Genomic DNA, 144179 nt, shown 5'->3' with positions numbered 1-144179 from the left:
AGCTAGACCCAGAAGACCTAATAACTTCTGCAGCTATTACTAGCAGGAGGAAAGGGCAGGAGTGCTCTTAGGGGCATAATTGGAAACAGATGAATCACTGGAAATCTTCCTGTCCTGTCAGTGGGCTTCACATAAGGATTTGAAATAGTTGGGACCCAAATTATTTAAGGTGTATTGCTTTGCTGGGAGGAGGGAATGAGGCACCAAACTTGGGAAGCTCAGTCCCTCAGACTTCTCTTGGAAGCCAAGTTGTAAAGATTTATGTGCACCTGAAGCAAAAAAATCCCTTTCCCTGTCTGCATCTGCCTGTGAAAAGGAAGAAGAAAGGGCAGCTGATTTGTGAATGCTTTCTTGCTAGAACTGTGGATTTGAAATCGCTGTCCTTGATTAAAGTGGGGAATGCAATTGCACAAGTCATTAATTATTACCGATAAACCAAAGTAGTGATGGAGCCAGATAAAAATCTCCTGCCACTAGGATCAGATTCTGGAAAAGAGACAGACCTGGGAGCCTCCAGTCTATTTGCATTTCCTTTCTTTTTTGGTGAAATATGTGTCCAAATTGCTAGGTCGAAACGTTGTGTGTACTTGGAGTACGTAATGTCTACAGCTACAGATCAAGAGACATGAACTTTATCTACACAGACGGCGAAAAGGAGCTTACAGTTCCTTTAACATGTGACCAGTCCCAATTATGGCTTCTTCCACATGACATCAGTATGCGATGGAGGATCTCACTTTTTTTTTTTGCCAGAGGCAAATGAATACATTATCCAGCAGTGAGGCGTGGGGCAAGCGGATGCGTAACTCTGGGGTGATTTGGATTCCGCGCTCGCGCGGGGGTGTGAGCCAACCTCAGAAGTCATTTTCACTGATGCTGACACATAAGGCATCCCTCAGAGACCTGTCTATCAAACTGCAACATGCTATGCAGAAAAATTAGATTACTCATGCTACAATAAAGAAGGGGATGACAATGATGAAAAAGAAGGACTTCAAAATATAACAGCTATTTATTAAATGAATAAAAATCCTGACAATGGGAAAGTATCCTACAGACTTTTTATTTATTTATTTTACCTTTTGCAACTCATTTCAAGGAGAGCTAGTTGGAAAAACCCTATTAATTCAGACACTGCCTCTGGAAAAACCACCACTTCATCATGATTGTCACATTACTGTACTTGTGAAATATCATCTTAAATACTCATTATGATTGTGCTGCTGGTCTTGCTGCAGTGACTGCAGGATTTCCTTTGGCTTTGGTAAGAGCAGGATCAGGCCCCCTCTCGCTCTCTCTGAATTGCAAATGGATTGTTCACGTGTCAGCTCGGTAACTAGGCAAAGTTCACCGTGCTCAGTTCAAAGCATGCAAGATGAAGCTCAGGGCATTTCACTCACAGTATTTGCCAAGTTCCTCGGGTCTACAAAAGTGTTAAAGTGGTTTAATACAAAATCCATAAGACAAACATTATGCAGCTATGTGTGAACCCCTGTCCAATAAAATCTATTTCTTTGGGAAAAAAATACAAAGTAGTAAAACATACTTAGTAAAGAAAAGAAAAGGCTATGTGAAGCTTAGTAAAATCCTATAAATCAGAATGCCGAACAGCTTCAGGAAGGACAATTTAAAATAAATCTGCAGAACACACACACAGACACACACACACAGACACACACACAAAATCCATAGCTGGAAATGGACCTGGACAAGTGCCGAGGTTAGAACATCTCAGACAGCTCTGCAGGACTGGTTTTACAATATCAGATAATGGAAAGGTTTGGTCAAATGCTGATTTTTCTTCTCTAGTAATAACAAATGTGTGCTGGGGCTTCTGCAGTATTTGCTTCTTGAGATATTCCCCAGGAATGCTATTTGGGAAGACTAATTGAGATTTTTAACTCCACCTGCCCTGAATCATCTTATAGTTGCACTACTCACAGCTGCAAATTCTATTTTACCTATTGTTACCATTTTTTAAGGAGGCAGTTGTTGTATATTGGCTGGATTTGTGAAGCAGCTCCAGGCATTTCCCATGAGGTTTACTTTCCTGTCTTGAGTCTCTCTTCCAAATATTTCTTCCCAGAGATAGTTTTGGTTCCCATCCACACCAGAAGAGGAGTACCTTAAGCTCTTCTGTGGTCCTGCATCTTGCACAGCCTCAGAGGAGCTCATGGCCTGCTGATCAGAGCAAAGAACAGATGCAAGTTTGCCTTTCCCTGCTCATTCTCTGACCATGTGACGCTGCTCCATGCAGTGGTGTGTATCAACCTGGCTGCACCCTTTTATGCCTGCCCAGTAGTTTTTTTGGGGTTTGGCTTCTTAATATAGACATGCGATTTCAACATGACCACACATAGTGGAAGTACACAAAATTATAGGTCTCTTTAAAATTGATCAGATCTGGTTCTTGATCTCATTACTGTCTAAAAGATTTGGCTGGCATTTTTAAATGCCATGATTTATGTTCTTCACCTTAACACGGCCCTCGGTAGTGTAAACCCAGTAACTCTATTATTCTCCAGGGCAACTCTAAAGAATCCGATTGGAGAATTTTCACAACACTGTGTCTATAAGAAAATATTAACATGGATTAAGACAAGTTGATAGATTTTAAAACAGTCTATAGAATGAGAACCAGTGAGAATAAATCAAATAACTTTGCCTAACTACAGAAAGTATTTGTAAAGCCCTGTAAGGTTTCCATTTCCTAAAGCCACCTGCCATCTCAAATGCCCCTAATCAGTCACAGATGCTGGATACCAACCTGCTAACCCTATGGCTTTGAGAGAAAATATTGCACTTTGTAAACTCATTCTTGGGTATTTCCTTAATTTTTCTTAAACTAAACTTTCATCCCTTATTTTCCACTTAAATGTAATGAGTTAAATCAACTCTGACATTTTGCCCTACTTACCCTTACAGTTCTGTTTAGCTGCTTTCCTACCTACTTCTTGAAAAGACCTCAGTTTTTTGTTTTGTTTTGTTTAATCATTAGGGTATTTTTTTTCACTCCACATCTCATGATGGCCCTCCTGGTGTTGAGCAATCCTATTAAATGCAGAGCTTTGACTATTTCTCTAATCACTGCGAATGGAAAAATGAATGTTTTTCTGTTCTTATGTTTATCTCCGTGATGAAGATGTACCAAACGCTGAGCTTTTCTGAAGTACCGTGGAAACATTTTTTAACCCTCACAAATAATTTTGAAAAACCTAATAAGAAAAAGTCTTTCCGTGAAGAAATAAGGCATTTTAGAGGCTTCATCCATCACCCACTGGAATCAAAGTAAAGAATTTCACAGGTTAGGGAAGGTACCAAAAGAGGCACTCGTGCCAAAGACCGTTAGATGCTGTTCAGCTATATTGGTACTCAAGCAGAACAGGGGGTTTGGCTTGGCTCTGGAAGGAGCCATTATTCCACTTTAGTTCGTGAAGACAGACTGGGAGTGGGAGTTGTAATGGAGGTAGGAAGCAGACTGGATTTCATTAGTCTTCCATCATCTTTAAGAGATCCCTAACCAGATCAGGTTTCAGCCTCTCACTCCACTCTTGTGTCAACCTTTGGTTCTGTTTTTGCTGGAGGATAAGTTTCATTATATTAATAAGCAGCACAAGTGGTTCCAATTGTGGAAGAACCACTCTGAGCTGTCAGAAATGATCAGAGGAGAAGTTTCAGCCTTTCCATGATCACAGCCTCTTCTGCTGGTGCCTCAACTCAGCACTTCCCCAGTGCACTTCACATTTTTAGCAGCCATGACAATAATAAAAGGTACATTTACATTTCAGCGAGGGTAGGTTATTTTAAGGAACTTTATTCTCTGATCATGGTAGTACATCAATGATTGGAAACCAGACGCTAATGGAAATAATTGGGCTAACATCCAATCTACTGGCTGGGAGACCAGATCTATGCAAGCACTTAAATGAAAGTAGACATCTTCAATCTCATACTGCAGTCAAATTTCAAACACAAACGTCTTTAATTATGCCACTAAACCAGTAAGTTTGCATTTCTTATTACTAATAAAGAGGTAGCAAGAAAAACTCACAACAAAACACTCCAAAAGCTGAGACCGTTGGATCCCTATCTTAGAGTGATCTCTTAGTGCTTACCAGCAATACTGCTCAGCATTTGTCTCCCTCACAACAGTCACCTGAAGGAAGGGGTTTTAGGTAGACAAAGTAATTAAAGAATCCCTAAGAGGGTGGAAACATTACCAGATTAATTTTGCAGATAGGAAAATGAAGCACAGAAAGTTTTAAATTCATCTGAGTTCAACAAACCAGCCAGTAGAGAGGAGATGGTCTGATGCACAGTCCTGTGCTCCAAACACTAACAGAAAGATGGGTACCCATGGGACAGGCAGATGACCCACCAGGCTGCAGGACTGGGGTTTGGGCTCACGAATTTACCACAAAATGACTGAGGCTCACGCTTCCGCCCAACAGGTTCCCCCACCACCCTGGGAGAAACTGAGTGAAGTTTAGTTTTCAAATTAGACTCACCCAGGACTAGGCACTGAAATGTCATCTGTGTGATGGAACTAAAAAAAGAGGGGAGAAATGTAAAAGGAAATCTTTGTAGCCAAGACTACCTGACTCTCCCGCAGTAGGAGACACTGGAATACCGTTTCATGTCATGGAGATGTAGTTAAAATGCAGACTGCATATCCTTGTTCTCAGAATTTGAGAGGTGTGGTTTATGCATGTGGACAAGCCATCGTTCCTCCCTTTGATCTATCACTTGATGTAGAGGAAGGCTTTTATGTGTTAGTCCCATATAATGGATAATTTAGTCTGAAACCATTATGAAAAGTATTACACTTTGGGTACATATGCTTCAATTATTCTTGAAAGTACATGGAAATATTTTATGACATTTACATATTTTTCAAGTAAAAAAATCAAAACAAAACTAGAATTTTTGTTTATCATCCAAACAAATTTGTTATCCTGAGGCAAGTTTATATGTATTTTAAAATAATTCTGCCATTTTATGGAATATTTTTTTAAGGTAGACTGTAAACCATATATTTGAATGTGTAATAGGAAAAATGTCAGTCATCATTCATTAAAATTACCAGTGGTACATATTGCTCTTTAGCTGCATGTGTTTAATGCAAAGAGTAATAAATAGAGTTAAATTCTCCTTGTTCAAGTGCACATAGAGCTGAACTTTCAAATTAATCCTATCACCCTTTTATGGAGTTGGCCAGAGGAAAGCCTGAAGAGTTACCCATAAAACCAAGAACTGCTGATATGACAGGAGACACTTTGACAGTGAGCAGGGCTGGAGTACCCCCTTCTTCCACAGAAATAGTTGGTACTAGGAGGGCATTGTAAGAAGAGTTTTTTGCAAGAGGAGGGTCTCCTTGTTTGTTTTCTTCTCCAAACGTGTTCCCAATGGATCTCCAAGATGGTGACAGCTGGACACTGTTCAGAGGTGAATGCTGACAGCAGTGTCACTGATGGCATCCTGCAGGTCACTGCACCTTTGTGCCTCAGTTTCCCTATTTCTCATATAAGATACTGGGTTTTCAATCAGGAAAATTATCTTAGCATTTAGTTTGATATCTTCTGTTTTCTTCTACTGAATAAAAAGCTGGATGTGGCCTTCACACAGTTAAAGAAAGGGTCAACCCCATTTCACGTATCAGAGAAAGCGTTTGGGTGTGAGGTGTTGTCCTGTAAGACCTCTGAACTGATCTAAACATAGGGCTGTTGGCATGGCTAATTCAGGTAGTTCAACTCAAGGAAGAGAACGTTTAGCTTGGAGACATTCTGAGCTTCACAAGTAGTAAGGGGACACTATTAAAGAGATGTCCTGCTGGTCATTTCATCCCTGCTCTTGTGACTGGCCCACTCACCTTCCACAGTTGCTGTCTTGCAGGAGGTGGGACCCCGGTACCCCCATGGCTGTGACCAGTGTCTCCCTGGGCAGTGCAGGTGGAAACTGTGCCCACAGGTCCTGGCTTCCCAAACCTGATCCCCTGAAGGGGACTGGAAGAGCTGAACGGGCCTGTCTGCACCAGCCACCCGCACCTACCTGGCAGCCAAAACCACACGAGCAGTGGTGGGTTATGCAGCGGGGTTCGATGGAAGCTATTAGCCCCCAGTGTTTCCTGAGGCCTGTCTCTATTCGGTACACTGCACAAGCGAGCCCTTTCCCACGTGACATCTGAACCGAGCCTCATCAGCAGTGCCCAGGCTCTGATCGCTGACCCAGCCTTCACTGCATCCCATCTGCCGAACTTACCCAAGATGAAAGACGTCAAATGACAGGATACAGAGTGCGAGAGCTGGCAGCAGAGGCTTCTTCTGCAGACATCTTGCTGGTTGTTTTAAGGTCTTCTGCCTCTAAGTGGCACCATGCTGAGTGATTGAACACTTGCTAGAATCTGTTCTACCTTTTATTGTAATGATTTCTTACAGAGCTCCCACTTTCCAAACTCTGAACTTTCAAGAGTACTGCCTGGATGTCAGAGCCCTTTCGTCAGAAACACCACAGCCTTCTGGAGTGATGGTCCCCAGTACTACAAAATCCCTTTGGAAAGCCACAGCTCTTAAGCCATCACTGGGAAAGACTGAACTTTAGTTTTTAGAAAAGGCTGTCACATCCCTGGGATTTGTAATGAGAGGTATTCAAAATACAGCCAGGCAGAGCTTTCCTTGGTGTAAATTACCATGGGGAATCATACCTGTGCACGACCTGCTTTATAGTTTTGTATTTGCTTAATTAGGCCCAGACTGTCTCATATGCAACTTCTGCTCAGAAAGCAGGAAACAATTTAGGAGGGGGACAGAGGGTGTCCCAAAATGGATGGGTCTGAGCTACGCACACATGCACACACACACACACACACACTTAGTCTGGGAGTCCTGAAACTGCTGAAGCAAACTGTACTCCTCAAACTAGCCATCCAGCATGAGAGATGTTGTATTTTTTAAACCAGAAGGAAGTAATCTCTCAGTGCCATAATGCTAAAATATTCAGATATTCATCTACCAAGAAATCTGCCTTCGCTTTATTAGTTTATAATCCTCACACATTTTGCAGAGTTCAAGGCTGTTTGCTCTACTTCAAAATGCAGTAAGGTTTTCCTGTCCCTACATCATAAAGTAAAACTCACAGCCCAAACTCCTACAGCTCACAACAATAACAAAAAAGCAGCGCACCCCAGGAAAATTATTGACATTTTAAGAGGACTAGAAAAAAGTATACCAAGAAGAAAGTTTTTCTGTATTTGAGGGAAGGTTGTCAGGATAGTAATATAATACAGTGAATAGTGAAGACTGGGAGATTTATGTGCCAATTCTGTGTAGGATTTATTTAGATGAATTGCTCTGTACCAATATGTAAAAATCTAATAAATATAACTCCCTATACAAAGGGTTGCTCCAGTCCCAATGTTGCAGTGGACAGTTTTGGCAGAAAGTCAGGATGTGCATTAAAAACACACTTTTTGAGAAGTCTAATAAATAAAAGCTCTGAAATATAGTTTCCTACTGAGAAAGGCATTTTAAATCATTTTGATAAAGAGCTTAAATTAGGCCTTAAAAGGAGGGGGAAGCTAGGTCCCTGTAACTAATTATTTATAGGTATTTTGAATATAAGAGTCCAAGAAAGCTGGCCTCCATCCCCCATTCTCTGCTACAATAAACGGGAAAGAAACAGCCATTCCCCACTCCCCTTCCCCACCCAACCCCCCCTAAATTAAAAATCTGGTGTTAGAATGGGGAGGAGAAAAACAGAATTAAAATAGGGAACAGGCACCTGAACAAGGAACTTCAGAAGTTCTGAAAAAACCCTGCACTTTTTCTACCAAAATAAATTATATAAGCAGGGGACAAGCCTTCAGCTCTCCTCCCTCTGCGTTACTCAAGAGAATCAGGCTGTTAACTCGCTGTAGTCCCCCAAAGAGGGAATATACTGTTATTTGTTAAACACCAACGGGAATGTTTTTAGAAGTGAATAAACATCTGAATAGCCCTAGTCTTTCTGAAAGTCAAAGCAATTTAGAGACTGCTCAGAAGTCGAAATTGCTGGGGACATAGCTTCTAAGTCACTTAGGTGCTTCTGAGTATGTTATCCCAAAAGCATAGCTGCCATTTTGCGTGTGTGCAGCCACCCAGGGGCCCTGCCTTAGAAGATTTACAGTTTGGGGACCTGCTACCACACGCAGCAAAACCAGTGGGGCTGAAGAAGTGTTGATGCGGGAGGGTCTGTGGCTCCGCAACAGTGATCAGCACCTCACCATACTGGATCTCACACTAAGCACAGAAACTCAGGTCCAGTTCATAAGGCCAGAGACTCTGTGTGGGAAGGCTGACGAATGAGGTATTAAGACTCAAAAGCACAGTGTGTGTGCTGGAGAGATTTCTGCTATTGTGGTTGTACCTATCAGGCTTCCTACTGAGGTTACTGAGTTACTAAATCTCCGACAGACATTCAGAATTTCCCTCCCCGTTCTCAGCAGACTGCTTCACCTTGTACTCCCTTCTGCCCACCAAGCATGGTCATCTCTCAAGGCTCTGCACAAGGAGTCATTCATTCTCCTCTGCTCCACTGGGAGTGCTTCCCTCTGAGCTCAAGTTCATCCCTCTCTTTAAATCTGACCTTCAGACTTCCTTTTTCATGGCAGAGCTCAGTGAGGTATACTCCAGCATGGGCCATCACTGCACTTGCAGAACCAGGAGGTTGCTAACAGGTGGCACTTTGCTATAGAAGGAAAACACATACCTTAGAAAACCAAGAGAAAGGCACTTAAGATCTGGAGTTTAACAGAGCGGATTTGTGCCTACATTTGGCCTGGCTGTGTGGCTGTAACTTCATGGGACACAAGAGCACACCTTTCATTGACTGGGGCCAGTCACATGCTAAAGTCCTCCAACGTCCAGTGTCCTCCAAGACCCACTTCCATGTCAGATGAGACCATCCAGGCTTCCAGACCTGTCTGACAGCTTGCAGTCCTGATGTGTGTACCACCAGAACTTGCAGTCGTGTCCTCCAAGGTCAGAAATAGCAGAAGAGCTCAACCACAGAGCAGTAGCGCCCAGTTTTTATCTCTGAAGCCAATACAGAAATATGTGGCCAGGTTTTCAAAAGAACTCAACAGCTTGAGGGCTTTGTTGAATGTCTGCCTGTAAATGCAACAGTGGGAACGGCAGGATGCAGCTCTGAAAATCTGGCCCAGGCTGGGAGTACTCAAAAAACTGGCTATGAGCTCCTCAGAAAAGGTTATCCTATATCATCATCTAAGAGAGACAGATAGGCTGATTGCTCAAAAAGAAAAGGTGCCAGCTGCAATTAAAGATAACGAGATTTTGCCCCCAGATCAAAGTGGGTTTCATATTTCTCCCAACCCATCAAAAAGAAAAGTTTCTGGACAGTCTGAAAGCCCCAAAAATAAGAAAAAAAAAAAAAAAAAGAAGTGGAAATTTGAATTTAAATTGAAACTTAAGCATTAAAAAAATTACAAAAACATTTGTTGCTGTCATGAAAACTTAAACTGAGGCTTCTGACATTTTAAACTTAATAACCAAAAACATCAGCCATAATGATTTCTCCATCTGATTCAGCATTAATATTCAGACAAATGCCAGGGGCTGTCACTTCCCATATTAAAGCAATCCACATTCGTTTGCATCCAGAACACCTATGGATGTTGTTCTTCTGATGAACAAACTGTAATTTTTAAGATGAAATGAAAGAAAGGGATGAGGTAGAATAAGGCAGCTGAGTGTCTTTTGAAAAACATCAAAATGCATTTTCTTTTAAATGCCTGAAAAAGGATCTGATTATTTAGGGATCCTTTCCTCTTCACTTCATTATCATTATGTCTTCGGTGTTCGGTTATCTAATTACTCGGCTAGAGCTGGAAACTTCATTTTCATGCATTAAGGTGTAAGAGGACTAGCTTGTCTGGCTCAGTAGTTAGTACTTAAAGAACAGCTGTAAAGAGCGGAGTCAGGAAGACTGCAGCACAAGAGGAAATCCTCAGTAGAATTCAAGTGCTTTACGTCTGTCATAAACACACTTCCAGATCAAATTAAAGGAATTTCTTTTAACTCTATTCACAGTCTCCAAATATTCTGCTCAACAAGCTGCCCGAGATCTTAGTCATTCTAAGAAATGAATCATATTCCCCTTGTCATCTGGCTGTTCTCTGCTGACTGCTAATTCATGGTATATTGATTTTAAGACTCTGTTAACACATTATATTTTCATGTTAAGCCAGGAAAGCTTTTCTTGCTGAAAAATCATGCTCCATTCTCACTCCTTGCAATATTCAGATTTGTTTCTCCTCCATTATTTAGAATGATTGATCAACACAATTTAATCAGCTTTAAATGGTTCAGCAAATTGTTCGATACTATTGTACCACCTACATTTTTTTCTACCAGTATTTAACACCACAACATGAACACAACATATTAGACTTGCATGTTTGCCTATTGATTCAAAATTTTAAAAGACTAAATAACTGCTGGGGTAACACACTGGGTTCCAGTAGAACTGTATTACAGAGATTATGGAAATCAACTGCTCATAGAAATAACTTGTTATCTAGCGGAAAAAATTAAAACAAAGATTATTAGAATGATATGAATATTTTTCATCACTGATTTAAAACAGGTCAAGACTTTTAAAAATGCCTGTGAAAATCTATGCTATTACAGCTGGTGATTAAAATTTATAATGAATTAGATAATAAATATTTTGTTTGCTTCTTTTAAAATGTCATTAAAGGCAAGATCTCTCATTGGACTAGTACAAAACTGCTGTTGGCAAAAATGTAAGTACAAAACACAAAGGCTTCATGTTTCAGATGCTTATAAAACTTAATTCCCCTGAATAACACTACTAATTTGGGTCTACTTATACGCGTAAGGATTCTACATAAATATTTTTGGCATGTAGTGAGACCACAACTTTGCTTTTATTTAAATGTTTCTAACAGGCATAAGATCTTTGTCACTTCAAAATAAAATACTCATTTAAACAGTCAAAATTTGCAGTTCTTTGAGAATTTTTCCATTCATGCCAAAATTTTCAAAAACAGGAACCAAAAGTATTTAGTTTTTTAAAAATGGGTAGAGAATTTTTTTTTTTTTCACTCTATACAAACTTTAATGAATGATTCTGCAAAAAGTACTTCAGTGGGTTTTTTTGACTTGCAGACACTCGGTATATCAGGTGCTGATGGCAAATATAGTGCAGGCAACTTACCAATTTTGTTTCCAAGTTACACTCTTCTCAGAGGAAATACAGTCACAAAACTTACCTTTTAAGTATAGATGAACATTTTAAATATGAAGTTTCTTAGTAGCAAAGAAATCAGAGTAGGAGCTGAAACTCTATTGATCAGCCAATTACTGAAACAAGCATAAAACTATTTAAGACTAAAAGAACCACAAGAAAGGATACAGTCATTAGCATACAAAAGTGCAATTTAATTTAAATGTATAATTAAACAGTATATGCATATATAATAAACAACATTAAGAGTACTCATGTTTTAAATATTCATAATATGTTAAATATATATCTTAACCCACTGTAGTGGGGAAGAAACCACATAAAAATGTAAAAGTATGGCTTGTTATGCATGGTACAAGACATATGAAAGGCAAGTTTGAGTCCAGGAATGATGAAATGTCAAGTATGTCTCGGATTTAAATGAAGCTGTATCAGAGGCCCCACAGAATTATAGGTTTGGGGAGATTCTTTTTCACATCACAGGAAACTGCACACTGGATACAAAATCCATTTGCATGGATACATGAAGTAAACAAAAGAAAAGAAGAGCATTCATAATTTAACACTAATATGTAAAATCATGCGATATCCAACATGAAAATTGAGGAAGCTGAGAAAATAAACCTACTTATATAGCCTATTATGTAAGTAACACTTAATACATAAGAACTCCAATTTATTTTTTACCCAGTAATGTAAATAGTAACATAAACTGACTATTAAGAGTAGTTTACTCAATAATTTTGTCTGAGAAATACACTGGTGGGTAACTCACCCTTACCATTAAGCTGTAGTTTATTAAACATTTCGTATCTGAGATGTGAATAGAGTGGAGGATTAAATTAAAGGATCACTTCACTGCTAAGAGTAACACTTCAGTCAATGCAAGATTCTGTCCATTCAACACACCTTACAAAGAACAGACCAAATTCTGCTTTCAATTACTGGGGTGCAACTTTGACTGAAGTCAACAGATGTTGCACCTCAGTAACTGTTAGCAGGAATGCATACTGAATAAAAGGCTGGGAGAAAAACTCTCTGATGAAAACATTTTTGATGGAAAACTGATTTTTCAAATAAAGGAAAGTTTTGTGAACAGTGTGTTTCACAGAACAAAACTGTATTTTCATCAACTACTTCACTGCTGAGAACTTGAAACGTTTGGGTTTTTTTAATGACAGGTCAGAGTTTTTTTGGAGGAAAGAAGTCTAATCATTTGACATGTCACTGGAACAAAACTATCTATGGATTGAAAAGACAAAGCCATACCCAGAGTGCCAAGAAATGGAGACAGGAAGTGAAATGAGAAGATGGAAAGCTGGCATCCCTCAGAAAGCTTATTACAAATTCTCAGTTTAATATTTTAGTTGCTTAGACAGAGGGGTCAGACCTAGATAGGTAGATGGCTTTCGGCACGGTGATACCAAGTAGTTCATTCACAGGAGTGAACTGAAGCATGGTCTGGGCATTCACTGCTGGTGGTGTTTGTTACATGGTCCCCAACAAATCAGTGGCTGGCAGAACACATGACAGTAGTATTTCAGTTCTCATGCACTGGACAAAACACAGGAATAGTGCTCCAAGAAGGGAGGGAAATTAAGCCTCCATAAATTTAGCAATTTCCCGGGGTGTAAATCCAAGCAGGGGTTTCAGGAAGCAAAACGTGTGAAATAAGACAGGTGTCTGTCCCTGACCAAGGCAGTCTGGAAGTGTTTAGTGCATACCATAAGTGTTGCCTCGCCTACTTCAGAGAGCTGCTGGGAGAGAAGCAAGTACTTTGAGAGATAAACAGAGAGAAAGCTTTGCTCACCACAGTACTGAACCTTCTTGAAGGTCAGCTCAGTGCTTTGGGCCATAAAGGAGAAACATGAGTGAGACTATAAACTTCACTTTCATGGGAAGTCCGGAGAGTCCCATGAAGTCAGTAGGACTATTTTGAGGATGAAGAATCACTGGCATCAAATAAAAGTCTCAGGATTCAGCCATAAAGCATGCAAAATATATTGTATCATGAAATGTGGGTCAGCACAGCAATGATACAGACATTACTCATGTATATGCTAGGCATCTCTGCTGTATGAACAAACCTAATCTTCTATTCTTGGGAATGATTATTGAAAACAGAACTCCTACAGGGGATAACTGGGGCTGGACTTCACAGCTCAGCTCCTTTCCACCTAAGAGATCTGGCAAGTTATTTGGGATAGCCGCTGTTGCTCTGTGGCCAGGCTCCCATGTGGTCTCACACTTGACCGCTGTGTGATGGTGTGGTTGGTATGGTTTGGCCATTGCAGATGTTGTGCGATGAGGTCAAGTGCTCATGCTCATTCTGGTAGATGTTAGGAAGATGTGACAGAGTCCTAGACCAAAAAGGACTCTTCGTGTGCCAGGAAATGGCACATTAAGATATTTAATAGCTAAGGCTAGACAGAGAACCAAGAGCGTTACTCTGGAGGACTCCTTTTTATCAGTTGCATATGAAGATTTCTGGAAGAAAAGAACATTTTTGTTAACTTCTATTCCTCTTGTATCCAAAAGCCTCAGATAACAGATCCCCTAATTTTTTAGGCATTGTGAAATATGTATAAAAAGAGTCGCCACTGCACAGACCTTGCCTGCTATTTTAAGGCAGGCTACTGAAGCGAGTGTGGGTTAGACAGACTGTGAAAGAGGGGGAGGAAGGGAAGGAGAAAGGTTAAGTAGCAGTAGGAAACATGGCTAGAAAGGACTATTTGCACAACTGATGGTTCTGAGCCGTTAGATTATGCTGACAGTGTATTAATCATATGTTACAGCCATATGCACACACACTGATAAATTTATATTTGCCTATAAATGAACATTAGATGTAAATATATGTAAATTATTGACTATTTTGCATCATGTTAATAGGATAAATATTTTAAATATTTTAAATATAAAAATCTTTTCACATTACACCATCGGAAGAAATTACAAAAATATGTATGTGGGAGATGAGCTTATGGCCTACACCAGCTCCAAAGATTAGGCTTGAAATCCCAGATTGTCCACAGACTCCTTCTGTAATTTAGCAAAAGCTTCCAAAAGCATTCCAATGAGTTAGTAGGATAGTTCCTAAGCCCTGGATTTAGAAAGCAACTTAAGTTACTAAGCAATTTACTTGCTCTTGACTGAATGTTCTTCAAGAAGCACATCTTAAAGGCTAAGGAGAAGGCTGTCCCCTTGGTCTGGAACTCAGGAAAAAAAGGGATTTATGACCTTGGCAAGAAGGGGCAGGCAACTCAGGAGGACTACAGTGATGTCATGAGGTTATGCAAGGGGAAAATTAAAAGGGCCAAAGCCCAACTAGAACTGGAGAAAAGGAGACTTTATCACTCTCTACAACTATGTGAAAGGAGGTTGTAGCAAGGTGGCTGTTGGTCTCTTTTCCCCAAGTAACAAGTGATAGGACAAGAGGAAGTGGCCTCAGATTGCGCCGGGGGAGGTTTAGAATGGATATTAAGAAAATTTTCTTTATCAAAAGGATTTTCAAGCATTGGAATGGGCTGTCCAAGGAAGTGATTGAGTCACCATCCCTGGAGGTATTTAAAAGACATGTAGATGTGGTGCTTAGGGACACGGCTTAGTGGTGGACTTGGCAGTGTTAGCTTAATGATTGGACTTGACCTTAAAGGTCTTTTCCAGCCTAAACTATTCTATGACTCTGTGACTTTTCCTTGGCCCCTCTCCCTTTAACTGTCTAAACCTGCTGTCCAGGTCTCCGTATTTATACTGAATTTAAGATCCTTGCTTTTGCCTTGTTTGTTTTAAATGCTGGCTCCTCACCACCAGCAGCACATCTCTCACTAACCCACCCAGTCCATGGCCATATATGAAAATCCCAAGTGTTTTTCCATATTCCAAATAATTACAAATAGATGATGCCATGTAGGTATACCCTTGGACTCTACTCCCAACTCTCAATGAACTCAAGAAGGGTTAGTCATACAAAAGGTTAGACTCAATCTATGTTGTAATTTCTTTGTCCCTTGTTTATTACAGTGACCTGAGCACCCGCTGTTTATGGGAGCAGCCTGGCACCATCTCAGGGCACCATTCTGCCTGCTCCATGCTATGAAGAGGATGGAAGAACAGATTTTTCCCCGGTCTCAGCTCCCAGACTGACCCATGACTGCAGGACCTCTGCGCATCCACTGGATGAACCTCACCCCAGGCCAAGGTTGAAGTGGTGCACAGGGCTGTGACTATCACTGGGCACAGAGGGGTACTGTTATACAGACAGAATTAAGCATAAAGAGCTAAGCTCATTACTTGCTTCATCTCTGGTTTGCTGCAGGAATATCTTTGTTACAAACTTGTGGAAAAGGAGCAGTTAAAGAAACCCACCTCTAATACCTAGATTTTTTCGAGTATGTGTTGTGGTTGCCTTGCTCTGGAGCTATCTTCTAGGTTCTTAAAATATTCTTGTCTCTTTTTTCCATTAGTTTCCTTCCTTTTTTTTTACTTTTGCCATATGCTGCCCTGATGACACTGCCTCCGGGAGAGAATGTTTGGCCAATTTCCTTGACAGTGCTGAAAAGTCCCTTTGCATCCACCTCTCCCGTCCTGTTGCTCCAACTCCTGCACTGCTCACTATGGATGAATTCCTGCAGTGTTTCATCTAACCACCTCTCATATCCCTCGTCGGAGGCTTGTGTGCTCAGCTTACATCCAGTCTCATCAGGATGTCTTTTTGATTTAAGTCCTTGTCTTCTCCCCGCTAGGCCTAATACCTCATCTGTTAGCCACTGCTGGTTTTTGCATTGTTTCTTTATCCCAGTCATATTGTGTGCTGTGTCTAGGCTGACATCTTCTCCCTCACACCGTGGCTCATTTGGTCCCTTTTTACTCCTGGCATGCTGATAGCACCTCAAACTGGCTGTAAACTTCTACTCTGGAGCTGTCACTGATATATCCTGGGCTAAATCTATTGCACGGAAATAGCTTTTGCTTTGGGATTTGTTTTTTGTTTGTTTGTTTCTGTGTATTTTTATGGGACATAACATGAGACTATCGGAAGCGAGGAGACAGGTAAAGGAAGAGAAGTGACGTTTATTAGGAATTTGTTGGCATATGGTCAGGAACAAGTCAACTTTGTTCAGAGATGAGAGTGTCTGTGGAACTGTCCTGTCACTGACTGCAAGGCAAATGGATTCAGTCTCCACCTCAAGATGAAATGTGTACTTTCTCTTATTTTGCTCTTCCCTCACCTCCTTCTCCCATTTTATACCATGTTCTTTATGAATAGAGTCTTCCTCTGCTTCCCTAGTAGACAATTAAAAAAAAAATAAAAATAATCACTACAACAGAAGCAGAATTGTCTGTGCATAACAGAGACGCACAAGAGACAGCTAATGTATCTGTACAAATACTGGCCTTGATCCTGCGAAGATGTCTGCATTAAAGTCAATGAAGGATTTGAGTGCATAAAGTTAAGTGTATGTGTCAGTCTTTGGCAGACTGAGACCTTGAAGCCTGCTCAGACATCACGACTGGGTACAGACATAAACTTGAACTTGCAATGTTTCACTTAGCTTTGACAAAATGTGATATTCAGTGGGTTGCTTTAAAAATAAATACAAACAAATTCCCTATTAGTTTTACTACTCTTTCAAATGAGCTTGGAATATAGCTTTCTTGTTTGTGATACTTCCCTAGGAGAAAAATGGCTTAAATTAAAGGAGAAATTTTGAAAGAAACTTGTCTGTTATTATTGTCATATTGAGCCTTTTGGACCAACAGACTTTTATGGATAGATACAGAATGAAAGAATGAACTAAATAAAAATGAAACCCCCAAAAAGAAAATGTTCCAAAAGCAGTTCTTGAAGATTTCCAAGGGCATTTGAGTAACATTTCCCCACTTATAAATACATCAAAAAGGAAGAGTGGATCTTCACAACAGTAGCATGTTCTCATGTTTTCTAGGACAAGGTTACTGCTGGCTGGGTCAGGAAGAAAACACTTCACCAATGCACAGGTCACATTTTTAGTAAGTCATTATCAACGGTCTTTGGCGACAGGGTGCTGGTCCACATTAGGCATGGTTATGCTGTGGTCTTTCTTTATATATTCCCCTTTACGTCACATCCAAATAGACAGTGCATTTTTTTCTGTATAGTTGTACATATTGTGTTATTTGGAAAGAGCAAATGGAGGCTCCGAGTCCAGTACTTCAATTGATATCTTTGCATGGTGGGATGCCCTGCTCCAAGTTTATTTGGCAGCAACGATGCCATGTCAAATCTTACTCAAAATTTAGCAGAAATTTTCAAATCCTGAGTGCTGAGAAGAGCCAAGCAGATACAGCATAACAATTACCATGAAAGCAGTCCCATTCTTTTTCTATTTGCTTTCTACATCTACTGTATTGAACATAGTTAACAGTGGGAACACTTGAAAAAACCAGCTCTACACAATTCAGGGCAAATGCGGGAGGGTATTCATGGTAAAGCAGTTGCTATCTCATTCTCACTCAAAAAGTTGAGTCCTATTGTCTTGTTCACCTAATGATGAAAGATAAAAGAAAAAATATATAGCAAGAGAAATGGTGCATAACTCTAGAAAACAGAAAAGCCATTCTTTGTGTACTTCAGGTCTAAAAGGTGCCGCTCATGCTCAAAGATATGTACATATCCGTTACATGTACATATGCTGAAATTTTACTTCAGGGTGTAAACTTACCTATTTTAAGTACTACTGTGCTATAACCATCTATCCATGTTTGGTTTTCTTTGCAACTCTTCAAGGATGTTGCTAATGTTACCAGTCTAAGTATAAAAATATGCCTAATGTCGTTTTTGTGGTGTGAGAGGGAAATACCTTGCAACAGAAGAGAAAACCTTTTGTAACATGTGGATCTAGTCAGAATGGAAAAAAAAAAAAAAAATACCGCATGGATTTCTGACTATCAAACACTTCTCTGAACAGATTTGCTGTGAACATTTGTGACTATGAAAATATTTCAGTGATTCATTGTGAAGAGCAAATGAATCTCAGAAAGCTGCAATCTATTCAGAGGCAATTAAATAACAGTGAGAGGATTCACAGGCTTAGTTATTCAGCCAATCTAGCACTATGTTGAGAGAAGATACGTGACTTCACTATAGTACAGTGCACTCGGCTTAAATAGCACTTGCTCCATCTTGGTTGTGTTCAGCTTTTTCCACAGCTTTTGTGTTTCTTGACTTTCTTGTTACTATGGTGAATGATTGTCACGGGAGTGTACAGAAAGGATGTTTAGGACACGAGTAGCGACAGCAGCCAAAAATGGCAACGGGACAGTGTGAGTTACCAGCAGGTTCTTCCGCTTTTCTGTGTGTGTGGGAAGGGTATGTGAGAGCTGGCAGCTAAACTATCACTGTGTTCACAAGAGACAACTGTACAGCTCTTGTCCCAATGCTTCAGCTCAGTCATGGCTCTTGCTTTATGGCTGGTGAAGGAGAGATCAGCTCCCACAACACAGGCAGCCTTGGATACTGCTGCTGGCATTTGTGCCTATGACGGCAAGGAAGTCTTCATGTCTTTGTATGCACAGTCTCTTTCTGGTACCATGTCCACAACCCGTGGTGAAGGATTCACAGGAGTGGCTCTGTGGATGACTATTCTTTGTGACCCAGACAGGATAACTCAGCCCTGGATCTGTACAAGGGCTGGCTACATGGAGTTAATAAAGTTGTGACCTACCCTTGTTTATCATCATTCACCTGCACATTCTGATCAATAATGCATATTGCTTTTTGGCTTCTCTTTCCATGTGAGAGGTGAAGATGACAGAGCAGGGCACATAGCATTACTACAGGCACTTTTATGTTTGCTGATGACCCAAAAGTAAGTAGGCTTGTCTGCCCTTGTGCAACCTTACCCTTGCATAAGGCCCCCCCTGTTCCTGCTGCTGAGTTCCATTCCCAGATGAAGATTGTTTAAGTCTTAAAGTAGTGAGTGTCTTCAAGATGGGAGCAAATTAGGAGACATGTCAAAAGAACGACTACAACAGGAACTCTTAAATGCCAGGTCTTAAATCATTCTGGCAAATTGTCAGTGTGCTTATATTTCTGCCCCACTCCCCCAAGTTTGGTGATGGATGACCACTGATAGGAATACGTTGGAACTCATGATTTGGCACCCGATCCCAGCATTAACTAAATCATCCCCCTGCTGCCACAAGAAAAAAGCATTGGTTCTGATCCAGTGTAAGAACTTAACATAACCACATCAGAAAAATTAATACAGCACTGATTTCTAGCTCAAAGGAAGATGTGGTTAGGATATAGCACAAAACGTCAGGAGACTACTTTTCCAACTGCAGACAGCCGGTAGTTCTTTTTATGCCACTAAGGTGCATTAAAAAGCCTCCTCAAATTGATATTAATGGGGCTTTATTTTTGGCAAGTTCTGCATATTAAGGTATTCAAAATACTTGAATACACTGGCTTCCCAATAAGATACTTGCACTTTTCTTCCGTAAGGTTGCATTTATACTGCGTTTTATAGATCAGTAAACCGACAGAGATTAGGTAGCTTGCTAAAGAGCACATGGCAGGCAGGTGGCAGAACAGGAACTATAGCTTGGAAATGCCTCTTGCTCTTCTGTCTGCTGAAGAGTCAGACTACGCTGACCCGTGTGAATGTAATGAGGAAGGGAGCGAGGGAGAGAGTGCACAAGAACTTCTCTCCTTTTATCACACCTTTGCATGCCCATGAGGGCCCTGACCCCTCCTACGCCAAGCCCTCTGCAAGGGGGCAGGTTCAGGAAGGATCAGGGTGAAATGTGAACTCACTATTTATCACTCTGAGAGGTCAGACTGAGAGTCTGGACGTGAGGCAGAGGCATCTTGGATTTCTTCCAAGGCTGGAGTAGCTGCTGTGGTATGTGCTGCCCAGGATTTTCCAGGGCAAATTCTGATTCAGCTGTAAGTCTTATTAGAGGCTCTGCCTGAAATTTCTTTCATTCTTATCCATTCAGCTGAGGGCACTCAAGGCATCCTGACCACCAGGCAATATCCCTTCACATGCCGCAATCCTTATACCTCAGTGCCTGCAACAAGGCAGCTTTGCAGCCAATGGAAATTGCACAGCTCTGCTGACACAGGTTTATAGCTGCTAAGGATCTGGCCTCATATTTTGACTGTCACACACACAGCAGAAGTAGCACTGCTCTTCCTTATTTTCATCATCACCAAGAAGATTTTGTTTAGGACTGTGGTTTACAAAGATCTTATTATAGAGAAATGAAAAGAAAACTCATCTAAAATCTGGTTACATTGAAAAATTCCAGCTGTCTTGCAATTCAATGCAGCTGTGCTATCTAGTATCTTTTTCTCTTCCTTTTGCATCTCTTTATAGAACATTAGCTTCTATAGAAAAATGCATTTTTTTTTAACATGGTGATTTTTTTTTCCCCTTCCCTCTTCATTATTTGCTGGCTGTTATTTCCACCAATGAAACCTAGAGACTCTGACAAGGAAAATGCAAAGATATTTTGAGACAGAGGAACAGCAATGAGCAAAAAAATAGCATTCGTGAAGAGTTTCTACTGGCAATCTCTTGTCCGTGATTTTTTTGTTATACAAACTGTAATATGATGATATTATGCAACTGCCTTCACATATTAGAATCATTATGAGCAGTAGCTTTGTGATATCATACAGCAGGTGCTAAGAACAGTTTTTGCTTTTTCCCCAAAGCGACTACAAAATTACTTACGATTTCATTATAGAACAATCAACACTTTGTGGGGAGAAGTTTGTATTATTTTGTGATTGTGTTAGTGAGGGAGAAAAAACCATCTATCTTTCTGGGGGGTTTGCAGCATTCTCAGGGTGAAAACTAAACTGAATTCATTTGTAGCCAAATGCCTACATCCTTAGCCAGGCAAAACTCTGACAGAACTGGAAAGACTCCAATCCTCACTCAGCTCTCTGCTTTCTCTTGCAAACTGAAGTCAGCGGGGCTCTGTGCATCTCACCTGAGGACTGAATAGTGCAGAGCTGTGGGCACAGTTTAGTCCACCGGCCAAGACAGAAGGGGTCACTACAAGTGGAGGTCTTACATTTATCTCACCCTCAGGATAAAAACAAAACCAAAGCATTAATCAAAAAAAATTCAACCTATGTGGGGTGAGACAGGTTCACAACCAGGCAGATGTGAAGTCCAGCCAAAGCCTTCTGAGAGTCACCAACCACTTTCAAGCAATGCACATATTTCATCTTCTCTCTGGAGAAACTCTGGGGCTTAAGCAAGCCTCACCTCTGGTCAGCTGAAGTTACTCCAGCAGGAATAATTCCAGATGATTCCTGCTCCCAGAGGAAGAGATGGCCACAGCCTAAGGTCTGCACGTCTTGGTGCGAGGAACACCAGCAAGCTTATATAGAGCTGTGTTTTCTTACCAGCATTCCCTGCCAGTCTCCAACACCAACATGGCAGCTGGACTGCCAGCCCCAGAATGGCTTCATTCCGGTTAGAAACTGGGCAGAGATTTAGTTATAAAGTAAAATTTTCAGTTAGGAAATTGCAGAACTGTGGTGGAAATCTGCAAGCCTCTGTTCCTCACCCCTTCATTCTAATACCCCAACAAATACAATTCTTTCCCCAAAAAAGCCCATGCTGTTGTCCTATCATCCTATCCGTCCTGAAATGTAATTAATATACTTTTCCACTAAAAAAGCAAAATGTGTCCACTGGGTCATATTTTCTAGATGTTTTGCTCTTTTACAAATATCTAGTACCAAACATTCACTTTAAAAACTGAAAATATTTAAAATAGCTCTCTCTATATTAAGGATAGACAGGAGAAGCACAGCAAAAACCTATACAGAAAGAAATGTAAAAGTACAGTGAGGCAGGGTGATTGCATGATAACTAAATAGCTGCAACACTTTCCCATCAGTGTAAACTCCTAAAGTGCAAATCACAACATTCAAAGCTCCAGCAACTCAGTGCAGTTTTTGTTACATCTGAAAACAGAGATACAGATCAATTATACTCAAAAGAAAATACCTTAACATCATTCCTTGCAAGAGTACAGGCTTTGAGTAAAACATACCACACTTTCAGCAGCAGTATTTTAAATACCAATCACAGCCGATCATGGTTTCACTGCTATAGGAAAACACTGGAATAATATTGTTTCCCAGCCTTGGTGTCACATTAAATCAGAAGCAAGGCCCTGGGTAGCTGATTTAGCCACTACTTTCCAGAGATACTCTAGATCTGGTTCACTGCAGCTACAAAGCAAGAGGATAAAGTGAGCAAGCCAGGTGGTATGTGCTCACTGGGCTGGGGGCTCTCAGTGGTTTTGGTGATGCTGCTCTGCCATGAATTGATTTGAGGACCCTCCCACCATGTTTGAGGGGCTGCCTGGGGACTTCCAGCTGTTGCCAGAGGGCACAGCTGGGGACAACAGGGCACTTCCTCAGCACAACCTCATGCCACAGTGATTGCTGTCAAACTCATGACCCTGGACAACGATGCTCTAAAATAAACCCAACACCCAATGCATTGCTAGCCAAAAGGAAAAAACACGATGTGTAAAATGGCTTATATATGTAGTTGCTCCATCACCCCAGCCCATTGCAGGGCTGAAATCAAACCAGTTACACTAGTGGTATTGGTCCAGTGGCTCTGGTATCAGAACCAATTGACGTAAAAAAATGGATCAGAACTAACTGATGTAAAAAAATGTTTCCTAGTCACCACTACTTTATCAAATCAGTACAAACTCCTTTGTTCGGATCTGTGCTCCATCTCACACGCGGCAGGTAGCCGACTGCCCGTGGGCACCCCGGTTCCACCTCTCCTGGCAGGTCTGCCTCTCCTGGGGCCGCGCCCGCAGCACCCGCGCTGCGCAGTTACGGGTCCTCTCGCCTCCCGAGCCCGGTTCTCGTGCTTTGCAGGATAAACAAACAGATTTCTAAACCATTTGATCCTCGGGTTGAGGGACTGAGGTCAGGTATGTGAATAAGTGATAGAGATCCCGGCGCTGACAAAACGCACCGCTTCGGGGCAAAGCCAGCGGGCTGCGCCACGCCAGACCCGCGGCCCCTACCCCAGGGGCGAGCTCCCCCGCCGCCCGGCGGCCCCGCACCGAGCCCTCAGGAACAACCGGAGATGCCGGGAGCGCTCCCCGGGCCGCCTCCCGGCTCAGCACCCGCGGAGAGCGGCGGCGGGGCCGCGGGCCGAGCCCGGGGCGAGGGGGCAGCCGGTGCCCCCCCCGGCGCGCTTTGTGCTGGGCGCCGCCGCCATTCGGCGCGGGGCGGCGCCCGCCGCGGCCGGTAGATGGCGCTGTCGCACCGCGGAGGCGAACCGCGCGCAGCGCGCTCCTGCCGCGCCCCGCCGCGGAGGGGCCGGACCCGGCTGCAGCAGCTGAGGAGGAGGAGGGGGGGGGGATTTCCACTCCTGGCACCGAAAAGCGGTCACTTTCTTAGCGAGTGATGCAATTAAAGCTGGGCTCTTTTTCTGGTCTTTTTTGTTGTTTGTTTGTTGTCTCTTTTTTTTTTTTTTTTTTTTTTTTTTTAACGGGGTTTGTATCACGATTAAAAAAAAAAAAAAAATTAACATGAAAGAATCAGCTTGCTGCAACCCCCCAGCAACTCTGGGGAATTCCTGCGTAGAGATGAATATTGATGAAAATCTATATTACCCCAGGCACCAACTTAGCACAGGATGTTTATGAAATATTCCTGAAATGTAGTTTATTTACAAATCAAGTTACCCACTTACATGAGACACTTAAAACATTTATGTGTTTAGTGGACAGTTATTATTATTACTTATCACTTGTTAAGCACCAGGTGCTCTGTGATGTACAAGCCACACTGGTAAGAAGTCAGTCCCTCCTGCTAAGAAGGTACAACCGAGGGGCCTGGCCCAAAGTCTGGGAAAGTTTTTTCTGAATCGGGCTGTAGCTGATGAGAAGATGCCTAAGAAAACCAAGAATGGAATAAAAGCTTTAAGGGATTTTTTTTCTATTTTTCTATTGGGCTTGTTTATTTGTTAGCTATATTTCTTCAGTATACCCACTGGATCAAAGTTCATTTCAAGAAATTTTGATCGTGAAATAAGCGGAATAGAAACCGCTTCTTTTTCCCTTCTCACATATCTGCGTGAGAGGTTTTTTCCTTCTTCCTTTGAGCACTGGGCAGAAGAGATCATATACCCAGCACTAACAAAACCCAGTTTCACACCATTAAAAGGAGGATAAATTAAAATACTCACGAAGGACTAGACCAGCTTCAAAAGATTATTTTTAGTAAACCCTGAGCCCTAACGATTTGTAAAATGAGAAAAATTCCTTAGCAGTTTCCGAGCCGTATTCCAGTACACAGAGCTGTATGCAAATACATTGCTTTCTCTATTTTTGTCTGTACATGCTTTTCAGTGAGGGCACATGAAAGCACTATCCCTTTCTCATACAGAAAGCTATAACTATGGTAACAGGATGTCATCTGTTGCAAAATGCTGGGGTTGCATTTTATTTTTTTGGTAAACAGTGACTTTATGTCCACTTTCCCCCACATATGTTAAGATTTTGCATCTGTAGCAAACCTGTGTTCACTGAACTCGGTTTTAGAGCAGGAGAAAACTTCATGGCTTGTAATCTATGCGGTGCGTGTCCTCGCTGAGCAGAAAGCCCTGTCATGCGAGACACGGAACCGAGCACGCTGCAACTTTAGGGCAGAGGGTAGCAATTCTTTTCATGAAGAAGAATCTCTCTAACTCATCAAAAGAGAGACAGACATTGCCCGTACAGAGTTTAAAATCACAGCAAGAACTTGTTACCCTTTCGCAACCTCTCTGGACGGAGTCTGTTTCTCCATTCGGTGAAGAGGGAATCGCTCGAGGTACACACACAACCCCTTCCCTTTTAACTGCCTCGCCATCCCTGAGGAGGGGATGAAATTCTGTGCTTTAGAGCAGGGCTGTTCTTTGTTTGTTTAGTCCCCTGTTCTGTTTTACACAGGTATTTCAAATAGCAGCCACCTAATACAAATACCAGCTTCACAGAAAAAGCACTGTTAAACTAACAAACATAAAATCTGGAGTGCCTATACTACATAGATTTTGCATACAACAGAATTTGTTTTTTCTGCCATTTCCTTTCACAAAATCACCCCCAAATAACATCTTCCTGCATATTAAAATTACGTTCTTTATCATGTAAAAGAACTGAAAAATATACGCAGAATGATTAAGTCTTCATTATGTGCTATTCCTCATGAAATGTTTAAACTCTTTTCTCAGGTAATCCTGAATTTTGTAAGCGTTCAGCTGTACCAGAGCAGCATAGGGACAGACGAGTCGGTGCTACCCCGGTATCAGTAATGAGCTCCCCCTGTGCAGTCCTGAATTAGGTCCCAGCCTACCGAGTTACAGAGCTTTCCCTTGCATTTTTTTTCTTCATGAATATTAAGAAAATAACTTCTTAATGAAGGGAAAAAAAAAAAAAAAAGGAGAACAAAATGCAATTTTAGAAGCTATAGTGGAGAAGATATTTCATAGCAAGTCAGTCAGCTAAAAAAAAAACAAAACAGAACCCCCAAAATTCAAAGGCATATATTCTGTCCTTAACTCACCTCTTTATGGTAAGGTATTACAGCCCATTTCACACTGTTTAGAGAGTCATGCTCTTTGCAGGCTGTTCTACTGTGTAAATATGAATGCAGAGCAGAAGTGCCATCATCCTTCTTGCTAAATTCCCTAAACTTTAGGGAATTTAAAGACAGACCTTTAGCAGCATTTTAAGCCCTTTGAATGAAAAATTTGCCCTTTCTCTCTTGAAAAAAAACTGAAAATGAAAAGCCCCCCAAACCTTTCCTGGATGTTTTGAAGAAGTTCATCAACCAGATAAATATCAATGCCGATAAGATGGGCATATTTTTTAAAAATATAATTTCTAAACATACATATTTTTCCTTTCAGTAGGAGCTGGGCAGAAATGGGTGGTAGGATTTTTGGTCTCTGTTATGTACGGTGTCAGATGATGTGATCTCTACTGGTTTTAAAATTTATAAATTTAGGAACTGCTCCAGTATCTGTGAAGTCATTGTCCCTTTGAGTTCAGGGAAGTAAAAATGAAGTAAAATTAAAAGCTTTTACAAAAACACCTTTTATTTAGTACTTACTTGAGAGGTAAGTGACATAGTTCTGAGTCCATATATCTATGAAAGATTGTTTTAAATAGGGCTTTTTAATGTTACAGATTCATCTCCTGTGAAGTTAGATTATTATATAAATGATCTCTTGAGAGCTAATTTTACATGTGAAAACTGACACGGCACAGCATGTTCAGAGAAGCTGGAAGCATGCATGCTAAACCTGTGTACTGACATATTTCAATGTCTTTAGGGCTCCTTAGCAGAAATAGCTCGTATTTACAGTGAAATAAATCGCCTGCCTTTAATGGTCACTTTCCCAAAGCATCTGCTGAAAAGCTTTCGTCCACGTGCTGCACCTGCTAAAATCAGATTAAAGAACAACCAAAACTGTTGTCTAAAGGGTCCGTGTCTGGGGGGAGGGTGGGGAATTAAAGAAGGAACCTCAAACAGGAAGACTTTTAAAAAAAGTATTTTATGGTTTTAAAATGGGAAACTGAAAAGGTAATTCTCATTTTTTAAATGAAACAAGTAACTAAAATAAGACCAAAATAAAAGCCAGCAATAAAAGTCAAGTTAAAAGCTCTCCCCTGGTGAAGGTGTAATTCAAAATATAAGAAAGTTTGTAAACTAATTAGAACTATCACTAAACCTACCAATCCTCCAGTGGCTGTCGAGTATTTTGCAAAGAATAGATCTTTGTATTCTACTAATTCTTCAAGGCAGAAATGCATCACCTTAGTTCAAAGAATAGGCGTTTTAAGGATGATATTGGGTAAATGCTGAATTTTAATATTAATGGAGTTACTGGTTATTAATTTGGTGCTTGAACATTAGGGAAAAAATGCTCGGCTCTCCGTATTCGTACTGATTGAGGGGTAGAAATGAAGAGAAATAAAACCCTGATGGACAGAATGTTTGCTTCAGTAATTACTAACAAAGCCAGCTGTGATGTATCTGAAAAGGACAGATCAGGTATCATTTCTGCTTTAAATAATACATCTGCTTTCAATATTTGTGGTCATTTCAGGTCTCTGTGCAAAGTTATTTAATGTTGCCGTTTGTTGTGTAACACCAATGTATTCTGTGATACCGGAGTTCTGCCAGTTCAAAGGAGATGGCCCTATGGAGCATCTTTTTCATGTCATGGCTTTTGCTAGAGGCTTTTGTTTAAAGCATGCTTCTAGCACACTGTCTTGTCTCTCCCACTCTCTCTCCTGCTCACGTGTGTGAAATAGCAAAGTAATTTGCAATATAAATTACAAAATCAACTGTTGAGTTTACAAATTGAATATGCATGAAAATATTGCATAATATTACTACCTTCCTCAGCCTAATATAGGTAAATATGTCTGAAATGTGTGTTGGTGGAAGAGTGGATATTTATATACTGTAGATAATAATTACAGTTGGGCTAATTTAAAGTTTCTGTTATTAATTCCTTTATAGTTTTACTGCCATCGGGATTAACTACAGCCACCTACAAGCACAACCATTTGGTAATATTCTTAATTACATTGAGGAGACATTCTTCTTACAGTTAAAACAGCTCTTTAACAAGTGCCTTCTAGTCGCTTTTGTTTATTCAAAATAAATATTAGCCCAGAACAAAAAAAAGGGACCAATACTCTAAGAATAAAAATGGGCCGTAGGGACTTAGACTAGCAATGATTTTGGTGAGTGCTTAATTTCTTGTTTGGTTGAAAAAAGACTGGATTGGCTATTGACAGGTCCCTATCAATAGGCAGACCCCGGAGGTCTGGCTATTTGCACATGGCCTGATTGACTTGTCCTTAATAGACATATAATTGTTGACAAATACCTTCCAATAGACTGTGGCAGGCATGGCCAGGCAGACAAAAGAGGCTTCTCTACGACAGAGACGGAGCAGAGTGATTCAAGAGATGCGGCACCTTAACCAAGAAATAGCCGTTTTCCCCAAAGAAGCTTCTAGAGTAAAACCTGTAAAATCAACCCTATTTTCTACCTCCAGTAGCTGATGGACAGCTCAGACATAAAAAGCATCATTGTCCAAAGACCGTGTGGGATCCATTCAGGGTGTCCCTTCTTCTAGACAACTTCAGAATACATCTTAACCGTAACATACAGTTCAATTGTAACAGTAAACCTATTCAGTTACCACCCCTCCCTTTTCCCAGAGCCTGTGGTTTTTAAGAATATGACTGGATTTTTTCCCTGTTTGCTCTCTCTCAGGTACTTTGTCCTTAAGTATCCACACCAGCTGTTATTAGGAACACAGTCCCAGGGTAGATGGACCTTCTGCTGTTTTTAAGTCCTAATGCTCCCACTAATTCATTAAATAATATCGTAATATGAATTCTTACAAACTGAAGAATTGGGTGGACTGGCCGGAGGTGCATGGTTCTGAAGTTTTCCAGTCTCCATTAATTCTTGCAGCCACTGTGGGTGGTGGGTACAGCTGAAAACAAGATTCAGAAATAGATGCTTAGTGTCAGTCACTTAATTGTGAAAATTTTGGCTGACTTTCCAAGGCACCTCGGGAAGACTGTGGTGGAGCCTGCAGTCTACATCTAAGGATCTGGGTCTGAACACAGCCTCATTTTGTGCAGTGCCTTCACACACACACAATTCTAAATGAGAGAGTTAAATAATACATTTACTGTGCTATTATTTTCTGTGTTAAATAACGGCACAGAAAACGAAGAGGTGTAGGCAAAGGAAAAAAAAAAACATAAACCGCATTTATCTGTCCTCAAGATAACAGTTCTATATTAGATATGTTGGGGAATTAATTACATGGATTTTTAGAATGTTTAGTACATTATAGGCATTGCAATACTTGTCACGAGACAAAAGGCCATTGAAATGATGCAGTACAGCCTTAGGCAGCCATAAAAGAACAAATTGTTCAAGTTTGTGCATCAGTGCGAGATCCAAAGAACCATGGCTCCAAGAAAAATATCAGTGAAATTTAGAGATGTACCTACTGTGTGGCTTTACCCAGAAGTGGACCGAAACCTGGACTCTGGCCTTTCAGTCCTGGGTTTGGTGCGCCCACCTTTCCCTGTCAGCAGCAAGCTGAGAAATCACCCTTGAAAGTTTGCCTTGCAGGATTTCTTCCCCTGGTCATTTTGGATTTAGTAATGTCTTCCCCCTTGGGACACAGTGTCCGTCAGGTACAGGTAACACCCTTATCCTGTGGCCTAAACGACTTGCAGAGAGAAGCCAGAGAGGTGGGGGAGGAGAGTCAAGGAAGGGTGCTCCTTAAATCTCTAAGCTAACGTCTTCAGCCTCCCACCTCTAAGCTCCCTCACCTCTTTCCTCCCAAACTAATAAAAACAACCATTAAAAAAAGAGAGACAGAGAGAAAAAAAACAGTGCAGACCGTGATCACAGAGGCAAGCAAAGTAGGTTACAAATTAGTGTGACACCATCAAGGTGACACTGTAGACAACCTCTGACACACGACACAAAGCTGAATGCCTTGTGCCAAAAAGACCTTGAGCCTTGTCTTTGATTCTTATTGATCAAATACATAGATTAAATACAGTATCAGATGGCAAGGCTAAAGCTTAGGATTCTGCATACAGCGAAGACCCTCAGACATGAAAGAACAGATATACAACAGAGATAGAGAGACACAGAGAGAGATAGAATAATTGTATTGCGAATAAACAGATGTAGGCTGAGGCAGACAATTTTCTCTGGCAGATGGGGAGGGCTTTTTGTACTTACTGCACTTCTTACAGGTCATGAAATCCAAATGCCAATAATATTAGGAATAAGGGACAACATTTTTAACAGCATTTTTGCAATCCCCAAACATTCCTGAGCATGTGCATCCTGTGACCAGCTGCTTCAAAATGGTGTGCGCGCTTGTGTGTGTGTGTATATGTCCATTAATTCAGAATTACTCCAATTACGAGCTTTTGATGCTCCAAACCCCTCTTTCTAACCCAAAAGAGATGGAGAGCCCTCGGCCTGTCCAATCAGATCATTTTCCCTCCTGCCTGCAGCAGATGTAAGCAATTTACTTTTTTATTTCTGCATATTCAGTGCGAGCGGAGCTGTTGCTGACTTCTCACCCCGGAGCCTGCAGGATTCTAACCCTATCAAATTAAAGCATTTTGCTCACTTATTCCCAAGCGCTCGGCTGGTGCTTAGCAGGCCTCCCGCTGCATAGCAATGGCGGGCGTTCGTGTCCGCTCATACCCCGAGCCTAATCAGAGATTATTAAGGAAAATATACAGTGCTTTAATTTGATGAGACTGGTTATAGGTACTGCAGTTAAAGGTCACACTCTTGCGTGTATCTCCCTCAGTCACTGTAATATTTTCCTCTCGCTTGACAATCCTCAGCTCCAAACAATAGGCCAAGAAGACACGTTTATTTTTGTCACGCTGTGATGAGCTCAATAGGGACAAAAATGAATTATTTAAAGTTCGCATAAACAACCAACCCCAGGCCAGGTTCCCCTTAGCCCACTCACCCCCTCTGCATTTTTGTGCACGTGTGCGCGCGCACACGCTTTGTCTCTCTGTTGCCTTTAAAGAACATGGGAGAAAACCTCCCTCAGTCTGAAAGCAAAGCCTTTGAGATGTCAAGTCCAGATAATGATGGTAGCCAGTGGCCCCTGCCTGCTGTTGGCTGCTGGGTGAGACCCTGCCTGTTCAAGTCCTGCAGAAGCACCTGAATACATCTCAGCATCAGGTGCCTGGAAAGGACTTTTCAGCTGCTTTGGTTCTGAAAGCTTTCCCTGCCCAGTAGGAGGTAATGGAGCTATCCAGAGTGAAAGAAAACACACACAAGGCCTGATACAGCAGGCTCCAAGCCTTCCTGCTGCCACAGTGGGAACCGAAGGGGTTCAGCTCAGTCCTGTGCAATTTAGAGGTTGAGGGAGTAGGGAAGTGCATCAACTCCAACCTGACCGCCTGTGCCATGGTAATCAGCTCGTGGCCTCGTCTATATTCAGACTGCTTCTAGCAGAGGCTCTGCGGGTGTGGAAAACGGGGGAGGGAGGGAATACAACAATTTTCTTCTTCTGTCAGCCTTAACTGTGCTGCCATTCGCTAAAACAGTGAGGTGGTTTAGTCTCTTCTAAGAGCTGTGTGGTGGGGAGGGAAAGAGCGAGCCAGTGAGAGATGGGTGGGTTAATTCTAATCTCCTTTCAAACCTAATGGTTTGAGCATATGTGTCCATGCAGCAGACCAACAGCAGGCTTATTTACCTCCAAAATTTACATGAGAATTGCTTTATGCAGCTGTATGTAAAAATTCAAACCACACAGTGTCACTGTATCACACAGGTCAATCCAAAGCCCAGTGGCATTATAGCAAGAGACAAAAGCCTCACCACTTCACCAGGGTTTCCTTTAGGACTGAAAGTTGTTCTATTAAAAATGAAAAACAACAACAACAAAAACATGAGCCTATTTCCACTGCTACCCCCCTTTCAGATTCCCTCCACATTCCTTGAAGGCGGGCAAAATTATGAGGACCTGGAGCCTAATCCTGCTTTTGCCCCTCTCAGCGGGTTGCAGGGAGGGCTGTAAAGGACGTCAGGATCGGGCCAGCTTCATTTTGTGTCTGTGAATAATCCCGTTAGCTGATCCCCAGGCAAAGACTTTTTATATACCCATTACTGATGGGCAAAGGCAGAAGAGTTCACAGAGGTGCACTTTCAGTATTTATCCTAAACAGAGGCAGACAGGCTCAGGCTGCTTGGGATGCTACAGGCATCCTGGTCCGTCTGGTAAATTGCTTGTGATTGCCTGGTTGTTGGTTTGTTTTTCTACCCCCAGTTTGAAGGGTCTGTGATATCTCCAGAAAAGCCCCGGCTATATGTGCTGTGGAAATACATACTATATGTATTTCTTCAGGGAAATGGGGAATCCTGTCCTGCGGGAGAAATCAGGACCTTTCAAAAATCACCTCAGTTATAATGTGCTACGCTGATAGTATCCCACCTTTTGCCGTACAAAAAGCCACTCCATTTCAGGACCCCTATGTCTCTTTCTCAAGTAATCTGATAAGCTTTGACTGTTAAATTTGACTGGTATTTCTAGCATGAATGTGGTCAGATCCAGCATTAGCAGTCTCTGCAGTGGAACTCCCTCAGCAAATGAAAAAGTATAACAAGGGCCAAAAAGTTACTTGCACTTTTTTTAAACTTCATAAAAACTTTTTCTGTGGAGGCTTGGGACAGTTCTTATTTTAGTCTGAACCAATTATTCAGCCTTAATACCTGGACCCTGGTATGCTTCTGTCTTTGATCAGAAAGAACTTGCCTGAAGGCCAGCTCAAGAGAGGTTCAAAGTCAAATGCTTTGATTTAAACCACTCTGCTCCCATCCATGAAAGAAGATGAGAAGAAGCTCTCTAGTATAAGAGACAGATAAGTGCAATGCAGCATGTCACACACAGTATTACAATGCAAAGCATATGAAAAAAGATGTTTCGGGGAGCAGAGTGCTTAAAACACAAATCACCCTAACAATCTGGTGGTTTTGGCAGTGGTAAAACACCCTAGGGATTATAGGAAAAATCTCTAGCCATTGAGAAACTCACTATATTCCACAGTAATGCAAGAAATAAAGATCTTCAGCACAACCAAGGACTAAGACTTAGATGTTTGTGGTCTGAGAGCCTCTGGAACAACATTTATAAGAGTCTGCTAGCAATGTATGGAAGATGAGATGCTGCTGGACCATTCCACTTCTCTGAACAATTCTTTCTTTGAGACGTTTTGTTACATCACTCCAAATAACCATTTAGCTATGTGAATACAAAGATCTTTTCAAAGTTTATAAAACCTGGAGCACACTAGAGACCCCTCCCCTAGTATTTTGGTGAATATAGGATGATACCTACTGCCTGCCATGGAAAGGGACAGGACTCTGGTCCAGAAATCACCCTGGATTCTGCACAAAGAAAGGAAGCACAGTCTTCGGATGGCAATGAGAGTTTGCTCTCCTTTCCCACTTACTTCAAGTACCTTGATGAGTATTTCAGCCTTTGAACCCCCACATGCACAAAAGAAAAAAATTCTCCTTGGGCTTCACACAGGAAATGAAATACAGGAAACACAATATCAGAATACAGCCTTCCATTGACAGTGTCACCATTTTATTGCTCGGGTTGTAATCACTCTTCAGGGGAGTGATCATTTCCCCACCATGTACAGCAACACGGCAGGCTGGCTGCACTGGCTGGAAATGCTGGGAGAAGATTTTCCCCTTGCCATTCAGAACTTCACTTTGTTGACAAGAACTAAAGGAATAAAAAGGCGAAGGGCTTTTTCGGATATCTTTTTCCACTTCTGGTGAATGAAAGTAACTTTCCTTTAACTATCAGTGCTGTGGTGAATACGTTTAGTCCCTGTATCCTGCTGGGTCTTTTCACTGGGGAAGGTTTTGATGGCAGAGCCCTTCTTTTCTCCACTGACTGGTACCTTAGGCATTTTTCTATCTTCTTCTTTTCATTAGTTTGCCCCTATATATCCCTTCTGGTGTCCTGGTAATTCAAACGGGAGAAGCCCAGAATTCATTGCAGCATAAAACAACTCCATTAAAGCAAAACAGATTTGAATTTTGTCTTGGAATGGGACCTGGTGCCTCTCTGGAAGAGAGCTCCCCAAATACCATCCCCACAACTGTATCGGTGATTCAGCATGACTGCCCTTGTGTGCAAGCTTAGCTCACCAAGGCCTCCTTTCAGGGCTGCTACATCACCACACCTTGTGGTATCACACTGCTATACACCATACTCACTGCACACGAGCAGCAGTGGCATAAGCAAAGGAGACAAGATAAGTACTTCTGATACTGAAAGAGGTGACTCAGACCACAAAATGGGAACAGTTTGAGGGCAAGGCTTTAAAACTCCTTTTTTTCCCCCTCAATAATCAAGCATAAGGGAATCTTGATTTAGAGATTATGTTTTCCTCATTCTGGCTATCAAAACATATTCCTTCTTTTCAGGCTCTAGAAAGGTCTGTTATAAATGTGTAATCCCACACAGCAAAACAAAATCAAAACCAATGTGCAAAAAAGCATGCTGGGGCTAAGGAGATGCAGTACCAGAGATCAAATTGTCAGAAAAGTAAAAGACAGGGGAGGATAAACAAGAGCAGGAAAGAGACAGCACAAGAGAGAGAGTATAATTAACAAATGGCATATGCTCTATGGAGCAGGAGAATTCAGCTCATAAGAAGCAAACATTGGGCTCTCTTCTCTGCTTACACAGTAATTCTGGAGGTTCTGAGACAAGAATGATGAGAAACCCATTTCCAAGGTGTACCTCAGATGTTTGGTGCACAACACCACGGAAGACCACAGATTGCTGCCATCAGGCAAATAAATCCTCCAAGAGGTGAAATAAAACTTCAGTACGACCTGCCCTGTTAAACTATCCAGCCAGGCCAGCAAGATGCTCGTTTTCTGCTTATCACATTCAAGTTCTGTGAACGCTGCTTGCTATGCTGCTTCATCTAAACTATGGCTTGCTGAACTCCACATACTTCTTCCATGCATACCAGAAATGCTCCGGGTAAAATACAGAAGGAAATTTGAAACAACTTGAAATCTATCTAGGTGAAAGGCACTGTTAGAAACCAGGGTGGAAGGAAGAATAGTTGTTCCTTGGTTCAAAAGGTCCTGCCATGTTCTCTCCCAAGGAAGGATCTCTGCTTTTTTGGTATGCTGTCAGTCTCCACTTTTGGAAATGAGCAAATACCATTTTGGTGCTACTTCTGATATATTTACAGGGCACTTCTTGTAGACACTGCTTTTGAAAAAAGAGTTTCTTCACTCCCATGGCATGACCTTCCTCCAGAGAGACACAAATCTACATGGACATGACAAGAAAGCTCTTAAAACCTCCCAAAGCAGCTACAAGCCAGACAGTGAAGAAAAAGAAGAGCCAGAGAACCCTGAGAACACATCAAGGTTTGTTAAATGTCATGGTGAGCCTTATGGAGCTCTGATCACTTGTGTTTCTTGCTGCAAAGCCTAATGCAGTGTGGGTGTGTGCATGCAGCTGGCATGTTTTCTTCCACACTGTCAGGCCAGGAGGAACTGGAGTTTTGACAGTGCCATGAAATTTTGGAATTCAAGCGGGGACTCCCAGTTCATAAAGATGCTGCAAAAGAGACGAGAGAAATGGGAACTTCAGAAAAATATGGTGGACTTTGGAAAGGAAATTAACTAATCACAACATAATTTAAGTGAATGGAAAGAGAAGGAAGAAGGAATGAAAATTGCTATGGGGTAAAGGATGGGTTGAGACTGCAGAAAATTTCACGAGCCTAAAGAACACCTTGCATTTATATTCTCTTAAGAGGAAATGACAAAGACATTGTAATTTAGAAGTATATCTATATACTTCATCTAAACAGGAAACAAAATTAAAATGTCAGTGCATTTTGGCCAGGAGACTGGATGATCTGAGCTGAGAATGAACATGTGAAATTGCAGATCCAACAGCAACTGTCGGTAGCTAATAGAGCTAGCAAAGTGGTGCACTATAACATGAGCAGGGAATAGCAGTGTCTACCCCTTTTGTACCTACTTCTTGTACATTGTAGTATCATTTTCTTCTTCTTTGAGTAGATAAAGGGGATTTAGGGAAGACCTGTCAGTCAGTCCTTAATAGCTTACTAGATTTTAGAACAAATTTGAAGAAAGAATCAAAAGGAGTAAAGGGCAAACATTTACCATACTGGTTTCCTGAAGCTAGACTGTGCCAGGCTATATCCTAAGAGGTTTTTTGACAAAAATTATTTTAAAATTAAAATTCTTAAAATGTATCCAGTCTTCATTAAAGTTTTTCAGCAGGTGCCACCTGGGAACTACTTAGTTCACTGGGGGGAAATAGAGAATTAATCAGGACTCTTAAAGGCCTGAGTTGGTGACAGGGGAAGTGAAGATGTAATACACTGCAGGGGGAAATATGGGGCTGGAGGGAAGATATTAGGGGAGTTCTTCAGAGATCAGTCTTCAGACTGATCTCACTTAATGGTTCATTAATAAACTTGGCATAAAAAGTAAGAGTGTTCAAATGAAATTTGCAGATTGTACAAAGTTGGGAGGCACCATCAACACAAACGAAAATCGCAATATCATACAGGAAGAATTGGATGACCTTGAGGACAGAAGTAATAGAAATGGGATGAAATTGAACAGTACAAAATGCAAGGTCATGCACTAAAGGACTAATAATGAGAATTTCTGCTAGAAGCTGTTGGGAATGACAAAGGAGGAGAAAGACCTGGGTTTGCTAGTTGATTACAGGATAAATATGTGCCATAATATAAAAGGCAGATGCAATCCTAGGATTCATCACCTGTAATAGTGCTAATAACGAGAGGAAAATATTAATGCTACTACACAAAGCACTGGTGAGACATTATCTGAAATACAGCGTAAATTCTAGTTACCCATGCTCAAGAAGCATGCATGCAAATTGGAGCAGAGGGTGCAAAGAGGACTATTACAATGATCAAGGAACTAGAGAATTTCTCAGAGGAAACTAAAAGAGTCTGCTTGTTCAGTCTACCTAAATGATGGCTTAAAGGGACACAGATACAATTTAGGAACAGGGGTGTCTATACTAGCTATATAAGGATATATACCTGTAGCGGTAACACAGGAAGAAATGGCTATAAACTGGCTCTGAGTTCACATAATTTGGGAATTACAGGATGTTTCTAACTACTGGAGTAAAGATTCCTGTAATGACCTTCCAGTGAGTGTAGTGGAGAGAAAAAATCCCAAACCAAAATACTATAATGCATGCAGATAGGTTTAAAATATAATCTGATCAGATTATGAATGCTACAACATAACATAACATGGTGGACATGGGGCGGCAAAGTGGATTTGATATTCCAGACACATGTTCTTAGATTTACAAGTCGTCTTTTGTATTATCCCTTTAAGGTCCAGCAATATGGGAATAGACATCACTGTCATCCAAAAGGATGACACCAGTACATCGGAGACTTTACAACATGAGAACAATCTTTTGGAGATAAGAGTTAGTCAAGTTAGTATCTCAAAAAGATAATGAAAAATTTAGTTCAGGTGTATATCATATCCTTAATCCATTTTGGGGAAAGACACTACTTTTTTAGCTGAGAAGAACTGTGGATAAAAAATAGATTTTTCCTCATTCTAAGAGCCCACTTGCCAGCAGTAACATATGTTCTTTGGTTTTCTCTGGAAATATCTCTTGACATCAATAATTTATTAGAAGTCCTAGGTTTGGTTGTCTATGACATCAGTTAACTATTGTTACCCATATAGCCCACTGGAAACAGTTCTGGGTTTTACAGACTTATATTCATGAAAAAGGAATTACAAATAAATTTGTAAACCAATCTGGCAGTGTCTGTAGCTCAAATTTCTGTACTTTATATACCAAAACAAAAATTTGGTGACATAGAACTCTCTTGTCTCCCTCATCTGATTTTTTTTCATCTTGCCCTTTTTATGTACAACAGGACATTCAAAAAAATATTGCAAAAGGCCAGATAAGAAAAGACAAAACTAAACAGTAAAACAAACCCACCAGGAGACATCACAGAAGGAAACAAACAAGAAAGCATCCATCTGAATGTTCACCCAGAAAATAATTTTTGCAACAGTTTGTGAGAAATGAAAAAGAGCTGGGAAGGGGCAGCTCAGAAGCAAGCAGGTATTTTTGCTGGCTGCGAGGATGAGTATTGACCTGATGGCTTTCAATATTGTATCCAACTACAGCATATGATCTCCTCAACTTCATAAAGGCACAAATTCCCAAATCTTTCTGCAATGAGCATTACAATAAGCCACTAAAAATGTTATAATTTAGAATAGAAACTGCTACTGTAGTACATAAGCAGGGTACTAATTTTCACATTTTACACGTTTTCAGTGCTGGGGCAGGGCGCGTTACTTGCTTCCTAACCCTAGATGAAATTTTTCATGAAATTAGATTCTTAACTGGAAAACCTAGCTTCAAACTGACCACTGTTATCTGTAAATTCTAATAAATAAGATCCCCAAAAAAGCAAAAATATTCAGAAAAGTCTAAACACACACTTTCAACATTTTAAAACCATATACTTTGCTATTTCTCTCCAGACAATATTTTCAGTCCAAATATTGTTGAAGGGCATTAAAAAATAACATGAAAACAACCCAAGCATTTTTGATACAGGTTGAGCAAAATATTTTTGATAACCCAATGTACTTTTGAGGTGAAGGATTGATTCTTGTGTGAAATACCTCTTTTTTCACCCCAAATGTCAGAAATGTCAACTAAATCCTATTTTATAATTTGTTCTTTAATCTTAGTTACTGGATGAGAAAAGGCAGTTATTCAGCTAATGACAACAGTTGGAGGGACAGAAGGGGAGATTTTACACTGCTGGAGTTTAGACACCTAAACTGGCCAGTGCTGATTGTGCTTAGCAAATAATAATGATGAAATGAATCTTCCGTTGTCTAACGGATGCCTGGGGCGAGTGGAGGATATCTGTGATAGGAATGCTATCAGACCTTCACAACAAAACTAGTGGGGAGTAAGGCTACACACAAAATATATAGGTATATACAAATAGGCATGTAAGTATATAAATAGGTAACAGGCATATATAAATGTAGTCAAATGACCTGAATATATGAACACATTCCTGCTTTAAAATTGTGTTCTTTATTATGAACGTTCTTGCTGATTTGAAACCTCAGCTAAATATTACATTAAGAAATGTTCTTTAATTACAAACATGGCAGGTAGCTACAGTTATTTCTTTCTGCATTGACATGATAACATTATCTCACTGTAAATTCTTGATTCACTTTCTAAGGTAACTGGAATGGCTACCAGTGTGTAAATAAGGAAATGTGGGGATATGCTGTAGAGTGCTGCTGACTACTTTCTGCTGTACAAGAATAACCTCATGTAGTGGAATTCAATTTGCCCATTTACATGGATGTGTTTTGGATGGGAAGTGTCACTGTTCTGCCTTGCCAAGCACTACAGCTCCTGCTATGGAAACACAATGAAACCAAACAATTAGTTAGAATTATTGCTCTTAAAGAAAACTGATTTGCTTGTCTAAGAAAAACTCAGTTACCGTATACTATCAACCTTGGCTTGACTGGCAGTGATTTTCCTGGTCTAGTCTGCTGGGAACCTTAAATGAACATGAGCAATTATAAACCCAAAGTCTTCAGCAATTTGTAGGCATTATCTCAGGATAATTGCCCTGAAATGTTCACGTTGCAAAGCAAAGGTAGATAATTTAAAAATCCATCTTTCTCTGTCTGCACTACGAGTTGGGCGTAACACTCTTCCCTCCTGCGGGCCTTGTAGTAGTATAATAAAGCTTAGAATTGGTCCTTTGAAAACGTCTATTGCTGTCTTTTAGAAAGCAAAGAGGCCAAATCTGAGTTTAACCTCTTCTGGCTTTATTATTTTTATAAAATGAAACCCAAGTCATATTTTCTGGCACAAACAGAGAAAATCTCGAATATTAAAAGTCAAGAGAACAAACCTGCCCTGAGGAGCTCTGCAGAATAACATCCATTGCAAGAAAGCTTTCCTGCTCCCTGGGTAAGATGAGTACACCTCAGAAGGAAACACTGGGTCTTGGCCTCCTCACGGCTGTCCATGCACTAACTGAGCTTAATATTTTCTCAGTTTTACTTACGAGCTTCTAAAAGTGCTCATAAGTGTTCAGCTCCCTCTCTACAAGTGGGAAAAACCTCCTGAGAAGTGCTGAACATTTCTCTCTTCTCATGACTCACACAACTGCCTCATCTGTAGGTGGTTTCCTCAGTTCTTTGCCCCCATCCTACCGAGCAGGCAACTGAAATGCATTCATTGCCTTACTGATTTATAACAGCTCTTCCTTCCACTGCAAGGAAGGAGAGTGTTTCTCACTTACAAGCAAAGCACAGTGATCTCTGAGCCCCTTCTGCAAAGAACTAGCAGGAAGAAGCATGTTTGGAGTGAGGAAGAACAGAAAGGCTCACACCCTCCAAATTTTTACAGAGGCTTTTAGGAAAACAAGTCATCACTGTATTATTTTCTTGCTTTGACATAATCAAACTGCACAAAAAACCCTCAGTGAAACTGGACTTTTGCAAAGCCACAAAACTTGTCTCAGTGAAGAATGGAAAGCAGTGACTTCTGAGAGAGGAAGAAGAGGCCCCCAGAGCAGAAGCATCTGGTACAGTAGGTATCTAGTACCTGTACTTCAATTTATCAAAATTAAGAAGTCCAGCTCAGCATTTTCCAGGGAATTGTTATTAAAAAATCAGCAAAAATTAAAGCTGCAGAAGCCCAAACAAAAGATTGAGTATCAGACCATATAAAGAGAGCATTTACTGAACAAGAAATCAATGAAAATAACTATCACGTTGGAAATCTCCGAGGGATGCTTTGGGTATTCCCCCAGCACCCTTCAGGTTGGAGTTCTTACTTTCCTATAGAGAGTAGGAGAAAATTCAAGGAACAAACATTATTATCAAGAAAATACCCCCGCAAGTTTCTGAGTTCCTATAAATTTCACTGATTCTTGACTGTGCTGGTCTTGGGAAAAACCCTGAATTTGAAAGAGTGATCCAGTTCATTCCACCACTCATGGCTCATCTGTGAATGCCATGAGAAGGCTGGGACTTGAAAACTTTATGCCTTTTGCATCCATATCCCTTTTGTCTTCCCTACCTCACTCCATCATTTTTCACGCTCAGCTTATACTATAAAATTGCAAAGTACTGATGTTGACATGCTTCATCAAACCATTTGGGAGTCAATAACACAGTCACTCCAGCTGACAATCACATATTTACTACTTGAGTTTCCTTTTGAAACAAGACTTGCTCTCAGGCAGAGCTTCATTCTGCACAGTACTGGAAGACTGCAAAGCATGACAGGAGTGCAGGATATTACCAGCTGTGCCCAATGCATGGCCAAATCAGACCAAAGGGTAGTGGACATGTATTCTCCCTTACTGGAGCACTGTCCATTGCCGTAGCTGTCCAAGTGCAGTTGTTTCTCTATGCCCTGGAGAGTAGGCTTTTTCTTCCCCGCCGCCCCCCCCCCCATCCCCCCCATTTTTTTTTTAATAATTGAGGCACATAGTGAACAGGGGAGAGGAGAAGAGGGAAAAGGGGAGTTATCAGCAAGTGGGCCAGCTGAGTGAGGTTGGTGACCTGATTTCAAGCATACTGGGGGTACTCTGTGACCCCTGTAATTTTACTGCCTCCTGAGTTATCGCTTGTGATTTTCACTGGAGTGAAATGATACATCAGGGAACAGTAAGGATTCCAGCAGCCCACAGACAGGCAGAATACAAAGTACCTACCAAAACAGCTGCTGTACCTCTGGCAAAGATATATTTTTAATCCTTTTGAATGGAGACTCCAACTGCCTATCCAGATCCCCTAAGGCTCCGTTAATTGAAAACGCTAGAGAATGGACCATTTTTTTACAATCGTGGGCCTAGCTCACAGTGCAGAAGCTCCACAGGCTTCTGTAACGTAGCTCTCAAGGAGCTTAATCCAGATTCAAACATTCTCTCTTTGGAGTTGTGGAACAGAGTTTGTTCCCCATGAAGACCTGTTTTCCTTAATGACCATACAAAAAATCCTTGCTCGCTCCAACGATAGCATGCTCAGTGGAGTCCCACCAAATAGCAAGGGCTTGTAATCTCAGGTAGCTTAGCAACAACACAGTGCCCTATCAGAGACTGGGCAGTTTTAAAAAACAGTTTCAAGGAAAATATTCATCAACAATAAGCTGATGTCAGAAGAGATCTTTTCTGGAAAAAGAATGGAAACAGGACAGATAACTCTCTTTTGGGAGTAATTTCAACTTGCACAAAATCCAGTTTTGTGCAGTGTCTGACCCAGTCTTTAAGTTCATCATGGCCATCTTTTAAAAAAGTAAAAGCAAACATGAAATTTAAAATATAAGCTATATTCTGCTTTTGAGTTAAAAAATGGTACCTCTTTGAAAAACTAGTGAAATCCTGTTTCATTTCTTGTTGGAAAGAGGAAAATAGTCTTTATTTCAAATCGGTTGAAAAGAGCAAAAGGTAAAGTGACAGAACAGAGAGGGTTATATACACTTCCATTTACACGGAGATAAATGCATTGAAAAACTTTAACCAAGACACTTCTGGCAAGATTTCTTGCTTGAATTGAAAATACATTTTCTATTTAAAAAGTTTAGGCAAGGAAGTTTTGACTGAGTGCAGCATTCACACACCTTTTAAAAATGGCTACGAGCTGAACATGTAATTCCAAATCCCTCTGGAAAAGTCCTATAAAATTATTATCAAATAAATAGAATTGTATAGTAATGACAGGAAACCATCTGTGAAATTGACTGGAGAATTAGTTCCCTGATAGCAAATGCAGACAGCAAGGCAAAAAGTGCTGTAGAAGTTTGGCCCCTCCAAAATGTGAATATTTTTAATCATTCAGTGAAAGATTTCTTTCTTTCTAGTAGACTAATGTGTGAAGAATCTCTGCATCAAAAGTGTGTGCTGAATTCCTTATAATTTTTAAAGAAGAAATCTAATCCAGATCATAACAGTGATGGCTTCTTTCTTATTCAAGTGCTTGTAACAGAGCATTATTTGAATGCTGAGGTTGCTGACGTGCTTGCTAATGAATGCTATTGCATGGCAGTTTGTGACATGGGCACCTGTTTCACCCATTCCCCCATTCTTCCAACAACTGATTCATTTTGTTCCAGCCAGCGGTTACCCACATGACAGCATGTGCATTGCAAGTGGCAAAGGCCAGGTTTGAGCCAATGATCTACAGCTCACCTAAAATAGTTAGGTAACTCTGACAGTCTAACGCTGCCAACAGGGAGTTGTTGCAGAGTCTGAAGTGGAAGTAGAACAAATTTCTTCATCTCCCAAACAAGCAGAAGATCAGATGCTACTCTACAGAGCACAGGCAATGGGAACTATCAGGCACGCAAGCTTTATTGCAATAGCTGGTCCTTCAGATTGCATCTAAACCTAAGGTTTCTAATACAAATTTGTGTGAACTTTCCCTCCCTCCTGTTCCCTCCATTGGCCTTGCAGAGCCTTTTGGCCATTTCAAGTTAGAGCCTTAGGGTTTAATTATTAGTATGACAAGCAGAGCTTTCACAGAGGTGAAGGGGGAGTGCAGAGGTGAAGTGGCTGGAGACATCCTGCCTCAATAGGGCACAGGCAGCAATAACGCTTTCCCGCGCTTCCCAGCTTAGCTGACTACGCTTTCACAAAACAGCTGGCTGGGGGCCCAGGTGGCTCATGGTCCTGATCGTACCCTCAATCTCCCAGCTCCCTTTGGAGGGTGCAAAGCTGCTTTTGGGCCAGGGGCCCCACTGTGATCTGAATATAGGAACACGTATACTATACGCAGGAACACTGTGGGGAGAAATAGGTAGCTTTTTATGTGCATACATTTATGTATACGCACACATGTGCTCCCTGGGGCAGAAACCTCTCTAAGTTCTTTTGACCTCTTAGTGCACCTTTCCATTTTGATCCTTTAAAAGTCCAAGAGTTATGCTTTAGGTTTTGGCACAAGATGAGAAACAAAACAATCAACATCATTAGTAGGCAACTCTCCCGTGTCCCCTACCCCCATGCCATTTACATGCTACTTGCCCTTGTAATATTACTGTATGTATCAGACAAACCCCCACTATTTCATTGCCTTAAACAGGAAAATGTTTTCAACTCGCCTATGCGTTCTTGCCTAGTTCATGGCTTGATTTAATTTTACAAGGCAAGAGCTGGAACAATTATCTGATTCTTCATGTACAGCAGGCTTTCAGTGGTCATTTCTGAAGTTTTACTGGTTCGTAACCTCTGTAATCAGAAGACCCAGTTAAAAAAAAAGAAACTAAGTGAACAGGCAGGAATCTGTTCATATTATCCCTTCCTAGCTGTCCAGGCTTTCATCCTCTTTTCTCCCACACATGCCCTTATTGCTCTGCTACTCACCCACCAATGAGGGTCTGTCAATGGCAGTGAGAGGTCAACATCAAAGCACTTTTACAGCTAGCAGCTTGCAGCTAATGCTGGCATTATGGAGAGAAATAGAGAGAGAGAGAGAAGCATAGGGATTGAATGAATGGCCCTCTCATATAGAAAGAGACCGAAGAATAGAACAAAACCTCCTATTCTCCCACTCTTTATAATACTCCTGGGCCGAGTGTGCGTATGTGGTACACAGCTGAGTTTGAACTGCATTAGCACTCTTTCAGTTTACAAACAAGAGGCCTAATTTAGAAGAAAAATCTCCTATCTGATTATTTCTTTGTGTTCACCCATGTGGTAAAAAATGTCTGTACAGAGAAGGGAGGGGTGCTACAGCGGTGGCTTATTAACTTCTTTGGCTGTGGCATGATTGTGAAGGGCAACTAGGAGATCATTATTCAACCATAATTTTAAGACTCATGGAAAAAAGTAGTAAAACAGTCCCTCAAAAAAAAAAATTAATAGGGATTACTACTTTTCTGAAGGAGATGGAAAGATTTTGGGTCAGTCCCACACCAACTGTATGACTAATACTGGTTTTATCCTCTGCCCACACAAAACCCCAGGAATTATTTTTGTCCCATACAACTGACATTGAGATTGGATGTCTTCCTATAAAGACATTATGGCTTTCGTATAGTGAATTTCACAATTCGATGAAATTACCACCTCATGTTAGGTAGATAATTGTAATCATCTCTCCTGGCTCACCAATCTATAATTCTGTAGGGTGGGGAAGGGGAGTCAAAGCTTGTATGACTGCAAAGTCACCCACAGACTCTAACAGCAGCTTAGGGATGAATATTGTTTCCAGGACTGACAATGAGTACTATTGTTTTTTTCTCCCTTCTCTGGAATCTGGGATATACCATCCGTCTAGCATCACCTGGGTACATAATTTAACAAATTTCCCACTCCTATGGGGAAATTAAGTTTTGGCAACATCTTTGATCTCTTCTGCATTCTTCCAGCAACAAATTGAAGTTACAGTATTTTACTACGTGCCTTACTCTTGTAGTAAGGAGCCTCAGGAAAAAAGTGCAAAAAGAAGTTACACTTATTTCACATCTCTGCATACTATACTATTTCTAAAAGACTGAATGTGATCAGCTTGAAGTAATCAAGTGAAGACCTTTAGGGCCTCTGGGGGAGAAAAAGGAAGCTTGAAAGGAATACTGGGAAGAATGTCACTTGGGTTCTCACTTCCACTAATGCCCGAGGTTGTCGCAATTGCCATAGAAGTGGACAGCTGGATACACCATCAGCATACATCAATGCAGTGTAACACCTCCAGACCCAAATTCTCTCCAAATCAGGGATTTCTGACAGCAAGAGTTGGTTCATATCCATGCCGTAGCAAATTATTTTTACATCCGTAACTGGGACTTATGTCTACCCATGAAGCAGATATATATACATATATATACATAAATGAATCATCCTAGCTGAAAGAGTCTTTACTTTGCAAAGATTTACATCAGGGTAGCTATGGGGATACAAGAAGAAGGGATACAAGTGAAAAATCTTAGTGACTTTGAAAGTTTCAGCATGTTTTTCCTCCTTGAATTTAGGATGCAGAGATCACAAAATAGCTGGAAAATTTCAAAAGTGATAGATACTGAAAAAATCTGATCTCGGAGACTAACCTGAAGGAAGTATCAGTGATCTTGGAAAACAGCCAGGTTAGTTTAGGGGAGTCTGTGTTTGCTGGGGGATTTAAATTCTCTATGTTTTCAGAGACAGACCCTACAAGTTTGACAAGTAATGCACACTAAGCCTTGCCTTTCAAGCATAAATATGATAGAGACCTTAACCATGCTAGTATCCACTACTTACTGCTTAAAAAAATTCTCTAGAAGACAAAAAAAAGTAAACTGTGGTATAAATATGTCTGTGACATGTAACTGCAGGATGCCTTGAATGCCTTTTGAATGCTTTTCTACTTTATTACAGATTTTTTTTAGTTTTATAAACATTACTTTATGCTGATTTCTGATTCAAACATGTAAAATCAACATTAGACAAATCGATTCAATTTTTTCCCTGTATCTTCTTCCAGGACAATACGCTAAAGGGTATTCCTCTTGCACAAAGGCCTCTAGTTTTTTATATTATTCAAGATAATGAATGTGCAACTTAGCTCATTATATACTGATTTATTTTAAACAGAAAGCACTCTCAGTAACCTCAGAGAACTGTGTTCCCACCGTGTTGGGTAAATGGGAGAACTGCAAGTCCAGAAATCAATGAACCAAAGACTGCTGGATCAAATTGGTGTTAATTGGTGGATAAAAGAATGACGACACAGGATCTCCCACCTATGCTTTCTGGGTGTGCAAAACACCTGTCCCTACGCTATGAACTAAAAAGAGCTGAAAGGATTAATTATATTACTGTCCTTTGGGGGTAATTGTATTGCCTCTTTGAGCTTTGTAGAAGGAAAGCAGATAAAGGATATCGTTACTATTATTACTACTGTTTTGCACCTCAACTGAGGCTGAGCCTGACTCTATACATGTAATGGTTTAAAGTCTTTGCCATGACATTGATATGTTTTGAAAATCCACACAGGAGCAGTGAGAAGCAATTTAAGCAAGGTGTAGCTTTGGGAGCTAGCATACCAAAAAACTTTTATTTATCTTGAAGATGGCTGTGATGGTTCATTAGTTAGTGCATGTTCATAACTATAGTCTGTTTCAGACAGAAAATAAGGACATAAATATTTAACCTTTGAAAAGGAACTAATTTACTGGAAATCCAACTTTATGAACTAAGGTTATAAATAACTCTGATGTACTGCAATCAGCATAGTATAATGAGATCACATGAATGGCTGAGTCGTCTTTAACCTCTGATTGTTTAAAAGTGCAGATATTCATTTGTACTAAGGATTAGTGATGATGAACACTGAAATGAAGCTGAGTATCATCAGGTACTGGCTTGTATAAGAATATGTGCCTGAAGTGAAAGTAGTCGCCTCCCCTCCCGTTTCTACCCCCAAGATTTCTTTCATTCATGGTAATTCAGTTGTAGTCTGTCAAAACACTGAAAGGGACATATATTTCAAATTTATCTGTAGGGATTTTGTAATGCTAGAACAGGGCTTTTTCAGTTTGCCAAAAGGTATCTCCTGAGAGAGGTCTGTTCACATTACATACTTTTTAAGCAATTGTATTAAAATGCCATGTGTGAAATACATTTTTTAAAGTATATTCTCCCACACAAAAATATTTGCTGCATAGTAGATGCATATTAGTGTGATACACAGAGAAAATTCAAGTTTCATCTTTACAGGGTCCTTCCTTGACATTGTTCTTGCAATCCCAATTCTCTGGCAAAAGATGCCTGTTAGTAACCAGTGGAGAATAATTCTTACTGGTATTTTTTGGTTAATCGAGTGTCTAAGCAGATGATTTAAAGATGATTACATTGTAATGTTTCATAGCCATGGATAGCACTTCCAGCCTTCCGAAGACTTCCAAGCTACGTCTGGATTAAATCTTACAACATATGGGACTTTGCATGTACCAAATGAAGTAAACCACTTAGTCCTGTATCATTTAAACCTTAATAAATGCAGAAGGTGAACTGTAAATTGTTATGTAACCAGTCCAAAAATTAGAGAAGATAGAGCAAAAAGACTAAAGATCATAACTGTCCCAAGCGTGCTCTTCAACAAGAAGACCTGCAGGGTCATGCATTCCAAATACTACTACCTTGCACAGCTTTACTTCTCTTGATCTGAAAGTACTTGCTAACGTTGCAGGCTATTGAAATACAGTTTACTGACCAATTTCACGATGAAGCCACCACATTTTCAAAATCACGATTTTTGTGTGAAAATAAGCAACTGTACCACCCCAAAATACAGGAAAAAAAAAAAAAAAAAAAAAGAGAGAGAGATACAGAAAACATCCCTGAGCAATCATTCTTTTATACAGAAAAATATGAAGATTTTTTTTTACCCGAGTTGTGCTCACTTTCCATCATACTTTGCACTCAGGATTTCTACCCTGTTCTTGAGAGATGAAAAGCCTCTTCAGTATTTAAGGATATTAAAACTAGCCAGTGTATGCTGCAAACATTGAATTTTTTGTCCATTAGGAACATCTGCCTATTCCAGGAGGGATATCAGAAAACGTGTCCAGGCAGAAACACAAATCGAGAAAATGTCTGTGGCAGCATACAAAATAACCACAACAGGATAAATAATAAAACATCTACCATGACACAGTAAGTCTCCCTCACCATGGCAGTGTAGGGCAGCCTCTCCAACAACATACTTCCAGCATTAAGTCATGGAAGTGGTGTCAGAAAATGGTTTATTGTAAATTACGGCCTGGATTGCCATATATCCACTACACCTCCAGGAATCTGAACTCTGAAGTCATTTAGAGGTAGGGTTACATCTAGAAGAAAGGATATCTTCCCTGGGAGATAAAACAATACAGCACTTCTATGTTTTACAGATGTAGTGGGAGAAAAAAAACATTGGAAATGGACATCAAGCTGGGGGAAACTTTTCTGAAACCAGAAAGCCTTTTCCAGAAAAGGCAATTAAAAAGGCTTGTTTCTTAAGTATTAATACTAACCTTGTCCCTCCTTTGGCCTCTAAACTGTAATGCAGTCTGTTTCTGATTTTAATTTCATCTGCTCTTATCACTTGGATTGAAATACACAAAATCTTTGCTATCTATGTGATCACCATGATGTGTGCTATAGCTTGCACAGAACATGGCAGCATGAATAATGTCAATAAATATAGTCAAATCACACAACCACTTTTGTATCAGTATTCCATTAATCTGAATACCTTTCCCAGGCCTTTTTTCTTCTGATTGCAGAATTTGGGGCACCCAAAATAGCAGCTATTCCTGATCTTTGTCTGAATTGGCCTCAGCAGCAGTGCCCCACCAGCAACACATTTGAACAGACTGAAAGGCCATGTTCCATTTATAGTAAATAAATTAATGCCATGGAACAGTGAGAGCAAAATTAAGATTTTGAAAGTTAGAAATTTTAATGGGTTTTTTTAAATAGAAAATGTCAATAGATACACCTCTAAACATTAAGTGACATCCTTAAGTTGAACATCATTGTCCCCTCTTACAGTATACATGGAAAGACTGAGTGATTTCCTCAAAATTACACAGACTATTGGCATCAAAACTTTTAGACAAATCCAAAATTGCCATATTAAGCTGCACCCCATTTTTCTGGAACAAAGCCACTATGCATAATTTTCCCTGAGGAAATAAATTACAATTAAATAAAAATTGAATGAACGAAGGAAGAGAAGCCTAAATATTAAACTATACGTGTTGGAAGAGAATACAACTTTTGGCTGAATCCACTCTGTCTATAAATTACAGCATAACATAATGTATCATGTCTCAGATACAAGAACAGCACTGAAAAGAATAATTTAGTTTCTTATACACAGAGTTAATGATGAATTACCATTTACATGTTTCATCATTCACTAGTACATATGGCTATAATTCAGGAATCGTGACAGTACAAAATCTATTACTCTAACAAAAGATTTGTATCAGACAATTATCTTGATGGTTCCTGTCTTGTTCTTGGAGTAGCAGCATATTCAAGGAGCTCTGTGAGTTATCTGCCAGCTCTGGAAGTTCTTAGATACCAGTGAGCCTCCCTCCTCAATCGTAAAAATGTAGAAGAAAAACTAATGTTATTTTTATGTGTAACTTAAGAATGCTCACATTCCCCTTTCTCTCTCTTCAGAAAGGCTGCAGTAAACCATTCATCTAGCCCATTCTTTCTGTTCTTTTAAAAGGATTCCATGGGCTGCATTTTCACCTGTGTTTTTCTTCAATTTTTATGTGTTATACAGTCAGTTTCTGAGGACCTAGTAATTCTCTGCACAAAGTAACCGACCTGTTTTTCCAAAAGGGTATTACATTATGATATTACAAACTGGACACTGCAGGTCATTAATACATGATTTAATGTTGTATGGGATAGTAACTTTTAGTCCTCATTATTTATGTATAACTAGAAACCCTAAGAAACCTTCAAATTAACTATTTAACCCCTGAATATGATGCATATATTCAAAAAGGCCTGTACCAAAGGCCATTTCTTTCAGTAGAATACAAGTAAATATGTTATATACTATTGGGACATGGAATAAAGCCGTGAAATATTCTAATCCTGAATTAACTATTGACTCATTGTGCAAGCTTTCCCATGCCATTTAGCCTCCATAAATCTAGCTATGAGACTTCAATGAACACAAAACAAATTATGCCCAAATCCAACTGGGCCTATCTGGTTTCTGTCATGGTTTGACATCACCTGCTTCATTTTATAGCTCAACCCGCATTAGCAATCCATATCCAGACTCATGCAATCTCATCTGTGCTACAAAGTCCACAGAGAGAAGAACCATCTCTTTATTTAGGTTTTTCAATAACTTGGTGAAGCTCTTCCTCAGCATAAATTTTCCCTCAATACCAGCATACATCTCGAAATTTTGATCCTCTGCTCTGCTCCATAAGATAAGAAGTATTTTTGAATGTTGTCTCAACTTCCAACTTGCTTCTTGGACCAAGTATGAGAATCAAATGTATTTATTGACATTGTCTCTTATTTCCAATGTCTTATCTAAGAAGTTTTTGGTGAGTCTGTCAGATTCCTTGATTAAATCATATGCCTCAGCTTCAAGACTTTTTTTCCCTCAGTTGACATCTCGCCCTAAATACAAGCTTCTGCTTAGGGCTACCTCTTCCTCATTCAACATGTCAATCCTAAATTCATCAAAACCCAAAATGTGGATATCCTTTTAACCTATTTATCCACATTAGATAATTCTTGACTTCTCCCCAAGGAATATTTCTGGGAAGCTTTCCACTCTCTTGTTTGCTGATTAGGCTTCAAGGTTGTCACATTTATGCAATTCATTTGTACTTCTGACTTTTATTTCCTTCTGGAAATGACAATTCATTTGTTGAGTTCTGACACAGTTAAGACAATGCCTACAGGATTCAAAAGCTCTCCTGCACACACTACTGAGGCTTCATCCATGAAGAGAGTTTGGTAGTTCTTTTCTGTTGCTAAAGATTCTGCCTTTCCAACAACAGCTTTGACTCCCTTCTGACTTACACTTGATTTTATTTCCATTATTGTAACTTAACCAATTGCAACAGATTTGACAGACAACTAATGACGGGAGAACTAGGACCTTTGTAAATTCCTAGATCTGGAGACAATCTCTACAGTTTTGGCCACAATTTAATACTTAGAAAAGCAAATTAAAACATCAGGTGGGCATGAATACAGACATTGGGAGTCAGACCTCCATGAAAAAAAACGTGCAGTCACTCTCTTTCTACTGCTTATGTAGTTAAACACAGTGGGAAAAGATACAGAAAGGTTTGACCAGCATCCTTCTCTCGAGACCCTATTATCATTGCTTTTCTGCTCTGCCATTGGAAACAGAATGATAACCTTGAATTAAGCCATCCCCCAATTCAAATCCAAACTGGATCCAGTGCAGGTCTCAGCCTACCTATCAAATATGCATAGATACAATTAGTAATCCTACTGAATATGATTTAAACTGATTTTTCCATTAGACATTCTTACAGAATGAAATCAGTAAAGAAGGGATGCACTTATCTGAAGAATAACTATGCTGGTTCTGAGGACATCATATGCACTGCATCAGGAATAAATCTGTACAAAGGTGGTTGCTGCAAAAGTTTTCCTTCCTGTCTGAAAGTGTCTGGAGCCCTATCAGTCTCTCATATAGTATATTACATTCCCAGGATACACCGATGTGTCACACTGTAAAAACAGTCCCAAAAGAACCTTAACTGTGAACTTTACTGTGTTATAGACACATAAACGAAAAAAAAAAAGGACCTTTTCAGATATCTACATTTTAACATGTAACTCTGCCTTCCTCATTCAGACTTTCATACAGAGCTATGCTAAGCATTTCAAACAAGTTATTTGTACACAAGCCACTGCTTACAGTGCCAGTTAAAGTGGTGTTTAATCGTTATTTACATTTTCTCAATACATTAATTATGGAACAAAGTAGGAAGCTATAAGAAAATGAAGAGGAAAATAGGATTAGAAGGTAAAGCGTGGACTCAGGAAAAGGTTACAGCCCATTAAGTAATAGGCAGTCACGGTCATGTGCTGAGTTAGCCCCAGTCACTCTCATAAAGAGCACACACATACATGGTTATCACAGATCAGCAGCAGTAACTTGTAATATCTGAGTCTTAATTTCCAAACAAATATGTCCATCATGCTAAATGGAGGTAGGTATGTGACAGTATGCTTCTGTGATTTTAAAAATTCATTCGAAAGACTAAAAATAGCTTCTAGAATATATTAAAAAAATGTGTTTCTATGTTGTTCTTTATGACACCCGTTACTTCACTTGCAAGAATGTTGCAACACCGTCCATCTTTATGAGATTATAGACCACAGAAAACACATGGGGAAGACTGATTCTCTTTACATGAAGGCTTCTCTGCACCCATCTGGCAATATAAATAAAGCTTACTAGCGAGGATAGATGACACTCAACTCCAGGCCCTTTACACTGCTAGACTGGTGCAAAGCAAAAAGCTAGTGTCTAGTGTTCGTCTGACAAGAAGCAAATCTATTTTTGTTTATAAAACCCTGTGGTAGATCATTAGAATTAAAAAACCCAAACCCCCAGATACTTTTGCCTATTGGAGGAGAGCAAGCTGAAATAGCACTGAAGACTGTTGAATCTTCCAGGACATTAATAACCAAGAACCACTAGAAATAACCATGGTAACAAACAGTAGCTAAGTACAGTACAATCACCCTGATTACCATAGAATTAGCACAAAACAAATGTTTATTTTTCCTAAATACATGTATTATGATGATGTAACTACCCCAAATTACAGAGTATTTGCCCAAAATGCCAATGGCATTGCATTAAATGCTTTGCTCTGCACTTGTTTTCAGACTTGCTTGTAGTAATTTGTGTAAGAAGTGTATTTATAACAGATTCTTTCCTCACTCTTTCTTCCACCCCATCCCCCTTCCCTCTCTACCAGCTCTGCTAATTTAAATATCAGTTGGATTCATTGATCACTTTGCAGCTGACCCCAACACTTTTCTGACATTAGTTACTGCACCATTAACCTTTTTATAAGGCTCTCACCTAGTAGACAACACAGGCTTGATTTTAATTTACACTCTGGGATTGTGTACTCAGGGAATTATAGTACAATAAATGAAAATATGAATTTAAACCAATAGACTATATACAGGGTTGAACTTATATTCATTGACAGAAAAAAGGTACTATGTTAAATGAAGTGTTGGTAGTGCAATGGGAGGGTCTTCTGTTTGCTTTTCTTGAGCCCCTATGTGTCTACTTATCCCACTTCTTGGTTTAATTCATCCTGTGAATGATTCCAGGATGCCATCCGATTTTTCTGCTGAATTTATCTCATTTCCACGGGGCCATTGCTCATGCTTGCTGGATCCTGATAAGCATGTCTGGGAAAGTTAACATGGCAAAGTTAACATGGCAAAAAGTCCTAGTCACTGTTTTGGCTGGGCTAGTTTATCTCCCCAGTCAAACAAGCACTGGGATTGACAGGCTAAACTGTAACATCAAAACACATCTTTGACTAAGACACTAGTCTTCATCATTTAGTTAATTCCTACCCATATCCTTGGATGCTTGCTTCTGTTGCTTAAGTATTGTTATATTTCAGATCAAGATCTGCTCCCTGAACATTGAGAGGAAAATAAATCATTCTTTTATAGCAAGTAAATTCTCTGATCCAGCTGAGACCTAGCATGGTGGTTTTGCCGATACACTCAAGAGGAAGCACACTGTACAAGCATGGGAATGAACAGCTGGTGACAGAAGAAAGAAGAAACTTTGTAAGCCATCTATCTTGCTGGAGAAAGAGCATTTTGGAACTGCTCCCTTACAGTCCTCTATTAAAGATATCCTTTGTAAATGACATAAACTTTAGTGTAAGAAAAATATTCTTGGGAATTGTAAGGACCACAAAGAAATTATAGTAAGAGAGATCTACTGGTTTATCAGTATACTAGGGCTGGTGTAATAGTTAATGTTTTCCATTATAAGTACATTGGATGGCTCCATTACGTGGCCATGTACAAAGAAGTAGCCACATGCGGTTCTGCCACCTGAGACAATGAACACCAGATCAAGCAGGGACTGACACTGAAAGGATCCTGCAAGTAGAACTAGAGGACTGAGGCAAAGCTGTTGAGTCTGGCAACTAAGATCTAGAATGAAATTGTCACACTGATTGACAGACATTCGATGGACCTGATCCCCTTGTCACATTCACCTTATGTCAGTGGAACTGTATTAACTAAAAAATAATGACTCAAAATTTATACTGGTGCCAGTGAGAACAAAAGAAAAAAACACAACAAAAGAGGTTTTGTACACACAGCCTAGGGAAATGGTCAGTTAGTCTAAGTGTCTGAAACTCTGCTGAAGTTAACAGAGCTAGTCTGGTTTACACCAGCTGAGAGTATTTTACATGTATACATATGGACATTACACAGAATATATTCTATAGTTTTCATTATTTGGTACACATTTCTCTGCAACAAAAGTACATATGTACACATACAGGCACATACATAAGCGGATAAGAGTCCCGTTATTAGACACATCCCCTGTATGTATTAAGATTCCCAGAAAGCTGAAGTTAAAATCTAGTCACAGACTATCAGGCTCACATCAATGTGAGCCGTAATGACAGCTGGCACTCGGCTGTTTTCAAAACCCCCTTTTACAGTATACAGCACCATGCTTCGACACGCGATTGAAGTAATTAGCTGCCGAGCGGCTGAACGTACCCCGCAGAGCACTGGTGTCTCGTCTGACACATCTGGGCACAGAAAGTAATTGAAACAGCTGCTTCTACCCATATGGCAGCAAAAGCTGGTGGTAGAGAGCCTGCTGGCTAGGCTGTACCAACCTCAGACAAATTAGCCATCATTAATCCCAGAATCTGACCAGCATACACACAGCCACTAATCAAGACATCTGGGGGAGGGGTGCTGAGTGGGAGGGGGAGGGAGGACTGCCAGGGAAGAAAGGGGCCATTTAAGATTATTCTTAATGGCAACAAAGTGTGAAAAAAAAAAAAAAAAAAAAAAAAAAGCAGCAGCCTAATAGTTTGGTGGTTTGTTTTTTGTGGTTTTTTTTTTTTTTTTTTTAAAAAAGCAGACCACCACAGCCCTCCCTCACCAACACTTTTCTCAATCAGCTTGTCTAGGTGGCTTCGCCCACGCTGTTCATTAGAGGGCTGCTAAAATAGCAGCATTGCTTTCTGAAAGTGTCATACTGATATATGCACATGTCTGGCATCACACAAAGATTATAAATAGCAGCATGTAAGCTAAGAACCTGGGGTATTTTTACGTTGTGGTGAATGCGGCAGTGAAGCTAAAGCTGTGAGTGAAAACTGGACCTACCCTTGCATGTAGGTACTTGAGGTGCACACTCCTGTTCCGCAGACCTAAGTGTGGGGCAAGCAGACACGTGTGGCTGTTTCCTTGTAATACCATTCTTGGCTCTGAACTTTGCCACCTGCAGTGAAGTTGTGCAAAACAATGTGGCTCTTCTTGGCATTGTAAAATCCAGTGTGCAAGCTGGAGGACAGTGGAAACTTACACCTCATAACCACAGAAAGATGCCAGGTAAGCAAGCAGATTGTTTTAGGAGCAGTGGATTGTATGAAGCTTGTGGTACTGCGTCTCACGTTTGATTACTTTGTGTCTAATAAAGTGTGGGCCCTAATTTGAGTTTTTCCTGTTGCTGGGGTATTTATGCTGTCTCTCTGGATTCCCTGCAGCCTCTTTTCAATACTGAATTTACAACACAGCCTTCATCTTAAGAAAGATCCTTGGTTTGGAGGTTTTTTCCCTACCCATCCACTTGTGTTTCCCCAGCTCAGAGGAACACAACACCCAAGATCTCTGCCCTGGTATCACATGTTGAATGGCTGAAATTAACCAGCCAATTTGAAAGTTACTGAGGGAACAAGCATCCTGCTAACTGCACACGCCATGCTGCTTTGGACGCAATGCTAAAAGACCTTTGAATGATGCCAAGTGCATATACATTAGCATTTTAGTTGGTTTCAGGAGTGTGCTTCTGATTAATCCTCCTTACTGTGCTTTGGCTTCAAATGCAGAATGGTCTGGGCTGCTTTAGATTCATCCATTCCTCTTGGATGAAATCTAAAGCAGAAGATATGTGCCATGACTGCACCTACTGCACTCCAGCTGCTAACGGGACTAGAAAGAACCAAGCCAAAAGCAGGCCCTCAAAACCAGAATAGTGTGGATGCCAAGTCCTCACTGATTTGCTTGACAGAACCACTCCTACCAGACTACTTGCTAACACACACATCATCCCCATCAGCATAACACTCTGGTGGTGTAATAGTGCAGGTACAATTGCATGTATCATTCTGCTATTACTGTATTTACTTTGAGACAACCAAAAGACGCTGCAGCTTATTCACAGACTGGTTACATGCTGCAAGAAAGGTCTTGGCACTGCTGCTCTCCTGTTTCTGTTTTAGCTGTTCTCTGTACTGCTTCTGTAGTACAAAGTGGGATCACCTGCATGTGGTCCTACAGTGTCCAAGAAGCAGCACATTCCAAAGACTATCGGTATAAATCTCTTCCACTCTGAGACAAATAGTGTTGCTGTTTGCTTTAAAGCAAATATATCCCTACTCGCAGCCCCTAACTCTTCAGCTTTCAGATCCAGAGACATAAGAGAGGTTATTTTGCAGGGGGAAATCCCACCATCAAAGTAGGAGAAGGACGTTATGATCAGTGAATTGCATTGTACCTACACACCTTGCAGGCTTGCAGAGCAGGCTCTGTCTGGCTCTGCTCGTGCTTCATTATGATCTTAATACTGCACACCTCATTTTGTCCGTGTGGGATGAAGAGTTTAAAACCACTTATCTTGCAGTGGAAGGAGAGATTCTGCCTGGATGTTCCGATAAAATTAAGTAACAGTTGTGAAGTTATCTGGTAGTGATCTCTCTCCTGCTTACATCTTGCCACTTCCCTCCAAGCCCGACTGTTCTTTGAAATCTTTGTGGAGTATAATTCCTTACACAGATTTGGAAATTTTGGGTGTTTCTATGAAATAAGTAAACATGCAATGTCCTTGCCCATTTGCGAATTAATTCTTACTGCTGTGCTGCTTTATGATTGTTGGGATGAAAGATGCCATGTAAGAACAAAAGTCTATATTACACCACACCACATTATGACTTCACTGCAGGCTCATCTAAAGGAAGACGAGCTACAAAACAGCAATTGCACTGGTAATTAACAGAGTAAAAGTAATTATGGAAAGCATACGAAAGGCAAACATGATTTCTTTAAAAGTGTTTTCTCAAATGTTATTCTCTAGTAATATGCAGTGGTTCCCTTGACATCCTACTCCTGGTTTATTTACTGTTTCAAACAAACCTATATTACATAAGAAAAGTTTCTGTCTGGAAAGCTCTCCTGACAGCATGTGTCTGTGATAACAAAGGAGGCCTGTAAACTCCAGCACATTCTAAAAAATAGTACAAGCAACGTGACAATTTTGGCTGCTTGTAGTGTCAATGCACTGGTTCTGTCTTGCTTGGCTTCTAACACACTGCTGAAGACATACGACTTTGTGGGATGTGCCTGGTTAGAAGTAGTGAGAGGAGAGTGAGGTGGCCCCTTGTGATTTGTTTACGAGAATGTTGCTTCCATCAGTCTAAGTCTGTGAGGGATGGAAGTATGGTGTTAATGCTTCCCTTGACACATGGATCAGGTAACGTTGCCAAAACATATCCCTCCCTTTCAGACATTCCACAGCTTCTGGATCCTGAAGGCAGATGTAAGCTGTGTCTTCTATCGAAGCATCTGCAATGTGGTCTTTTCTTTGGTTACAAATTAACTTTTTTTTTTTTTGATTGCTTGGCTGGCAGGCTAAGCCACTTTTTATTATCAAGAAGGCTGTAAGAGTCGTCACAGGCTGCAATTTTTCTTCCAAATGCTGCTGGCTGTTTGCTCTCCAAGTATTTCCTTTATTCTATGGAGTTTTATTTCTGTAATTGAGCATTACAAATATTCTACAATAATTTTGTTTCAGCAGTATAAAATTATGGGTGTTTTCCAAGGATTTTATGGAACATCATCTTTAATTTTTTTCAGGACTACTTCACAAGCTTTTCCAAATATGATTTTCTTTTATGTATCGATAATGCATAGTCTGATAGATTAGCATCACTATGCACTAGTTGATCCACTACTGGAACACCTGGAGTTGTGGTCACTTCACTAACTCCCTATCAAATATCCTGATACAGCACTTCCCCTGGGATACATCCTAAACTAAGTGAGGAAATGACTCTTTGATGATCAGGCCTTATAGTTTGACGTGTTTCGGTGTCCTGGCTAAGCACTCGAAGTAAATGAGATTTCTGTAATTTGGTGAATCAGCACAAGAAAAAAAACAGGACAAAACCCCTCAGAGGTAAATTAGTTATGCATTTGGAACTGAACAGTTGAAATAGTTTTAAATGTTGCAACTAGTATTCAGATATTTAACTTTTTTTGAGGACATTTTGTGGTTCAGACAAGTTGACAATACTGAAACAAATGTTAGTATCAATGTGAGTCTATAGTCTTTTGTGAGGAAATTTTGCTGAAAACTACTTTTCCCTTGACAAAGGAATTTAGATGAAATGAACTGAGGTGGATGCAGGAACAGAGCAAAATGGAATTTGGTTACTATAATCCTGAAGCTTGTGGAAAATGCAAATAGGTGAAATGATGTGGTTATACCAGTAGGAGAAAAGGGGATGCTATGAGAACTACCCAAAGAGAAAATCACAGTGACTGGCTTGGCTAAGTGATTGGTAAGGTACACAGTACTTTGGAAAGTAGCATGTCAAAATCCAAGGAATGAATACATAAAGCAGCAGGAGAACTCCCCTGATAGAAGGATCTTTTAGCCTGACAGACAGCCTCTGAAAACTAAGTTCAATTCTTTGAGACCTTTAAAATCTGATTAAAAAAAAAAATCCCAAACCTTGGTGGGAAATAGGTATGAAACAATCCTGAAATTGGAGAGAAAGAAACTTGGCACATTTGCATTGATTTTGCCTCTTGAATTTGTCACTGAAAAGGGTCACAGGTTGGTTCAGAAAAAGGAATGCCTTTTGCTTTTTCTATGGGAGCTGGACACTCCACTTATCAACTTACACATTACTTATCTGTGTATTCCTTTGGAAAAAAAGTGGAAGAGCATTTTTTCCTGGCCAAGAACGTGAGAAAGGAAATGTGTGTTTCTTCTTTAAAGGAGGAAAGTTTGGGAAGCATGGATTTAAATGGTTGTCTTTTGGCAGTGACAGTAAATACTTAGCATATGTGAGCACCTGCAAGGCTGCACTGGTAAACATTTAAACAAAGGGACCTCTACCCCCTCCTTTTGTCCACTACTATGTTTATGAAACTAATTACATTTTTCAACAAGAGGATCACTGTTTTCTTTCCAATTCCCTTCCCAATTTGAGCCCCAGGCGTATGTACCACACTGCACAATTAAAACAGTTAGCACAACACCTGGATTACAACTCTGCAGTCAGTCGGGGGCCATGTGTTACATTATTCTACGTCAAACCCTAGCCATGCATATATTCTCTCACATAAATGCACACCCCCCCAACGGAGATTTTGAAAGCCTATGTGCTTTATATATTAGTAGCTGTTACACAAACTAAGATTTCTGTGCTGATCTGTAGCAGACAATGGCCTGAAATGTGCAGGTTTGTTACAGATTTGTTTTCAGATATTTATGAGAAAAAAATTTCAATCTGAAACATCTGCAGTTCTTTATATGATACCTATCCTGAGGATATGTTCTACCTGTGCCTGCAGCTTCCTGCCTGACCACGCCAGGTTATGAATTAATTATTAATCTACATCTTGTGTGTGCATGCATGAAGGAGTGTATGTGTTACCAGTCTGCCCATAGAAAGTAAAAACTCCTTCACTCAGATATTTTAAGTCATCTGCAGTGTCTGTTACCTACCTCTGCTAGAAGTGTGTAGGGTTAATTCTATGGATCTGACAGATTATCTGCAATAAGCATATAAAATTAAAGAGGCTCTAAATTATTTTAGATATTTTATGAAAAGCATTAGCCTTCAATATTATATTAAAACAGCTCTGAGTGCGTGTTCAAATAGTCCTGGTTAAACAACGATATTTATCTGCATTTCACACCAAGACATCATTGCATTTTAAGTATTATTCGAAACACTCAGCAAAAGGGTAAGGCCAGCTCCAGAGAGCTGACAATTTCAGAAGGCTTGCTTTTTGAAGGAAGCTCTACAGCTTGAGAACACAAGTTAATTCACAAGAGTGACTCCTGCTCAGTAGGGTGCTGTTCCAGCTCTCCAGAACTTGCATGATGATTCTTTAGTCTTGAACAGACCCTACACATTCCTGACCCTGACTGCTGAGGACATTATGATACTCTCTAGAATGTCTATGGTCCCAGCAGCTCACATCACTTCATCCATAAAGTTACAACCCCACCCGAGAGAGAGACAGCAGGATTGTAAATGACACCATTCATCTTTCCTGCCAAGTGATTTTACCCCAAATTGTGTTTCCTTTATTTATTTCACACTCTGCCTTCCCCTGACCCTTCAGCTTCATCATTTTTTGTGCTGGGCTTCCACGGGTCTTTTTTTTTTTTCTCTCCATTTTTAAAAAGAATTCTAAGAGAATGTTTTTAATTATAATTCAAGGAAGAAAATATATGATATTGTTGGAGACCCCCTTAGAGCATTCTCAGGGTGGTTTGCTTATAAATCAAACTATTGAGGGCTTAATTGTGCAACCCTTCTGTCTTGCAAGCCCTTACTCATCTGAGTAAGTTCAGGGAGACTTCCCAGTGGGTAAGTGCTCACTAACATGTGTGCACAATCTGGCATTACATGAATATCACCCTCACATATTTTGTGGCCCAGTGTATTTGCAGTGTGTTAGATACAGTTTAATGGTAAACATCTGTTAGAAATGATTTATCAACATTATGGGCCAGTTTCTAACATCCTTACTCATACAGAATGGTACCTAAATCTTTGAGGAGTCCCTTTTAAAGGAGAAGGAGTCACACACTATGACACATCAGAATCTGGCCCTGAAAAACTCAAGTCTGCTGAACACTTTCACTTAGTCCACCAAAATATTTAAACACATGCTTAATTTTAAGCACATGCATATATACCCTGCGTCTTTCTCTCCTTAAAGAAAGCACGCAAAACAAAAAATAAAAAAAGTAAATGCATTTTTTTAAAATTTCTGTGGCCTTAGCCTTGCAGGGTTTTGATTTTTATAGAGATGTTAGCATCTAATTAGAGTTAAATGTGTGCATAAGTTGTATTTTTTTGATTCTCCCTCAGTCACCAGCACCTTGCACGATTAACTACACCCAGAAGAAAATTTCAAAACAGAGTCATCACCTAGAAGTTCAGCCAGCAGTGATTCAGTTTGTTACTTATTGTTTTTAAATTTATTACATGTAGACAGTTGGCATAGAACAAACTCTGTAGTTTGGGAAATGCCTTTATCAAAATGTGTAGAAAAATTTTTCTTAAGAAAACTAATATATACATGTGCTAAATATGTGTATATATATATATAAAGGATATGTATATGTGCACATACTGATATTTCTTTCCTGTATCTCAGCAAATAAATCAAAAACTTGTTTGCTCCTAACTATCTTGTCAGAAAAATACATACTCTACCAGGACCCATATGCAGGGACAGGTACGCCTTCTGCATAATTATTTCTTCTTATACAACTGGCTATAAAAGCAACTGCTCTCCTGCTTATGGATTTATGAAAACCCTCCACTTTCCTACTGGACATTGACAGAGAAAATGAAATGTAGACAAAAACAAGAAAAAGGAGACTAACACTTATGTCAGTGATCACTTGGCAAGCTCCCTGAACGAACAACTGTAATTCCAGTCTATCTTTCTGTTAGTTTATAGGTTAATGTCCCATGTGTACCCTTTTCTGTGCGATTACCACTTGATTTCACCGTGTATGATTAACAAAACAAGTCTTTGGAAGTCAGGCAAACACAGTTGCTTGTTATAGAGAATATAATTGATAAGATGCTCTGTAATAACAGACCCACGCAGCCCCCAACAAAATACAGAAAGACATGTAAGAAAAAAATTGAAAATTTAACTTTTAGTGATAGTGACTGCATGTAGAGCCTGCAGCAGTCTCATCCGTCTGACCTTGCTTTGTGAACTACAAATGACCTCACTGAAAAACAACAGAGACCTTTTCTTGCTCTAGGCTGTCTCTTGATTGTATCTCTTCCTTCAGGTTACTGTAACTGCTCTTTTCCAGGGGTTGGGAAGAAAAAAAGAGAAGCAGAGTAGAAACACTTAGCTGAAGACCCAAAGGCCCCCCAGGCCTGCTTCTTCCTCAGTTCTACCATCACTCTATTAATAACGGACAACGTTTTCATTAAACGATGCACTTTCCCGCTCCAGGATAGACTTGAGTTTTCTGTACTGATCATTATAAGAGTCCCAGGAGGGCTCCTACAACCACACTGTCTTCACAACAGAGACAAGAACTATCTGTTCCTACACAAACCATACGCTATACTGATCCCAAGAGTGAAAGAGACCTAATAACCCACAAGTGAAAGAGGTACGGAGCCTAGTTATCAAATTCCATCCTGCAGGATAAAAGCATCCCCCATTCAAACTTCTCATATAAGGTCTTTGCGGATAAAAGATTTCTCCCAGCTGCCCCTGAATGGCAGGAAACTGTTTCTCATGCATGGCAATTACCCTTGTTTTATTTTATTTTAAATCGAAGAAACCTTTCTAATCATATTAAATCTTTTTCAGCTCTGGATTAGTTGTTGTTGCATGTAAGAAACAGTCTCCAGTTTAATACTTGAAGCAATAACTTTTAAATAGGGGCAAATTATTGCTTCTATGATTTTTCTCTCTCCCTTAAACAATATTATTGATATGGATTTAACCCTGTGTTAGGAAGGCCATTATGTTGTACAAGACACATATGGTGTTATCACTCACTGGTTTGAGAAGTTTGCAGTCTAAAGAGACACTGCATGGTAACTGCATCAGAAACAGAGCAGAGTTATCACCTTTCCCATGCAGAACAGATAACATTTTCTCAGTATACCCTCTTCAAAATGTAAATTAAATACTATTTGTGTTTTCAAAGACTCTCCTGTATTCTTAATCTTTTCTTATGAAAGCTGGATGAAGAAACTAAAAAGATCAATAATTTAAATATGGATGTAAACAAACTATCATGAATAAGCGACCACTGGGAATTTCTGAGTGTTGCCTTGGAGCACTTGGAATAAAGGATTACCAAAAACATTTATTTCTGGACTATTACCTAAAGTCTGGCTAGGCTATACCCAGATATGTACCAAAGAGATTTGAGTTAGCACTGCTAGTATGACTTAAATTCACAAGCAAAAGTTCAAGGACATGATCCTGCTGGGAAAATAATGAAAATTTTACAATTTAAAACTTTTTACTTGCAAAAATAACTACCAAAAATGTTGCATTAGTATCTGGAAACAGATTGTGTTGCCACTACTAGAGTTAATAATGCTGTGTGGCATGCCAAATTCATGGGCATTGCTAGTCAGGCATAGTGAAACAAAGCTTCACTTTTTGGGTGGTCACCTTGAGACAGATTTTCAGAATAAGCTCTTCCACTGTAGTATCAGCTAAAACACTTGTAAGCCCTTGGAAAAGATGTTCCGTGTTTACTCATATCTTCCAAGTCAAGAAATAAGAATGGTCCAGACAGCAGGTATAGAGAACCTGCTGCCAGCTAGTGCATCAGTAGTAAATAAACTTTCCCTCCCTGATGACCATCTTTTATAAAGTCCTAGTCTACAAAAAGTATGTACTCTAGATTTTTAAATGTCGGTATGCCTTGGAAATCTATATGACATAAACTTTTGCCTAAAAATCAATTCTGAGTTACGATTTGATTAGCAGAAAATTGCTATCACATTTGTTTCTACATTTGTCTACCTCATGTCCTTTTCATTCATAGGCTGGCCGATTTAAGCTTTCTTTAAAAACTCCCCAAGAAAGTCTGTGACATTAAAATGTCCTTTGATGCTCTTTCACTAAGCAGTGAATATTAACAGTTATGGTGACCCTGTTCCCTAATGTGTCTCTGTTGGATCAATAGCAGTTAAGTGCCACTGTTTTACAATTAAAAAGGGGATCATTTTAAATTTAAAAGCTCATAGCTAATTTTCTTCTTGGCACTTAATAGCATAATTCATTTTTGAAAAACCACATAGGGAGAGCATATACTTTATTCTTTGTCGGCAGCCTTATTGGGGCTAGTTTTACTACTCATTGTTGCATTATGTATAATTTACAGCAATGCCCAGTCAAGCCATCCACATGGCAGGAAGTGTCATACCACTCCTAAATATGAGTTTGATCTGCAGGGAAGTAGTAGAGGAAGAACCTGCTGGTTCTATACCTCAGTGAACATTTTTCTGATATGCATTTTGTAGTGAAACACTTTCAGTGTTTTATTTCTGCACTTTCTTGTTAGACAAGGCCTCATCTCTTTGTAGGCTGACAGAGAGGTTTGTGCTCTGCTTGAGGAAGCCAACAGGTAGGCAGACACTTCAGAAGTCTGGGCAATCCAGTACTGTGTGCAAAATAATGCACACTAATACAACACTGTACTTCATACCTGTCAAAAAAGCTCTTAATCTTCACTTTTCACTATTTCATCCTGTAAGGCTTTTTTTGGAATTTATTTTGCAGTTTGGAAAACTGAACAGAAGAATTAATGATAAGCCTACTGCCTCTTCCCCAAGGTCCCCATGGGTAGTTTGAGTTGAAGCACTTCTAAGTGTGTGCCTGGACATTTTGTAGGTTTCAACCTTTTACCACCATTACCCAGCCAATGCACACGAACAATCTTTTTCTTTTGAGATCACATGTCCTATAGACACACCCAAGTAGTACATATAGGACTTATTTGTGAAGGCATGGATGTTAAGAGGGAATGGTGAGGTTTCTGGTAAGTAGAAACTTTCCTGTCTTCAGTGTTTCTGCCCATAGAGTCCTAAGCATACTGGAAGTGAGAAGAAGCGAGAGAAAGTTGCCTTCATTCTCCCAAATTCTGCTAAGCCTCTAGAGAGGATTGGACTACTCTTGGGAAGCAGGAGGTTTCCAATATAGACACAGAAAGATGGTTTGGAGTCAGGGGCTTTTGACTAATGCACTTTCAAAGGCTAGAGCAAACCTTTCATCCAGTGATCTTGAAGGAAATGAGCTCATTGAGCAAGGTTAGGGATGGGATGTGAACTGTGGCTTTTCGATGTTTGTAAAGCATGTCAAAAGTCCACACTGCAATTCAAAACTCAGGCAATACAGTTGTTCTGTCTGAATTATGAGACCAGGAGCATAGGCACATTAGTATAGAACAATGAATCTGTCATTACTCAGTTATTAAATTATTTGTACTTCTCCTGGAACAGGGCTGTTGTACCTTGACCTGGGTTTACTGTCACACTTACACAGGCTGTCAACTGTCTGACTACAGACACAATCCTGTAAAGCAACAGAAAAAGTGTAGTTTAGTTAAACTGGCTTAAGTGCAAATCCATGGTTGTAGCATAGTTGTGTGAATATCTGCAAATCCACAGTAATAATGCTCATTTCCCATTCTGGGCTAAAGATTGCAATGTCTGGCTCTGACTCAAGTTATTGTAGGGGTTCTGAAGGAACTATTGGGCTTGGAAGCCACATAACCTGCCCTAGCAAGAATACTTCAAATTTGAATATAACAATAGTCAACAAGAGCTTCAAATCATCCATGGCATCCACACAGAAAAACATTTACATACAGTCCTCCATTTCCCACCCCACAGCAAAAAAAAAAAAATTCAACTACACTCCTATTTCCTAAACAAAGCAAGGTTGTTTTGGAAAATGTTCCCAAATATCAAAATATTCTGCATCAGTTTAATTATTAATGCCTACACTGTAAACAGACAGATACCAGTTTCCCTGACCCTTTATAATATGCACAGTAACAGAAATGGGGAAACTTAAAGAGTTACTTTTCAAGAATCACAGTTGTAAAATTGGTTCCTGTAGGTGGGATTTTGCAATACATAAATTCAGGAGGACCCCCATCCCCAAACGATAAAGTGGGAATATGGACACAGAACTGAGGAAAGTTTAGGACTACACTAGACTGAAAGGTGGCATTTCCTGATCTTCAGAGATCAGTTTCCTTTGACACCACAGCAGATGTAGCTAACTGCATCAATATTGGGTTTTGTATAGGACTACAGCTACTTCTGAAATAGTAACAGCAGTGCTAAGGCAGTGCTGGAGAATCATTACCTGATTGAGTAATTTTGGGAAGAAGAAACCTACTCTTCTCCGTTCCCCCTTTCCTCTGAATAATATGTGAACTCTAAAAGATATTTACGGAAAACAGTACTTCTGGCCCCCAGCTGACACTGACGTTAGCAGACAAATAAGCCACCCTCATTTACAGGTAAAAACTAGCTGGGGCTTTTAACGTAAAAGCCCATGTTCATCCTGAATTAAATAAATTCTCCTTTAACAAATCACTGCTGTGCATTAGTAAAAAAATAACTGGAGTCACTGAGCTGCTGCAGTATGATAAAGGCACATCAAACAGAGGAAATGTTCGGGTTAATGCAAGCTGGCTCCCCTGGGGACACTCTCACCCAAATGGTCATCTCTGTAACCCAAGTCATCAAGGGGACGAGGAGGCTGGAAATGGCAGTAGATCAGGTTCTAACAAAGTGCGCTGGTCTAACACGCCACTGTACAACACAATTAACTGCTTACACCAGGCATTGCCTTGTTTCTGCCACGTTACACTTCTCACATTTCATGTAATAGTGTTTGCAAAGTGCTCCCAGTTTTCAATTAGTCAGCCTTGCCCTCCCCCTTACATTCATCTGCGCCGTTCTGACTGACTCCAGTGGACTACTCGGAAGTTAAGTCTCAGACAAACTCTCAAAGCATGTGTTTCAAAGACATTGATGGCAGTCTTGCATTTTTATTATTTTCTTTTTAAAGTCAGTCATTAGACGTAATTTATTCTATACGCTTCTGAGGAATTAAATCAGAGATATAAATTCCCTTTGCTTTCCTGCCCTAGGTGTACAAGAAACTCGTAACAAAATAAGCAGTAACCACTTCATCTGACGAATAACCTTTCTGTGAGTGTCCTTCTACCTATTGATTTGCTGATCTCCATCACAAAATCTCAAACTACTGCTTCATACCCTGCTTCTCTTTGAAGTAGACTTATGTAATTGTATACAGATTAAAAAAAAAAAATCAAAGACCCAGGAGTTTTGTCTCCCCTCTCTGTGCCCTACAATGAACATCACAATCACATTTTCCTTTTTTGTGTAATTATCCTTTTATATCCTTTCATGCCCATGTGAAATGTATGCCCATTAGGACAGGAGAAATGAGATGGAGCATTCTATAGGCTTGGTTTTCATTAGGTACTAAGTGCTTATAAGTACCTGCAAGACTGCCAGTCATCTCAGAAAATAAACCATGTGATTTTCTAGGACTGCATTACTATGTTTATGATCCAGATACTGTATTGTTACTTGAAACAGGCTCATGCAATATGTGATATCAAACTCTCTAAAAGGTACGGAAGGTTCAGATCTAAGGTCTGGTCCCTGACAGAGTTACAGTTTATTTGAAAAATGCAGACACTGCAGGTAGCAAGCTAAATGGCTCAACAGGTCATAGCACTGGCTTGTAAACTTCAGGTGATCAGAAGTCTTAAAGCAGGTTTGTATTTGGTGCCCCAGTTTAAAACAACTTTGTGAAGTAACCAAACCAGCCTCTTGTAAGAATTTGATTTTTACACATCTCAACTCAGCAACCTCCCAGGATATGAACACCCCAGACTGTGGAACAAGAAATACTCTATCACACAAAACCAGATGCAAATGTGGCTCGTGTTCTCAGTTTTCAGAGCTGGATGAAAAACTGAGCTAAAATAATCCCCTAAAATCCAACTTTTATTACAAGAAATTGGTTACTTTCAATTGCCTGATATAGAAAACAAAGAAGTGAGAATGTGTCTTTCTTGCTTTTTTCTTTCCTATATTTCTGATAAAATATTAAATAAGGACTGTAAATTACTATTTTTAAAATTTTCATGCCATAAAAAATATCAGTTGGGAATGAAGATTAAAACCATATTTTAGCATATCTAACTAATCCTCCTCTGTCTTCATAGTAGTGACTGAAAAGTTAGCTTCTAATCAGTGATATTCAGCATGGCACAGGATCCTTTTTGCCAATCCAAGAAATAAAAGATTTAGGGAAACAAAACCAGGAGGAGCTTAGCTTGGGTATTTGGTCTGTTGCTGTAAAAGCTCTGGCTTAAACCAGTCAGCCTTAGCTTGGAAAAGCAATGAGCCAAAGCTGATTACACTCAGGCAGGAGTCTGAACCAGGACTAGCAATGACTCCCAGAGTACTGATATTTTACCAGACATTTGGCCATGTTGACAGTAAACCCTTTCTCATGGTATTTCTACCATCTGGAATTTCCCCAAATAGGTCTACATAAGAGTCTGGATATGACCAAGCTATATGTGGAAGTAGGCCTCCCTCCTCAGTATGAACTGTAAACAAAAGTATCACTTGGAGGAGTCTGACCTCCACTTTGTTAACATTCCAAAGTCTGGAGAAGGAATCATATTTTTGGTTCTATACATTTTCAAAACACTCAAGAAGGTCTGAGATATCAACCAGGCTGCAGACCTGATCTGGAGGCCAGAGGCCCCCCTACTGACTTTGTGGATTTGGATCGGGGCCACAGAGAAACAGCAATTCTTTCAGCTTGCATTAGAAGACAATTGCCATTTGTAGGCAACGTGTGAATATTCAGGGGACTTTATTGCACTGAATCCAGTAAAGTTTTACTCTGTATTAAGTTATTGCAATGTTTGAAACTGAGCTACAAAATTTTAATTAAAAAAATCAGTAAATTCCATATGGCTCCCAGGTGTTCCTCAACCTGGTCCCCAGTTTCCCCTTTCCCCTTCACCAGAAAGAAAAAAGGGATCTGGATTTATGCATAGATACACCCTTCACTCTGCCACCATCCTGATACTGTATCCAGTGCTGCAGACAAAGATTGGAGCTTCCTGCACAGTATGGGCCCAAGTCTGCTTTCCCATTATACAGCATTTACAGATGTTTTCAGGAAATTTGCTCCAGGCAGGTGAAGAAAAGGAGTAAATGTCTTGGCTTTCCTATATATTAATCTTTCCTCTCTTGTCCCAACTCCATTCACTCCATGTGTAATTCATTCCCCATTCAACCCCAAGATGTCCACATTCCTAAAAAGGCATGAAGTCAGCCAGCATTTTCTATTAGACCTTGTTCGGTAATTTCCAAAGGATGTTTATTAATTTTCTTTCATTCAGTTAATCTAACCACATAAAATACTCAAGTAAAACCAAAACTTAGAGGTACTATCTTAGAAGTCATTTCCAATATTTTCCTTTTATTTATAATGAAAAATGTTGTAGCACAGAAATAATCTTAATACCTTTCCTAGTTAATTTACTCATTTATCCTGACAGAAGGAAAACACAGTAAGATGTAAATTGATTATTTAGAGATATTTTCCATTGCAAACCAAATTGGATAGTGTCATATAACACCACAGAAAAAACTCTGCACTTTCTCAGTTTTTTTCCTATTTTTTAAACTTAGAAACTTTAGAAATACAATTCTCCAGGCTTCTACTTGAAAGTCTGCTGGCATTTTCATTGCTACAGGTAAAACTGTTTTAAGCAAGTTAAACAAAAAGAATCACTCCAAACCATGGAAAAGATTACCTAATCCCACCTGTGATTTCAAGATAAGGTAAATCTGCTTCCCCACATAAAGATCACAGTTGTGAGATCTGTCGGTTCCCAATCCTAACAGTGTTCCAAACACCCAAAGACATCGCATGAAAAGTCAAGGCCAAAAAAGCAAAACTCATGTCAATGAAAAGAAAACCCATTTGCCTACTGAAGACTACTTTGGGACAAAGGAAAAGGACTAGCATATCTAAAAATGTACAAGACTATTTCCTGGACTATCTTTATTCATCTTTAGTGGGGAAAACAGTGCACCTCTCTGCCCAGAAAATCTTAACCCTTACACCGAACAGTTATTGAGCCCTCTTTGGTTTTCTTGATGTTCACTATTCTCTTCCTCCTTCAGTGTTTCCTCTGTGTTTGACTGCATTTTCTCACTTTGCACTCTTAAATTACCATTCAATACAGTGCCCATTCAGCCACTGAAACTTTTTAAAAACATATACATAGGTGACAGTTGCCTGGGGAGAAGTCCATCTCCTTCTCCTGGTCCTTTATGCAAGATCTGATGCCACACAATTCCCTAAATATGGATATTTGCCATGGCAACAACTGCAGCACAGTTTTGCAGAACTCACCCCTTAAGTGGCTTAATGGATATGGTATTTATTCCCTTTCTGAAGATTTAGCTTCAGTGACACATTAATACAAACATAAATGGAGCAAATATTTGTGCGCTTCTTGGGAATAACAAAGGCACGTTTATCTGATACGCACAGAAAAGACATTTTTGAACCTCATTAATACATGAGTAGAAGTCAATGGAGGAAAATGGATCTTGTTAACTGGCTTCTTGGATACCAATAAGCATCTCATTTGCCTTAAACATATCAACCTAGCAACACTATTTATTCAATATAGAATAATCAGTGACATTAGAGAGCCCCAGCATTGCACACAGAGGAATGATTAATCTATTATTCATTCCACAATAAAGACTCTGAGGGATTTACCATATGAAAAGTGATATTCAAAAAAGGAGGTGGGTTTTTTTTCCTGACCTGTATGGGAATTCCCATCCTGTGGGATGAATTCCATTGAATAACATTGAGAGTTCTGGTTATGGGTTTTGGGGTTTATTTTTGAAGTAACCTTCCTTCCTGCAAGGTAAGAGGTCCTTCAGAGCACTAAGGGACTGAGTATGAGGTATGAAGACACATGAAGGCACATAACTTTATACAGACTGTATCACTTTTATGGCTTCTGAAGAGAGATGGAATTGTGTTGATATGAGAAACAGAAGCACCTTGCTAGCTGGCATCTATCTTGCCAAGATGGTTAGTGTTGACATAAGGATATATGCACAGACACATGTGTATGTATAGGAACAGTTGAGCAAAATAACTGGAAACCCCACAAGAGAGACATCTCCATAACTGTCAGACCTGCTCTCCTTATCCAGAAGATAACCACAATTCTTACATTTCACCCCAGAACCAAAAACCTCTGAAGACATTTTACTGCACATTTCAGCATAAGCTAACATCAGTCCACTAGCTGTTGAACCAGAGCACAGCCAACTACCTCCACGAAGGCCAGTAAACAACTAGACTGTGCACCTGCTTCAGATAGTTTAGATGCAGCCATTAATTTTTTTCATCAACTGTTTAATAATTATTAAGAATTATTCTGCTTACTCTGCAGTAACAGCAATGGCCTGAGTTACAACACATCAGTAATCTAGATCTATACATGAACAGATGCACAGCTGTGTGTCTAATTGGTGTCAAGATGGCACCTGAAAAGCAGTTATTTGAATATATATTTAAATTACAGGACAGGTGACTTGCAAGAACTGTGTGTGCATTTGTGTGGACAGCTTGGAATTCTGCTATTTCAAGGACCAAAACTTTTTTAATTTTTTTTTTTCCCTGCAACTTTCTTTGAGAGGCTAAGAGGCCATTACAATCAAGGAGAACTTTTGTCTAAGTAAGCACTAAGTAAAAATTATAGAACTGGGATTTAGATCATGAAACTGTCTAAAAGGCAAGTTGTTATTTGATTTTGAAATGTAATTGAAAATAAGAATAATGAAGATAACTCCAATTACTCTGGAATGGCCTTCTGCTCCTTGCAGAGTATGCAGTGATTAACTAGCCTTTTATAGCACTTCATTTTTTTTTCCCCAGTGATGGAAGATTTACCCAGGAATCCTTGGGTAAGAATAATTTGTTTTGGCAAAGATATTTGTAATAGAGTGAAGGGAGGGTGCTAACCTCTCCCTGTTAACCCACCCACTCAGCTGATCAGCTTTTCTGTGGGCTGCCAGCAGAGGCCAAGAGAAACACTTGCAGAGGAGGATTCTCCATGCCATTTTTCAACACTATAGCACAGTGGACAATGCAGAAGACTGTAACTTTTACCATTCTGGCTAGTGTGAAATTAACCTTAGAGCCTACATCACAAGTATACTGGCCTCAGCACACCTGTAAACACCACTGAACTAAGTGTTTATGAAAAGCAAGCTGCACTTCCGAGAACCTCTGGTGAATACTCACACTTCACATTGTTGGACTCTGAACAGGCAGACCTTGTCAGTATGCTTATTTTTCTTTCAGTATTAATTCTGGAGCATAGTACAGTCCTACTGACATCCATGAGTTATCTGTTGTGTTAAAATATACTAGCAATATACTAGACTAAAAGCAATCATAGCTTCTCTCATCAGGAGCTTTATAGACTCTTACCACTTGTCACCCATGTGCATCTTGATTGAACTCCTGAGATCCCAGAGAAAATACTTTTTGACAACTGAAATAAGGGTGCTGGTTTATGCCACAGTTTAGTTTAAATTATGCAAAACTCCGAGATATGCAAGGCATAAAGAAAGGAAGAACAAGGCCTTTAATTGAATTCACAATCCATTTCAATTGAATTGCTAAAACCCTAAACAGAAGAGCAGTTTTGCGTTCTGCTAACATAATCCACCTCCATCCACGATACTCTCCATGAGCCACACACACACATACCCTTAGTGCATGAGATGTAAGAAAAGACCACATAGCAAGTAGTTGAATTAGCCTCTCCTTTTAGGCCTTATATTTGATCATGAAAATAGTGAATATGGAGATATGATTATTCCAACTATTATCTACAATTAATTGTTAATTATAAGAAAGGAAATGTCTTCACTTGGAAATCCCAGTTTTTGTGCCAACTAGCTGCATTTGTTCCTCTGCTGCTGTCAATAACTGCGTTTACTTTGGACCTTTCCAGCATACCATTTCAGAAACCGTTTGCTGCTTCTCAGCCCACAGCAGAGTAATTCAATCTGTTAGACTACTGTTCCTGTAGGAGACAGCATTTTTGTGTTACTGTCCTTTGAATTAGCTTGTAACAGGGACAAGTGAAATGACAGGGGCAGTTAAGAGGCAGAAGCACATACCCAATGATCAGAATTTCAGATTCTCAAAGCTTTAAGCTACAGACCCAACAGAACAAGGCAGAGAGCCGGTACTGGAACTTGTCCCCATAGGAGCATTTCCCTGCTGGATGGCTGATGGCAACAGCACTTCAGGACTGGGATGTGCCTTTCTCTGTGTGAGGGAGCTCTCACAGCCCACAACAGGACAGCTCACCAGCAGCCCTCATCCCACCACTCAGCTCTAACCCCATTCCCCTACATGCAAACACAGCTCCTCTCCCTTCACACTGTTTCTTCCCTTCCTACCTGCTTGGTTCTGTAATCCTCTGATTCCCAGGGCCTTGTGACCTCCTGCCCACCTCCCTCCCTGCAGTGACTGTCCTTCCTAGTTGCTGTGTAAACACCTGCAGTAGTACCTTTGTCCATGACACAAATCCCCTTCCTTGTCCGAGTCAACCATCATGGCCCAAAATGGCACCCACGGCCTCCAAGAGGAGGGTGAGTACTGGGGGGGGGGGGGGAGGAAATAAACACTTGCACTGGTCATGTGATGCCACTGGGGCCCTCTGATTGGCTGAGCCACTCACAGCTGGCAGCTCTGCCCCGCCCTCCATGGTGGTGTTACCTCAGGGTGTGGAGGGCAGGAAAGGCAGCCTAGGGCTGGGCAAGCCCCTGGAACCACACGGGCCTGTGGAGTTTCTGGAGTGTTTGCCAGACTCCTGCAGAAGCAGCAAATTTCCAAAACCCCCCCCACCCCGGGGGGCAGGAGGAAAGTTCCTCAGGGAAGCGGGCGCTGCTGTGGCAGCTGCTGCTGGCGGCAGTTGGGAGAGGCTGGAAGTCACGGGGGGTCTCCACAAGTGAGACAGGGCCTGTATCTCATTGTTCCCATGCAGTAACAATCAATAGAGGTGTAATTACTACTGTTGCTATTTGGCATAGCTAAAAAGGGTAGCGTAGCTTTGTGCCAGTTCTTCCATTGAGGACGCAGCTCTGCAAAACCACTCCTCTTATCCTTCTTTACATATTTATTACAACTCTTTAGACTGATCCATGCAAACTATATGAAAGCAACCAATAGAAAGAGGCTGGCTTGTGCCAGCAATCCCCAGACTGTCAAGCGATCGCTGAAGATTGGACAGGTCCTGATGAAATAAATGTTGGCTGCTGACTCTTCCAATTTTGCAACACTCCTCTGTGTCACTGGAGCAGCCTTGTCCAAGATTGAGATATTTGCAAACTGTCATCTTTCATAAGTATCTGCCTTGAGTGACACTTTGCCCCCCTCCATTTCCCTTTGAAATGTACCTAGCTGGCACCGAGCCTGCGGGATTTCATTGCTTGTGATAGGTGATTAGCAAAGAGATGATTTCCTCCTCCCTCCCCCTCCTCCCCTCTGCCAAAGGGCTGAGTGACAGGTCCAAAAGGCGAAAGGCAGACTGGGGAAGCAAATCTGCCAGAGGCAGAAGTGATGACACTCCGAAAACACTTCATTCATCTTGCCAAATTACAGGCTGGGCTGGGGACTGATGGGACTGGAGGAGGGAGGGATAATCTTTCGCGTTTGTCTTGCATGCTCTCTGCTCAAAAAACATTGCAAAGCAGCTCCTCAAACTTGAAGGATGCACCCCAAACCCCTTCAATTTCTGCTCCGTAATGCTAACAGGCGAGCTGCTACCTGGTTCGTGTTAGTAGCATTCTGACAAAGCGTATTAACTGTCTTAGTCATGGATGTCAGATCCCTTAAGCTCTCACAGGCTTCCTGCCTAGACGTCAATAATTGGGGCTGAGAGGGAATTTCAAAAAGCAAAATTAAGCAGTGTCTAGCCCTCCCAGACAGTGGAGCTGGTGCTAACTGTACAGTGTGTCTTCCCCTAGTTTATTCGGTAGGGAACTGCTCAGAGGGCAAACCAGGTATTTGTGATTGAAAAGTTACCGGTGTCTGTCTTGGGAAGGCTCCAGCTGCCCTTGGGAGGGTAATTTGGGAATTAATGCAGGTGTGAGCCAGTGATTATGCTGGTTTTCTAGGAGCTGTGATGTCTTCTGTGTCTTCTGAACAACAGCAAAAAATTTGTGTGCCCGAACAAAGTTCTGCACAAAACTTTTTTTTTTTTCAGGAAGAATACCTGGCAATGCAAAATCCATAGGACTTTTTTTTTTTTTTTTTCCCCTCCTCTCAAAACAGTATCTAGAGAATGGCATGATTGGGGGGGGGGGGGGGGGTGTAATTTAGGGATTTTTTTTCAATTTCTTGGTTTGAAGTGGACATCTGTCTTAAATGTAATTACATTTTTTTTAACTTACAGTTAAAGGTTTAACAATGAAATTGTAAACTTGCAGACTTGCCAGTTAACTACTTCAATCCAAAGTATTTTGTCTGAATACTCAACATGCCCCAAGTCTACACTAACATCTTCAGAGTTCACAATTCTTTCAATAGTGAGATTACCAACAAAGGAAATTATCTGTTTTCCTCCTACTTTTGCCTATAGCCAGTGTAAGTATTGATACATCATTGAATTTTAAATTCACTCTTACAAGTGAAGAACAACTCAGTTATTTCAGCTGGTGCAACTGAAAGTCTCTCTCTTCTGTCAGCTTGAAATACTTCAAGTGACACACAAACCGCTCCTGAAAAATGAGAGAGAATGATTTTATTTTTAGTAATACATGAGTTTTTAGTCACATTTCAAATGGACCAGATCAGATTCTGGTCTCTCCTATGCTAGTCTAAGGCCTAGTGTGCACTCAAATACAGGCTTAATGCTAATGTAAAAAATTATTTGAGTTTTGTTATATCTGGACCTAAATCTCAAATAAATGCTGATGTCACTTTTCATTTTTACTTGTGTAAATGAAGTCTTGGCTAGCTTTCTGTAGCATCATCTCCTGACAGTATCTCTCAAGATATATTGAAAAGGGACACTAGGGCATAATAAAGTGAATTCCTAATGACAAAAATAGACTCCCTCTACAGAACAGAGTCAAATGTCTACTCTAGACAGGAGAAATATAATCTAAAATGAGCTTAGCTAATCATCATAGAATCAAAAAAGTCAGAGATGGAAAAGATGAACTGCATCTGTCCTGGAATTGTTTGTTACAAGCATATTTACTAGGTATTAATTTGCTAACAGGTTATTTTTATAGCCATGCAGATTTTAACAATATTTCTACTCTGCTAAATTATATCCAGCAGTAGTAATTCTGGAAAACTTAAAAATCTTATAACAGTTGAATTAAAACATAATATGGTTCCCTCTCTCTCTTGAACACTAAAGATATGCAAAATTTGGGCTAGAAATCTGTGTGTTCCCAAATGTTGGGTGCCCTATATCCACATCAGCAAATCAACATTGTTAGCTGGAAAAGAAATTTCAAGACAACAAAATTATTAGAATTTTTCCTTATTCTAGGAGCTTTTGCTTCTAAATTGGAAGTGCTGAAAAATGACCGTTTGCTGTTGGAACCAGGAAGAGCCTTCAAACATGAAAATAAAGTACAGGAAGGATCAAAGTCAGCCAACGCTTTCTGGTAGATTTCAGTACTAAAAAGTGTGCAAAAAAAAAAATAAAAATCCGATGCCATTTATTTTGAAAAGTTATGTTCTATCATCACTCAGCAATTTACGGCTTCAAACAGCTAATTGAATATCACATACAGTGTGAGGTAGGCTAGCATAACAACATATTATCCCTGCCCTCCACTTCAGGCTGAGAAATTAAAATGAGCTTCTTGAGGACAAACACCGAGTTTGTGATAGAACAGCCATTAAAACTTGGATGTCCTCTATTTCCCTTCAATAGTGTTAACTACCTCGCTATTTTGTGTTTGCATACACCCAGATGTGTAGTCACACACACACACAACTCAGCAGGAAAAAAACAGAGGGAGGAAGCATATGGATAGGCAAATCGGAATATCAGCACATGGACAAATAATGCAGTTCTGCATCTACAGAGGAGTTCATGTGAAGTTGAGGCACCTCCATCCATAATTGCAATTAAAAGTAAAAATCCTTCTCAGCTGTCCCTGTAGCTTAATTATTTTCCCCTGCAAAACCAGAATGAAAAAGGAGCAAAGGAATTCCTCATCCACAGTCATTAAGTGTGTTGGGGGCTTTCTCTTGAGAGTAGGAGCTGTGATAGACAACTCTGAAAACAGTTCGGGGGACTGGTGCCTGCCAGCAGAAGAGAGTTAAGGTTGTTGCTCTCACCTCGGAGATGTCTCCCTGGAGCCATGGATGAGGCTCCCAATATGTAGAGAGGAACAGGATTCATGCATGTGTTAAAGATTTCCCAGTCTTCATCTCCAAGGGTCTCTTAGTATATACTGACTCTAGGTGGCTTTGCATTGAGCTGGCAGGGTGTCAGGATTTTAGAGGATGTAGCCATCTAATTTCCGGAGATATAGGAGAAAGTTAGGAGAAAGTGATAAATGCTACATAGGTGAGCACGAGATGTAGTGTAACCCATCTGTCCACCTACAAACACATGCCTTGTACACATGACAAGTTAATTGTGCATTAATCAGTATATAATCTCATACTGCTAATGCAAGTCATGATGTAATTTTACCTTTACTACTTATACAACTATGGCCATTATTATCACGTAATAAATTGTATCACTTCAGACTGATGAATGATACTAGTTAATGTATCTCCACCTAATCTGTGTATTTCACATGATGGATTGAGAGCAGCCCTGAGGAGAAGGATTTGGGGGTGTTGGTTGATGAGACGCTCACATGACCTGGCTGCGGGAGAGCTGAGCACGCACACGACCAATGTGATAAAGCAATGCCCGTTTATTACAACTAAGAAAGCCCTTTTATAATGTTCTCCCGCACACGTGAGTAACATGCAGTACAAGTCCTCAAGATTGGACAGTTAACTTAGCCCGTGCCTTAAACCTTATTATGACTGGATAAAAAGTGCCACATCAGCCTTGCCAGGCTTCCTGCCTTGTGGAACTTCCTCTTCTGTCCCAACCCCTTCCGGCGGTTGTTTGTCTCGTCGAGTTTCTCCCCCCTCATTCAGGGTCACATCCTTATCGCATTCTTGCTTGGCTGAGGCTCTTAACAGACTTGTTCTCATGCAGGATTGCTCACATATCCATTCTCTCACAGAAAGTCCTCTTGAAATGCACCTGGCAACATGCACTCACAGCCCAGAAAGCCAACTGTATCCTGGATTCCATCAAGAGAAGTGTGGCCTTCTCCTAGGATGAGGGAGGGGGTTCTCCCCCTCTGCTCCGCTCTCATGAGATCCCCTCTGCAGTGCTGTGTCCAGCTCTGGGGCCCCCCAACATAAAAAGGACATGGACCTGCTTGAGCGGGTCCAGAGGAGGCCGTGAAGATGATCAGGTGGCTGGAACACCTCCCTTACAAGGAAAGGCTGGGAGAGTGGGCTTGTTCATCCTGGAGGAGAAGGCTCTGGGGAGACCCTATAGCGGCCTTCCAGTACTGAAGGGGGCTACAGGAAAGCTGGGGAGGGACTTTTTACAAGGGCATGTAGTGATAGGATGAGGGGTAATGGCTTTAAACTCAAAGAGGGTAGATTTAGATTAGATGTAAGGAGGAAGATCTTCCCTGTGAGGGTGGTGAGGCCCTGGCACAGGTTGCCCAGAGAGGCTGTGGCTGCCCCCTCCCTGGAAGGGCTCAAGGCCAGGTTGGACGGGGCTGGAACTAGATGACATGGCAGGGGGCTTGGAACTAGATGACTTTTAAGGTCCCTCTAGCCCAACCTGTTCTATGATTCTAGGATTCTGTCTAGCATTACTTTGATTTGTTTATAACCTGGGTAAGCTGACGTACAGTTGTCTTTATGTCTTCACTGGACTTTTTCAGAACACTTGCAATGGAAGAAGAAAAAATTTGATGTTCGCTTTTATTAAAAAAAAAAAAAAGGGTGAAGATTTTTACCAGAGACAGTGATCAACATTTGTTAGGATACTAATTCTTTTCCAGTGAGCCCAGCTCTCAGCAGAAATGGATATACTTCAAGCAACAATAACCAAAAATGTTGACTTGGAATTTAACACATATTTGGCCACATTTGGCCTTCCCTCATATTTGATGCAAGAATAAATAATTGCACATCCACACCACTCCCACAACTTGTACATAGCCCCACTTGTTAAGTTGCAAACAATATAGCTGTGGCTAAAAAGGAAAATTTGTGTGTCAGAATTACATGGTCACATTTTTCCTAGCTTTTGAAGCTCATTTATTTAAATGTACAGCTCTGTGTCTGACCCTCGCGCCTTAAAGCTTTTTAAAGTTCTGGATGGTGGGGGTTTTTTTACAAAACTTTTTTGTGATAAATATGAACATGCAAGGAGGGAATGTAGATCTAGAATGAGTTATTTTTCTAATGTTTTCCATTAAGCAGCAGCTGCTGTTACCAAGCTGTCATCTTTGTTGCTAGGGAGATTTTGTGCGCATGCCAGAAGGGGACTGGTTGGTTCTGTGCATCCTCCCTCCTGCCTGGGAATGCCATCGCATTGGTGAACTGCTGATGTTGGACAGAGCAAACTCATTTCTCCAACTTCAGTGGGAAATGGGCTGCAGGAGCGAAACTCCTTGCTAAGGTCATTCAGCACTGCGTTTCCTCTTCCTCCCCTTGAAGTTAAAAAGATGAAACGTTTCATTTTGACATTTTCAGAATTTAAAACATCCTGATATTTCATTTCCAAAAGACACTTTAAATTTCACATAGTTTTCCACCTTCTCCTCAAAGGAAACAACAGATAATCTAACAAAGGTTTCAGGCAGTGCCAAGCAACGTACTGTTATTTTGACAAAACCAGGAAACCAAAACTAATAATCAGCTGACTGTGCAATGCTAATCAGTGACTTCGGTGGCACTTCTCCTGCCTCTAAACCTTGTGCAAGTGTTAAAAAGCTTTGCTGGCCTATACAGAAGACAACAGAGTTGTTTTGCATAGAAAAGTGTTTACATGACAAACACAGAAACAAGGGCCTATTTTTTTTTTCTAATATTAAACTCAGTGGAGCACATATCACCTTTCAAAGTGCAACATTTTTCCAGTCTACAAGGCAAGACTCCAAGACAGGGACAGACATCTTTTTCCTTGGTAAGCACACTGTGATCAGTATATGGTTTCTGAGTGTATAATGAATGCAGTAAGAAAGGTAAAATATTCACAATTCTTTAATATATCGGTAAGAAAATCTTATCAGTTTACTAGTGAATCACAAATGGCAACAGGTCAGATCACATTTCTTGTGTGGTGTAAAGATCATAAATGCAGTTCCCAGGGCTACCTCAACTTTAATAAAATGAAGTCATCCATGTCCTGCTTTGTATTAATATTGTAACTAGATTTAAGCATATATAAGCCATGATTTTTCCTCAAGTGTTAAATCAAATTGAATCACAGGTTTTTATGAGTGATAAAATGATAATAGACCCGATCTGGTCAGCTAAGATAATAACTTGATTCAGTACTTTGGATGTAAGTGTTTAAGGTTTCCACAATAAAACTGTAATGTTATACCCTAAAGTGTGTTAATAACATTAAGTGATGTAACAGTGAAAGCGAACTGACAGAATGTAATACCCATAGGGCCATCATAATAGAAATAATTTATAATGTAACAGCAATAAAATCTTTAATGTTATCTCAATCCAGTCCTGTCCCCATGTCTGGGGTTTCAGATTACTTGTGATTTTTTTCTATGCATTTAAGTGTTAACTTAAAATAATTAAGAAAATGGTTTTCAAAGTGGAAGAGCCTTTCAAAGTTGGTGACCTGATAATGATATTATTAACTCTTTCCTTCCTACCAAATTCCCATTGGATGATAGCTGATATAAAAGGAGGTGAATCTTTTTTGCTTCAAATAGGAGATAAATTTTCCCTTTAAAACAATTTACAGCAGTCAAGGAATATGTAGGACTACCATACTATATGGAAAAAGTATCTCATTCTCACCATTCTCACACCTAAACACAAAATAGCTTTGAAAGAGTTTAAACAAACACCCAGTAAATGTCATCTCACTGTTAATGTTCATGTATGGGGCTATCTACTAGAGGAAGGGGAAGGCAATAATGTGTCTTCCATCCTCATTGTGGCAAACCAAAACATGACATGGAAGAGACTGCTTAATATTGGAAAATGTTCTCACTGGCAAAGTGCTGAGATAAGTTCCCCCAAGAGCCCATGGGATCTTCACTTGAGACCTTTAAAAACAGAGATGATGAAACATCTATAAGATGGGAACATAATGTAGTTTATCTATCTTCACAGAGGGGTAGATCAGAGAATCTCATGCGTATGACATCAATACGCTCCCTCCATATCTTACAGCATAAATATCTTCCCTGGAATCTCAATATAGAGTGATGTTTAGTGTCTCTTAAGATGGCTGTCTTCAGAAGGTAGAGTATTTTTTGCTCTTTATTCTCTTCAAAACATTTGAAAAGTACTAACTGGACAGACATGTACACAGATATTGCAAAATGCGTGTAGAAACACACCTTTTAGAGGTAAACTGAAAGCAATCTTTCTTATTTAAAACAGGATTTCTTTGATCCAAGGTAAGGTATAGTTTTATTCCTTCTTCCTGGCCAAACCGCCTTCTAAGAATATTGACTGTTTAAGGCAGACATACTGAGGGCTTTCTGTAATGTATGCCATGGCTCAGAGGAGCCAAAGTAGAATAAATTCAGCATCTGCAGTCTCTTGCAAACCCATCCAACCCAGGACTAATAACCTGTGTCTTTAGAAAATACTCCAGCATCAGGCATACAAGATAGTTATTGTGCAATTAAGAAAAATCCTCTGACTCTCAGGTGCTCTCTGGACCCACCAGGGAATGCAGAAAAAAATATCTGGAACTGAACAAAGCAGCAGCTTATCATCTTGAAATATGCAGGGTTAATCGTCCCTTTAAAAGCAAATGTATTAGGAAAACATTAGATCCTTAGCCCTCTGTGACATAATTACACAGGCTTCTGATTAAACAGAGGCTCTCATTAAGTAAAACATTTTATTTTAGTTTCTTGTTGGTTGCTGGTATTATTGGGCTTCCTGCCCAATTCCAGCCAGGCTACCATATGAACAGTGAAAACAGCCAACATTGTTAATACAATAACAACAACAACGCTTGGCACTTCCATCATTCCCTTAATCTCAACATCTTAAAGCAATTTATAGATATTACTTGGTTGCACCATGTGACAAAATTATCAAGCAGGTAAGATTGATCACCCTTATTTACAGATGGATAAACCGGGGCAGAAAGGTATTCAACTGGCTTTCCCTGGCTGCTAGGAAGTTAGTGGTAAGATCCAGAAGTCCTGAAAAGAAACCACTTGGAATTGCTGTTTCAACAATGACTGAACTTTTCTCCTCCCTCCTTAATTGCTGTTGTCTTTTATTGGTTCTCTGTAGCAGAAGAGGACTTGTGCCATCAAAAATCAAGCAGGGATGCAAATCATATGGAAAAGGCAATTAAAAGCATCACTTATTATTTGTAGTTTAAGAAAGGCCAGCTCAATTTATCTCCAAATAGATTTGCGTTAGTTTATATAAAAGAGTAAGGACCTAATTTTGGCCAGCTAAGACTTAAAGGTTTGCACTGGGGGATAAAGGCATGATTTTAGTTACTCATTTATTAAATATGGCTATTCAAACACATGTAGAGAGATTTCTTTGCAGAGCTTCCAGTGACAGGAATGTAAAGAGAATATTTTTACATGCGGACTAGGAATACATTTATAAATGTGCTACCCTGGAGTTGCCAATAGCACTTGGTCTCAAAAGCCCTCCCCTCCTCCTGACCCATCATCTTTGGCAAAGATATTCTTCACCCAGTGGCTGTGAAGAGGGCTCTGGCAGACTAGAATCCAGGTATGGATTTATGTGGCCAAACTTAAAAAATAAGGCTTCCAATCTACAGATGGATGGATGTATCTTCAGCCTGAGAAAGAGTGAAACAGCTTTTGTCTTGCATCTAAAACCACCTCATATGTGGAAGGCTGATCAGAGTTCACATTTGCTGCTCATGCTATTGCTTCAGGAGAAAAATTTTGCAGAATATAGAGTTTCATTTCACACAGAGAGGATTTCATCCCTAAGTTTGATAAATATTTCTCAGTGGTGTGCTGGAGAGTAAAGGAGACTCACTGGTCATTTGCCAGATTTCTGCCATAGCACAATAATTCTTTTTTTTCTTTAGCCTAAAATAGAGAACTTTGATATGTAAGAGCCTGAAGTGTTAAACTCACCTTAGGCATGGAGGTTTGGAAACAAAATATCACACAATGCATATAAATATCATCCGTATCCAGATTCTGTCAATGTGGACTGTAACTGGCACTGCTGTAAATTATCTGCTACTGATAGACACCAATACCCCCCGATTTGTAAGGTCAGGTGCTCCTTCCTGGCTACAAAAATAAAAACAACACCTACATGTAACCTAATGGAGTCAGTATTAGAACAAGTTTTTAGGTCTAGGTGCATGTATTACAAGAGTAAAGAGAGGTGGAAACCTGCTTGTCACTTATTCCACTGGATATGAATGACTGGCATCAAAAGAAACTCAGGAGTAAAAGATTAAAGGGAAGATGACCATGAACTCTCCTTTCCCGAAGGAAGTTCAAAGCTTCCTGATTTAGGTTCTTATCGCACTATAAAGAGGGGAGCAAGGAAGATAAAAATTTAAAAATAAATGATCTTTAAGAAATTATCCTCATCTAAGTGTCCTCCAATATGTCTGGTCCTCTAAGTGTTAAGTGAATTGTAACTAGATCCTAGGGAGACAGTTGCAACCTGGTTATCAGTGGCAGTAAATGGAAGATAATAGCCCCACTAGAGAGTTATGAAATGGCTTGTCTTTGAGCTGCCAAAGTGTTTAGGCTCTCTTTTATTATATTCACAGCAGTAATCCGATATGTCCTGACTTCTGTCATCTGTATGTAATGCTTATCAACTCTCTGCCAGTGATTCACCCCCTTGTCAGGGACAATTATTCCTCAAAGTGCTGAGGTTATGACTGAAGCAATATTATGACTGGAAAGAAAATATGAAAGGTGCAGCACATCACAGCAAGCAATCTTGAAGCTGACGTCAAAGTGAAGGAGAACATTGTTGATAAAAAAATAAGGCATAACGGGAGTGTTGCACTGTTGCTCCCATAGCAGTCCTGGGCGTTGCTAAGGTCATATATACATAGGACTATGGTAATGGAAGATTTTCCCATTATCTTACTGGAGCTACATTGTCATACTTCCCTGGTTAGGTGTCTCTCTCCATTTCCATTGTAAGTCCCCATTTAAAACTATACAGGCAGAGTCTGTCCTGTCCCTCTAAATTTGCAGACAGGAGCTCAGCCTGGGAAATTAATTTTCCTCCAGAGGATCATGAAATGAAAAGCATAATCTAAGGGACAGAGGGTCCAATTTGCAGTTGTCGAGTTGCCTGAAATTACAGTAACACCTGTGGTAAAGTTCTGCTCCAAGCATGTTCAGACCAACCTGTTTCATCACTTTCTTAGATGCCTCAGGCAAAACTGAAATAAGTTTTGTCACTCCTTGTATTGCTTATGGATTCATTAATTTGTGGAAGTGGAATAGATGATCTTGGGCTTGTGGCTAGGGAGAGCAAGAAGGCACTGGGGAAGCTAATGTCAGTGTCCTAGCTGCCATGAGAACAGCGCTGAAGAGCAGAAGGCAACCCGAGAACCAGGACAGGGCCTCAGGGCACAAGAAGCTCAAGGCCACTGGGAGAGGGTGAAAGGCTGTAGTATTTCTTTGTCTCCTCTGGTAGCAAGGGGAAACAGTGGCTTGAGAAGCTTTGTCAGTGGCAACGAGAAAAAGCAGCTGGTCAGTAAACATAATGCTGGAGACAGGGAGGCCAAAGAGGGGTGCCAGATGGTCCCAGGGGCAGCCCAGCTGACCAACAGCAGCACCTATGCCCTGCATGCACATGTGGCATCAATCCAGGATGGGTTGTTAGGTGTCGGTCAGCACATAATTCACTCCACTAAGGGTTTCAGCCTACAGAGTAGCAGCAGTGGGGGAAAACAATGCCTCTCTGTGGTATTTTGATAGTTCCTGTGCTCTAAAAGGATAGTGCAAACTCTGTACTTCCATTCATTTTGTGAACACGTGGCTGACCAATGCCATTTCCTAGCTTAGATGGTCACATGGGTCCAACTGTGAGGCTGAGGAGGGCCCAATGCGAAGGCAAAACAAGTGGGTAGGAGGGAGTACAGAAGGAGGGAGGAGGCAGTCAGGGTGGAAAAAAATTGTTACAAATCAGCTGGCTAATCAGAAAGTGGAGTTACTGAAGCATATGCTTCTCTGGCCACAGAGATGAATGCAAGCCATGTCTCTGTGTAATGTTTGGTGCTGTTATTCCACCGGCCTTCCTGACTGTCCTTGAGAGAGACCTACATGCACCAACAGGGAGCCTACGTGGGTCTCAAGGGTCATGAGCAGCAGGGTCAGCTGTGCTTCCATCGGGAGAGAAACAGAGCCTCCTAAAGCAATGAGGAGAGAGAATGAATCACTGCGCCTTGTCTAATATATTGCAGTAATGTAATATAACAGCAATAACCCCCAGAGTACCATCTGGTGAACTTGTGACTAAACACAGCTTGTTTTGCTCAAGGCACACAAGCAACGGACAAGGATATATTTTATTCCTTTGCTTCACCCTGCCCAAGCACAAGTGGTAACAAAACTATTTCTGGGAACTTTAGACCATCTACAAATCAGAGCTGCAAGCAGTTATTTCTCCCCTACGAAGCGTGTAGGTAGCTTGCTCTGCAGGAGGGTGCTCAGTAGCGTAAACTTCTGCATCTCAGTTATGGCCACCAAAGTAGACAGAGATCTGATCTCAACTATTCACCACACATTTCTGATGCTGCAAAATCCCCTGTTGAAGTCCTGTGCATAGGTAGATATTTCAGGTGATATTTCCCAGGGATGCAGGAGGCCTGACTCTCCCATGAAGAATACTGGTGACTAGTTGCTCTGACCTTGGTCAGAGTTAATCCTGCAGGAATGAAAAGGTTCAGATTTCAGTACTCACTGGAAGAAAAGAGAAGGGAGGAGGGGTAGCCCCCTACTAACACAAAGACATGACCAGTGGCTCTGCCATCAGTTACAGTATTGCTTGCATTTGGCATTATATTATGAAAATATCTATTCAGAGTGGAAAATAAGATCAAAGACAACATTTCCGTAGTGATGACTTTAGCTCCACTTCACTCTGCTCCCTCTCCTCCTCCTGTCCTTTGCGTTTCAAGGCTCTTGCTCTATTCATCCACTCTGTGCCACCCTAGGTTTATAACATCACATCATCATCAGCACTAATAACCCGTGATTCTTTTCCCCTATTGTGTTTGTCAGAGTCAGTAATCTGGGCACTACAGTAGCGCAGCACTGAAAAGCTACAGTGTGTTCCTATAGCAACCAACTAATCCGCAGGTGGAAGGTGATTGGGCACCTTTTGCACCGGAACAATAATTTGAAAGATCTTTTTCAGTGTGCTGTTCTGCAGCATGAGTTCATTGTACTGCAACCCACCACGAATCATTATAAGCCGTCATGAAAATGCAGCCATGGCTGCACAAATCATAGCAAAGAGAGACACGTCTTCCAGCAACAAGCCCTTGAAATATTTCATGGCAGGTTAAGAGGCCAAATTGCATATAGCGAGATGTATTGTATAGGATAAAACAAAGGGCTTGTATAATAAGCTGATGCTGACAGTCTCCGAGTCAGGGAATCCCAGTGAAGTGTAAGACTGTGCATGAATATGAGTTTTCCTGAGCTGTGGAAGGAAAACAGGCATAATAAAAGAAAGTGCTGGGCAGAGCTCCCACATAGAAGTATTCCAAAACCAATTACTCCCACCTGGCTATTCCCATTTCTCCTAAACCATCTCCTGTTACAGAATTTAATATTCTCTAATTGAAACCTCTAATTTAAGGCATTTGCTTGCTATCCTCAAAGTCTGAAATCCTGGCCTGGACTTTCACAAGGTGATTAGAGGTTGTAGAATTCTCAATTTTTAAGATACTCAAACTAAGAAACCTTCAAGAAATAAACACCTTTCTTCTGAAAGTCAGGCTTCTTTATCTTTCTAACAGTAAATAGTATGAACTTGAGGTAAGGAGTGATCTTTCAAAGTAAACCATCTTAATCCATGGAGTCAGTGCAGCATAGACAATGATAGAACAAACATCTTCATATAAACCTCAAGCTACGATCCCTGTCATTTGCAGTGTGTGTCTAATTTCTACTCATTTTTCTTTGAAAACACTGGACAGGAAATACTGTCTATAAATAGAAAGCTCTCTAAAGCTAAGTTGTGCAAGTACAAGCATTTCCCATAGATCCACTGCAGTGGAAAGTGAGAGCACATAGTGTAAATGATGCAACAGGCAGTGTCACAAGAAGGTAAAAAAGGAAATCTGTAAAATCTTCTAAAAGGAGAGAAATAACACAAGTGCTTCTTTACATGAGTTTAATCACACTGTAGAAAGAATGTCTTTATTAAGTGCCTGGACTTAATAAAAATGTCAAAAACTCTCATTCATAAATCAACTCTTTCAAGATTTGTTGGGGTGATGGAAGAGCAACCTTAAAAAGAGAGGGCAAACAGAAGTTTAGTTATTCAGTTATGACTCTATGATTGAGACTTAAAAAGCTTCCCTATATTTACAGGACAAAGATTCCAGCCTGGGGTGCTTCCATCTTAAACAAATTTCATAACTACGGGACAATGAAGTCAGTGGCTCATTTGCAGCTGAAGAGTTTTATAAAGCAATGTCTCCACTCAAAGCTGAATCAACAAACAAACAAAACACAACAGATACCGCCTTTATGATTTTTCTTCCCTCATCCTAAGGTAGGATAAGTAAAATGGATGAGGCAGGTTCACATACTCAATCCAAATTGACTGAAGAAAAGCTTAAATGTGGTCTTGGATATTTCCTAGGGATATTATTAGATTATTAAATATTCTACAGCTAATATTAGTGTTTTCTTCTTTCTTCCCTCTTCTGCCTTTCACCTACTATACAATTCAGGAAGTTTTCTCAAAGAAAGTTCACTGAAACAGGCAAATGCCTCTGAAAATTTCTTAGTAAAAAATTTCCAGCAAAACATTCAAAAATTCTTTACTTTAATTGTGAAATGTATTGATTGTTCCTCTCAAGTAATTCATGCCTTAAAATGACATATTTTTGTTCCTTTCAGAGGGCTTGGATAGATAGCATTGTTTTCCTTTCCAAAGCACATCAAAGAGCCCAAATTTTGGCAGGCTTTCTGTTTTCTTTAAAAAAGAAGAAAAAGAAAGAAAAACATCAGCAAAACAAAGCTAAGAATAACTGCTCTTTTCTGAAGAGCGTGGGCTTCTTCACTTCTAGATTCACAGTCATGGTGCTCACTTCAGGGAGCTGCTGAAACAGAAAGCCTGGAGGTGGGAAGGTGGAATGGAAAGACCAAAGAATTGGCATGGGATAGAGAGCCTTTTGCCTCTTGATACTCAGGCTGTATCTAGGCAGTCAGTCATAAATCAAAGTCACCACAATTTTTAAACACTTTCATGGGCTATGCAAGGTCAAACTGTAGCCTCTAACCCAGTGGACAGATTTCCACATATCTGCAGCTGGTACTTCAGTGACAGCTTTGGTGATACCTGTGGTCTCCAGTTTTTAGTCTTTCAGTAGTTTTGTAATTGAATAAATTCTAGAAAATAGCTGGATTTGGGTCAATCATGGCCTTTTCCTTTCAGGACAGATAGGTACATCAGATGCACATACCTTTTTTGCTGAAAAAAAGCGAGTATCCCGAGTAGCTCCCCCTTCTGCTGAAATGTTCGGAGAAGTAGATTGGTGCTGCTCCAGAAAGATCTTCAATTTGGAGTATGTTACTGCCCCTGGACCCCTTTTTCTTGATTTCATTTCTCCTTCTCAGCCAGTAACTATAATTTACTCATCACAGACCTGTACTCCTGTGGCAGGATCTGTAGTCTGTACTATTTCTAAAATACCATGTACTATTGCCCAATGTCAAATATGAAGGAATGACATCAAAACAATGCAAGAGAAATACCACCAGCTCTTACACTGCGTGAAGCAACCTTTATCTTGATTTATGGTGGAACTGGACTTGTTTACTGGTGTTAAAATCAGATTATTTTAAGGCTTAAAATTCTCCTAGAGTGTGGTAGAGTTTCCACAGCTTCCTGAGCAGAGATGCTTTCCTCTGTATTGAGAATAAGATATGAAGAAAGACTAGGAAAAGAAGTTAGACTGGAGATAGTCTGAGGAAAATGCCAGGACTGACTGCTATACCAACCAAGCTATCATGCCACACAGAGCTGAAATGTGCAGTCCTTGCCCACAATGGGACCCCTGTTCTGAGGTAAAACTACTTTTGACTTTAAGGGGACTTTTAATGGGACCGTTATCATCTAACAGTCCATATACCAGTAAACAACACAACATTGCAGGAAGTAGCAGTGCATGGCATTTCTGCAAAAGCGTAGAAAATACCTGGAGTATGGTATGGAGCTGCACCCCAGTGCAGTTCACACTGTCCCCACACTTCAGACTCTGGGGAATGAGCAGAAAGGCACAATGACAGGCCAGCTGGTGTTACATCCATGTACTTCTCACCTCAGAGCGATAAACAAAAAGTGCATCAGTTAGCTAACTTGTAAATGACTGGGATAAAGAATATGTACTCTGGATAAAGATGACAGGGTTCATTGCTAGAACAAATCAGACAATATGTGAAGTTAGACTGTGCCCTATTGCTTGGTACAATTATGTGACCTTGTAACAAAGCATGGCCAAGATGGCAGTGATACTGCATATAAAACACAGCCTGGTGGAAAGTTGCTATTCTTCAAACTCCCTTGCATCTAGACATCTTTCAAGTGATTTCAGAATTCAGGGTGAAAGTGGATCTTAGGTCTTTTTTAAAAAGCCATTTCAAATCCTCATTCATATCATAAATGCTTTTTCTTCCTTTTTTCTGCAGACCACTGAAATCTCTGGGGCCATGACATTGTCTGGCACTGAATGCAGCCCCTTTTTATCATTATAAAGAAATAATGAAAGCATATGGTGGAGAGGCGCTCATATTTCAGTGTATGGTGCCTTCCTCATTCTCCATAACTAAGCACGAAAGAATATATAGTATGATGAGAACATTAATTATTTCCAATACACTAACAGAAAATTCCTAACAATTCAAAGACATCCCTGCTGCCTAGCATGAATGTAAGTTCAAAGTAAAAGAAACCAAACATATCCCCACTTTTGTGCATTAAACATCAGCAAGTGACCTGTATTTTATTACAGTACACAGCTGTTTTATCACATAAGTAAATAAATCACCATTGAACCAACTTTGGGAACGAAGATTTTGAATAATAACACAATTAACTTTTCCCACAAAGCCCAAATAGCCCACTTGCTCATAGTTGCTACAAGCTGTGATTCCCACGTGAAAGATATCAACTTATTTCCTTTTCCTGTCAATCATCGGTACCAAGTGGGGCCATGGTATGTCAGGTCATGACCTTTCACTCTGGGCATGAGCCTGAAAGCCACTAGTGAATCAACTAGTTTAATTATTTAGGCTGTTTTTAATAAATATAAAAATGTGGCCTTAAATATTTCACATGCTTGTTCAGTTTGGGCTTTCAAGTACCTCTCATCAAGCTCACCATCCTGAAAGTGTGCTCTTATTGGTAGGAAATCAGTCAATTAATAACCAAATCCAGCTTTTGGAATAAGGTTTATTTTGCTGATTTTGAGCTTCCTGGCTTAGGCATTACTTGCTTGTTGGTTTAGAGGACAGGATTTTTATTATGCTTTTTTACATAAGATTGGACTGTTTTTAATCATCACCAGCACAGCCTGTTTGCTTACCTCCCACAAAATGATCCTTTAATACAGTTTTCCATATATGGTATATTTTCCATATCCTCTTCACCTATGGGAAAAAAAAAAAACAAACAACAAGCAAGAAGAAATTCAATATACTAAAGCCCTTATAAGACAATTCTTTTAAAAATATTTTTGAGTAATGTTGACAGCTTTGCTATTAGGTCCCTTAGCAATGGACAGTTTTATTCCATTTCAGATCAAAGTGTGATGACAACCCTTCTTTGCTAAAAGTCCCAACACCTTTCAGCTTATAACTCCCGTAGTCTAAAAACCTAGGCCTGAACCAAGGTTCTGACTTTGCCTGGTAGTTAGCAGTTACTGCATGAGAAAATTGCAGTAACTGTACAACCACGTAAGCAGAAAACAAGTTAGTAATGCTCTCCGTGGATGGTGAACTAGTCATGTGCTATGATTTATAGTCTACAAACATTTATGCTTATTGCTCAACAAGCTTTCTAGCTGGTAGACACAGGACAGAACTAAAGTTGAGAAACTAATTGCTGGTGCCTTTTGAAAGAATAAGCCTCTAAACTTCAACTGCCAGAGCCAATTTTTACTGTGGAACGTTCCTGAAATGTACAGAACTTTCCCAGCATTTCTTAGATTTATTTGTTCTTTTTTCCTCCAGTGCTCTAAGACTACTCAAGAAAGTGAGTGTGAAGGATTGTCTCTATTTATAGATGATAAACCTAACTCTTATCCTTCTCCCTCCTCTCCCCTCCACCACGGTCCCACATCAAAGAGAGAGCTTAGGGAAGAGAAAGAGAGATGGTCTTACTGTGACTTTTCCAATCACTCTCATGGGCTGTGGAAAAGAAAGGCTGCTGGTTCTGCTGGTTCTGGAGGAAATGTCAGCATGTCAAAATTTGCTTTTTTTTTTTTTTTTTTTTAAACAGGAGTAAAATAATAATCTAAATGACACCACAAAAATGAAATTTCTGTAATGTAGAGATCATCAAAGCTACCTTAACTGAAATGTTTTTGGTTTTGGGACAGTTGAAAACATTTCATCTTGATACTGTTCAAATTCTTCATTTTGACTTAATCACTTCAAGGTGTGCACAATATTATGTTAGAACGTACTATATAATCAAACAAAAGTCAAATGAAGCATTCCATCTTTACTGAAGTGTCCCCACCTGATAAGGCTGCTTCTCAGCAATTTCAGCAAAATTGCTCTAGTCCTGAGAAACCTTTCACAAATTCATCTAAGTCAGCATTTGCCGATGAAAAGCTATCTTCTAAGAAGTTTTCAATCCGCTTTACTCAAGATGCATCAGGAGGAGCATATGTTTATAACATGTGAGCAACCCCCTGAATCTCCTGGTGGAGGAGAGATCAAAATCAAAGTATTGATCCAAGGATCTACCACTTTGAAATCAGATATGGAAAAATGCTAAGGAGCAGCAGTGATTCTTAGAGGTTTCAAGTGCATTTAGAGTACACAGTATCGCCTGGAACATGCTTCAGTTTGCACTTACCTTATTTAGCTTTTCAAAGGCTGACCTTTCATGCACTAAGTTCAGCGACATAGCAGTCAACCTATTAATGTCCAAGGAAGCTGTGGACCAAATCAGACAGTTTAAATAACTCAGCTGTGAACAGAGAACCCCATTATCATTCCTGTGAGGCTAATCTGAACAGCTGATTCATCTCGAGCAGTTTACTATGGACGATAGGTCTTCACAGCATCCATTTTAAGTTTTAAATCAGATGAGGGTGAAGAACTTTGCACTCAGACACTATGTTGGGAGGTGCCATATAAAAGGACAGACAGGCAGAGAGGCTTATATTAAAGGGCCTTATTTCCCATCACATTTCACTAGCTCTATTCTGACATGATTACTGATTTCAGTGGAATAAAAATAAGTAATGAAGTAGAGAGTTAGGGAACTGTGTAGCCTTTCTTCCCCTACAACACACATCTCCCTGTTAAACATGTCTTGGCTTTGCATGTCTGTGATGGTTTTAGTCAGGGAAGGCTGTATTTGCCATACATATCTGTTAACAGTTTGGAGACAACAATACTCATGAGAAGACCTAGACTGGCTTTTAGAAAATGATGGGAAGTTCTTGATCCCTACTTACTTTTTTCCTTTCTTCTCTGGTGGGGGTTCACACCTTTCATTACATGAGTCTAAAGGCTGTTGAGAAGAAAAATGCTTCCACATCTTTGGCACTGTCTGATCATGCCTTTTGGTACGAGCAAAATATTAACTACACACAGGAAACCCATGTGAGTTCTGAAATCAGGTTGGAAGATGCCAGAAACAATTGTATCTCACAGTTCTTTGACTCTTTTTCAATTTGTACATGGAAGGAAAAGGCCATTACAAAATAGGAATGATGTAATTACATTACTCCTTTTCCCTTGAACTATTATTTTGTCTAGTAGACTGTTGCTTTTTAGCCTTTATCTGTGTATTCAGCAATTCCATAAATAGGATTTCATTATCAGCACTGAAATCCCAAACAGTTTTCAGCTCATAATGAGGTTTTCACTGTTCTCAGGCAACGCTTGGAAAAGCCTTTTATATGATAAGATGAAGATGTGAGACAGTCTGAGCAAGATGTGTTGCCAAAGGCATTACTTTCAAACAGTCCTCAGTTTCTTCACTCAAACAGGTGGTGATCAGGTTCTAGTAAAAACAGACTTCAAATTATTTCAGTTATCCAGTCACTGGAAAAGAAAAAAGAAAGAAAGAAAAGAATAAAAGAGGGTTGTTACTATAAGCTCCTTTACAGCCTGCAAAGAGCTCAACAAAACATATGTTCAGAAGAAAATTTCAAGTCTTTCATTGATAAATTATGACTTCCTGTAGGATATTTCTAATAGTCAGCCCTCCTCCCTGCCCCAAGCTTACAAATGCTAATGCTAAGGAATCTTGAAAAAAAGGTCTTTGAAATAACAAATTAATATATAAAAAATGGTTCCCAACATACACTTACACAAATCCAGGTACCGGTGAAGATAAAGAGTCTCAGAGAGCTGAGAAAAAAAGGGGTAAAAGACAGGCTCAAGCCAAACTGCAGTATCTGAACATATTATTTGAGAGGAGAAAGTAAGTGTGGTTCAGATTTTACAACTGCCTCTTTACCACACAGTGACAACACGCTGGCTTCATATGCTAACAGTGAAATGTGGGCCCAAATTTTGCAGTGGAAGCCAATCTATACTTGAGGAAGGCAAAAGATTTCAAATTTAAGCTGAACTTGCATGCTTAAAAGCCTTATGAGCACTGGAAAGGTCACAAGAAATACAGGAACCTCATGTGATACTATTTTGTAGAAAGGTCAGACATTCTCCTTCAATTAAAATTGAGATGTATTTGTATCATTCATACTTTGCATTAAGAAGCAGAGGCTTGGAGTCGTTCCAGAAGCTGAGAAACTACTACCAAGATCCCTTCTGTATCTGACTTATTTTGAGATGCCAAAATCACCTTGTGTGGTGGGAAGAGGTGAAGGAGCTTGGCAGCTAGTAAAAGGCAAAGCAGTTGCTAGGCTGCTCTAACTTTTACTGGAGAGTGAATGTATAGAAGGCTCAGACTCAGGAAAGCATGCTTGTGTCCCTGAAGACTTAAAATAACCATATAGGGCAGTCTGATCCTGGCATTAATGCTGTTTTTGAATGTCTAAAGTCACAGCGAGTTTTATGGCTAAATGCCATGATGTTCTTTGAAGATTTAAGCAGCATTACATTTCATTTGAGATAACATGCTTTTGGAGTTCCATGGCGAGTTCCATAAATTCCTCTTGGATAAAATCTGAAGTAAACATCACAAAGTTTTCATGGGCTTCTTGCAATTTGCTTAGGAGCTTTTGTGTCAGAGGGGACTGGAAAATGGCTGGCAATGTTTTATTTCACTTTTTAAGAATAGTTTTTGGGTATGCAAGCCTAAGCAAGAGATATTTGGAGAGTGCCGTTTTGCTGGAATAAGCAGCAGTTTTAATTAAAACAATTATACAAGTCTTTGTTTTCTTCAACTTGTTTGATTTAGTTGGTTTCTTTAGCAACAAACAAAGCTTTCATGGCTTCTTCACATTTGCACAGAATATTAATGTTGCTGCCTTTGATTTCAGATGTAGACTTAAGCAGTCTCTCAGCATTTAAGTCTCAAATCACTGCTAAGATTAAATGAGCAGCAGAGATGAGGATGTGGGTATTTGTATCTTGATACCATTAGGTTACAAGTGAAAAATCCAGGAAATGGCAAAAAAATGCCTGACCAGGAGGACTTGCTGAACAACCACATTATATTGCAATTATTCAAACAGGTCAGACTTATTACAGGTTTAGCTCTACTCTCCCTTCCTTTCCTCTCCTAAATTCCTCTCTTGAAAATGGTAGGACAGTGACATACAGACTGACATTCAGTATTTACAGTGTCAGTCATGATACAAAATTAGTTAAAACATATGGTCCACGGGGGGGCTGGCATTTGATACCGTGCTGCCGCACTGTGACAGGTAAGCTAAAGCTGGATTAGCAACTTCAGGGTTACATGGCCTACCACTAAACCAAAATTAAACATCTTGGGGTACTACAAATCCTCTAAAAGAAATTAAAGAACTCAACAGTAAATGAAAATCCCTCCAAATTTTCTATTTGTTTCTTCCCAGATAGTGATTTATTTTATGTCAAAAGGGGAGATTTGAAACAAAAAAATGGCCCAATTCATAAGAAATTACTGTTGGGAGTTAGTTTTGCTTTTATTTTCTTCAGCTGAAGTTAATCCTTACACCTGAATCCAGGTAAACCCCTCTCCTGAAATGGCCCCTTGGGTGTGAACACAGAGCTGCAGCTGTCTTGTCAGCTCCTGGTCAGAGAATTAAAGCGCTCTCTGCCAACCACAGTGCCATCCTAGACGTGTTTATATAAAAGCATCTCTGTCTTGAAAAGATGAAGGGTTGTCTCTGTCAGTGTGCGTGCAGAGGCTTTATCAAGGCACACGTGATGCTTAGTAACACAGCTGGACAAAAAGGAAGAAGAAAGGGTGACCTAATATTGGAAAAGTCTACTTCTGTGCGAGCATTTCAAAATTTGAAAAGTCAATAACCTTCAAAACCTTCTGATCCACTTTATAGTTGGCCCAAAGTTATAGAAAAAAATTTACAGTGGTGATTTGTTGGGTTTTTTTTCTGTAAAGCTTCTCATTTTCTTCCTTTTTTTTAAAATGTTTTTGATCAGCTCTACTAGAGCATAACATGTTTTCCATAGACACATGTATGTTTATGGTTAAAATATCAATTCATTTATCTTCACAAATGTTGACACAGAAGATAAGAATCAGTATAAAAAGAACTGTTTTAATTTGAGTGTTTTTTGAAAAGAAAGGGAGCTTAATAATGCATTTCTCTCTGGAAATGTGGGTTCAGATTTTGACTCACATCGGAAATCAAAAGAAACAGTGGTATTTTGTATCATATCACCAATTCTGCATGATGGATCCCCACAGAAAAAAAAAATAAATTAAATTGCTGGGCAGTGTGATTAGGCCTCAGAGGTGACATTTGGGGTGCAGCAGGCAGAACTGGGAAGGCAGGGACTAACAGCAGAAGGGCTGCAGGCGATGCCCTGCTGCCAGCAATGGGCCAGGCAGTGCTGGGAGTCTCGGCGTTTGACCAGCACGGAGCGTTCAAATTCACCGTGTGCCAGAGAAGGAAGCTAAGAGATTAATCGCTTGCTACCTAAAGCATGCTTCCCTTAAAATTCATCGTGTATTCATTTACAATATCTTATTTAGTTTATGCCTGTTGCTTTTTTTAACATACGTAGCTATCTCTCTTGATGTTGGGGTGGTTTTTTTTAGCTGCTTATCCTGAAATCAGTACATTTTCCTTTCTTGGAGCTGTAACTTAATAAAAGCCAAACCATTTCTTTCCAAAGAGTTACAGCTCCTCCCAGATGAGTACATCTAGGTCAGATTTCAGCCTGGCATAAATATTTTATGTTTGAGAACTAAAGGTCTCCAGAAATTGGGGTTCATATTGGAACGCCTGACGTAGCCTTAACCATACTAGCACATGCGGGTGCTTGCTTTAATAAAAAAGCCCTTAATCTCATTTGGCTCTACCTCACTGGCAGCTTGAAGTACTTGAATCAAACAGTACAGCTGTGAATTGTGACACTGCCTGGATGGAAGCCCAGAAAACTTTTCCCAGAGAAAACCCTTGAGGGAGGAAAAAAGAAAAAAGAAAGAGAAAAAGAAGAAGGAGGGGGAAAAAAAGGTTCGACAACCGAAATACAATACAGTGGAGAGTGAAAAAACCCACAGCCAAACCTACCCCTCCCTTCCCTCCCCAAGAACCTGAAACAAACTAGAAAACCAAAAGATAGACTTAAAAAGGTTACTTTGTAAGGTAGGAGGGGCAACCTGGGCAGCCCAAGTAATGATCCCAGTCCGTATTTTCTGCACAGCAGCAAATAACCAAACTCAAGCAAAGGAATAGGAAAGCTGAATTACACCACTCTTTCAAAATCCATTTAAAAGAAAAGGCAGGAAAAGAAAGCAGCTTTGATTTTTGTGAGGAAGAAGAAAAATATCCAACTGAGGAAATTAAAAGAGGGTTGGAAGCACAAGTGCTATAAACAGACCTAGCACAAGTGTGCTTTGCAGCATTTATAATTTTATTTTTGTTTGAATCCTGACGATGATACCTTCCCCTAAAGCAGATAACTGAGCAATAATGAAAAACAAAACAACAAACCATAGAAAGCACATCTGAATGGAAGGAAATGTTCTTTTTTAGAAGGCAGCAGCCATACTCTGGAGTCATAAGGTCAAGAGGTGAATTTCTACTGAAGGAAAACATTAGAGCTAGATATTTCTCATCTGTCAGTCCCATTAAATACCATTTTTTAAGGACTGAGGACTGTGCATTGCGCCTTTCTTCAAGTTAGCAGGATAATAAAGATTCTGTTGCCTTTTGCAGATGTTTAAAGACATGATGTGAAAGACAAATTCTTCAACTAAAACCCTCAAGAAATGTCACTTCTGTGTCTTACTGAAGGAGTTCCAGCACATTCTCTACATAAACATCTGCCGGAAACATTTTAAAAAGGAGGCTGTTTAAATAATGGCTTTTGTAGGCTTTTTCCCCCCCCCCCCCCCCCTTCTTTAAAGAAAAGAAAATGAATTTGTGGAAAGTTCCCTCTTCCAAAGCAACTTGCCTTTGCAAACATGCCTCGGCTAGGATGATCTGAGAAAGCAGGCTGTAAAATGAAGAAGAAATGTTGAAAATATTCCTTCAAAACATTCTATATCAATCACACCTCAGAGACAGTCATAAATCAGTGCTTTCTTTGACTTCAGAAAGTTGTTGCTCTTCATTGTTATGCTAACTTGTTTGTGACAATTATAGCAAGGCTCTATTTACATGATAATTGGATTTTTCTATTAAATTTAACAGACAAGGAGAAAAAGGAAAAATAATAACCAACATTGTGTCGCAAAGTGGTAAATTTGTGGCATAAACTGAGAAAAGGAAAAATAATGAAAAGAAACTCAGTATATAGTCTACTTAGTGTAATTTGACCCTTCCCTCTACATGACTACAGCAAGTCAACCTAGATTTCCCCATTCTTAAATGTCTGCCACAGTGCTGGACTCTGCAGTAATTGTGACTGTATACCAAAGTGGGGTGAGATTCTTGATGGGTTTATCTTACTTTACGTTTATTAGAAGAAAATATGTACTTCTAGATGCAGTACTTCTATTTCAAACTGACAGAAATTAGACATAGTTGGAAATCCCTCTTAGGAAGTCCACCTGTTGCCAAATCAAACAGTGTTTCATCTCACAATAACTTTATATCCATCTTATGGTTTGGGGGACATTAATGCAGTAAGTTAAAAGCTTCATTAAACCTAGCAGATTCCATGTAAGAAAAATTCCAAGGATTTTGGAAATGACACTGTACATATGCAAATGCCATTGGATAACTAATACTGTCATCTTTACATATAATATAGGAAGAGTTTTCATCAGAAGTTTTGTTATACAGAATGTAATGCTAAGATTAATATCAAATGTGTGACTGCTTCTTCAGGACAGAGATGGCGAATGATCAATCTATAGCAATTTATCTGATAAGTAGCACGGATCACCCATCTCCTTAACTAGGAGAGAATGCAGATTAAAGGCTGCCAGGCACCGTGAGAAAACAGAGAAAGTAAAAAATAATCTGTCATAGTAATAGCAAGTAGAGCAGTACAGTACATTTTATACTTGGGTCAAAATCAAGAGCACAAAACAGGTATCATCTGACTGAAGATCTGTCTAATAGCACAGCTCAAGAAAGTGATGAAGAAAGAAGAGAAAAAACCCATTTTTGCAGGGCTCAGAAGATCTTTCCATTGCTAATGCCCATCCCTCAGCATTATCTTTGTCTGTGGATTTGTGTACAGTATACGAGAAATTTACTTTCAGGAAGGCCTTGATATTTTCTGGGCTTTGGTAAGGCACACAGATGTAAATGAAACTATTTTGGCAGAGATATCTCCAAGAAAAGAGAGATCCAAGAGGCCACATATTCATTTCTATCCCCTGGTTCTGGCCTCTCCTGGCACTTGACAGTAATGGCATCATTACTTACCTCCAGATTACTTGTGCCATGAAGAAAGGGACCTAAAGTGTTAACAATATACTCTTTCCTTTCTTTCTAAAATCCAAGAGAGGTGAAGACCTGATTTCCTTATTAACACCCCTGACTGTCTTATAAAACATTGAGGAAAACTGCTTTGCAAGCTTAAATAATGTAGGTGCAGAAAAACAGCAATATTTTACAATTGTTTCTTATCTGTTGGAGATTTCTTTCATAAGTCACTAACAATTGTCTTTCTTGATGATTAGTTGCTTGATTTTTGTATTCATGTGCTTTCACAAAAAAGGTTGAAAGTTCAGTCTTTCCCAGTTTTCCCATCATGTAATAAAACATCTTCCATGTGATCTTGGTTCCCAGAATCCCCTGTGACTTTGACTTCACTGTTGGACACAACCTTGTAAAATTTGAAGTTCATTGGGTTTGTGAAAAAAATACTGATCTTTACAGATACATCAAGAAGTCTGTCTGATGTGATATCCTCAGGCTAAAAGTCAAGCTAATTTCCTCTGTATGAAAATTATAAACATCTCATTTAACACTTCCTTTAATTAATCCATTTGGTTTTCTAGCATACGTATACTTATATGTCTGGTGATATGAAAAATGAAAATAACTATCTGGGTAAGATTTTAGAACATATTCTAGGATTTAAATGGAAAGATGTCTGAATATTTCTGTGTAGGGGTAACTTAAGTAATAAAGCATAAGGAAATCGAGTCTTTCATCCTTTCCTATAAAGGAGCAAAGAAGGTCTTGGCTTCTTGCTATTTTACTCAGATGGTGATTGCTGATATTTACTCTACACTTTCTCTTAAAAAAATCTCTAAACTGTACAAATCTCCCTGCATCACTCTTTAACACAGTTGATAGACACCAGCTGTGCTGTAAAACGAGAAGTTTCTGAACAGACAATGATTATCTGTCAGTGGATAATACCGTTTTGAATCACTAATGCCCCTCTGCAGGTTCAGTGATGGGATATCAGAACATGCTTAAGCATGAGCTTAAATATTTGCATGCAATGAAAGCTGTATCAGAAAGATGTCTGTATTAAAATATTTTGGATAATGATTTTTTTCAATTACTTTTCTGTAGAGTTTAGGACCCAATCATTTTGTGGAACATTTTACCATTCCATGTAAGATCTTACTAAGTATTTATGTGTGCAAGCCAGGCAGGGAATGTACCTTTTTATTAGCAGAGCGAGTGTGATCTAGACAGGTGTAGTTTGATCTTTCCCATACTGACCTTCACATAACTTCATACCTGACCTGAATTGAGCACTGTCTCAGGGGTAAGAGACAACTTGCTCATGGAGAAGAAAATGATTATGCTGCTGAGTTATGTGATGCAGCTTTATAAAATGGAGTGCGTTTTGGGTATACGACCACAAAACCTCATGTTTTGACAATTATGCAGCATATGCAAAGGCCCATTTCATTTATTAAAACCCACCAGTACGGCACAAAGCTTTCCATATAAACACAGGTTACATCCTATTCACAAAGGTGCTGCATTGTTTCTTTTGTTTCATTAACTGCCACACTCTAATTGTTACTTTGTGGCTTCAATGCAAATCACAGCATTTTATCCCAGTAAGCAAAATGAAAATAGCTTTATATTTGCACTTTATGCTGTGGGAGGGAAGATGCCACATCCTAAGTGTAAAGTTTGGTTTTCATGTTTTCAGAGATCTTTTTGAGTTGGAAAAGAAGCATCTCTGAATACTTATAGGTTTATTTTACCATAAACATGTTTGTTTCTCAGTCACACTTCTGGGAGCTGAGGATATTCACTTTTCCAAAAAGAAGGAAGCTGGGACCTCCAGCCTGCATAATTCCTCTGGATAAAGGATGCTGCACCTGTGTAGCAGCAGTTTCAGATCCTGAATGCTCTCTCCTGTGTATGACATCTGACATCCGCTTAATACAAAGAATTCAAAGGAAAGGACCGCCAGTACTACAAGCAAGATCTTTACTGTTTGAGGTAAAGGGCCAGGCTCTGTAGCAGGGGCTGTTACGGACTTCTCAAAGGACAAAACCTCTTCTGGCCTTTGGGCTCTTCCTGCATTTCAGTCACTATGAAGTTTCTCTTGAGTACACAGATACTATAGTGATGGCTGCATCAGTTTTTTAATTGCCAGATTTTTCAGAAACTTTTTGAAGGAGGAGGCAGAGAAGGAAGTAAGATGATTGAGAGTTTAAAAAAGAGGAAAAGAAAAGCCCTCAAACTTTCTCAGTGTATTGATATTCTTCAAGGCAATAAGGCTGTGATGAAGGAGAGGGACAGAAGAAAAGCCATTACCATGCTTAGTTCTAGAAATTCTCCAATTATTGCTAGAAAAGCCATCTAAAAAGCACTTGAAATTGGTGATGTATGCTGTTTACACTCTTTGGGAGGGAAAAAAAAAGTCACAACAAAAAACCAAGCATCTTCTCCAAAGAGGGGAAAGGTTAGAAATTATTTGTGCTGCATTGATCAATTTACCCGAGTTGTCTTTCGATGGATTGTATTAATGGAACTTCATTTTCTTTTATTCAGCTGCTGGCCAATTTCTTCTTGACTCTTAAAAAGATCAATGAACACATCTCACTATCTTTGTACAAAATGAGCCTCTATTTTTTCCTTAAAGTTTAAGAGACTTTATTATTTTCATTTGTAATGGATTTTTCCGTCTCCTTTTTTTTCACCCCTGTTGCGATTTCTCTGATGTACGTCTATTCTTCCTTTTTCATGGATTTTGTCTAAACAATTCAGGTCTGCCTTTCTGTGGGGTACATGCAGGTAGGAAGTTATGTCTTTAGGTCCAGCAATGTACATACAGTTAAGATTAAGGACAGCTCCTTCTTTAATGCTGGCATGAACAGGAGGAACAATCACTAAAATGAGACTAAAATGAGAGTGTGTTGTTTGATGAAATTCAACTGGCAATGTCAGTGAACTGTACTTGTAAATAGTCTCAGTAAAATCAAATATTACTCAACAGGAGAAAGGCTAACAAGTTATGGCCAGACAGGATTGAATTTAACCAGCAAGTGCTTTTTGATTTGGGTTTGGTTTTTTGGGGTTTTTTTGGGGGGGGGGTTGTTTTTGTTTTCCCCTAGTTTTGACTAATCATAACTAGTTTACATTTTCATTCTTCTCTCAGTTCACATTAGGAAATTAGAACAGCGGCAAAATAATTAAAAAAAATACTTCTGAAAATGTTAGAATTTAGGATCTGGTCTTACAAAACTTTGTATACAAAACAAACCTAGTAATGTGAATTGAGGTAAGATCCCTTGCATGAATGCACACAGTCCCAGATCCATTCTACCTTTGAACCTCATGTGTTGATTTTTATTTTCTCAGCCTTTTTTTATCATACCAAATTTCATTTTTATATTGGCATGTGAGGATAAATTTGAACATGTGGTTGCAAAAGGAAGGACTCTGAAAAGATCTTGGAATACTCTCTGAAGGAAGGTGAGCCAGTAAGCAAAATTCAAATGGTTTGCCATTGATTGCACATTCATTTTGATTTTAATGCACAGCATGCAAAATCTGGGCTATATTTCAAAACTCTTTGGAGGCTCCTATGGGCTGCTACTCAATACTGTGTAAAATAACCTTTCTTTTACAAATAGGTACTGCATTTTTCCAGTCTCAGTCTTTCAAGAGACATTTCCATCCATCATGGCCGTACATGATGATTCCTCTGGCAAGCACTGATTTTATATTAATCTAAAAACTGTGCATATTTACACATCTGTTCTTTTTTTTTTTTTTCTCCTAACTCATAGCTGTTTGAGCCACAGAAGAGATCTCCAAAATCCTTGAAGGACATCTTTCTAGCCAAGCTAAAATATGCTTTCATCTAATCTTTTACAAAAACAGCTTCTGTACATAAACCAGGCTTCAACAAAGTATTTCTGCCATCTTGAAGAAATGCAAATTTCTCAAAATTTACTGAGAGCACTTGGTAGTTTTGATGGTGGTACCCATGAATAAAGAAAGTTCTTCAAGTTCATATGTCTCTTTTATGTATCTTACTGGTTCCTATTAGAGGTTACATCAATTAATGTAGTGTGCACTGTTAAATTTCTGAACTATAACACAAATATATTTCACAAATAAAAGCCAGGAACATGTAATTTATTTGGAATTAAACCACTGTCATCTCCAAATTGCCAGTCCTTATGGTGAATGTTCTGGGTCCCTGAAAATGTGACTGAAATTTAGTAAGCAGTAGCTCCTCCGTCCCGAGAACATTTGCATGTACAGAGATGTGCATAAAAACATACTCCCTGCACATACATCAACACATTCAGAAACACACAAAGCCTCCTCACAGCACCATTAAAATATATGCTTGTCACAGAAGCAATAATCCAAAGAAGACATGGGAAGATCTTTGAAACATCCATTCTCTACCTCTTACGTATAATATTACTATTCAATTTAAAACCGGTGTATTGTTCTGGAGCATAAATAACTGTCCTTTAAATGCAGCTTGCCTGAGATCTGCTCTTTGTTTATGCATTTACAACACATACCACTTAAATAGCAACCCAATGCCTTTGTACGTCAGTTGTTACATTCCATATATATTGAAATCTTAAACTCTGCACAGAAATTCAGTAACGTGCTTAATCATAATTTTGCCACAAATCCAGTCTTTTTAATTAAATGTTGACAAATGAAAAAAGCATAGTCGAAACATGGAAGCCAATTCCAATAACCTTACAACTCTGTCAACATGAAGAATCTTTATTCTGCCAGAAGTTCTAACACTGAAAACTGTGGTTTTAGTTAGTATTTGTAACCTCCCTTCCCCACCAATGCTTAAAAAGTTCCCGGGAAATTAAGTTGTTAACATGAAAATGTTACAAATTACTGTGAACATTTTATTTTAAAAAAGCTAAAATATTCCATTCTGATTTTTATTTAATTTTTTTTTAAAAAGTGAGTATGAAATGACCATTTGAAATATACTATTCTGCTAAAGTAGTTCTAAAAAAAATTTCTAAATTTGCTAATGACATTTTGTTCAATTTTATATGCTCCCATAAGAAACTGTGATTTAGCCAAAATGGCATTCACTGAATTAAAAATCTTTCAGTGAGCAGTATTGAGCCTATAGGACCACTGGAAGTTACAATAACTGCCATGATAAAAATCAACATTTATGGGCCTCGCTGAAGATGCATGGGACTGTTTCTCATACAGTAGAAACAGGCCATGTTAAGAGGGCTCAGTGTTTTGGCCCTTCCAGACTCTTATCTGAAGATTACTGAAGATTTATATTCACACAAAACCTAGATGCTTTAGCACTGCACACAGATTTGGAAAAGGAGTAAAATAACGGATTTGTCTCCTATGAATCAATACAGAAACATGGTTTAAAAAACAAAGACACAACTCTCATTCCAAAATTCCAGAATGTCTGAAGTATTGCAGAAGTGGCAAAACGGGGAAAGGGGAAAAAGGGGAAAAAGGGAAAGGGGAGGAGAGGGAGGGGGAGGGGGAGGGGGAGGGGGAGGAGAGGAGAGGAGAGGAGAGGAGAGGAGAGGAGAGGAGAGGAGAGGAGAGGAGAGGAGAGGAGAGGAGAGGAGAGGAGAGGAGAGGAGAGGAGAGGAGAGGAGAGGAGAGGAGAGGAGAGGAGAGGAGAGGAGAGGGAAAGAAAGGAAAGAAAGAAAGAAAGAAAGAAAGAAAGAAAGAAAGAAAGAAAGAAAGAAAGAAAGAAAGAAAGAAAGAAAGAAAGAAAGAAAGAAAGAAAGAAAGAAAGAAAGAAAGAAAGAAAGAAAGAAAGAAAGAAAGAAAGAAAGAAAGAAAGAAAGAAAGAAAGAAAGAAAGAAAGAAAGAAAGAAGAAAAAGAGAAAAGAGAAAAAGAGAAAAGAGAGAAGAGCAAGGATTCTTTGGCAGTATTACCACTCTTCATTTTCCCCATGCACAAGTCTAGTCCCATATGCAACTTCTGCCTCCCTTTGGCTGCTGTGTTGCCGTTAATAAGCGTGTGCTGTACATTTGGCATGCTTTCCAGCTTCCACTTGCCATTTATTCCTTTTACAACCTCCTTTGTTATAGGTCTACTGTAGCAAACTGCTGCTTTATGGGAATTTGCAGCCCACTTGACATATGGTGCAGGATCACTGGCCAAAATGGCAGAATATTATACAGTATTTTACAACCCAAGTTCATTATCTGTCTTGTTCCAGGACTTTCTTTGGTCTGTGCCCAATAGGAGCCTCAACTCCTAATCATATGATAACAAGACTGGCTCCTCCACACATTTGTTGGACATCTCAATGGCTTCCACTGTTCTTGGAAGCAATCATGGACTGTGCTGGCATTCACTCACCATGACCAGCCATGGCTGAGGTGTGTCAGCCTTTGCTTTTTCTTTCTGCTGGCAACCCTAGGACAATGAACCCATGTTGCTGCATGTTTTCCCATGCTAAACTTCCTGTATTTTGCAGAGTTGTATGACTGGTGAATCAGGTCACTGAAATCTCTGCTCCAAACGAGTTTACCAAAGGTCACAGTTAGATGACTTGCAATCCAGACTTCTTTGCAGTAGCACCACTGCTCTTCTTCAACCAGCAAGCAGAGCAATTTTTCTCCTCATAATGGCAAACTTATGAATTGATGTCTCTCCTGTAGCAAAGCCACACACAGTAGCTTTGGTTCCTGCACTTGGGGAAATGTTAACGTTTTGTTCAGTATGTCATATAAAGACATGCCCTGTCCTGTACCCCACTAGAGGACCAGGTGTCATTAGACCCCTGGAATTTACCAGGTGTGCATAAAACATGTAAAATTAGTTCAGATGTGATTTTTATTTGTGAAGAGGAAGAAATTCGGGTTAAATATTCCAGCTTGGGTCTATTTTCACTGGAAAGACATCAAGTTGAACATTTCTTCCTGCTCAAATAAGAATGAATATAATTTTTATTTAAATTGCATAACTACACACTGTGTAAAAATCTCTTCACTAGGTTCTCTCTGCCCTTCTTGTCATGGATATTGTTGACATTTTCATTTAGACACTGTGTGCTATGGGCGTTCTGCCCCTTACACTGATTGTCGGGAGAACCACATGTCACTTGTGAATTGAAATATTCCAGTGGAGACATTCATAGCACAAATCACTAGCTTCTCAATTTGATTCAAACCACAAACATCTATCACAAAACTTCTCTGTGTTTCGAAGGGGCAGCATGTCTGCCTCCCTTCCATCATGACCCCAGTGAAAGGCTGACTTTCTGCAAAGTGTTCAAGGTCCCATTTCAGCTAAGACTTCCTACTTACAGAACAAGCCCACCCAGAAATCTGTATGAGCTGTGAGTAGTCTGATAAACAAGATGAGCAGCATTTTGAAGTAAAAAAGAAAAATAAAACGCTTCTCAGTAAAAATACCTGGTGGTTAAGCAAAGCCAATAGCCAAGTCAGGTAATATAGCCAGGACCTTCCCTGAGATCACACATGTGTTGCATCCCAGGCTTCATCAATATCCACTGATTCTGGACTACTGCTTCCTTGTACCCCAACTCTTTACTGCTTTTATTCTCTTGCTTTCATTTTCTTTCATTCTGGTTTCTTCCTATTGTTGTCACTTCTTTGAAAAGATCAATGAACAGGTCTTACAGTCTTGGCGTAAAAAAGCCACTATTTTCCTTTAAACTTTAAAAGACTTCATTATTATTATTATTTTTCATAAGAGGGATGTTTGTATCTTCCTTCTTGCCTGTAGCCCCCCTGCAGCTAAACTTTCTGATGGTGCTTTGTGTTTAAAAGAAAATTAATGGCAAAGAATGCACAATTTGACTTAAAACATATTGATATTGTAAAATGAAGAGCCATTTAATGAATTTTTTGTCCCCAGTGAAGAGCCAGTGTAAGGAACAGTAGGGGCTGCAAACAAGAGTGAAAAAGGCATTGTAACAGCAAAATGCATTTGTTTGAACAGTGTTTCCCTTTTCTTTTCTAATGATTTTACAACATTGTCTCTCCTTTGTTCTCTTCATTAGTTGTCTGTGACCACAAAGACATTCCAGTAAGAAAGGTAAGAAAAAACTCCATCCATCCAAATGTTTTTGATATCAGGAAACACACTTATTAGCACAAGAAAACACTCCAGTTCGTTGGTGTCCTGTCTCACACACACAAAACCCCACAAAAGCAAAATCTCAAATGACTAAAACTCCCCAGCAGCTCTTTGCCTTGCAAAATTTTGCTTCCTGCCCATGAGAAAGCAGGGCCTGGAGGAGGGGAGGTTGTTGACAGAGAAGATGCCATTAATATTTCTGGAATTGCAAGAACATTGATACAACTTTTATTATTATAACAGCACTTACAAGCACTGTTAAACGTTAGGGATTGAAATACGGGTAGCTGTGTTTGAGGCTTTATTTATTAATGCCTGTAAAATGCTTTGAGATCTTCAATTATAGGATTTTTACAGAGAAAACTTTTATATTGTCTTTAGCCACGCTGGCCTCAATCCTCGGCTGAAAGCTAAAAGAGCATGCAATGATAAATACAAGGGCCATACTGTCCTGTAATGTAGTTAAAGTAAAATAACCACAGACTTCTCTAACTTACATTGCTTGTGGCTACTTGCATCCACCGGCTGGAGTTCATTAGGGTACATTGTATCAGGGTCAATCAGAGCATCGCTTTTCTTACCCCACTGCTCCCAAACTATTGTGCTTCCTGCCAAAACATGATTCCTCTTGTTCTTTTGGAACAAGCACTGGCCCCAAGATATCAGCGGCAGAGAAGTGCTCTGATTTTTACTCGAGTATGAGGAAGACCAAGAATATATAATTCCTGGTTTTACATAAAAATCAAAAAAGCCTTCCTGGCCCAAACTTTAACCTTCATGGCCTGTCGGGTCTGTGTAGCAGGGACATGCCAACAGCAGACAGGAGAGTCTTCTGTCTTCCCCCACATTGGCTAGATTAAGTGAAGGGTGTCATTTGGCACAACTCAGGAGCTTGCTCAAGTCCATGCCCTAAGAATGCTAATATGATTTTGCTGCTCTGTCGCTGTGCAAAGTGTGTTGCAAGGATGTTCCCAGATTGTATCAACACAACCTCATACCTTACCATTCTCATCTATCCATACCCTTTAGTCCTGGGAACATGGCTTCATGGTTGTGCAGGAGATTACATGCTCTGGTTTGATAGCAGCAGCTGTAAAAATCACTGCTCTTGAACCAGTTGTTAAAAAATAACAGTACTTTTTAACAAGTTATACTTTCAGATGTTACCCTGGACCCTTTCAAGATCTGTCCTCAAATTAGTGAGGGGCTGTTCCTTCCTCTCGTTCCCATTACATGAAGCTGAGACTTGGAGGTGCTCAACACCCCCCTGGCACTGCACTTCAGCTGAAAGCTTCCCTGTCTCCACAGCCTCAACCATTCTCCCCCCTCTGACCCAGTCAATATTTCTTTGGCGGCACAAACCTACCTGAAATTTTCTCATTACTGTATGTGGCAAAGCCAAAAGTCATTAATATGTGAGATATTCCATAGAGAATTTTTGGAAGATCCATACATGGCACATATTTAATAGCAAACCATTTAAAAAGTAGTTGAACGTTTTAAAAGGAATTATTTATGCTTTCTTTTTTTTTTTTTTTTCCCTACTAGCAAAGCTAAACTACCATAACTTGCCAAAAGTTCAATTCTCCAGACACAGAGTAAGGGGAATGCATTTAGAAACCTTAGACAAATGCCTCCTCTACTTAGCCATCTAATATATAACAATTCGAAGATATATCTCAAGCCATGCCAGAATTAGAAGAAAGCCCTAAGACTGTGGAAGTATGGGAGAGTTGTTTTAGTATTGACAATGGGTAGCAGAACACATTGCTTGGATTTTCTGGGAGAGGAGAAGAGGCTCTTTCATTCTGTGTTTGCTGTATGTTGTATGTTACTGATCTCTGTAACCACGGCTGGGGTTTTCTGCTGCACTCATGGAAAGGGTGTCATAAAATCTATATTCAACATACGTGCATGAATACACTGTACTGTCTTCTGGTTTGAAATGTTCTACCATTTCAAGGAAGATTTACTGATCTTAACACTGGGAACAGGAAGCAAGCCAGGCATCATTCTCCAAAACGGGGGAGGTATTTTTGTTGCAAGTCTAGTGATGATGGAATCCCATCCCTGCCTTTCCCGTGTCAGCTTCCCCTTGCAATCAGACCACAAAACTACATTAACTTGCAATTCCGAGTGTCATTTTTGGGAGGATGTAGGGAGGGGAAAAATCCACAAGCAGGGTGAAATTTTTCCTTACTTATGTTTTCTTTTTTACTTTCTTCCTGAACTATATCTTGAATTGTGTTATATTAACAGAGACTTGAAACAACACCTTAGCACCTCAGAATAGCACTCACCATGTTACTAAGATAGACAACATCGTGATGTAACAACAGATTATCTCATAGTTTTCCAGCTTTTAACATGCCTCTTCATTCTATCAGATTATTATTCTCTACTCTCTAAACTTTTTGACTGAATTTTTAAAAGAAAATAATGAATTCTAAAAAAGCATGCACAAAATGAAAGCTTTCTGCAACAATCAAGGACATAATTAGATCCTGATTTACACTAGGATATTTTATAGTTGATTGATAAATGACAAATGGCTGTTTAAATACATTGTAATTGACAGTAAATAATATATGATGGTTATCAGAGGCAGTGAATGAACAAAAATGCTATTGACTCACCATCTACAATACTTTGTATCTACTTATAACATACTAATACTTTTCCTGTAATAAATAACCATAACAAGACCATAAATCAGCATTAAATGAAAACACTGTTTTAGAAAGCAAAACTCTACATTCAACGTTAGAATAAAGATTTTCAGCTTTTCTTAAGAATGACTTGGTATTTCTTTAGTCCCATTCATAATTCTGATTTTTCCTTAGGTAAATTAATTTTAAACCAAGCATAACCACATACGATTTACCTACTAATGAAAACACCATCAAACACCCAAGTCCCAGTTGCATAAATGGGTGTCTTGTCTGAAATTAGCTCTGAGCACCCAATGTTATCACCTTTCACAGAGGCAATATGTTTTTTTACATATTGAAGACTGGTCTTGGACTGGCTACAACCCTACTCAGGACCTGTTGTATGGGGATATTCATTCATTAAGCTGCCACTGCTGCTTAAGACCACCTGCCTTAAACCTTCATACTGCTCAGCTGTTCTAGCTAATTACTGGTTAAAATAAAATATTAAATAGCACAAAGTTTTATAAACCTGCAGCATGGTTGATAGGATGACAGCTTCCAGTTGTGTGTTCTCACTTTGCCTAGCAGACCTCGTACAGTGTTGCACGTGCAAAACAGGATCAGGATAGGGCCACATGTGTTTGATGATAAACCTTTCAAACATTAAATTTCTGCAGTCACTCAGCTGAAGGAATAAACAGGAATGCAATACATTTCTCTGTGGTCCATCACAACTGCAGAGGTTTTTTGGTTTGGAGAGGGAATTTTGGGTTTTTAACAGCCTTCTGAAATAAAACGAGCTGGAGATAAAACTAAAATGCACTGCTATCCAGTGCTCCAGGGCTCGCTCTGACTGATCCAAGAGCTTTTGTTTACCACACGGAGACCAATTGATTTACATTTTTTTGCTTTCAACAAGCCTCTTATGAAGAATACAGTGACATGCTGAAGTGCCAAAGAAGAAGGAAGGCGCACTGATGAAAACCAGACATTGCTGCCATTAGCATCGATCAGCAATTGATCAGTGTATAAGCAAGCAAAGAGGTACAGGATGATTACTGTGAGTAAAGAAACCTGATTTAATCTGGTTCAAAAGGTGTATTTCCTGTGAAGAGGGTCTTTGGTCAGGAGGAACAAACTTCATTAGCACAAAACCAAGAGTCATGTGAGGAGCTTTGTCTTGGAGATTATGGAGGTCCATCCTTTTGCAGACAACAGGGTATGAAAACATTTTTCAGATGATACATTAGTCAATCAATATCTTCATGTAAAACAGGACCTTACCTATGTCCTTTGCTTATTTAATTAGATGTTTTTCAGGACTGGCTAAAACCACAGTATCACATCACTACAAGGATACAATTGATTTGAGAGAATGAGTAGAGGAAGGACAGATGGGAAAGAATTTGGTCTTCTGAGATGCCAGGGATCCTGCATGTGTGTTGAATAACAAACCCTTTGGTTTATTCAGTAGCACTAATTTTGTTATAAGCAGGTTCTTCAAACTTAGACAAACCAGAAAGGGCTCTCCTTTAAGTGGAAAAACCCAGCCCAACTGCCAGCTTGACAGAGGTGTGTGAGTTAACTCCTATTATACTTAGTCTGAGCTAAAACAACATCACTTTTCACTCTCACCCTGAGACCTAATGAGCTTCAGCACTTGCGATGTGAAAGACCAATAACTTAATCCACTGTTTGAAGCGATCCCTATTTTTAAAGCAGTGCTGTATTTGATTAAGCCACTGTAAAGCTCAGCAGAGCTGTGTCAAGTTAAATTATATTCTTTAAAGTAAAAATGCCATTTTACATGAAACGTAAAACTTCAGTCTTATTGCATTTTTATAAGAAAACCAAGTACCATTTATTTACATCCAGACAGCCCCCATTAATAGCAATTTATAGCTGGCAGATGTTACAGGCTTGGGTGTGTTTTAAAGTACTAAAATATTATCTTGCAGTTTTATAGATTAAAAATAATTACTACTTTTTCAAAGATTCCCTAAATTCAAAGCTAGAAGACACCCTTGCAATAATCACTGGGTGATTATGCAAGTCCCAATATGATATAAACATTGCTGCTTTTACCAGAAAACTATTAATCTCATCAAAACTGCCCTTGTTAGATCAACAGAGTATATTTGTCACGATCCCACGCTGACTGGCATTTGCAACGTTGCCTTTCTAAAACCTGTTACCTGGGTCACTCCCTTCGCACTCTCTAAATTTTGGGACAACATTAGATTTCTTCTAGTTCTCTGGAAACTCACCAGTGTTCCGAGACATTAAAAATCCACACTAAATGCCTGGAGAGTTCCTTGGCCACCCCTGTTAAAATTATTGGATGCAGGTTATTCAGATTCAGTGTTATTAAAATTATCAACTTTAACATTTTGGAAAAGAAACTATTTCAGCAGCATCATAGTACTATATAACTACACACCTTGGCTTTTCCTCAAACACAGAACAGAAATGTTTCTTGGGTGCTTCTGGTTTTTCTGCACTGTTATTAAATATTCTACCTAAGAACAGGCTAGCACACTGTTCAAGTACTTAACCCCTATCCCGCAATGCATGCACGTGCACATGCAGACACATACACTTCTTGATGTTTCACTACCTTGACTAAAGTTCTCTTTGTGTACTTTGGTTCGCACCATTTTTCTATACTTTCCAGCCTCTAGGCCATGTGGCATTACCAATTGACCTTTTATCCTCTTCTTATATAACAGTAAATACTCATTTTCCTTCCAAGTGGGGCTGTTCAACGAGTGTTAATTTTTTCTTGAACACAGATTTGTGGCTTTTCAGACAGAGGCAGAAATTCTAAGACTGGCTGCAGCGGGGCTGGGAAAACATTCCCACTGCATTGCAAAGCTTATGACGATGAGATGATCAAGTGATCTCTGCCAACGGAGGATCCTCCAGCCTTTAATTTGTCACTGCAAATCTATTCAATAGTGATACTCTATGTAGAGCATCATTGTCCTAAGATACTGAAACCTCATTTCATTTATGACCTGAATCATATTTGCATTGCTATCTACCAAAGTAAAGATTAACAAGTACTAGACAACAGAGCTGAAAAAGATCAGCAATGACACTTAGTCTGCATTTAATTCTTTTGTTATAAAAAAATTCAGCATCACCAGGACATTCACTGATTCATTTCTAAATTTAGAAATGAGATACACCATCAGTCAAGTCTGGATGATGTGCATCTCTGAGAAGAATTTGTGGAAAAATGTCTGTGACACGCTGGAGTGGATGTGTCTTTGGCATTGGGGATCTCCATTGCTTAATATATTCTTGCATCAGTAGCATCTTTCAAACATGCAGCTGTTCTAACAGAATAAAGTTACAGTTAGGAGAATACTTAGGCAAAGGTTGCTTTTACTCAAACTTAACTGGGGGTTAGAGCTCTTCAGGACTTCAAAATATCCTGCCATTTTCTTTGGGTGTTTAAACCAAGGGTCAGCCTCATACTAGTTACTCAGATTTGTAGATTGGCTAAAACAATCCCAAACAGCAACTGACCTCAAAGTATCTCCTAAATGTATGTCCCACATGTATTCCGTTTAACTGGAGAAGCATCTGATTTTGTCAGCAGACTATGGTGGTGAGAGGAACAAAGGTGAACAGGAGGACTATCAAATTGTTGTCCCTCCACTTATTAACACGGAGAAATGACTGCCCTGGGTATACCATCAGGGCACTTGGGAAGAGAGCAATAAATCTGATAAAGCTAACCCCACTTGTGATTTCCCCTCTATTTTATAAATTGTCTCTATATATATGGTGTGAAATTCAGCCACTAAACTGAGAGCTTGCTGGTTGAAAGAGTGCAGACCATTTACCAGAATGCCTTGGGAAGCTGAACAAACTTTCTTTCCAGGCTGTGCTCATGGGAACGTGAAGTTTTCTCTCACAGAGGTTAAAATGTTTGAAAAGTGGAGCCCTATATAAAATTCTGTTTGTGCAGCTGAAGTTCTGACGCTGTTTACCTGAAATGTTTCTATAATTCCTAAACTTTTGAGTTTCAGGTTGGTGATTTGCGAGTAGCAGATTGCACTCTCCTGAACTAAATCTAACAAGCGCCACAAAGTGAAAATAAACTGGAGAGACTTGAAATAAAAATCACTTCAAGAAATCTAAGCGTGGTGGGTTTTTTGTGTGGTTTTTTTTTTTTTTTCCTCCCACTTTAAGCCAACTAAACTCCCAACACATTCTGATCATCTCGCCACAGTGTGTCTGTGCTGGTGACAACTGATTCATGTGTACATTTACATATCCCCTCAGTGCCAGCAGCAGAATACAAAATGGGTCCTCCTGCTCTGGCAGATGACACAGCGCTGGCAAATCAGGAGGAGCTGTCAAAAACAGCTGTCCATTAAAAGAGTTTGCTGAAACAACTAAGAGCTGTTTGAAAATGCTAGGTGGTAGAATTTAATTGGAGTAGCAACTGTTCAAAATTAAGATTAAAAAGGACCAGTCGGTACGGGTGGGTTTCAGGTTTAAGGGGTGTTTTTATATATGGATATTTACATTTGGGATATTAACAGTTAGGTTTGCTGATTTCCACTGCCTCTTTCTGCTTATGGTCATGCTCCATCCCCTGGGTCAGAAAGTTCAGGCATGTCCATAACTGATCTGTTGCACATTAAACACAGCAACTCTCTGCACTGGTACCCAGGCAACATTATTTTAGAGATAAAGGGAAAAATGAGAAATTCATGTTCTTTAAAAGCAGCCTGTCTGTGTGGGTGCAAATGCTATTATGCTGTACTGCTGGTACGTTATTAGCTGCCCATGTGGACAGGGGATGTGGTTAGTTTTCTACAGTGGGAACAAGATGCAGGCACAGACGGCCCAACTGGAGCTTCCAGCGAGTGTGTTCGATTACACCATGCACCCTGTTTAAAGACCACATTTGTCTCAGCACATAAAATGCCATGCACGTAAATGAAGGCCTTCATGAAGTTTTCCCCTCAGTATGAATGTAGTCTTGGGAAAAGAGACTACTGTAACAGCCCAGAAAATTTCATTTTTCTCTAAGAGCTTGACCTGAATGTGCTTGAGGCAATGCTAAACCCTGGTTTGGTTTATGTGGTCTCTGAATCAGAAACTTGACTATGGAATAAATGCAGCAGAATAGAAACACAGGCAAGCAAAACTTTGGCAAAAACTAGAGATCCTGCATATTCTCCCTAGTTTAGCTGAATAATTTGTTCATCAAAAACATTTGAAAAAATACTCAAATGAAGTCAGTGTGTTTCATTTTGGCAGTGTCAAAACAAAATTATTTTAATTTTGCAACTGAAAAGGTTTTACATTTCAAAATTATTTTTTTTTCTTCAGAGAAAAATATTCAAAATCCCAGGAAAAGGTTTTCTTCAAGCTCAAATAAAAGTGTTTCTTTTTTTGACTTTTTTTCTCTGCAGCAGGCTCTAGCACATGCAGGCAGAAGAAGATCTGCATTTAGTTCTTCATTTTGCGACCAAGTCCTCATCACAGTGCCTCGGGCACTGACTCTACTTATGTGCTTTAGCTTAGCGCATCTGTAAATGCGTTGTCTAAAACGTTTCTAGTACTTTGATTACTTGGTACTTATTCTTTTCCTCATACAAGTAAACACTCCTTGGTGTTTCCTTTTAGAAATCAAACACTGTGTGACACTAACTGCATCCTGTCCATTGCAGGTCAGTGAACTAGGTCTCAGGCAGTGAATCGAGAGAGGCAGTAAGGATTCTGTACATAGCCTAGATTTCTTCTTGCTTGAAATGCAAAGATCTATGTCTTGAAAGAATTCAGAACAGCTATGGACCTTTTGCAGTAGTATTTTGTAAGTTTTAGTACCATTGAACATTTTTACCTTGGTTATAACTTTTTAATATGTTGGACCCCAGTTTTGGTTTCTTTGCTTTAAATAAAATCTGCTTTAAATGCTAAAAAAAAACCCCAAAAAACTGTTGCAGCAAATCAAAAAGCATGCAGGCACTAAAATTAAATTTCCCATTCTGGAAGAAAAAATAGAAGTTGAAAAGGCATTAGGCTCAGTTTCCCAGCAGAAACCTTACAGTAATGCCTGTGACTGCAAGTATATAGCTCAGTGTATGCAATACATTGCAACTAGAAGTAGCAGTGACAGCTGGTGGGTTAGTAAACAGATTTCATTTCAGTTTTTGTCTGAAAATTATACAAATTTTTCTTTAATACGATTCTTCACTACATCTTCTGTTTCCATTCAATGATGAGGCCATTTTCAATTTGTATCCAAGCTCTGTTAAATATTTTATTGGACTTAACACACATAAATGAAACAAACAAAAATAAATTTGGAACACTTGAGTGAAGTTTGTAGTCTGTTGGAATGATTAAAAAATGTAGGTCCTGACAGAGTTTGGAAGAGGGTGGGCATAAACGAAAAGCATGTTAACATTGCCACACACAGCAGTAAAACCCAACACATCTTTTTAGGGTTTTACTTGTACAGAGATGTATTTTATCTTTAGCATTTTCTGAAATTTCATTCAGGAAATTCCTTCAAGTAATTTTTTTTTCCCCCTTCTTTCCCTAAACTGCCACAAAAACCTCTGAACTTATGTAGGCTTACGGAAAAATAACTTATGCACAGAAAGAGAAAAAATGAAATGTCTAAAGTGATCTGAAAGACATTACCTAATGACACAAAAGCATGAAGGCTCACTGTTTATTTGCATGGATATGCACAGGTAGGAAGGGAGAGAGAGGGATCTCTAAATGGGTTGGGCAATTTAATTTTTTAAAAAATTCCTATTTATGTTTGCATTAAGAACTATACTTAAACATCTATTTTATGACAAATTGTCTATAACTGTTCATTGGACAAAGGATAAGTTTTGAGTCAGCCACACACCCAGCTTCCAGGAAGAGTAACAGGGGTGGCTCATAAAACTGCGTGCAGGGTGTAGCCTTGGGGCAACATCCAGCCATGTCTAAGATAAAATCTGTTATTTCGTATCTGTTACTTCCTTTCATATCCAAATAATTTTTTCATACAGCAAATATATGTAGATTAGCTAGCAACATCCAAAGACATAATACAGCTCTACTGCTTTGTTTCTAGCACTGCAACCTCTCACTGCAGAGACTACAGAAATTAAAAAAAAAAAAAAAAAAAAAAAAAAAAAGCCTGATAAGAGATTATAAAACACCTCTGGATTGAAACTCTAAAATACCACACGGCTCCTGTGTCAGGTGGGAGGGTGTTGAGACAGGTAGGACAGGTGTGTGCTACCATCAGAGCAGTGACCATGGACAGAAGCACTCATTAGTTTGGATGTTAATAAACCTCTTCTCTCCTCTTTAACCACCCACTAAGAATGGTTTCATGTCCCTGAATGCTGCAGAATCCCACGTTTCATGTGTATTAGCATCATGCGGACCAATATGTGAAAGAACAGCTTTCATATTAGTTCATGCATAAATCAAGATACAACTGCATGAAAACCTAATACATTGCACAGACACCGATATAATCTTGCCATTAAAACATCACTCTCTATTTCCTCTTATGAAGGCCTTTGCTTTTAAAAATCATCCTCTCTGCGTGCTCTGTACTGCCTCCTGTATCAAAATGCACAGTTCAGCAAGGAATAATTGGTCCCGGGTACCTCAATATATTATGGTTACAATGGTTTTTTTCATTATTGCAGTCCACAAACATCCTTGTGATTAAGAAGAGGTGTTCTATCTAACGACAATCACTGCAAAGCTAGAAATATCTGATATCTGCATCAGATCCCAACAGCATGTTTTTAGTGCCTCCGCCCGCTGATTCAATTTTGCAACAGCACTGCTAACCTACACCACACATTTTACCATTAATACTGGGAACCCAAGTTTAAATTCAAAAGAGAAAAAACAACTTTGCATTTATGTATGTGAGATCCATGAAGGGAACCAAGATCTTTCATCCACAGCTGAGATACTTACAGTCTGACCTTAATAAAGAGTGAACTCACAGCATCTTTTCTCTACTGCTTAGAAACACAGTCAGTCTTAATGGGTTTTATAAAAGTTTTAAGAATTGTAGGTCTAGAAAATTACTTTAACAAGGTCCAGTGAGAGGAGATGGAAAAAGGAATCTAAAGGAGATAAAGAATGTACAAGTTAACTGTGATTTCCTTCTATAGGGAGCTTTAATATTAACAAGCCTGATCACCTAGCAAGCGTGAAGCAAATGCAGTAGTGGATGCTCTCTCGTACACATGTTTCAAGACTGCATTATTCAATGCAATGAGCAGAGTGCTGTATCACTGTGGTGGAAGCTCTCAAGACTTCCTTGAAATGCTACTAAAACCTCTGCACACCAGGGCACTGGAAAGCTATTTGAACTAAGTAAAGCTGCCATGACGTTATCTACAGGGCAAAATCCAAAACCAATCTCTGGGTCCAGCCACATACAATGGGGTCAACTGCACAGGCAACACTGATCTCAGCTAGAGCTAAGGCAGCTCTAAATACAAATGTAAACTGAGAAACAAGAAAGGGGGATATAAAGAAATGAGGGATCATTCTTAAATCAAAAGCTATGGCAGGTCACACTGCTCACTCATCTGTGTGTGCACTTCGTGATTCTCATTCAGTTCTTCTGGATTCTCAAACAAAGTGCAGAGTCCTAAAAATATTTGGAACTATTACAAAGCATAAATTATAAATGTGTCGAGAAAATGGAAAAAGGTGTCTTGGGCCTACTTAGAGCACAAAATGATCTCAACCATTATTCAACAATGATATGAAGATCTTTTATTTCATTTCTTCTTAACAGTTCCCTGTGTTTGCTATCATTTCTTGCCCAGCACCGTGTCAATAATTACTAAATTAGCAGGACGCCTGTACAATTTCAGCTAAAGTGTTATTACTGACAAGTCAAACAAAGAAAGCTGATCGAAAAGATGGGACTCCATCTCCTTATTTAAATGGACCGTGTTCACAGAAGAAGATTGAAACTCCTTTTTCTTCAAAGGAAGAAGGGAAGGGTATAGTTTACATTTTGTGCTGCTCAAGGACAGAGAGTCAGAGGAAATGCCTTTTTAATGTAAACCTCTTTTCATTTCCAAGGGACAAAAATGAAGGTTATTTAAAAGAATCATGCTTGGTAGAAGAAGTAATTATGTATTTTTTTCAAATCTCAGAGGAACAATGCTTTTATATTTCCCTGAGATGACCCAATTCGCTTTGTGATGTGCTCCCTTAAATGTAAGTGTGCTGACTTCTTTGAACCTCATTGTTTTTAGTGTCTAAAGAAGCTCCTCTCATACCACAGTGTTGATTGATTTTGGCTCTGTACCAGTGCCCAAATATTCATAAAGCTACTGCTGGTTTATACAACCCAGAAGTGAAAATGGTGTGTAATATCTACTCCTCGATATCTCCAAAACACTCTACATGTAATGACATGTTCAAATCTAATTTTTGAAAAGTACTGCTCTGATTCAGCATCCAAATTTATAACTCATTTGGGCTGGAGAGCTCCATAATCTAAAAGATCCTAAAGGATTTCCAAGATCATGCAGGCTTTTCTTAATATTTATTTGATGTTATCTCTTTGAGGTACTTTTGGTGGCATAAATGTGAGTACCTATTGGCATGCCTAAACATGTGAAATAAGATGCAGATCTATAACCTTCCTTGGACGTATATCTACCTGCACTCTTTCACTACACCAGTGGCTCATTCCTTGAGAAAGAAGAGGTTTCAAAATCAAGATGGACAGCTCTTTTCTTTTTTAATCCAAATCACCTACTTCAGTTAAAAGTGTTCTGGGATAGGTTTTTTAGCAGCACCTATGAAAATGTGGGAAAAAAGAAAAATAAAAAAGAACCATGATCACTCTAATATGGTAAAGCATAAAAGGAGACAAATTCCATCAGTCTTAGTCATCTAATGATTAGTATGTGCTACTCTCCTAAATCTGGAATTTATTTAGTTGTTGTCACTTGTCATGTAAACAAGCCAACAGGGACTACTTAAATCTATAAAATTAGACATTAGGTTTTAGCCCTTTCATGTTTTTCTTATTAGGCCTAGGAAAGGTCCTAATCATTCACTGGCATTCTGGGCACTGCCTTAATGCAAATAAATAAACAATGATAAAGTTAACTACAGCATCTCACTGACATTTTTCAAACCTTAAAAAATATTTTATTTCAAGTTTTTGGCAAAAATTCTGACTTGAGTTCTCACTAGCTCCAAAACAAGTCACTTCTATTCCCACAGAGCTGAATCCAATCACTAATTTCACTTCTATTACACCCTATTCTGTTTCTTAATTCACAATCAGAAGAATAACTAGCTTAATATCTGTCATCTGCTGCTTGCAGTTCTACAGTCTCACAGGCCAGGGTACAATTATGCAAACTGAACCAATTTCTAGGCTAGAACCATTTAGAAGTAATCTTTTTCTGTTTAATCTGTCCGAAACTTTTTTTTTTTTCAAAATAGACTGTTCTCAAAGCTTTAATTTTCATGAAAAGATTGAATACAGAAGACCTTTTTCCCAAAACACAAGTGTTTCGAAAAATGTGACCAACTGAAAGCAAAGAAACAGATTTTTACACAGATTTTTGGAAATGAGTGGGGATATTGCAGTAGACTTCACTTCAAAAAAGCACCATTCCTTTTTAATGCTGAAGGTATTCTTGAGGCTAGCTGCAAAGTGATCTAGTAATGATGCTAATGACTTAATTATCTGCCTTTTATTCAAAATCATCTGTAAGACCTTTAGGTATGTTTCTTCAGTTTCTGAAGATGCCATAGAAAATGTAGAACAAAATGAAAAAAAAGTAGATCCTGAATCAGATAAAATTTTAATTTTCACTTTATCACAGAAGGAGAAGGGATATTCTGTGAAAATGAAAGACAGCAGATATTTGAACATAATTCTTGCAGAATGCACAAATTAATCTGTGGTGCACTAGGCCACAAGATATTTATTGAGTATAAAAATTTAGCAAGAGACAAAAAATTACTAAAACTGTATTCTAAGACTCTTGATTCAATTACAGAAAATTACTTTAAATGGTACTTAATCTCCACAGAAAACGGAAACAACTTTCCTCAATGAGTAGATTACACCATGTTATTTATTAGGCAGTTTCTTGCACCCTCTTGTGAAGCATCTGGTTTTGATCACTGCTAGGTTCAGCCTAGGGAAGTAGGTGGAATTGGTCTGATCCTCCATAAGTGCGTTTACTACTACCTAAACAGAGCTGTATCTGGGGTAACGTAGGTACACCTTGGTAATGAGTAACAACATCACGCAAGGAGAAATGAAATACACATTTCCCTGGTATTGGGAGAATTTGGCAGAAAAGGTATAGCTACTCGAATTGGACTTAGAAGTAAAGAATTAACACCCACATGTTTGGAAAAAAATAAAAATCCATCCAGACAGCTTTGCATGAGATTCATGTAAAGTAATTTTAGGAAGTGAGAAAATGTATGTCTACATAACCATCCGTACTATTATTCCAGGAGAAATGTTGTCCTTATTCATACATTCCCAGTCCATGCAGAAAGGAAACAATGATTGCTCATGCTAGGGTGGATTTTCTTTTTAAGCAGAATTGTGATGGTGTTTACTTTGGCAGGGAACAAATTTAGTGCTAGTTAAAACCTTTTTTGTTGACTTTTACACTCATTACATGCTGCTGCAGCAACTCATGAAAATTATTAATAGAAATACAAATAGCCAAATGTTTTTTAAAATCACTGTTTGTTGCCTTTGAGTCAATAATCAGATCTTTGTATTTAGAGAACTGAGATATTGAAGAAAAGTATGGCATTCCGAGGAACTAGTTTGTTACAGTATATTTTGCAATATTAATACTGTGTAAGGAAGCTGAGAGCCTGGTATAAAGGTTTAAAGAAACTCTAAAGATTTCTTCGCTTATCTCTAAATTATTATTTTTTTATCACTAAGATTCCTGAGGGAATGTTCATAACTTCAAAGAAATCACAGCAAAAGTGCAATGTGAACAGTTACTTCCAACATGCAATCTGTTTGGCCAAGATTTCTCTCCCCTGTATGAGGCAGCTAACTGAAGAACCTACCATAAAAGCTTTGTTACCCTACAAATAGCTACAGAGGTGTTGGAGGAAAACAGGAATCTCATAAGGACAATTCAGATCATAGACAGGCTAAATTGTCTCCTTAAAGTGTCTCTCTCACTCCATTGACTCCATGGAGAGTCACAGAAGATTGTATTAATGAGTAGCTTAGTTAAGTGCCTAAAGTTAGGTGGAATAAATCCAGGTCTCGTGTGTGAAAATATTTTTATATATGGGCCTGATTCATGTTTACACATTTGCCTCATGACACTGTAAGATACATATGCAAGCATCTTACCTGCTTTAAATGTGTACTTTGTGTACCTGGGCCCATTATTAGATATAACTTCATCCCATTACAAGTGGAGTGCAAAAAGAGGGTTTAATTAAAAGGGCAGTTTTTTCAACAGTATTTAATTCAAGACAATCATCTTTGTGTATATATAGTGAGATTTCTACAGAGTGTTCATCATGTGTCTAATCCTGCTCCTATTGAAAAAATGTTACATACTCTTTGGGAGACAGAGACTTGGTCTATCACAATGCTGTATTAAATTCTCAGTAAGTACAATTCCACGGTGTCTATTAAGCAGGTGACCTTAGTAAGTGATCAGCTGGTTCTGTTTGGTCTTCCTTCAAGATCTATAAAAATCTGTACTGAACATATGTGCACACATGAAACCACGCATAAGCATTATTGTCTTACGCTGAATTTTAGGCACAAGCTAATTTCTTCTGGCAATGAAAACCCACAGAAAACAATTGAATCTTTCAAGTGTCCCCTCATGGAGTTCTCTGGTAAATACCATCCCTGAGGAGAAAATGTTATATCACACTAGAGTTTATAGAAAAGTGATCACCAACAGTTTTCAGAGCAGGCATAGGTCTCCACAGCTGGTATTTTCCCAATTCCACCATTCACACAGCTGCACATCTAAGTTTCAGCCACCCCGGAAAGTCTCCAGTCATGAAAAGTGGACTTACATGCTTAATATTCTGTATACTGGCTTTTTCCTTTACAGTAACTCATAATTTCCTACCTTCTGGTAGGAAAATGTTGATTTAGTTGCAAGATCCTAACAGAGAACTAAAATAGTGCACGAAGACAAAACAAACCCAGTGCCATGATCTCAGCACCTGGTGTTATTTGGAGTGAAGTCTTCACACATGTTGCAGGTCCAGCAATGCTTAGCTGGACTTATAGGGGAGAAGTCCTCAACAAAAGTAATTTTGTAGGATCCTCTTCTAGCAACAAAAACAATATTATGGCTGCCTGGGGCTGGTGCATTTTCTGTGACATTATTCTTAGGAAAGGGTGTGGTTATGGTCATTTTGTAAAGAGATGATTGTTCATTTGAAGGCGCTGTGGGCTGGGATCTTCAGTTCATGTGATCTTCCAGAAGCAGTGCCAACTGACACCTGCTGAGGTCCTGGCACACCAAATTTTAAATGGATTTACAAGTTTCTCTCCCCAATACCAAATGCTATGATGTCTACATCAAACAGTCAATTACGTGTGGGCTGCTTCTAAACAAAAGTTTTTCTAATTGTTTCAGATACACCATCTGTTTCTGATCAGAACCATGGTAAAAATGCAAACCCTCATAAACATCATCCTAGATTTTTTCTTTTGAATGAAATCAGTTTAGTACTGAAGGGTATAACTTCAAAGAGCTCAGAGGCACTGTTGTTATCCAAATGTACATGAAGCTCATGGGTCTTCCTAGACAAGAGATCTCAAGGGAACAGCTTTCACACTAGTTTTTTATTTTCACCTACAGGGAAAATACCATGAAGATGGCCTTTTCCTGTTGTTTTTTTGTTTTGTTTCTAGAGAAAACTAGGCAGAATTGGTTCAGGGTTTCTTTAATATTTTCATATAAAAAACAATCTCAGGATTGGTAGTTAAATAGATGTCAATAAATATTTCAGCTGAAATCCTCAGAGTGCTTTTTGTTTTACTATGGGCATCTCTTCTCATCTAGATACAAGTTTTGTCTTTAACTTCAGGATATTTCTTAATATACTGACCACAATAGTGTTTACATTCCCCAAGCAGGACTCCCTGCTTAGCCCATTCTTCTACTCAGAAATATACTTCAGTGTAGCTGGCATGAGACAAAAAAGAAAACTTCCCTTGGACCAGCACCAACACATTTCAACAAAGCCTCTGATCAAAGTGCAAGAAAGAAATGTGAAACAAGAAAGGCAATGGTTGCAACAGCTCAACAGCTATTGTGGAATTTCTTTAGGGAACCAGAAACCACCCTTAAAGAATCTATATGGTGGCGTTAAAGTACGAGCAGCATTTCAACAAAATGCCAAGAAGAAAACATTCATCAAGGAAGTTTAACCATTTCCGTCAGCTTAGAGGTCAAAGAGACAGGATGACAATACATCCCAGGGGAAAAGCCTTCCTCTGTAGGAGGTGAAGAGCAGGTGAAAAGGAGGAATGTATCTGGTTCCAGAAGTCTGGGTACCACGAATACAATCCAACAGCGTGGATTTGCAATGCTTTATAGAAAATGTGTCTCTCTCTGTGACTGTTACTATGACATTATGGGCAAAAGCTTGGTTAATCTGGTACAGCTCTATTGATCATAGTTGAATAACTCCAGATGTAATAATGTGGAATCTGTCCCATTAAATATTTAAACCTGAACTTAATGGATGAAAAGAAAATCCTTTGAATAATGAAAGCATAAAGAAAGCACGATATGACTATGGCTTAAACACACCAACACTGATCACAAGCCTGGTAATGAAACAGTGTTTACTGGCCATGATATTTTTATTTTCACTTAATCCGAAATATTTCCTGTGTGTAATTGCTTTAGAAGCTACAGCTCTAAGGCACGACACATTTTTGTGACAGTAACATCAACGTGTAGAGAGAAACATTAGCGCTCAGTGTCAAGCACACTTGAGTTTTTCAATACACTTGGAGGAAGATACTCATAAAGGCTCATCACAATGGCATGGAGGACTAATATTCCAGACAATTAGGCTTTCTGCTTCAGATGGGACAATTCAAATGCGGATGTCTTTAAAGCACATTTTCATCCCCTTTATTGCTCACAGGAGGAAAAGAGATGCCTTTTTTGTTTATAAAATGTAGGGCTGAAAACTGTCTGAACAGATGCTGGAGACCATAATGTCTCACTTTCACTGTTGCAGAAACCACCACTTGGTCATCTCATGTCCCCTTCTCACTAAATCTCATATAAATATGATTATGACTTGAATTGTTATGATTTGCAGAGTATTATAGGGGTAGAAAACATAAAGCGAGAGTTAGCCATCTGAAAATCTTTCCTTTCTCCTCATGACATTTTCTTTAAAACTCACAAAATCTATGCTTGCTAAATAAAAGTGAAGGTCTTTGCCACCTGAATCTAAATTGAATATAATTGGATACTTGTATGTCAAAGCACTCAGTGACATAAATCCAAGTATCAGCACATCAATAGGAAGGCAATTGGGTCACAAGATAACCTATAGGATATATGATATATCTTCTTAAAGCTGTTCTCAGAATCCAAGGAATTCTTTTGTTAGACACTGAGTGGATGTCTCTTATTAAGGGGGTGTTTATAATGGTGGACAATGCAATTCAGATATAGAGCCTACACTAGTCTTCCATCAAAGGTAGAGAGAAACCTAATAGCCTAAAATAAATCTCTGCAACACTTCAATGGCAGAACATTTGAGCAATTTTTAAATGTAGTCGTGAGTATCAGAAATGTATCTTTACCTAATGGAGAGCGCAAAGGTAAAGGAGACCTTGAAACGATCAAAACCCACTTGTCCAAGTAATTATGCAGACAATTTCTAACGTTTATTTTTCATGCCTAAACTGGTTAAGAAGCATCAACCAACACAAGAAGGAACCCTGGCCTAGTAATATGGACAGAGGATTTAATGTTCCAACAAGGGATATAAAAATGAAATTATAATTGCAGGTGGAAAATTCTTAAAATTACAAAATATTCTTATGAAAGAAGAGAAGTCAAGAATAAAACTAAGTGATGAAATCCTAAACAGGTGAAAGTTTTAATTTTACCTTGTACCTAATTTAACAAACTCAGAGTTTATTCACAATGGTAGGGACAGTGCTTACTGTTGAACATATAAAATCCATAATAATTTAGCTGAAAATGGGGTTATGATGACAGGGCAGCAGAGTCATTGCTAATGCTGGCTTCTAAGTAGATCAGTAAAGCCAAGTACCTGGCTCTGATAAACTGAAACGTACAGTTTTTTTGATACAGTGACTTAATTTAGCACAGACAACTCTACAATACACTCAGACATACATAATTCTGCTTTATGGCACTCCGTACTGCAGCATATGCACAGACTTCCCTCCCTTTCCACCAAGCTATATAGATTTTCTAAATGCATGCAAATGTATCCAAGATGGCTCATTTTGTTATCAATTCCCCAAGTGCTAACATTCTAATCATTAACTAATTGTCTCTGTGCTCTATTGACAACTCAGCCACCTTCTTGCTAATTTTTGCTGACATGATGGAGGCCCTGAAGAACTGGGTTAACCTTTCAATGTCCATTGAAGATCCACAGGTCTGATGACGATTGATTGACCTGGCCCCTATGTTAGATAAAACCTCATCAGCTTTCCAAGTGATTTGTGTAATGAGGCATCAGTAATTGACAACAGGTAAGTGAACTGAGAAGTCCCCTTCTTTATTGCTCTACAAAAATGAGTAGAAAATTCAAGTATCTGTCACGAGTGCAAACTTGTAAGAGTTATCATAAAATATGGAAGCATACATGTGCATTCTAATATCATGTATTTTTTTTGTTACAGATATACACAAGAGCACAGGTATAATGTGCTCAAAATGTATGGCACTTGGGTTCTCTTCTTACATATATAAGTGATACGTGTCTTTTGTATATGTGTATGTGTGCATATATACATTACACATATATATATTGTATTTGGTTTGTTACAGAAACATATGCTCACTCCTGTGTTCTCATAAAAGCTTTTGCATGGTTTAGGAGTCTATATAGTACACATCAATCTGGATTATGATAACATAAAGCTACAAAACGTCTTCTGTTTCCAAATGCTTATTGAATGTTTCAGGAGCAAATAGTAGCTGGCAATGCGGATTCTTGGGTCTCCACCTAGCTCTGACTTTATTAAGAATAAATGCTCGCAGAAGAGCACAGGATAGCTGCCTCACTATGGCTTTTAAAGGTAGTCTACATGGCCCTACACCTGTTTTCTTAGTGGTGCTATGTAGACTAGGGAGAGTGCTGCATTCTCATCTCTACATGAGTCAGCTCTGCTGTCCCATTTCAAGTCATTTATATGTACTTCCAAACAAATTTATTTAAAGCATGACTCACCTTTGGGCTCTCAAGACGTACCTCAAATGATTAGAACTATTCTAAAAACAGAACAGGAAAACTGAATTTGCTGTACCTTAAGCCTCTACGGGTTTTCTTCTTTTAACTTTACCTTAAATAGCTATAAAACTGTCCACATGGGACAATAATACAAGATGAAATAAGAGCAAATATTATTAACAAGAATGATCTTCCGTCTGACTCATCGCAGGCAGCTAGAGAGCATGAAACATTCCATCTATGCAGATAGGCACAGAGCTATACACACCAAAAGCACACACACACACACGCTCCATTGAAACACAAATGCAGCATATCTGTTCAAAACTGTTTTCTAGAAAAAAAAAAAAAAAATCCCACCCAAAATTCTGGATTCTGTGTTGGTGTCCATGTGGCCATCAGTGCTTTTCATCTGATGACACAGACAAAACTGGCAGCTCTTATCAGAATTAAGCCAATATCATCTCACACACGTATGTGCATTTCTGTTGGATTTTTTTTGTTTGTTTGTTTGGTTTGGTTTTTTGCATCTTGAAAGCTTTCAAGAGTCCAAGTTTACCTTCATAGCCATTATTTGGATTTGGAATCATACCACTTACAGTAAAGTTCAGTTGATTATAATGATAATTAAAGAAACAGACTTCTATAGAAAATAAGACAAGTTTCTGTAGAAATGAGAACTCTATAGATATTGTCTTCAGAAAGAAGAAAAGTAAGATATCTCATTTGCATGTATGTTGTTTAAATGACCACCTTTATTGAAGCATTATTAGTCTTGTAGCATTTTGGAACAGGGGTCTGAGTTGCTATCCTTCCTATATCATGATAAAATGCATCTACTGGAAAACTATTTTTATTTGAAATTTATAATACTTCTCTGCATTTTTAAAACATCAATTTTTAAAACCTTTATAATAAAAAAAGGAACATCCTACTATTGCCCAACAATATCTCCTATCATACAGAAAACAAAATATTTTAAAATGCTAACTACAATGAAAACAGTGTTAGTTGAAATGAAACACAATGTGTAAAATCCTGGCACAGCTGAAATCAATGGTAAAACTATCATTGACTTCTGTGGGCAAAGGATTTCTTTAATGTTCCTCATGTACCACAACGGGTTGTTAAAGTCAAGTTCTGATTTTATTGGAGGAAACTACCAACTTCTTCAATTGAAATGCTCAAGGATTATCCCTTGAAAAGCAAGATCAAACAAGAAAATGAAGATACACTAACTACTTTCTTCTGGCCCATTATCAAAAGATGACAAACAGCACCCAATCCTCACAAAATGCCAGTTTTCCTCCTTCTGATGCTAGGCGTAATTTTGTTTGCGATACAGCTGATTTTTTTTTTTTTCTGTTTTAATTCAGCAGGCATTGCTGTTCTTCAGGAGCAGCCCTATTCACATCATGTGAATCCTACAAAACAACCTGGCACAGACCTCCCTGCACCTATGCCTTGTCCTGTTCACTTTGATGAAGTCAAAGATTAGGTCTTACTTTTCTATAGGCAGAGAACATTAGGCAGTTCATAAATACATCAGACAAGTTCTGTACAGTCCAGGGGAAAATCTGGCTGCATCTGATTCTAGAAAAAAGTTGGATATTGGAGAAGATCATGCAGAGAGGCATTTTTGATTTTGTGTGACAGTGACGTAATTTTTCACAGTAAGCTAGTGTCTGTTTTGGCTGCAAAACCCACTCTTCTTCATTGGCCTATACATCATCAGTTCACAGGAGTACATCAGTATAGGTATCTTTGTATGTTTCTTACCATTTTTGAAAAGTCTTCAATGTAGTTAAAATAAAGCAGACGGAGATCCAAAACGTAAATATGGGTAACATCTTATAATTCAACATAATAGGATATTTTTAAAAAGGTCAGAAGTGTCTTGAATCCTAGGAACTGAATCTATCATAAATATACAAAATTAATAACCTAAGTCTATAGGAGAGATTTTTTTTTTTCTTAAGATACGTGTTACTTTCTTGTTTTAGCACTTCTGTCTCTAAATAATGAATAGTTTCTCTACTTTCAATTTGGTGATTGGATGTAAATTATTAAGCTTTATAATAATCTTTGTACTCAGTTATATTTATCTGCCTATATAAAAAAACATTGTATCAATATGGAAGCAATAGATTGAAATTACTGTAAAATATATGCACATTTATATTTGTAAACACTCTCCTCTGAAAAAAATCCTAGTAATAAAACCGCACATATAATGGCAACTTCTACCCATCACTTTAAAACTTAATTGTTAACAAAGTGAACTTTCGAACTGCAAATAATTCTTGTTTAATATTACTTGCTCTACAGTGAAAAATGTACATATAAGTGATGTCTAATATGTAATAACATTAAAAAATAATCTAATCGCATTTGTATTAAAACTATTGGAAATAGAAGCTTACCAGCTAACTAAAACCAGAAACATGAGGTCTTGATTGAATATATTACATTTAAAGTACTGATTTTATTGATAAAATATGTTGCATCTTCTATATTAGATGATATGCAATAAAGAAAAATCTAAACCGTGTGATAATATTTATGTTAACAATCAATAGTGAAAAAGGACATTTATTAGTTAACTAAGAATTCATCAATTTTGTATCACTACATATATTTTTAAAATTAATCCAACAGCAAAAGTTTGTGAGAAAATGTTGATAGTTGAAGTGGCAGAGACTTCATGTGGATACAGAGTATATGGGTATCATTTTCAAGAGCACTTAAATGATTTAAGAGTCCGACTGATTTTCAAAGAAAACCTTTTAAGCAGTTTATGTAGCATGGATCTGCTCCAGAGCACACATAACAATGGGAAGTCAGTGGAAAGATTCACACTTCCTTCAGCTGCCTTAGATCTGTACTTCGGTCCAAAACATTTGATGCATTCCCATAGCTTATAGACTGCAGAGATGAAGTTGTTGTGCCTCTTTGGGGTAGGCATGGATCTGGTGAGTGAATTCATCACATGGATTGGATCTTTGGCTAATAAGAATAATAAAAGTAGCTCTGTGTATGCAATATTGTGTTCAGCACTATTTCCTTTGCAAGCAGCTTCACTTTTTATCTGTTAGCTCCACCCTAGAACGATTCACCTTGATGAAACCCCAGACAGTACTGCAAAGGAAACCTAGCAGTTAGTTGGATGGTACAACAAAGGGCCCATATTTCTTATCTTACCTAAATCAGCTTACACCAATCTCAGTTTTAGGTTGAAAGAACACTGAATCATGCAGCAAGTGTTGGGTGAGGACCATTTGTGGTTATGTTTCCACTTTAAAACAAGGTAGGTGTGAAAATTCCACAGAACTAGTAGGACCTATGCTCACAGTACTACTCCTTCCTCTCTGCTGGTTCCTATTACCATAGGCAAAGCAGAAATCTGGCATCCATTACTAACAACAATAAGTAAACCTGGTGCTTAATCAATCTAATAAAGAATGTTGTTGCCTTGGGCAATTGCTTATGTATGTTGCCTACCCACAGGACCACCAAGCTGAGCATCAGCAGAATTCCATCTTTGGCTCAACCCACATGTGCTCATATTTTCCTGTTTCTAATGTAATTATTTTAAGATATTCACATGATTAGTCTTCCATATAAAGAGTGTTTTGGTGGTTACAGTTTTCTTAGAGGTGATCTCTTTAAACCTTTTTCACTATCTCATGACCTATCTTCTTAAGCACTTGGTTTGAAAACAAACACATCCGTACAAAAACAATTCCTTGTCTGTGTGGTGAAGGTATAAGCATGGGCTCTGTCTGATGTAAAGCTGGGAAAGGAACTGTCTCCTATATCTAACATAAATGACTTTAGGCACCAGACCAGAAAGACATCAAGCTCCTGTACTGTTGTACTTTTTCTAAATAATTATTCATGAAAGTAGATCAAACTCTCTTTCTTCTGTTCCCACCCACCCCTGCTTTCACCAGAGATTCTTGTCTGAAACCTGAGAAATCTTCATGAGGACAGTTTTGCGAAACCCGATCTTTAGCTTCACAAACAGGTACAATTTGGGCTTTTCAGTGAGAAGTGTTTTCTCAGAAATTACCAGCTGGCTCCTTTGCAATTCCTAGTCCACTGCCCATAACTTTAGCTCTGTATTCCCTTGCTTGATATATTCTTGACTGAATGCAATGGCTGGAGCTCAGTAATAGCAGTTTCCCTAGATTGTTTTCTTCTATACTTCTCATCTAGATTTCCTCTGATCTGAAAGGCAGAGGGAGGTTCCTTTTCATGATCCCTGTGGAAGGAAGGCAAGGCTGGCCCTCAGACAAGATACTTCTCAGATGATCTGTTAGAGGAATAAATCACTCCTGAAATTCTTCTCTCAAAGTTTCGCACTTATGGGACCTCTTACAAAGGGGAGCAGAAGTTTGGACCTGAGCACTTTCTTGCCAGTTCGTAATGGACAAGGATCTCGGATCCAAGAAGAGCAGGATGGCCCCCCGTGGGTCTGCAGGAGATGCAAAGCATGAAAGGCACTATGAAGTCCACATTTTCTTCCCACAGAGATGCATAAATACGTGAGGTTTATTGCTTCTGGACAATATACTGGGGCAGGATCCCTCTCTTGAAGTCCCTGTACCAGCTAAATCCTAATCTTGCAGAATCAATATACTGCTCCCTTCTCCAAGTGGTACTTTGAGATGTTGCTCTACATGGCACTGAGGAAACAGAGGTTTAAAAGAAATTTATTAGAGGTTACTTTAAAGATGCTACTGACCCTCGTTTTCTACTTATGCAGCACAAAGCAATTGCTGTCTGACAACATAATGAAAGCTTAACTATAGTTCTCTTCTGTGATTACAATATCTTATTGCCAGGCTGGCTATTTATTGTCTAATTACAACAGCAATGTCTGAGATCCTCAGTGAAAGTGCCTGCAGAGATGCTGTTCCCATTTGTGATAAGGAGCAGAGCTCCTAGTTGACACTGCACGAGCCCGAGCTGCACCCTGCGAGTCCCCGCACGCCCCGCGGCACAGCGCCCTTGGGCAGCTTCCTCCACGGGGACTGACTCCACCTTCCACTTTCATGAGAGATAATTTTTGCCTCTGCTTCCTACAGCTTTTTCTAAGAGGTCTGAAAATAATCCATCAGAACCAATGGATTAATTTTTGTTTTAATACCTTGGCAACTGAGTTGCTTTACCCTGTGCTGACAAGTCATTCCTTCTGTAGTCAGCGTTGCTACCTGCTCTGCTCTGCTGATGAGATTTCCCCTGTTTTCTCCCCTGAGTTTCCATGCAAAGAGTTTATTATTGTTGTCAAGGATGGACAATCCAAATATGATTTAAAGAAGTATAATACAAAAACTTTGCAAAACATACTTGTAGCTTTCAACTTCTTCCAACGAGATTTAAAAAAAAAAAAGCAGATTCAATGTTCACATTAAATAAGCAGTGGTGTTACAAGAAACTACTATTTAAACATACTTAGAAATGGAGAAATGGAAGGAGAAGATAAAATTTCAGAAGAACATAAATGAACTTTCAAGCACATTGGTATAGATGACATTTTTTATCCATTGCAAAGTTAGAAGAGGGAAAAGGTAATCAATGTTATTCAAGACTCATTTAAGTAAATCAAAATTTTAATAAGCAACCTAATTTTATTTTTTTTTTAAATACTTTGTTGACATTTAATATTTAGAGGGCCACATTACCCCTGACAGTTCTGTAAATGCACAGCAAAATTACTTACATGAAGACTATGTATTTCCAGAACTGGGGCTATCAGGAATAAAGACAAAAGAATCTCAAAATATTCAACTATTTCCTAATGATTTCTACAAATACCTGAACTCCCAATCCACTTTTTATCCCTGCAAAATTCTCACAGTGCTTTATTTAAGCAAGCACTCAAATTGATCTATACAGGCACACAGTTACATGTTTATTTTTAAGTTTCTCTTTTTAAAAAAAAAAAAAAAAATCAGTATGAACATTCCTTCACTAGCTTGTAATTTCATTATTATCAACAAGCATTAAGCATGTTACATAAGCTACATTAAATCTACTGCTGAAATAGGATGTTGAAATAATGTTTTAATAGAAATTACTCCAAACAAGTGTGAAGTTTTAGGGATGATTACATTCTTCCTACACATTATCTCAGGCCACTTAAAGAACCTCTGTAGGACAGAGACCATCCTCTGCCACATCGTTCTTAATGGCTCAAAGCAAAAGTATGAAAAGTCAGAAATTTTCCCTTACATTTTTAGGACTGCTCCACAAATGGCTTCATAATGTAAACTGACACCAGAATGGCTGTGTATTATTTTTATTTCCCTTCAGTCATCCTTTTTTTTACTAGGCTTTCATTTGTATCTCATTATTTCTAATGACTATGCCCAATCCAAAAGTGAATTATGTGAATAAAGAAACTTCTGTTACGTTCAGCAGACTTTGAATTGGAATGTTAATTTTGTATTTTCTTATGCTTAACTTTCTTTTAAAATAATTGTTATGTAATGCCTTGAGCACACGGGCAGGGGACATATTTCAATTACAATTATTCCTAAAGAAGAATTGTGTCTTTATATGTCTTTCATAAAATGCATATATTAACATTATTCATATGTACAGTTTGAAGTTTACATACACAACACATGTGCATAGAATAGTAACACACCTACTCTCATTCTTTTTTATTTTCCTATTTTTAAAATACAGTGAGTTGTTTTTTACTAGAGCTAGTCTGTAGCTGGTATAAAAATCTTATTCTGTGCCTAAGAAATGTGGCATTGGATGAATTTCCTCTTGATTTTCAAAATAAACTTTGTGTTAATTTGTAATTTTCTACTTAGTAGCTAATGAAAATTGACAAATGGGAATTTCCCATGCAATTTGTGCTTTTCCAGAGTTATTTCTGTGGCTAGAACCTATTAATACAAATTGCATTAAAAACCTCAGCTTCCATTGATGCTGTTAGCACAGTCAGACCTTTCAGTATAATTTTATTATTTGATAGATGTTAGGTATTTAACTTTTGTGATTTTTTTTTTTAACAGGCATTCCAGTCCAACAGCAGCAAAATGTCCTTCTAAAAAGTTTTCCTACTTTAATATTTTGATAAGGCCCCTTTTATTTCTGTTAAGCTAAAGAAAGGGGGAAAAAAAAATCCTTATGTATGTGGCTTTTGGAGATTGGTAAGAAAAATGTGAGCAGAGTGGGGATCACAGGGAATCTTTTTCAGATACTGTGATGCAAAGAATTTTCTCTCTCATCTCCCAAACCCTGTAGATGGAGCCCTCCACTAAGATCTTGCTGTATCTCTAGCACAGATTGACTTCTTTTGGGTTGATGATGATTGATTGTGTTGTTTTCTTCATTACTTTAAACCTAATCAGTGCTTGGTGTAATTTGAGTAATGATTGCTCATTATTGGCAATTGTGAAGTTTAAGGCTTTCTTCATTTTACCTCACAAGACAGCCAGTTGGGAGATGCTCGTACATCCCCATTTGGGCAATGTTTGAGGTAAGAGAAGGGGGAAACATCATCAGTGATAGGCGGTAGTGAAAGCTTTCTGCAAGTTTATTACTGCATGTTTTCTTGGCAGGGGGCTTCTGGTGTTACCCCCATGACCAGATCTGATCATGAAAAAATGAGTTTCTTAGCGGACTATAACATTTAGGCCTTACTGAAATTCTTTAGTTCAATAAATCATGCTATTTCCTAATAATGTGCCTTATAAAGTGATATGGATGGATTTGCAAATAAAAGAGGTTTGTTTGTTGTTTGGGTTTTTTTTAAAAAAAAAGGAAAGCAGAAAAGATAATGAATGAGGATCATATACAGGCCAAAACGATATTGTTTCTCATTATCCAAATTCTGTTGCTAACTTTGTTATTTTGAATTAAGAATAAGGGGAATTATTGCATAATGGAGTGGCTGATTTACAGGCGTTAAGCTTTGGTAAGCAGAGAAAAAGATGTTAAGCTGTACAGTACCCGGAGGACACACCATAGGAGTCTGGCTAAGCCCTTCGTTTGTGCTGAAATTATGCTAAGGATATAATGCAAATCTATATAAATCAGAAAATTTCAGATTCTCAGTTCTGGGAGTAAGGACAGGTTTTCTTCCTGGGCCTACTTCCACAGGTACAGCACTAAGAATAGATGATTATATATAATGATTTATCCAAACAATAAAGAAAAAATTTGATCCTTTCCATATGATTGGTAATTCTTACCAACTGCTTCAGCCATATTATGCCAAAAGTCACGTGATGCTTTGTGAAATGTTTTATCAATTTCAAAAATCGCCGTGTAGTTCAGTTGAGATAAAATATATAGTGCTTGCATTAGATACCTGTTTTAGCCATTCTGTTTTCAATGCACTTATTTTGTGTTTGCATTGACACAAATCATTCAGAGAATATGTTAGTCAATAATTTAATTAAAATATTGCAGGTTTTTTCAGTTGTCTTTTACATCTTATAAAAAATTCGCACTAAACACAAAACATACGAACCTCAATTTGTTCTACAGTAAACTAGCTAATTCTGAGGTGAAAAGGTGTCCAGAGACATCAATGGAGCTTGCATGGAGCTATTCTCTCTTTGTAATTCCACAAGGCATTTTGTAGTAGAGAAAGCAGGGATGCTTTCTCTCTCTACCTTACTGAGCTGACATCTAACAGCCAAGAGCGTAGTATCAGTGACACACTCAGTAACGGAGGTGCCTTCAAATGAGGAGGTTATGCGTTTCCTACCCGACATGATCACACTCAGCCTTAGGGGCAGTTTCAGTGCATGCAGCAGAACTGATAGAAAGTCTTAGCAACAGACCAGGCACTTGCTGGAGGGGACAAGATATCTCATTTGCTTAAGTTAGACCAGAGGACCCCAGCATGGATAAAGCTCAGCTTTTTTTTTTTTTTCCCCCCCTTCTCCTTTGCTTTTTTTTTTTTCTTTCTCCTTTGCTGCTTTTTTTTTTTTTTTTTTTTTTTCTGGAGACACTGCTTACTATGACTATGCAAGTAAAAATAAATACATTCTGATATTATAACATCACAACAATGTGATCATTTGAATTCATACTGAGAACAGTAAAAACAATATGCTTTCTGATTGAATTATTCAAACTCTTAGCTTTTAAGTTTCAATTATAGATACAAACACTGTATGCAAGAGAAACAGAACAATAAACAGCATTTTCTAGCTGAGGTATAAAAAGCAGTGAGTTGCGGAAAATGATTTTTTTAAAGATGAAAGTGTAGCCCATCATTAAGATCAAATCTATGAGAGTAGAATCTCTGCAAAGCACAGTGTTGCTATAGTACGCTACTCCAGATGTAATACCACACAGACTTACTTGGCTATGATTCTGACTTATTCAGTAATTACAAGCAACAAAGAAAACAGGCGTCTGATAAGTGTATGTTCAAATACTGAGTTTAGATGAAAAGTAATATGCAAAACCATTAAAATAAGTACAGAAAGCAAAAAGATGTTTTAATTTCTTCTTAGAAATGCAAAAAATACTGCATGCTTTATTTAAAAAAAACCAACACAAATGGTTTGCCATTGTTTCTAAAAATGCACAGGGAAATACTAAAGTCTGCGTGTGTGTGTCTGTGTGTTTTCTCACATAAGGATTTGTACTAACACTATGTTTTAGAAGACTTTTGCAAAATATGTTATAGTCTTCAAGCCTATGTATGCAGAAATAAACTATATACTGGAACATATGCATATGTGAACTAAAATAAGTAAGAATAATTCAATTTAATAAAGACTAAAACCATAACAGAAAACCAGATATTTATAGCCCTAAATTAACTCACTATGTTGTTACTATAATCCATGTTACTGATTCTACACCCTCAAACAATTCTGTGATATCTTCATTTGGGGACTGACGCTACAGGCATTTGTACAAGTATTTATAATTTCTTTAATAATATCACAGAAGCCAGCTGCATTGTCTTGATGGCTGGTATTGCTGACCTAATGAGGCAAAGCCATCTATAGCTAACTTTAGGCACTGCGAGAAACCATACTCACGTCAAATGTTGAAGTTACTCTCAAAATGTACAGAACTGAACCACCTAATGTTTTAGCAGATCTCATGATTTTTCTTCGTAACTTGGGACAAAAATCATTAGTGCAAGCCTCAGAAATAGTTATTAGCAAATTCACTTTTTATAGGGATTACCTTTTTTGGGATACATCTTAAAATAACAGAAGTAAAGAGGTCCTTTTCTGTGTGAGAATCCAAAAAAATCAGTGACTTTGAAAATTTAATTTTTCCCCAAAAAGCCACTTTTTAATGAAAACTATTCATGGCGCAAACCGCTCATTTTTGTGCAGTGCCTATAAATATTTTGGCCATGGAGGCACATTATAAACTACTGCTTCTCCCCAGTGAGTTTCTAGAGACACCAGAACCATTAACTCCTGAGCACTAGTCAGACGGGTTTCAGATGCCAGTGCAGCCCTCTCCTTCTCCAATCCTTGGCCACTCACTTCTGCTCTGGCAGAAAACTCATGAGAAAATAAATGTTTTTTTCTGACAGGTTAGTTTTCAGCTGGATCTGCTCCTTGATCTGATTCTCTGGGTGGCTGCAGAAGTGCTCACCCAGGCAGAAGCCAGGGCTGGCAGGAGGTCAGGAAGCCATGGAGAGATAGGCTATGGAGTGGGGGCAAGACTTCTTTTGCTAGCAGGGTCGGTTTATACTGAGTTAAGTTGCTCACCGAACCACAGCCTAATTTATCTTTAATAGCACTCACTTCACTAATAATGCAATGGTGTTAACTTTTAGTCTGAAAGGAGGACAGCCAGCTAGTTGGAGAGCTGTAAATGTACAGGAGGACAGTTATGTTTCACAGTTTATATTACTTTATGGTTCCATTTTGCGCAAGGAAATAACCGTGGCAGAGAGATTAACGTGGCTGAATCTACCTTTTTCTTTTTTTTAATATGCACTCGTAGCCATTTTTTATATAGGTGAATAAAATATATGACCAGGTTACATTTTAAATAATGGTAGATGCATAAAACTAGACATGAGAGGTTTAGATATTAAAAGCAATTTTTTCCTTTCTAATTGAATTTAGATTTGAGATCTAATTACTTGGTAAGCAATAGTTATATATGCACGTATGTACATAGACCCATAACTAAAGAACTTCTAAAATCAGAATTTCCACTTTCTGGCATTTTTTTCATCATTTATCATCATGATTAGTTTTAGATTAGACCAATATGTATTCCCATTTTAAGCTGTTTTGAAAGAGATTCAATATTGATTGCACGTGTTTTCCCACATCAACATGAACAGAAAATGAATGATAAATACACTTTGTATGGATGTTTTGAATATAGCAACATTTGGGGGTTAATGAAGGTAAAGGAAAATCTCTCAGATAGAATCATTGGCCTTCTGCCACAAAACTAGAGAAGTAAACTGGAGACGTAATTTCCAGTTCTGAGTGAGTTGAAATATGAGTGGAAAACTCCAGGTCTCCAAGCACAGCATATAGCCCTGCACACAGATTTTTGGTCCATGCCCCTCATGAATGGAAAGCCACGAAGTCGTACTAACTGATAGAAACTATGGTCTAGTGGCTGCAGTGGCATTCCTCTTTTATTTGCACATATTGGAAGAAGAGGTGGATAGATGATACCAGATGTCAGAAATAATTACAATGCTATCGAGTCTCAGTATGACAAAGAGGAAAGTAATGACTTTGGCTAGGGCCAGGGAGAATATAAAACAGTATTTTTTGGAAAAAAAAAAAAAGGTCAGTGTCTGGGAAGATCACCAGAACTGGGGCTGGGTGAAAAAAGCAAATTTTGAAGCCAATTCTTCTGGTTTTCAAGCAAGACAACAATCTACATTGCCGGTAATTCATAGGAAATTTCAGTTATCTATTTGTTGCATCCTGGAAGAAGCCAGAAGTGTCTTCTCAGCTGGATTTCCACATTCCAGAGCTGACTGACATTTATATGTGATATCATCCAAAAGCAAAACCATATCATGCTCTCAGTGTGGTTCTCCAGGCTGTGACTTCAACACATCACGAGAGGAACCCATAAGAATGAATCTCAGGAGGATTAGCTTTTGAAGCAAATTTTGAAGAATCAAGACACAGCCATCTTCCCTTTGAACACCGTAAGATTCTCCCACTGTGTTCAACGGTCTCTTTACTTGTACAAGCTATTTTTTTACAATGACCCAATGAGCTGTAACTGCAGGGGAGATATTTGTCAGTCCCATTCATGCTTCCGTGTAAAGACAGCTCTATCACAGACAAATGAAGCCTATTTCCACATAGGTCATTGAAATTAGAAAGTCTTGCAGCACAGAAAATTTAAGCAATCCAGTCATGTAGTCTAATGGTCTCCTCTGCCCCAACTTTTGACAGATTTTTCCACTGGTACCTCTTCAAAGCTAGTTGAGCAAATGTGCCTGAATTGATCATTGAAAAACTCCCCTATGTTTTTAATTCATTAGATTTATTTCATTGAACAAAGTAAACTTAGTAAAGGACTGCATAGTTGTCCTGAGAGGTGATTAACAAGGGTAATTTGCATGAGAAATTGGTGAGATCCTGGAACAGGAAAATACTGTAGCAACACACTCCTCAGAGAAATGAATGAAGCCAGTCAGATGAGCGTTAAAAAACAGAGAGTGATCCTTACAAGACTTATTTAAAAATCAACAACCGAATGGACTGGAAAGTTGAGAGGCTTCACTAAAATATACCCTACCTTTGCTAAATGGCTCCTGCCAGATGATTTTTTGTCTCTGAAGCTCATAAGCCTTCCCACTGGGGAAGAGCAGCAAATATGAGCTATTTACCAGAAGTTGTCTAAGGCAAGCCATATTTTCCAAACCTTTCTTAAAAATGTTCAGTCCTATCTAAAATGACAGCAAACATTGTACAGCAGTACAGGGCCAGATCAGAAGAACAAGGCCAGTTTGTACCAGGTGAAGAACTGACTCACAGAGGTAGTCTGATGGTACACGGCTGCATCTCTGGCTGCACAGACTTGAAAGCTCACGCTCTAGGCCTCAAGGAGTTTTGCTGATAATGGGATTTAGCAGGGGTTTTGTGCCACTGGTGGCTCAGTGGCAAAAAATTTCTCCAGCTGCATGAAATGGCTGGAGTTTGTGATTCTCAGACTCCCTAGTTACTCCTTTGGCAATAGAGGCAAGTTGTGCAGAGGTAACGGAGGATTTTCTGAAGGACATTATGGGTCATGTAGCTGTCTACTATAGCAGGAGGATGCTCTCTGTCTGAAGTGGTCCCGTTCACTCTTACCCTCCCATGTTTTTTAGCCTTGTTGTATAAGTGTGTCCAGTTATGCCACTTGATATTAAAATAGCTGACAAGTGAGTCTGCTTCTAAGGCAGGATTACTCTAGTGGGAGAGCAAACTAGTACATTTCCCAGACCTTCTCTCTCTCCTCCTTGCCAGCCAACACACCCATAACGGAAATGGCTTACTCTAGACCAAAGGGCAATATTTTGTGAAGCTTCTTGTTCAAGTCATGGTAACGTATAACTTGCAAGCATGCACTTTGACCCTCCCTGAGCTTGGAACATTTCTCTCTGGCAACTGAGAGTATTTTTCCATCCTGATGATGACTTAAATAAATAAATAAATCTTTGAGGCTGATACGGTTGTCTCTAAGTTTCATTCCTTGGCTGAATGCCCCTTCTTCTCCAAAGTACTGTCAAGTATGGAAAGGACAGCATGGGAAAAAGAAGATTCTGGTCCCCTCTACTGTTCTTGTCACACTGTGCTAGTGGAAATTAGAGGCCTTAATTTGGAGCTATAACTGTAGGAAAAAGAACTAGAATAGGACTAGGACTACCCAGAGGCAGGATCAGTACGAAAATTCTCTTTAAAGCAAACGAAAGAGCTGAAAATATGCACCTTTTAGAAAAGACACCAAATCTTTGTAATGTTAGTGAGAAGCAGCTGTATGCTTCAAAGAGGAGCAAACATATTCAGTACAGTCCTTTAGTCAACAGTGCTCCTAAGGGGAAACAACAATAACTTTATTTTATACATATTGGTGCAATACAGAGTATAATAGTGAATGTCATCTCTTATCTGCCATGAAAAGACACTACCACCATAAACACCTGAGTGGAAATGATCCCCTGCAATCCTACATCATCTCTGTTGTATACAGTCATTTCCTTGCTGTTTATTTGCTCAGATTATATGCCCTTGAGCAGTATGTCAGAAATCTGAACACTGATTAAACCTCACAGCTGACCTAACCTATTGCGAAGAAATGTTCATGTATTAAGCAGAATAAATTCTGCCCTGTTCTAACTGTGAAAACCAAATACCATTCAAAATAGGCCAAACACAGAAACTCAAATCCAAACTATTTGCTTTCTCAGGATGTCTTAAGTCTAGATCCAGATTTTGCTACAGAACAGCAACAGTAATAGTGCTACTTCAACATGACTGAGAGCCAGTTCTTTGGGGTCAGAAAGATGTCATGCGATTTAAGATAAAATGGGACTTATTTAATACTAACAATATATATTATATTCCACTGGTGTGGGGTTGTTTTTGTTGGGTTTCTTTTGTTTTGTTTTGTTGGGGTTTTTAAGAGCTGAGTCTGAAAAGGCAAAACCAAGCTTTTCTGATGCATGTCAACTGTGAGACCCAGCATTCCTTATTGGTTATTTATGAAAGACTTTCCTGGCTGACTCTTAAGAGTCCTCCTTATCAGTTTAATCATAATTAGTTTATTATTGCTCACTGTAAAGTCTAGGAAATCAAACTCCAAGTACAACATGATTTAAAGAGCTTGTTTTATAATTCTACTCTCGGCGTCCTCTCACTGTGTTTTCAGATGGCAGGGAAAACTCCCTGGAACTCAACAATGTTCAGAAAATTGTTTTGATTAGTAAAACTGTTATCCAGTCCTCTGGCTTGTTCCCCAGTTGACTGACTTAGAGATAAAGTTTAAGTCCCGAAATGTTCAGCAACTACAAGGTGTATAATACAACCACCCCCAGAGGATTCAAGCATTTTACAAACTATTTCCAAATGGTGCTCCATAGTTAACCCTGCTTAAAATGCAAGCCACTCCAACAGGTGGAAGCAGTTTTCTACTGCATATCTCCTCTCTCAGGTTGAAATGGGAATCGTTTGAATCACAAGCACTACAAAGTACAGTAAATGTCACTGCTTAGAGTTCAAAACACTGAACTGAGCTGGTGTTTTTCATTGTGGCACTGGCCAGAAGGCTATGTATATGCTATAGGAAAAAAACCACGTTTAACCTGGTGCACCAGTGTTCCCTTACCCAGTGAATCCAGGAAAGAGAAAAGCAGGTATTTGTGTTCTGGGCCTTCTACTCTTCTTTCATTAAATGCACTAGATTAATCTGCCCTAGCATAAGGATAGTTCAGAACGGCTTTTGGTGAATTCACCAAGTCCTCACATCAATATTTTTGGTGAGTGGCAACCAGGGGCATAGTTTACCACATATAGCAAGAGCCGCAATAGGTACACCCTGGGATTGTTCCTGAGCCTCAGCAGTTCACGGAAGATATGCAGCAGCTCAGTGACTCAAGCCCACTTTTAATTGAAACAAA

This window comes from Athene noctua, chromosome 13, assembly GCF_965140245.1.
Source record: "Athene noctua chromosome 13, bAthNoc1.hap1.1, whole genome shotgun sequence".
Lineage (NCBI taxonomy): Eukaryota > Metazoa > Chordata > Aves > Strigiformes > Strigidae > Athene > Athene noctua.
The sequence above is the reverse complement of the archived record's forward strand: the minus strand, read 5'-3'. Positions refer to the sequence as shown.